At 39.5% G+C, this 129,049-nt stretch overlaps 3 protein-coding genes, 2 long non-coding RNA genes and 1 pseudogene across 7 annotated transcripts; 4 read left to right on the top strand and 2 right to left on the bottom strand.

Moving 5' to 3' along the window:
* The first annotated feature begins 9,824 nt into the window (after positions 1 to 9,824).
* HYAL4 (hyaluronidase 4) lies at positions 9,825 to 30,341 on the top strand. 2 transcript variants are annotated; one of them, XM_086886967.1, is made up of 5 exons: positions 9,825 to 9,928; positions 15,745 to 15,860; positions 18,976 to 19,928; positions 26,388 to 26,477; positions 27,586 to 30,341. In XM_086886967.1, exons 3-5 carry the CDS (start codon positions 19,011 to 19,013, stop codon positions 28,012 to 28,014), a joined length of 1,437 nt encoding a protein of 478 aa, XP_086743093.1. In that variant the 5' UTR covers positions 9,825 to 9,928; positions 15,745 to 15,860; positions 18,976 to 19,010; the 3' UTR covers positions 28,015 to 30,341. The 2 variants fall into 2 exon arrangements, with proteins under 2 accessions (XP_086743093.1, XP_023774330.2); XM_023918562.2 differs by lacking the exon at positions 9,825 to 9,928 and having other exon boundaries at positions 15,557 to 15,860.
* Positions 30,342 to 41,376: 11,035 nt separating this feature from the next.
* LOC111923052 (hyaluronidase-4-like) lies at positions 41,377 to 42,393 on the top strand (annotated as a pseudogene).
* Positions 42,394 to 46,246: 3,853 nt separating this feature from the next.
* LOC111922969 (uncharacterized) lies at positions 46,247 to 85,254 on the bottom strand. The gene is made up of 6 exons (XR_002860843.2): positions 84,823 to 85,254; positions 84,058 to 84,143; positions 80,385 to 80,529; positions 75,865 to 75,987; positions 47,634 to 48,087; positions 46,247 to 46,422 (listed from the first exon to the last, which is right to left on the bottom strand). It is a non-coding gene; the product is annotated as an uncharacterized LOC111922969 (long non-coding RNA).
* SPAM1 (sperm adhesion molecule 1) lies at positions 56,758 to 92,635 on the top strand. 2 transcript variants are annotated; one of them, XM_086886964.1, is made up of 7 exons: positions 56,758 to 56,808; positions 68,658 to 68,855; positions 69,193 to 69,335; positions 84,559 to 85,747; positions 87,228 to 87,317; positions 89,122 to 89,565; positions 91,197 to 92,635. In XM_086886964.1, the coding sequence occupies exons 4-7, from the start codon at positions 84,779 to 84,781 to the stop codon at positions 91,230 to 91,232; spliced, it is 1,539 nt and encodes a 512-aa protein (XP_086743090.1). In that variant the 5' UTR covers positions 56,758 to 56,808; positions 68,658 to 68,855; positions 69,193 to 69,335; positions 84,559 to 84,778; the 3' UTR covers positions 91,233 to 92,635. The 2 variants fall into 2 exon arrangements, with proteins under 2 accessions (XP_086743090.1, XP_086743089.1); XM_086886963.1 differs by lacking the exons at positions 56,758 to 56,808; positions 91,197 to 92,635 and adding exons at positions 66,723 to 68,471; positions 75,030 to 75,151 and having other exon boundaries at positions 68,711 to 68,855; positions 89,122 to 90,453.
* Positions 92,636 to 93,063: 428 nt separating this feature from the next.
* On the bottom strand, positions 93,064 to 97,979 carry LOC147653471 (uncharacterized). Its single transcript, XR_015286232.1, has 2 exons — positions 94,984 to 97,979; positions 93,064 to 94,873 (listed from the first exon to the last, which is right to left on the bottom strand). It is a non-coding gene; the product is annotated as an uncharacterized LOC147653471 (long non-coding RNA).
* Positions 97,972 to 120,729, top strand: LOC111922970 (ADP-ribosylation factor-like protein 8B). Its single transcript, XM_086886966.1, has 7 exons — positions 97,972 to 98,525; positions 103,075 to 103,155; positions 111,683 to 111,756; positions 112,131 to 112,224; positions 114,676 to 114,743; positions 117,982 to 118,052; positions 120,337 to 120,729. The coding sequence occupies exons 1-7, from the start codon at positions 98,337 to 98,339 to the stop codon at positions 120,384 to 120,386; spliced, it is 627 nt and encodes a 208-aa protein (XP_086743092.1). The 5' UTR covers positions 97,972 to 98,336; the 3' UTR covers positions 120,387 to 120,729.
* Positions 120,730 to 129,049: the final 8,320 nt, after the last annotated feature.

Raw genomic sequence — 129,049 nt, 5'->3', positions numbered from 1 at the left:
ACATTTGCACTGGTGATATCTAAAGAGAGGTGAATCCCACTGAGGCGACTGGCAGTGATTATGAGCATGCCTTTGAACAAGTTTGAGCACTGTACATTTACTCTTAGCTATACAGCTGTTTGCATATTAAACAATCTGGTAATACTCAGCTTCCCCAATATCTGTTTTTTCCTATCTTTGCAGTAGATTGCTTACAATTCTGACTAGTCCTTTGAAAGAAGAAATTTAGGTATTAAAAGAAAAAAGTCTGCAACTTGGAAATTCTAAGAGCGAAGGCAGGGGTATCAGTTTTCAAGTAAATTTCTATTTAGCTATATTATTAGCTTTTAACTTGCAGGTACTTCACTAATGGTCCTGAAAACCTGTGAAACAAGGCAAACCCGCACATTATGCTGAAATCCAGTTTGGATAATTTACTTGAGGCTTAAATTTTAAGCTTAAATATGTAAACAAATCATCTGCGTGTGGATTTGAAGAATTTTGACTCACTTCTTGGAGTAAGTCATTGCCACTGCAAATGTAGGCATTATTTTCTTGATGAACACGTTTTAGATGACCTTTTCTTTTAATTTCATGGATCTGAGCTCAAAAGAATTTTTCTAAAATCGTTCTGTGACATTAGCTAATGTGTCAGAAATCTGTGAGGCATGGTAGATATTCATAATATTGTGCATATTTTGCTTAATAGATCTGAGCTTTGTGCTAAAGTCTTCTGAAGAAATGATTATATTTTAGACTCAAAGGGCTGGTCTGTAGAATTATAAGAACATAAAATAAAAAAAAGGGGAAATGAAAGAAAAGTGAAAAACAACTTTTCTAAAGAAAATACACTTTCACTTTCATCCACAAGATGGTGCTACTTCCTCAATTTAAAATACAATTTTGAAAACTATAAAAATTACATTTGCCAAATTAATCCCCATGGAAAGAGTGAAGGAGCAGAGGAGTCCTACTACTGCCTTTAAAATAGCATTTCAATGGCATTTAAATGACATATGGTCCTTGTGCTGGCCCTCTGCAGAAGACTAGGATACATTCTGCCTGAATTCAGGGACATATTTGCTAATTGGTGTGACAGAAATAGCCTTTTAGTGCATATGGTCACTGTCAGCTCCTCAGCAAGTCATGGTGATCCATCTGAGTGAGTTTCTGTTTCTTTCTGTATACCTCAAAAACAATTTAGCAAATTTCAAAGCTTTATATCTGAGGAAGAGTACTGAAGATTGGTGATCTGCAGAGATACAACCGAAATTTGTGAAGAGTGGGGCTTGCCAGTGTGTGCCTTTGAACCCATCTGACCCATTCACATTATCCTTTTTAGAGCCATTTCAGAAGAAGACCTTTTGGAATACTGACCATGGTTTATTATTCATTCCACCTTATATGGGTGAAAACCTGAAAGAAAAAGGAGAAAACTCTATAGTTTGTGCAGCACTTTGTCTATAAAATTATCTTGAAGTCAGATGCTGAAAGAGTGGGAAATGGCAAAAGAGTCAGTCCCTTGGCAGCTGCCTGTCCCCACGCTTGGCTCTACTTTGCTCATCCCCACTGTTCCCTCTGGAGGCCCTGGCCTTTGCCCCAGCCTTCTCCAGGAATCTCATACCCGTTGTTTTCCTTGCCTGCTTCCCCTCACACTCATTTGGTAGCTGCTTCCTCTGTGGTCACCCCAAAAAGGTACAGGGGAGCAAAAGAGCATGGAGTGTCTCCTTGCTTTTACCTAGGGTTCCAGCACCCCAAAAATAGGGTGTAATGATGCAAAAATGTTGGAAAAAGTTGACCATGTGCATCATTACTAGTACAACACGTGATGAGACTGTGTTTTATTTTGGTAAGTATAGAGGTGTAATGTGTTTTATCATGGAAATTCTAGTCTGTATTTAAGGTGGAAAAATCAACCTTTCATTCAAATGAATTGTGTGAGCGATTCCTACTGAAAGTCAAAACATGTAGCCTCCTACATCTCTCAAGCAGTCTTGTGAGGCTTATTTGAGAGTGTAACCCAAAATTGCTTCCCTTCACGTGGATAGGAGCAGCAGTGTGAGTAACTGAAACGCTTTCAAGCATTTTTATTGCCCAGCAATCTCCTCTGAAATGTAGAAACCCTAATAACGGCAGCCCGGTGACGAAGCATGGGTACACCTCTGAGCCAGGAAGGCAGTCATTGTCTCGAGGCAGTTCTGCACTCACACCCTGGCCAGGTGGCACAGTGTCACCCATGTGGTAAACCCACATTCTGGAGGGAACAGGTTATTCACCACCTGGGGCATGTCACCGTCCCGGTGGGTGTCAGAAGAGATCCTGCAATTCAGATTGCATTAAGTGTGGGATTCTGTGTGACTCACAGCAATCTGATGACTCCGTGCCTCATTTGTTCAGGCAAGCTGCAAGCCCAAGGATGTGTCTCAGCCTACGTCATGCAGGTTGTTTCTCCTCTTCCTTATGGGAGTTCCCCACATGCATATGCTGCCTATGCTTGAAAAACAAAAGTTATTTTAAAGATGAGACATGACATTTTATAGAAAATGACTGTACTGCTTCATTGAAATCTAGAGTTGGTCTTATGTAGCAAGGCCCTTGAATTTTACTAGTTATGTAAGAAGTAAAAATTGCATTTTGTTTTTACAAAAATGGCAACAAAGGGAAGGTAAATAGAGGGGAGAAAGAAAACAGAAAAAGCTTTGAAATTAAGATTTTTAAAGAAGTGTTTAATTGAGTTTGAGTTAAAGTTTATTAAAAACTTTAGTACATCATGTTTCTGAATAGTTCCATTTTATAGTACCATATTTTTTATAATACCATATTATAAAAGAGAAAAATAACCTCTCTTTGTATGTTTTAAAGTCATAATTAATGCTTCTTCTGTGAAAAAAAAAAGTATTAGTTTGAGACATTTTCTTTCATATTTCACAGTTAAAATTTAATCATATTTCCTTGTAAATCAAAATAAACTCGTCTGTTAGGAAGGAGGAAGACATAGCAAAGGCAGGAAAATTAGCTTCTGTATCTGGATAGCTTTAGGAGCACATGATCCAAACTGTGATCTTCAAACCAGGAAACACATTTCCATTTTTGCTCTTATTTTCCTCTTTCCTCTCATGGAAATATTATTTTTCTTTTCTTTTTTCTTTTTTTTTTTTTTTTTTTTTTTTTGTTTTTAATCCAGATCTGATTGTTTGGGACATGTTTTTATCTTGCTACACTACGCTAAATGTAACAGGGTTAAGGTGATCTGCCTGGTGAAGATGGAATCCAAATCAGACAGAAAGCAGAAAGGATCGGAAAAAAAATACTGCAAAGAAGAAAAAGAAGCTGGAAAGGAAATTCACACATTAGAAGGATGGTTATTAGAAAGGCTTGTTTCAGAGGCTTGAGGTGGTGTTTTCCCCAGCTGATAGCTGCTGCCTCTTTGGAGCAAAGGGCTGCTGAGCCCTGCACCCCGCACACGCAGCACCCCCAGGCTGCCAGGAACATCACCTGTGTGCTCCCTGCTGTAGGCTCCTGTGACCAAGGTGTGCAGTGCCAGTGGGCCTGGGTGCTGGTTCTCTGTTCCTCCATCCTTCTTTCATCTTCAGCACTTTTTACAGTCCTTCCTCTTTCAGTTCTCCTACCCAGTGAGCTTTTCAAAGGCCAGGGGGCATGACCAAAGTGAACACTTCTGCAAATATCTATATTTATGATGTTTCTACTAGCTGACAAACAAGTTTTTGACGAGATTTCATGAACGTGAATGTTCAAAGAACAAAGAAAAGGACGGAATAATTTCAAAAAAACAAAATTCTTGGTTTAATAGTAGCTTACTGTTACCCTCCCTACTTACCCAAGTTTTGGTTAACAGCACAGACTTTAGAAAATTAGTCTAAAATGTGAGGTGTGGTTTGTGTACAGTGTGTTTCTGGCTGTTACTTCTGCACACACACACACACACACACACACACACACAGAAAAAAGCAAACTTTTTCTTCACATAAAAGTTTTTTCTTAACTGCTGCCTTATTATTTTCTATTAGCATTCAAATGTACTTATTGCTGCAGTTAAAAATCAATATGAAAAAATAACTTGATCTCCTGAGGTTTTTTAATGATCCTGCTTGCTTCCTTGTCATGTGAGAAAATACATGAAAATTGATGAGATGTGACTTAGCCATAGGCCTCAGCTTCTGCTTTCTGGCTATAAAATAGAAACAGAAGAAAGTTGCCATGCAGAAGAAGTATGTGGGTAGTCATGGCTGTTCTTTAGCTTTCTCCATAGTCAACATAAATTGGCATTTTTTTTCCCCTTATTAATTTATCTCCTGCTGTTGCCTGAAAGTACCGTCAGTCGCTCAGGCCTATGAGTCAGCCACCTCTCTGCATGAAGCTGAACAATAAATTCCATTTCTTCCTCCTTGCACTTTAAATATAGCTTCGTTCCTCTGTTCCCCTGGGGCAAGGTCTGTTATTTATTCTCTTCCTGTGTGATTGGGTTACCAGCTCCCTTTGGTGTGCCAAGAAAAATTAATCTGCATTCATAAAAAAAGTGAATCCACACATCTTTTTTAAACCAATGCCAAAATAATGGCAATATCACAGAAAAAAAAAAAAAAAAGAAAAAAAAAGAAAAAAAAGAAGAAAAAGAAAGAAAAAAAAAAAGAAAAAAAAGGAAGAAGAGTTCTTTGAGTAAAGTGTCTCTTCAGATATCAGTTTCTCAGACCTGGTAACTTGTATCTTCAGACCCGCTTTTCTGTTTGAGAGATGTTCAAAGAGCAGGGACAGCATAGATCTGATTTTGTGAGAGTTGTTAATAATGCATTAATTTCTCCAAAACTGTGTTCTAAGACTGATAAGCTTATAAATGTTTGCAGGCTTTGAGGTTTAAACACATATATCTTTTTATTGTAAGTGACCATCACCAGAATAAGATCCCTGAGTGCAAAGGTCCACCAAGCCAAATGTGTTCTCAGGAACTCCTTGCAAGAATACCTAAAATCAAGGTATTCTTAAAGGTATCCTAAAAACTAAGATTGGCCAAACCACTGGATTGATGCAGAGAATGTTACTGAAGGATAGGCTCTTTACATTTACCTATGGAATTAAATGTTTGTGGAAATGCAGAGGCATTGATATAAGAGGTTCTGTCTTAAATGACTTTTTTTGTTCCTTAGAAAACATAAGGAAAGTGGAGTTGTCTTAAATTTCTCATGATTAATATTAGACTAAGAACAGGCATCAGATGTTCCTTGGGCAGAACCTCTAACCATATTACAAAACTTCCATGTAACACTATTAAACCCTTGATCTTTCTCCCGATGAAGTCAGATTGCTAGCCCAAACTTCACATTGGTGTTTTGTGATTTGAAACTGCCCTGGTACACACAGGACTGACCTTTCTTTCACCCTAAAGCTGTGCACGCCCACTGTCCTTTCCTGTGTGGCAGAAGTGCCACTCACACGTAGGTTGTGCATATGTTTTTCAGGGACACTCCTACACGAAGGAGTTTGTGTATATATATTTGTATGTATGTGTGCTTTGGCATCTGGGGTTGTGTTGGCAGTTGTCTCCAAGCCAAATGCTTGGGGCACGTTGGATTTGGTCCTGCAGGCTCGGGGAGGTGGATATGACTCTGCGTTGGAGGCTGGGTGCTGGCAACAGGGACCAAGCATTTTTCTGGCAGAGGTGACCTGGGCATCCTTAGCTTCAGCCAGACTTCACCAAAAACCTGTCACAATAGGCTCCCCAAAAAGGTGTTGGTGATAAGCATTGACAAAAAGGTGCCAATACCAATAATTGGTACCAGCACCCCAGATTTGTCCCTGTCCAAACAGAAAACTGGAAGAGACAGCTTATTCTGTCTCGTGGTTAGCTAGGCAGGTTCAGGGTGTGTTCTAGTTGTAGTTTATCTAGCCATAAAATCAAGCATCTATTATTTATGATTAATTGTGTTCAGAAAGGCAAGAGGATAATCTAATCCTTTAACCCTTGGAGGGATAGTTTTATAAAAGTACATAGAGGTTTAAAGTGCAGTGAACTAATATGTTCAAAACTAGCAAACATGGTTCAGTGACATCAGTTATGCCCAATGATAACTAGATATCTCACTGCACTGAAATTGCCAATAAGCAAGAATAAAATATTTGAATATTTTTTACAGATATGGACCCTTAGTCCTAAGAGTCCAAATAATTTCAACTGCTTTTAACAGCATCAGTAAGTTCCTGTTTGCATTTTTGGGCAATGATGTCACTTGGAAATTTGATAAACACTCTTACTTCACATGAACTTTAAATAAAGCAGATTCAGGAGCAAAATTCAGTTCTAGATACATGTATGAGCTTGAAATGAAACCCACAGTCCACAGGTCTAAATAATCTGACAACATTTATTTTAAAAATGATTATTAAAAGTCAGACTAATCCTAAATTATTCCCATGCTCTTTCTCACTTTTTTTCCTAGCTATCAAGCAAAAGAAGTTATTCTGTAGGAAGTGTTGAATTTTTGTTTCTAAACTCTCAAAACTCTTAAAAGCGATATTGTCATTAAATGCATAATCTGGATAGAATTGTTACGCTACCCCAGTTATTAAATTACATGTGAGATTTTTAGAAGCCTTTGTTCTTCCAAATGCATTTGTGACATGGCACAAAACCTGGGCTTTAAAATATATTAGGACTTGATTTTTTTCTTAAAGTCTTTAAACACTGATGTTAATAACTACTTGGTTATTAATTAGAAAATATGTATTCTAATTATTTTGTCAATAGTTTGAAAAAGATCCTCAAATCAGATCAGTTCTGCACTGAGAACATATTACATTTTATTCAAGTGGCAACCCACATACCTATTGGGATTTCCTGAGGCATTTCTTCCTTGATGCATTGGAAGCTGAATTACATTTATCAGGAGTAAAATTGTAAATAAAAATATTTTTCTTAGATACATAATAAGAAGCTGGAGACAGCTGAGATTTCTCTCCACCTCTAAACAAATGTGCTTTACATAAAATATAGCACTCTCTCTCAAATTCTTCCCACTACAAAGAACTTGGTTTCATTTCTAATTCAAGTAAAACCAAAGCACAAGTGACTCTCTAAATTATTTATCCAAATATGTCTCCTTTTAACTCCCCCTTGTCTGATGCAGCCCACCACTCCTTCTGTCCCCCAGAACATTTTCTGCATGGCTGGGGATGAGGCCTGGCTGCCAAGGAGGAGCAGGACCTGGGAAGACTCCTGCTGCACATGCCCACCCCCTGAGTTCAGGGTGACAGAGCAAGGCTGCTCTGGGCTTTTATTTTTAGCAGAGGTTTTGTATGGCACAGGAGGAGATTGGCTGGAGCTAGACTGCAAGTCCTGGTGTCATTCTGCTCTCTGTCAGAAATATATACATATATACACACACAGGCATCCTTTGTCAGATGGTGGGAATCAATAGCTGCTGACTCATGGCAATTGTTGCATCTCTCCCACGATCTCCATTCCTAAAATGTCAAGTGAAACTACAATATTGAGTAAAACAAACAATATTTCAAATTTATTCTTCTTTACCATTTTAGCTGGGGAAATGCAGTATTTTCTACTGGTTTATCTAAGTTGTTTCTTCCACCGTTCCTCTTTATATTAAATGTGTTCAGTTCTATTTTTTGACTATAGCAAAGATTTTACCTACAAATGTATATAACCCAAATACATGTGAACAGTGCGTGCATATTTTACTCTTACATAATGATATTTGATTAACATTTAATTGGGAAGTTATTCTTCACGTGGTATTTTTGAACAGAAGGAAGACATTAATGGGAAAAAATCCTCACAAATTATGCCTCTGTTTGCTTTGTATTCTGAGTGCAGATAAGAAAAGAGGAAATATTTAAGTGGAGTGAAATGAGATGTAGAAGAAGAATGAAAGTAAAGGAGAGGGTACATAACTGCAGATCTGCAGATCAAGGCTGAGCTGCACAAAGCTGAGGGTCCAAGGGGATGCTAACCCTTGCAAAAAGGGTAAGTGTGTAAGGGTAAGTAGGAGGTGGGCAGTACCTGCAATAGCAGCCACCCTCTAAAGGAAAAATTATTCTAGAAGCATATGGAGAAAGAGGCATTTCAAACATGTGTCAGATTTGCCTCCACTCTCGAGCCTACAGGCTGAGATAATTTGACTTAAAAAAGAGAAGGGTGTAAGGCCAAACATGAAAAGCTGTTTATTTAATTTTACCCTTTGTCCTGTAATCTATTTTAGGCAAATGGATGGCTTTTTGTTTTGAATGAGGTGTTGCTGAGATCTGGCCTGTGCTCAGGAAGAGCGGTACTTGCTGGCTGAGCTCTGGACAGGACTCTGAGCACTGCTGGGCTGCAGCTGGGTGCTGAGGGGCACCTACCAGCGCTGCAGGGCTGCTCTGTGGCATGGCTGGGACAGCTGATAATGCACCTTCTGCTGATGATGTTGGGTCAGCAATCAGAAATTATTTCAGCATTTCCCATTGTTGGAGGGATCTTCAAGCCCTTGCTGACCATACAGATATGAGCAAAACCCTGTCTGTTTGTCTGTCTGCAAGTGCACGGCGCTTCCTGACAGCAAGTATCAGCCAGACACTTGAGAGAGGCTCAGGCTTCACACACCATCTCAGAAACCAACTCATGGATGGAAACAGCCTGCTGAGTAAAAGGCAAGAAAAAAGGGAGTCATGCTGCAAGCCGGAGAACCAGTGCAGGAGAGATCTTCTGTACATGCCTTAACCTTGGGAAACCTTAGTTTGGAGTTCAGTCAAGGATGAGACACAGGCCCATAGGAAACTTGCCTTTATTATTTCCAAGGCTCAGGGAGCTACTTGTTTCCTATCTAATCCAAATAGCTCTCCAGATTTGGAGACAAAAGCGGCAAAAACAATAACAAAAATGTCTGTAGTTGTTCCAATAACTCTTTGTACTTGTTTCCTGTATTTGTTTCTGGTTTAATACTTTAATATGGCAGCTGTCATGCTTGACAAGATAAGGAAACCCAGGGTTTCCTTCTTTTACACTTCCAGTTCCCACATGGGGATATGGCCATTTTAGACCTCTTAGTCTGCATTTTTAGGCTACACAAATGCCTTGGACCATCTAGCTAGTCCCTAGCTCTGTATGTAGAGACTCTTTCTATCCATCCCTATACATCTGATGGGGGTTTGGCTGGTCATGGAGGTGGCATATAGCTGTTGTCATGCTGGCCCACTTTAAAAGCCTCTTTGCTGTGACATCGCTGGTCCCTTGTACCCTTTTTTGTTCACTCACTCATCATCCCATGGCATGCAGACACTGGGATCAGGAAATGGTGGTCCCTGGGGTCTGCTTCCGTGTGTCCTATTCAAGGAATAGCAAACAGTGAGCATTTCATATTTAGTTTTAGGGAGGATTATGAACAAATGATAGAAACATGGAATGAGTTTGGAAAAATCATCCCTGAGGAACACCACTAGTGACTAGCTGCCAACTGGATTTGAGTCCATTCACCACCAGTCTTTGGACTCAGCCACCCAGTCAGTTTTTAAAATAACTCTTTGTGAGATATTTTGTTTGCTTGGTTTTCCCAGCATCCCTGTTTCTCCCCATGCTGCAGTGACCTAGATGTCCCTTCTGCGAATGCCTGTCGCTGCTGAGTCCAGTGTGTAACTCTCAAAATGCAATTCCTCTCAAACACCAGTCTGGTTGATCCCATACCAGGTCATAAAAGCAGGCGATACAAAATTATTTCAAAAAGGGCCCAGATGCTTTATATATCTACCTTTTAAATGAATTTATTTACTCATTTTACATTACATGATGAGTGCTTAGATAAAATTCTACTCTCATCTTCAAATGCCCTCAGTTTCTCATTAGTTAAAAGCCCACTCATTAGGAGGAGCACATTCCTGGGACAAACACATCAGCTGTTGTAAATTGTTTCAGCAAAGTTTTCTGCTATTCATTGATTTTATGGAGGTAAGTGCCATGTTATTTACTTAATTAACAACCAGTAAAGACAAAGTTTTTGCTTCTGCTTGCAGTCTACCACTTAGGAAGGATTTCTCTATTGTATTCTGTATCATGTCAATTCTAGATCGCATTTTATTTCTTGGTTTGTATTTTTACCTATAACACTCCAATATGTAACTGCAATATGTAATTGTAAGCAATTTTGGGTTAGAAAACTGATACTGACATGCTGTTTGTGAATAAAATGCACATTTTTAAAAAAAAGAGTAATGTTTTGACTTAAAGGATATTTAAGAATCTGATTTGTCAATTTAGCTCTTAAATGCACTGGGCTGTACGTGCAACACTGCTCACCCAGAGGACAGCTAATTGTATGCTGTTTGAGTATTTAATCCCATATGAATAATAAAAAAATACTTCTCTCATTAGAAGAAAAGCATTTAGGGAAATTGTTTCAAAATGGCAGTCACACCTGTGAACAGTGCATTTTAAAATAGTCTCAAGAGGAGCCCAAAAGAAGATGCAGTTCCTTGTTTGAAAATGAGTTCTATTCATTAATGATTTGTGTCAATGTATTGTTCTGGGTTTTTGTAGAGCTAGAGGTATTTTAAATTCATTTATTTGAAACAATGTAGACAACAAACTAAGCTGTCTATTGGCATGCAAATAAAGTGTAAAGTTAATTTCACCTCAAACGCTTTATGCATATCTTCCAAATTGTCTTGAGTTTCTGTTGCCAAAGTGTAAGATTCCCTTTTGTATTTTCCAAAGAACAGTAATTATTTACTGCAAGCAGAGATTTACAGTGGAAATACACAAATGTTTTAAGAGTTTGCCAACATATTAGGATTTTTTAACTGACTAAAGGTACATTTTTCCTCTCACAAGATTATAAATGCTTAATAACTCCATGAATTCAACTGGAATATTTCCAAATTTATACCCCTCAATTAATTTCAATTGAATTTTCTTGAATTACACTATCTGAAAGCATAATTTATCTTTTTGTGAACTGAAGTTAATTTAGCTTAGAGCATTTTCTCAAGAATAAGCCAAGGCCTGATTGTAGGCATTCTCTCTGTTATCAATTTGACTTAATTTTCTCTCTTATAAGTGCCTCTAATAACAATAAACCTTTCAGAAAATGAATGTGTGAATTTAGCAGATGGTGTGAAAGAAGCTAAACTATTTTAAATGCTTTGCAACAATGTAAACTCATGTATTATTTATCATACAGTGTTACTCATTCATACATTCTTATAAGCCATTAAAATTCCATGCCAGAAGGTAGGATGTATTCTATTAGTGCCAATTAATGTTCATGCTCTTCGGTTAAGAATATTTAGTAATAAAATGAGAAGGAAAATCTATAAAAAGTGAGAACTTCTTTGCAGAATGCGGGTGGTTGGCACTTTAATTTTCACCCATTGAAGGTCAGAGGCAGAAGAGTGTACTGAACAATGCTGAGGATATTAGTCTTAATTGTTCAGGGAATTAAGGCTTTAACAGCTCTGATAATCAATATGGCTCTTCTAAAAGGTATAACCCATCAATTTATTTTTCCCCTTTATTCTTTGCATATGGAGAAGAAATAAATATTAAATTGAATGTAAAAGTTCATGCTTTTGACATAAATTTTGCTGCTTTAAATATTGGAGTATTTTTTTCCTAGAATATATTTGTCTTCAGTTTATAATGCAATAGAAGTAGATGGACTGGAATTGAAAATAACAATGCATCAGGCTTTTACATAAAAAAATTAGATCAGGGATTCATGTATTAGATGCAAGCTAAATTCATATATTTGAGAAATAAAATGGTATAATATTCCTGATGTTGAGTGGTTTCTTCCACCCACAAAATACTTCTTTTACTCAATCCTTTACTAATTGAAAAATTGTTTGTGGCACATATAAATCTCCCTGTACAGACAGATTTAAACCATATTACTTTATCTTCCTCTGGTATTCAAAGTGTCATCAATAATCTGCAGTGATTTAAAATGACAGCACAATCTTTTAACTAGAATAATACTGGGAATTTTGACCTGTATCTTTATTTTTCCTCTGTCAATGTGCTGAGTAGCCCTCAATCTTGCTGGTACTAATGAAACACTTGGCATAAGAAGCAATGTGCACAAGCATGTAGCAGTCTGGCCTCTAAGAGCTAGAGACAAAGGCTTTACAGGTAGATGAGGATAGACAAAGTCATAGGAAATACTTAAATTGTTATTCTTAATAGAATGATTTCAGGCTCCATGGGAGCAATATTTTGTCAATAGCACTTTGCTCCAGTTGATTTCCATGCTTCCTTGCAGCCTTTTCTCTCAGTTTAAGGCATGACACCAGCTGCACATAACAGAAAGAATAAAACTAAACAGGAAATGCCTAAGCAAAACTCTGCCCCAAAAATGATTTACTGTAAATCTGTGATACGCACCAAAGAATGTCCTCTGGCTTTTTCCATTTGCTTTTACATGAATAATCCACAGTTCACAAAAACGTCAGCAAAAATAGCATATGCTTGAATCCCCTTGTCCTTGGTCTTTGAATTTCTTTTCATGCATTTTGCATGAAAATAAAGAGATGTTATTCCATGCTTTGCTACCTGGTATTTATGCTCTTCCCTGGTATTGGAGGTGAACTGTAATATGTCAATCATATGTTCATTTCTGAACTTTGATCTTTATGGAAGATAACAAACACAGAATCATTGAATCACAGAATTACAGAATGGTTTGGGTTGGAAAAGACCTTAAATATCATCCACTTCCAGCCCTCCTGCCACGGGCAGGGTTGCCACCCACTAGATCAGGTCACTGATCACTAGATCAGATCGCTAGATCAAAGCCACATCCAACCTGGCCTTGAACATTTCCAGGGATGGGGCACCCACAGCTCCTCTGGGCAACCTGTTCCAGAGCCTCACCACCTTCACCGTGAAGAATTTGTTCCTTGCATCTAATCTAATCTTACTGTCTTTCAGTTTGAAGCCATTCCCCCATGTTCTTTCACTACATTCTCTTGTAAAAAGTCTTTCTCCATCTCCCTTGCAGGCACCCATTATGTACCAGGAGGCTGCTCTCAGGTCTCCCCAGAGCCTTCTCTTCTCCAGGCTGAACAACCCCAAATCTCTCAGCTTGTCTTTATAGGAGATGCTCTGATTATCTGAGCATCTTCATAACCCCCTTCTGGATACACTGGGACAAATCCATGTCCTTCTTATAGTGGGGTTCCTGGAGCTGGCTGCAGCATTCCAGGTGGGGTCTCACAGGGACAGAGCAGAGAGCGGAACCAGCTGCCCTGACTGCAGGTCACTATTCTCTTCATGCAGCCCTGGGTGTGGTTGGCTTTCTGGGCTGCAAACACAGGGTGCTGGGTCATGTTGAGCTTCTCATCCACCAACACCCCCAGGTCCTTCTCCTCAGGATGTTATTGTCCTGTTCACTTTTAACTTCACTTTTTAACTTGGGATCCAATCTGAGAAACATAACTGGAGAATTACAAAGGTATGTGAGTCAAGAGACTAAAAAATGGTAGTTGGGAGGGTACAGTGGATGCTTAATTTCTCTCTAATGCAGTTTTACATTTTGGACCACAGAAGGTTTCAGGATAGAATACTTCTGTTAAGATGGTATCCTCTGTCCATTTTTCCACATTACTAATGCAAGCCATTATTCAATAAACACAGGAAAAGTGAGACTTTCTGCATAATTTTCAAGCAGAAAAATAACAACAGAGTGAGACCAAAACAGAGGCAGGCTGGACAGATTTGTTCATTCCTGCATTTCCTAAGACAGAGAAATAGACAAAAATGGGTAGATAAACACATTGTAAATTCATATGATATGCATATAAATTATACCTCATAGGGAATAATGTATTCATGCACAAGATTTTCCAAATTATTTTCAAGCAACTTTGAAATGTGATTGTGTGACAAAAAAAACCCCTTAAATACAGTTGAAATGTTTGTATTTATTAGGCATAAGAAACTTCTACACCAAATGAGGTCAGTCTACATTCAAAAAAGAACACTTCTAGCTGCCAATTTTATATATTCCTTGGTAAAATTCAAGCAATTCAGTTTCATTTTTCCATTTTTGGCATCATATTTTATTTCTTTTCCTAGAAAAATAATTTCCTAAAAATATGAGAAATACTAGTTAAAATGAATCTGTTTACCATGAAACAAAGTGAGAAGTATGTTCAGCAACTGCAAGATAGGAGGCCATAGCACATATGAGAGGCTGAAAACAAACTTGGGAAAATGTTGTAAACTTGGTTTAAATCACAAAACATTACTATTTTTTTTTTTTTTAAATCACCTTTCCTCTGTGAGTTAATTGTGCTCTTTCCTATCCTGGATTTTAAATTTTGTTGATCACATACTGCTTATGAGGATGTCATAAGTGTCTGTTGCCATAGGAACTACAGCTTTTATATTTTTTTTTTAGTTTGTTTCTGAATTTTGAAGTAATTATTGAGTTCCATGACAGATGTGCAGTATAACAATACGTCACAGATTAAACCAATCTGTCATAGCTAATTGTGTGGACTATACTTCAAGTCAGCACATAGATGAGGATAAAATGAGAGGATGAATTTGCTGGCTGTTATGAAGTTATGTTGTCTGGTTATATGACCAACATAAAAATCATAATATGCAGCAGCTGAAATGTCATGTGTTGCAGTGCAAAAATGCTGGGATAATCAATAAAAACCATTAGAGAAGAAGGACTGTCCATCTAGAAAACAACATTGATCTGTGTTGGAACACATGGTGTGCAAATAGGTTTCTTTAGCATAAGAGTCTATATTTTTATGAATTTAAGTGGTATATTTTGTAATCAAGGTGTGCAATTAAGATGTCTAGTTCAGTTGTTTTCAATTGTTTGGAAATCAAAGTAGAGTGGAATTCTGAGTATTAAACACAGCTGAGTACAGGTTGGACTAAGTTAACAGCAGTTGCATGGGGTATGTTTGCAATTTTAACAAAAATTATGAGAGGAATATGCAGAAATTAACTGATCTTTTCTATTCAAGAAATGGCAAATTCAAACTTATTAAATGCTATATATTGAAGTCCAGCCATAACCTGCTTCATCCTAAACTGCATAACAGAAACTGAGAAAAATAGAAAACTACATGTTATATTGCACAGTGAAAACTGATCCAGAATTTCCTGAACATGATAAAAGAAACCTCATCAACTCTGCTAGATTTGTGATCAGACCCCATTTCATTCACTTATGAAGAACTCATTTTTGTTTTTAGAATATAGAGCAGAAACTCTGAGAGCATATTCTACTCTGAAAACACTGTAGTGTCACAGAAAGCTATCTGCATGTTTGGGAAGCTAAACTGACCATGATAATGTGTCATTGAATTAAAAAAAAAAAGATAAAAAAGGATAATTTGAACCAGAGTTGATAATGAGCTTCAGGGGTGAATCGTGATTGTCTGTGCTCATTAAAAAAAACAGGGATTAAAGCAGTCCAATTAGTGCCCATGCATGAGAGTAAAGAGGACAAAGTCCAAAGACAGAGCAATGGAAATTGTAATAAAAGATGTTTTGTTCTTGTTTAGAGATTCCTTCATGCATTTGTGAAACAACAGATTTTTTTTTTTTCTTATCATTCAGAACTGTAGGCTTGTCTTTGAAAACTTGTTCCTCTTGCCTTCAGAAGACTTTTTAAAGAAAAAGTATCTGTAATTAAATTCCATCTGCAAATAACATCAGAATTAATTGCAGATTAATGCAACTGTATTGGAACTTCTTCAAATGATGTTTTTTTTCCTTCTAATTATCTCCCTTTTCAGGAACTGTGTGTATGGTAATGTCTCCTGTGTGGAATAAAAGGTAGCACAAAAAGTGAGTTGCTTTGCAAGGAAATGCAGTGCTTTAATTGCAGTGAGATTCTTTAGCCATCTCAAAGGTAAGTATGTTATCTGTGCACTTGCCATCTTATTTAGATTAATAGAGATAGCTGGGTGCCTAACTCCATATAGCTTTAAATAAGGAATTTATAGCAACTTTCAGAGGTATCAAATATTCACTAGAGGATACTGAATGACTGCCATTGACCAGGTGCTAACTTCTAAACAGACTGAGCAGGATTAGACAGATTTCTTCCCCTTTTCTGTGGGATTTTTTTGTGGATTGCAGGGGCAGAAATCTGCATGTCTAGAGTTCAGCAACATGTCCAGCCTTCTTTGGAATTTCAAAGATTTGGTCAATCCATATCTAGAGAATTATTTGACATTTCTTGAGATAAACATTTTCATTTTGTCACTTATGATGTTTTGTCCTGAATGACTAGCTCTGGGGGTGAGCCAGATGACCTGCAGATGTCCCTTCCAACTTCAACTACTCTGTTATTTAAAGTCTTGTCAGGAACTTTAAAATCTTGTCAGGCACTAAGAATTGCCCAAAATTACTAAATTTAGCAAAAAACCCTTAAAATTACCCTGCAATATTATCTCATGATCTAACTCTGTTATGATTTATTATCTTCAATGTTCTAATGTTTAGGGCTCTCAGATCTAAACAAGAACTGTACTGTATTAGTCATCATTATCTAACAAAATGATCTAATTATATGTACATAATAACACAAGGCTGAACAATCCAGCATTTGGATTGTGGGAACAGGAAGCTGGGATCTTTTCCTAGATCTTTTCTTACACAGAAATTCACTGAACTTCTTCTCCTTTTTCCTGGTGCTCTTCCCATTTCATCTGAGCTACCACTTCTTGAGAAAACCAGTGTTTATCTTAATGGATTTGTTCACATGTACTGCAAAGCAATCCAGTCCAAACCATGAAAAATCACTTACCAGTGTAGTAAGATCATTTGCTGCGTCAAAGAGGAAATGCAGAGTACTGTGGTGCATTCCTCAGTTTGTATAAAACAGGAAGGGAAAGGCAGTTTTTGTGTCTTGTTTGTTTGTTTGTTTTCTCAGACCATGGCATTACTTAGATGATTTTGCAGGAGTGCAGGAAAATGGAGAAAAAAATACCAGCTGCAAGCATAAAAATTCCTTCCAACAGATCAGTGGAGTGAAGATAACCTTACATCCTTTTTCAGCAGGCAGGCTTTTAAGTAGTGTTGGCTTGGTGGCAATGGGCCATTTCACCCAAGGATGTCCTTAATAGGATCTAGAAGATTATGAACAAAAATTTAAAACTTGGGTGCTAAATCTATATTTATGTCTACTGAACAAGCATCCAGAGAGGGTAAGGAAACAACGGAGCATAACTCTCTAGCTTGGTAGTGAGGTCTTGCTCCTGGGGAATCCTGCATTTTGGCTTCTTGCAGTCCTGCCCTTCACTCCCTGCCCCAGCCACTGTTTCATGCAAATTGCTTCCTTCTCATCTTGGGAAGGTGCTCTCATATCAGACCACAGGTGAGGGAACTCAGTGCTTTTCTGGGACTGGGGATGGAAAAGCACAAAACTGAGGATAGAGAAGGGCTGTTCTGTAGGAGACGTAAGGACAAAGTAGAGTTTAAGGGAAAGGTAGAAAAGTAGGAGAGCAGTGTCAGACAGGGAAAGATCCTTCAAACCCAAAGGATGGAAGAATGTCATGGAAGATGACAAATGACAGAGGAAGAAATCCTGGTTTATGTAACTTATTAGAGCAAACATATTTTCAAACAGAAACAAAAACATATTTATTTTAGACTTGAAGAGGAATTTAGCAATTAACTGATGTAAACTGAGGAAATACCGAGCACAAGTAAAGCTAGACTTTACAGGCAAGGAAAGAAATCGCTAAAATGGATGTAAAAATAGGGAAACATCCAGTGTCAGGACATTTAAAATTCACGTGTCTGGTGCATGTATTAAACCTGCAGTGCACACAGTGATTGCAGTGATTTAACATGTGCCTAAAATGGTGAATGATAGAAAACAACAATTGAAATTATAACTATGTCATACTATATATATTCATAGAGAAACCTTTTTAGTGATCTCTGTATCATAAAAAGATCAGCAAAGAAATCTGAATAACAAACACAGGACAGAGCTGAGTTGTGTTTCTTGGTGACAAGACTGGAGCAGAGACCGATTTTGGAGCAGAGGCAGATTCTGGAGCAGCCACTTGTGGACAGTGGGTGAGCAGCTGCCCCATCAGGTGCAAAATAGGCATGTGTCCAGGGCACCAGCAGCCTTGCAGCTCTGACAGCTCCCAGAGTACTGCAGCCCCAAGCCAGGGTATCAGGGAAAACATCAGACTCTGAAAGGAAAAATTAAGAAGAACACCCCTCATTTCTACAAAGTAGCCTCTTTTTCAAAGATACAACATGTTCTTTCAGCTAGTTCAGATTTGCTTAACGTAATTTACCTTCTTTAACATACAGATATTTAATTTGCCTTCAGAATAAGTAGCTTAGACCACTAAGTCATTAGTAGTATCCCTCTTCTAGCCTGCAGATTGATTATCGCTCTTGCATCTATTAATTTAGAAAATGAAAATGAAATTCAGGGGTAGATAACAATAATTTCATATCCTGAAAACTGCAGAGTTTCTCAGTTGTCTTCATTAATCTGTGTAAGGTAGAAGTGTCTGCCTTTCCCTTAAATTACTTTTCCTGTTGTGACCATTTGAATACACAGAGAGTAAAGGCTGTAGCCCTGCTGTGCTGATCTTTTAGGCAAATCAGACTGACCACAGCAAAGCTTGTTTGGAAGCTGAAATTTCAAATTAGTGCACATTCTTTTTTTATACCATCATTTTAAGTTATTGCTTTATTATCTAGTTTTGTAGACATGAGGGAGCAAATAAATGTTAATGAAAGGTCTGAATCAACTGTGTGAGGAGTCCAGGTGAAAAGAAAGTGAAGTTTCCAGACAGTGTAGTCTATCAAAATTTTTTCCAAAGCATTTCAAATTAGTGTTAACTTTTACAAGATCAGTTTTGCACTTTTCCCTCTTTGCGCTGAGTTTGATATTATCAAAAGCAAGTCAAACCAAAAGGCATTCATTCCCTTATCATCAAATCTGCCTCCATGCTGCCCCTCTAACATCTTACCTTGGTTTTGTTTTCAAGGGCACGTCATAGCAATTTTCCCAGCAAAGCAAGCCATGGCTGTTGGGGTCAAGCAGTGGGTGGTGATGGTGCTGCTGGCTCTGGCTGATGCTCACCTGCCGAAACCAGCACGGGCCCCTCTGGTCCTGCACAAGCCCTTCCTGGTTGTCTGGAACGCGCCAACCGAGCAGTGCAGGCTGCGGTACAAGGTGGACCTGGACCTCGGCGTTTTTGACATTGCATCCAACATCAATGAGACTCTGAGTGGATCCAACGTGACAATCTTCTACCACACTCACCTGGGATACTACCCCTACTACTCAGATAACGGAGATCCCGTTAATGGAGGGGTGCCCCAGAACGAAAGCCTTATCAAACACCTCAGCAAAGCAAAGTCTGACATTGACTATTGCATACCCATGAAGAAATTTCAGGGACTCGCAGTCATTGACTGGGAAAACTGGAGGCCCCAGTGGGATAGGAACTGGGGCAATAAAAGCATTTATAGAAATAAATCTCTCGAGATTGTTAGGAGACGGCATCCTCGGTGGTCAGAGGACAAAATTAGGAAAGTGGCTAAAGAGGAATTTGAAAATGCTGGCAGGAGTTTTATGAATAACACCATCCTTCTGGCTGAGCATATGAGACCAAACGGTTTGTGGGGTTACTATCTTTACCCAGACTGCTACAATTACGATTACAAGGAGCACCCCCAGAGATACACAGGGAAATGCCCACCCATTGAGTCTTTCCGCAATGACCTCCTGCTCTGGCTGTGGAAGGAAAGCACGGCTCTCTACCCTTCTGTATACCTGGATTATATACTGAAGTCAAGTCCAAATGCACTAAAATTTGTTCACTATCGTGTTAAAGAGGCGATACGTGTTGCCTCAATTGCCAGAAATGACTATGTTTTGCCTGTGTTTGTTTACTCCAGACCTTTCTATGCCTATACTTTTCATGTTTTAACAGAGGTAAGCAGACAGACTTCTTTCAAAATTTAGAAATTAGAATTAGCCTCTTAGAAAAAAAATATGTTCTAGAATCTTCTCCTGTATAAAAGCACTTATGCATTTGTTTTTCATATTTAAGGCAGCCTCCTGAGAGGAAGTACTGTAGCCATGGCACAAAACTCTATGCCTTTCAAGAGTTAATATTGCAGTAGTTTGGTCTACCTCTGTGAGATAGTGTTGTATATTTTTAATGAAGGTAGTTTAGAAAGACAGTACAAAGAAATATATTTCTTAAGGAAGTAATTCATTCTGATATTTTTATTCTTCAGGGCAGCTTGTGAAACGAGCTTGACAGATTTTGTGAAGTTTAAAATTAATTAGTGCAATGGAAAGATAAACTTTCATGAGACAGGAGCCTCAGGGCTTTTTTGTTTCTTTATGCAAATGTAAATTCATTCAGTATAGAAATAAACTAGTCAAGTAAAGTAATCTGTCCTGGAGTTCCTAACTCCTGCACGATGAGCACTGGCCATCTATCTCACTTTTCAGAGGTACAACATCTTCACATCTAACATTTAGTGCTAGACTGTGGAGTTCTTTTTTTAAAGAAACCCAGTTTTTGAGTCATGCAATGTTCCACCAACCAGTGATCAAGTGCAATAAATATGTAGTGGCCACAACGCTGATGGTAAATTGTATATGTTCAAATCTCAGACTTTCTGGATATGTAATGATGGTTGTTGCTCTGACTTTGTTTATGCACATAATAGGGACGCACAGACACTTATTCATTTCTCTAATAGTCGCCTCAAGTGCCAAAAGTTTTTCTTTGGTTTCTATCAAGTCCATGAGAAAGGAGAAAATCTGTGACAGGGAACTCATAGAAATAATCCCTTGATGACATAGGGTATATGGGGGTGCTCCCTCCCTTTATTTCATGGAAAGCTGCATGGGAAATTCCTTCTAACGCTTCCAGAGACAAGTTCATGGCTCAAACCCGAACAGAAAAAGAGAAAGAAGTGGCAGGGAAAAGGCAAAGTTCAGTCCAGTGAACCACAGGCTGTGGGGGGCTTCAGCCTGGAGCTGGAGCTGAGGAGGTGCAGCAGAACCCTGAGAACCTGAGAAATATTTCAGGCTGACCCCAGGAAGCAAATGGTACATAGAAGTAATTGGAATTTGGTCTGGTTCATTTTCAGCAATCAGGAGCTCTCTGGAGGTGTTTTCTCTGTGGAAAGGTGGTACTAGCTGACTCAGAAATCATGGTCAGATAGGCCAGTCTAGTCCTGAAGGCAAGGAGTCACTGGGGTCAGTACAGGCAGGATGTCACCCAGAACACCCTCACTGAAGAACTCAGGCTAGGAAATACATAAGAATTCTTCAATGCAGTCTGTAATAATACATTTTTATAAAATTAATTTGTCCCTTGATCAATATAAAAATACCATGAATGTTACTGTAAGCTATGAAAACTAGCATGCTGTTACCAGTTATGTGTGAGTTCAAAGTCTGTGGTGGTACATAGTCACTGTTTCACCTGAAGCTATTTTCTGAACAGTACAGTGGTAATTTGAAGTGATGCTCCTCTCAGGTTACATTCTTTAACTCACCAGCCTGCAGCACGTAGCCATTTACTTTTGATGCTTGAAAGATTGTTTTATTACTCTGCAGCCATAAAAGATCTTTGCATAGCCAGAGAAACATATTTGGATTATGTACCACTACATATTTTCTAATTAGGACAGCATGGGCAGGGTACTCAACATGGAACAGGGCTTAATGTGTCCAGACTACACACATCATCTGTGAGAACAGCTTGGGTCTGACAGGAGCTTGCAGGGCTGTATTTAAAAACCTTCTACATAGAAATGATCCAGAAAATTATGTTCTTGTATTCTTTCATAGCCCTGGAGCCACTGGGATAATTTAAATGCAGTTTTGTGTGTTCAGGCTTTAGACTAGATTGGAGCTTCTCATTTGACTCATGCCAAACCCTTAAGTGATGCTCACAAAGTTACAAACAAGGCATGAAACCTCTGAGCTCCAGAAACAATGTGCATGGAGGTGACAAGGAAAGGTCCCAGGACAATGACATCCAGGCTAAATGGCCACAGAAAAATTGAGACAGTAGGCAGATGGGATAGTTACCTGACCTCTGGCAGGGACTGGGCCAGGACAACCACAGCCTGGCTCCATTGAGCTGTGCAAGAACTGTGCTTTCTATTCCAACTGAAACACTACTGACATTCAAGACTTGTGTGCAAGCCCTTCTGTACAAAGGGCTTATGTGAAATTGCACAGTGGAGTCAGAAAAAATGGTTGTAAGTCAGAGTCACTAAGGAAGAGACACAGGTCTATCAAACCTTCAAAGAGATGAAAGGCCCAGACAGATGCTGTAGCTGTGTGTGCTGTACCTTTCACCCTGACTGCATCTGAAAATCAGGTGAGTTGTGCATAAGGTATCTGAGAAATTAATCCTGCTTTTTATCTTGGAAACAATTTATAGATTCTGAATTGGGATCCAAATCATTATGAAAGGTTTTTGTATTTGCTAGAAATGTGTATAAGCAGTTTGCCATCTGTAGGGTATTTAGAAACTTTCTGCTTAGACAATTCACTGCTAAGTGTGTGGGAGAGGGAAGTTGCACAGTAGCATCTGTGCTTCCTGACTAGATGTCTGGAATTATTAATAAAGCAGGATGACAACTGACAAATGATTAATAATTAATAATATCAACCCTGTTGTTCCCCTGCAGATAGTATTCTCTGATGACCGGGTGTGCATTTGTATAGAGACCAACCCCTGCAACCATGCTAGGCTTGAACTACTATTGCTGAACACAGAAAACTCTTGTCTGAAACTAAGGCACTTTAAGATTACAGATACACTTACTTTTCTTTCCTCAACATGTAACTAGAACTGACTGTCTTGATCCATCTCGAGCTCCAAAACTGATGGTTTAGTTCACCTCCTATCCTTTTAAGGTCCAGTGCAGGGACTTGGGTGATCTAAATACAAAGAAACATTGACACTAGACACTAGAGACTGGACATAGACACTAGAAGCCCCCTCCTCCCTGCCAAATCAGGTGTCCAGTTGGGGATAGCCCAGCATAGTCTTGAGGACCTTAGGTAGTTGCACACTGCCCCCAAAAGCTTGAACAAGAATGAGCATCAAAAAGGAAGAGTCTTTGCTGACTTGTTAATCATTTGGACAAATACAAGTAGCCAAATTCTGATACAAGGATCAAATTAGGATTCCCCAGCTAGATAAATGCTAAGATATTAATATTTAAAATACCTATTTTTTTTAATTTAAATTGCATGTTTTCTTCCATATGGGACTTTAATTACACTCTCAAAGAAGAGCCATGCCAGTGAGTCCCCACCAGTGCCAAACTGTGCTGTGTGAGAAGGGGCACCCCAAAACCAGGACTACAGTGTCTGAGGCTGCTGGTGGAGTTCATGCTCACACAGTTCTTCCTCAAGGCTCCTCCTTATCTCTGGCCCAAATTTGCCATGCTCAGCTATTAGGAAGAGGCACATATCTTTCCTTTTCTCAAAATACCCAAATGAAGAATGAAACCTTTATTTTCTAACCCTGTCTGTGGCAGAGGAGGAGGAGGAAGTAGGGAATGGTGTCTCCTTCTTTGTATGACTCTCTGCTGGTCAGAGCATCTGCCTCGGGTGCAGAAGCTCTTGGCTCTGTTCTCTTCCCAACCTGCTCAGGATGAATCCAGCACCCTGTGTCAGGCACAGAGTTAAGGAATCATCAGACCAAAAAGAACAAGCAGTCAGAGAGCAAAAATCATGCAAGGGTGCGACCTCCTGTCTATAGGTCAGTTGGGGAAGAGCCCTTCTGTGTTGATGGCTTTTGAAGTACAGAGCCTGGCACATTAATTCAATAAAAGACATAACTATGCCTGGAAATGGCAGCCAGAAACCTTCAGTCTTTCCTTGTGGGCAGGTTACCTAATTAACACAAATTTATCATAAATGTAGTCAGCTTCCCACTTATTTCTCTTTCTCTCCTCTGAACCTTCATTGTTCTGGTGCACAGTGAAATGGCATCAGACAGAGATGTCATCTGAAACCTCATGAGGAACCTTCTCTGGGTTATGTATCAGACCAAACTCTTTCTATTTCTCTCTTCTCCTGGGAAGGACTCTTAGCACTTGACCTTTGTTCTAAAGAATACAAAAAGAGGAAATTTAAGGCACAAGGAAAGTGTTTCAATGTAGTCCTATACAATATTTTTGTGATGAACTGCTGTTTTCACCAGCATTTAGCACCTGTCCAGGTGCTGCAAGAGTCCTTTAAGAATCCCTAGGAAAACATACCTTCCAATAAAATGCCAAATTTTGGTCTTAGCCCAAGAAAAGTGCTGAACTTCTCACTGTTGCCAAGGTGGTAATTCTAGACTGCAGGAAAGTGGAAGAGAAGGTGCCCCAGAGCCATTGGTCTTTACACATCTAAAGGCCTGGATTAAATGTAAGGATTATTTCTTTTCAGTTTTATATCCATACAAATTAGATATGAAGTGCTGTAATATTTTTGTGGACCTGATAAAACTGAAAAAGAAAGATGTGGAATATGGGGTTATAAAAACAAGATTTTCTGACTTCTGGTCAAGCACTCTAATTCCCAGAGCATATTCCTTACAAAACGTTTATTTTAGCGTTTTCTCAAGTCTTAGTTCATCCAGCAATGCTAAATATTTATTGCTCTTAATTAATTAATTAAATACTTATTATTCTGATAAGTTTTAATTCATTTCTTAATGAGACCCGAAATGTGTTAGTGCAAAATCGCTCAACTGTCATGTGAATAATGTAGAATCACAGACTACTCTTTGCATCTGGGTAAACTTCATAAAATGTGTTGCAGATGATGAAGGCCCACTTACACAGAGGAATATATTATTTTGTAATTAATAATAATAACATTCTGTACTTTTGCTTTTCTAAATTTGCCACCACCATACTGAGATAATTTCGCTGGTATTTTTGATTTTTCTCTAGTTAAAGAGTTGCAAAGACTGTTTAAAAGACCATAAGTATCTTTTTAAAGGAATTTTTTCTTTGTTGAACTGAGAAATGTAATGTCTGTCATTACAAACATTGATCAGGAATTACCTTTTAATTAATTATTGTATACAGAAAAGGTTTTAGGTGTAGTTGATTATGCATTGAAATTTTGGGAAAAGGGTTCCTTCCTACATATTTTTGAAGATTTAATTTCATTTTTCTAGACATAATATTCATAATCTCAGAGAATGGCTTTAGGACACTGTCAAGATACATTGCCATGCTGTTGGTAAGGCACTGGTGACTCCTGTTCAACACTCAGGCTGCTCTGGTAGAGCTGTATTATTGCTACTGCTACAACTCAGCTCCTTATTGGTTCAATTCTAGAAGCGGACATGGTTAAATCAAAATACAAATGTGTGTGCATTTAGTTTTTTCCCCCTCCACTTGGCACTTGTAGCAGGAAGAGAGGTTCATTTTTCAAAGATATGTTTCTTGGACTATTTGCACTCATGCTGGTAGAAACAGCAGCCCTGTAAGTCTGTTGGCATGGCTAAAGCAGCACGAGTTAGACCCCCGCCTAAAGCCATCAACTGCAACTAGATACCGATCCAGTGATGTGTGGTCATACCGACCATCACTTGCCAAAAAATATTACCTAGGTAGTTTGGTAACCATTCAAAGACTAGTAGATAAAATAGATCACTAAATTCTTGCTCTACCAGCTTGGCTGGAGGAACCCTTGTGAATAAACTATAAAGATTTCATTATTTAGTAGGCACACTTATGAATGCTACCTATGCAAATGTTTGTAGAGATGCAAAAGGGCTTTCTAAACTAAACAGTGATTTTGATGCCTTAAGTTTTAGCTTTCATATTTTTCATATTCTGTGCTGCCTAGGTGTATTGTTTTGAGCTTCATATTAAGTGTTAGTGAGCTCTCTTCACAGGGTAGGCAGACAAAACAATTCCTTTTCTAGCTTGAGACCAAGGATAATTGTTACAAGTTTCAGACCCAAAAACATAAACAACAGTGGACTGAAGAGAGAAAACAAGGATGGGACTTCATAACCTGAAGCTGTGATTGGACAATTCACCCCAATATGCAGACGGACCAAAACTTATAAAAATGTGGGACCTCATGACCAGTGGTCCATTTTGTGACCATTTTTAAATTAATCTTGGGTGTAGCCCTGGCCAGGCTCTTGTACTGCCCAAGGTGTATCCTTTATGGCCTTTCAATAAACACCTACTTTATTCTTAACTCTGTCTAGCCTCTGTTCTAGGTCAGCCTTCTAAAGGCATCAGTTCTATTGTGAAGAATATACCACATCAATGGGTATATTCTGGACCAAAGTTGCCTCTGGGGAAAAAAAGAAATTATGCTAATAGCCCAGTGATATTTTACTTTTGTATATTTGTTTTTCTCATGTGTGAATTTGGCCTTCTTTTTCAGAGGGACCTGGTCAATACCATCGGGGAAAGCGCGGCTTTGGGAGCTGCTGGAGTTGTTCTCTGGGGCAGCATGCAATATGCCAGCTCAAAGGTCAGTCATATCAGTTCAGCAGTTCTTAGAATCACCACAATGCCTCTTGTCTGACACCACACCCTCCAGAGCACCTATCTACCTTTGTCAGTGTCATCAGCCAACAACAGAGGATGATGGCTCAGTACTGCTTTCAGGTCTCATTTATTCTGTTAGGCTGAAAAGTCCTTTTGCTCCACAGCACATTGATTTGGGCAGGTCATTTGTAGCTCAGTGGAATAATGAGTCCAGGTGAGGAGAAAGACACGTTTCAAAAAGAGCCATGCAAATATAAGCACAGCTTGTTTTACAGTGTTCTACTTTGTAACTACGGCAGTTGCCCAGATAGACTGGGAAGGAACGGGGTCTGGAGGTGAGGTATTTTTCTCCAGTTGCTAATGTTGAAATGTTACATGGAAAATAATGTCACAAGACAAGCCCTAGTTACTTCTCCTAGGTTCTTCAGACTCATGAATAAACCTTCTTGAGGAGATGGGAGGCAGCACTGGAGTGTCCCAGGAGGCATGGGATAGCCCCCATCCCTAAACCTGGGCTTTGGTGCCCACTCTGCTTTTCATGCAGTCTGCTCTCCTACTCCTGAAGTCTCTGGCAAAGTACCATTGACTTGGGCAGAGGAACCAGGAGATTTGAACTTGAACTTTCCAATTGCAATTGCAGCAACTTCTGCTCTGGTTGATGAAAATTCTGTGGCTCCTGGTAAACTGAAGGTATTGGAATGATCAGGGCCAGAGTGGTGACTTAATGGTTCGTCCCATGCACTTTGTCTAGTCAGCAGTTACCAGAAATCTCTACTTAAGGAACCAGTTAGTCTCAAATATGAACCATGTGAACTCTCTCTCTGCTTCCTGGGACTCCTCCCTACTCTCACACTACATGTTCCTACCAGACACTCAAATAGAAACTAAAGTAGAAGTCAATACTTTTCTAATCATCCACATGGAATTAAACTCATTTAAAACAAATAGATCAGTATGTAAGTCCAACAAGATCTATCTCAATGGATTACTTTAGTCAAGAACAGCTTAGCAGTAGCATCTTTTTAGACATAATAATCTTGGACATAGTGCTAGGTGCTGAGAAATGTGTTGTGGTCTTCTGTTATCCACAGGAGAGCTGCTTGACCGTGAAGCGGTACATTGATGGACCTTTAGGACATTATGTCATTAATGTGACCTCAGCAGCCAAACTCTGCAGCAAAGTCCTCTGCAAGAAGAATGGAAGATGTATCCGCAAAAACAGCGACTCTTCTGCTTATCTCCATTTGTCACCCGCTGATTTTCAGATCCACGGCCACCACACAGAGAGGGGCCCCAGGTTCCGGGTGACTGGTCAACCCAGCCTGGAGAGCATTCAAGCCATGAAGCAGACATTTATTTGTCAGTGTTACCAGGGCTGGACAGGAATATTTTGTGAATTACCTGACCAAAAGCTATTGGAACACTGGGTTCATGTAGTGTTTAGTAGATCAAGAAAACAAAGCTTTTTTATCTTCCTCTTAGGAGCCATGCAGCTTCTTCTGCTTTGTTCTACATGTTAAGGTCTTCTAAGGCAGTGCAAGGGAATAAAAACGGTGCCTACAACAGTTCTATTTCTTAAAAAAAATATATATTGTAAAGGGAAAAGGCATTCGTGATTAAATAATTTAATTTTGTTTTAGTTATTTTCCACTACTGCAACTTTTTAAGACATTAAAAATTTTGAAAACATTTTTTTACCACCTCCTTTACTCCTTCCTTCTGTTTTACTCGTGTTCAACAGATAAAGATTCTGTTGTTGCCATGGAAGTTTTACCTGAGGAAAGAAGTTGAATTAACTCGTACAAAGATTCAACCATGTAGTAGTTTAAAAAGAAGAACACAGAACCTCTTTGTTTCAGGGCTGGGTGATTTAACATGTTGTGAGGGCAGTCTTGTGGACCAGGGATTGGGAACTGTTCTCTGCAGCTCTTGCTGAAATCAAGTGGTACCTTGTGTGAGCATCTGCACTGTGTCCAGAGCCATATCCATTGATCCTCCTACTTCTGCACAAACAATGTGAAAAGTGTAGATTTATACACCAGCACACAGCTTTAAAAATTTATATTTTATTTGATTCATCTTACTTCTAGAGGTATCAGTATTTCCAGTATTAGTGTTCTGCCACCAGTTTCAAAGATACTGTCTGTCTCAATTACTTTTAGGCGAGGGGATTCTGAGCTCTGAGGGCAGTGCTGGCAGCTGGCAGCCAGCAGAACTTCTGCCTGGGCAGGAAATAGGGAAGTGCTTCCTTGCTCACCCCACCCCCTTGGGAAGGAGGCATGGCTGCTGCCTTTGGAACTGGTGCAGGTCTTTGCTTTCTGCTGGCTGGGCAGGGAGTGGGAAATGAGAACAGATCCTACTGTCAGTGTGTGTTTCCCTCAGCAGGTCCGGAGAAAATGAAGAACTCCATTCATTGAAATATTTTGGCTTGAAGCCTTTGGCTTCAGATGGGGACCTCTCTGAAGGTGGTGTAGCTTAATGAACTACTGATTACTGGTTAATTTAGCATCCATAACACGCTGTTCTGTCAGGCTGTGCCATATCCATTTGCAGTTATTCATTGATTCACGTTCATGTGTGAACAAATGTATTCCATCAAAGATCTGTCTGTCTTCCACATAGCCTTTCAATGGAACAAACAATGGATGCCTTCACTGAATTGAAGACAAACCCAAGAAATTTCCTATACCACTCTGACTTACTAAAATAATTTTATTTGAGGTTTTTTGTGATGCATTGGACTGAGTATTGTTCCAGATCATGGACACAGACATTAATAAGAAACTCACATGTGAGTCTAAAACTTCTTTTTTGCCCATATTAGTGTCTATATTGATCATCCGTGGCCTGACTACATTGCTTACATTACACAGTACCCAAATCCTGTAGCAGTTTGATTAAAATCAGAAAGGTTCTGTGGAGAAGATATTCAACTGTGTTAGGCAGTCTGAATCTGGCTCTTATCCAGGCCCCCTTCTTGACACTGTCTTAAATTACTTTAAAAATTAACATGTTTTTATGAATTATAATCTTCTGTATTCTCTGTAATCTCCTTATCTCTGAACATTTCCTCATGGTAACCCTACATAACAAAAACTATCTTTGTTTTGCCCAGATCAGATTAACAGCTGGTGTGAAAGGTGATGCTCAGATTCACTTGAACCAAAGATCCAGCTCACTACAGACCTGCAGTGGATGTTAAGGCTGTCTTTAAACCTAGATGCTGAAATTGAACACACTTCAGTTGAGACTGAGTGACTTGGGGCCTATATTGAGTCATTGTAATGCCATGTGCTGAAAAGCTCCAGGAGAGCTTTGCCACTGACCTTTTGCTTTGTAATGTGTAACAGCAATGGATGACAGCAAAAATAAAGGTAAAAAACTTCCTTATTTTGGTGGGGGAGAGGAAGGATTAAAATTGAAGTTTAGAAAATCTGACAGCTATTAAGAGCCAAGCCTTTAAATTGAAATTATATCTATTGGTATATTCTGCTTTAGCTTCTTTATCCAGTTCAGATTTTGGTAAACTTCAAGGGAACTTACACCTATTTTATTATCTTGAGAGCACAGAAACTCTTAGCCCAGTTTTGCTAAACACCTGTCACCAGTGTCAGTCTGTATTTAAACTGGATGCTCCTGGTTTGTGTAATGCTGTCCTATAGAGCTGAAGTGAAAATATTGTAGTGCTTACACACTGTGTCAGTGAAATGTGTTTATAAAATGTTCTGTTGTCACTTCATAATATGTTTTCATTATTCCTGTATGCTTATAAGGATAAATGATGTTGAAACTCAAATAGACTATTTATTTGGGTAGCATAAATTCAATAAAACTGACATAAGGTCTTCATCAGCTAAAGTTCTGGTACTTTGTGGGAAATTTCTGCAAACTAAACAAATGCTATGGGTGAAATGTCCATGTTCATGATTCAGTCTGTGATGTATATGCTGTATGAGGAAATACTGGTAGAGACTTGTACATAAGGTTCTGTCAGTTTATGTCAAGTCTGAATTTGTCCAGTGATTCTTCTTTAGCCTGGGGTACAATTTCACACAGAGTGTGTGAGTGTCTGTGGTAGTACATCTATTTGGACACAAAGGTTTCTGAATTTGGGTCATATATTTCTGTGAAGAACTGCGAGCCCAGTTCTGCATCTGCATCACGAGGTTGTCTTAGCTAGAAGAGCAAAATCAGAATGTGGTCTAGGCTGTTAAGAAGCCTAGATTAAAGGAATCAAGTATCTAAGTGAATGTAATTTTACAATTTATTTTCTATTTCACTAAGTTAGAGCCCTTTCTTTTGTGAAGAAAACACCATTTACCATATGACAATGTCCCTGGAAGAGGTGGAGTTGGAGGTAGCTCTGCTGCTGACTGAGGACAGGTAGAAGTTGCACTTATGAATGTAAGGTATCTCATGTCTTGAGTGGCCCTGTGTGGGACCACCAACTACACCAGCCAGTAGTATGTATTTACCAAAGTTAGCATGTATTTGATTCCTTAGCTCCACAAATGGGTGACTTTCTGGGAGAGGGTCACTGTGTGGTGCTGCAGTAGTGCCCTTTACCAAGGAGAATCCAGGGTCTGGTCATGCCAGATTGGCTGGAAACTGATGCTGGGCAGGACCACAGAGCATGCACCACATGGAGAAACATGAAATATAGTCAAAACCTTGGTAACAATTTAATTAATTAAATTAATTAACAATTAATTTAACTTTTTGAAGTTAAATTAATCTCCCTTAAATTAATACTACTCTTAAAATTAAACTATTAACTAATTGGTTAACTTAATACAGATTGTACAGTTCAATCCAGACATGATCCAGCTTGTGTCTCTAGTACAACTGTTGGAGGAGGGAGAGTTTAAAGAAGAAGAGAGCTTTTATGATGATGTCCTTACCTAGAACCAGTTCTTAAACCATAGTTGAGCCTGGAAAATAGATATTGATTTTCAGAGACAACAGAAATAAGGGTTTGATTTATTTTATCTGAACTACTTCTGCTTCAAGATGATCATGGACCCAGACCCCCGTTATTCCCAAACAGTGAGCTGTAGACTCCTTTAATTAGCTGAGGATAAGCAATGACAAAACACTGACATGCTTTCAGTTTTTGTCAAATTTTATCATTTAGCACTCAAAACCTTTGAAAATTGGGGAAATATTATGCTAATTTCCTATTTCTCTCTCACCACAGCTGGGTGTTGCACTTAATAAATTTTTATTTTGAGCAACTCATAAAATATAGAAAGCCTTGGACCCATTTGTTCCACTTCAGTCTGACTGATAAATGTGTGGGACTGTAGTTCCAACTTAACCAGCTTTAGGTGCCACTGGCATCTTCTTTCCACTGTCAAACTTTCCTCCCACTCCCATCCATCCATCCATCCATCCACCCATCCATCCATCCATCCATCCATCCATCCACCCACCCACCCATCCATCCATCCATCCACCCACCCATCCATCATGTGTGCTGTTCCCTGCCTCTGCTGGCACAGATGCTCAGGGGCCCTTAACCTGATCTGGATTGGGAAATCCTCCAGGTCAAATGTTCCCTTGTTAAAATACAGGTGCTTTCCCACAATGCATTTTTTTTTCTTTTCTTTTCTTTTTTTTTTCTGAAAGTCGCATTAATTCCTTTATCTGACTCACATCATGCTGCCCATAATGTTGAGCCAGGGCTAAGGAAGCGTACAAAACCCACAAGGAAGTGGTAACAAAGCCATGAGCTGAGTATTGTCACCCAAGCCAATAAAGTGTGAGTAAGCAGCCTTGGTGTGCAGCTGGCAGCATCAGTCATGGCTCACCCAGCCCGTGCCCTGGGTCTGTGTGGCAGGGGGAGGGCAGTGCCTTCCTCTGCTCTCCTCCCTGCCCCCATGTACAGCAGGCAACACATCCACCCAAGGATGGGGACACTGCCATGCCAGGGCACCTGCTGGACTCCCCAAAAACTGAGGGCTCCTTGCAGTGATCAGCCCAGACCTTGGTGCCTCTCAAGATGCCAAAGTCAGGATAAGCAAAATTCCCCTGGCGTGGCCCAGCTCAGGAACATGGATATTTAATGTGTTTTCTGAAGTACCCTTTTGCCACTGAGTCTTAAGGCTGAAAAAAGATGAGAAAGGCTTCCTGGCTGAACATAATCCTGTGACTTTTTTGTGTTTCATCAGCTTTTTCCAAATGCAGTGTTCTTGACTAGGGTCAGTGGCTTTGTAAAAATGGGAGTGATAGGATTGTTTAGAAAGGAGCTAATAGCTCTCACCAATGAAACCAACAGAATGAAATCTCAGACCAGTTTGGATTTGTAATGCTGCACATAAATACATTTTTGTATGCTTCTTTTAAATCTTCTTTTAAAACTCCTTTCTAAGATTCAAAAAATGTTGCTTAAATTAAAAATTATATTAGTTTTGCACTGAAACCATTTGCTGTAGATAATAAATTAAATTTTCACATCGTGCACAATAAGGATAGATATGAAAGATTTTTGCCAAGGAAACTTTGATCTGCTTAACACACTGTGGCAGCCACAACTTCTCTTTTTTTTTGCCTTTCAGGAAAACAAATTTCCTGTCAATCTGTGCCAGACTCAGAGGGTGGGCATGTTTGCAAACACAGGTTACTCTAAAAACACGTAGGAAATTATAGTTCTGTACACTTTGAAGAACCATACTGACTGAGAACAGTGCAGCTTCTCAGATAAAAATGTTCTATCCTTGTAAAAGCCTAAGGAAAATCAATGCTGTTGCATATTGCTTGATGAATTTAAAGCCCCTGAGTTGTTCTCACTTAGCCATGGCACTTGGTGCCTTCCATATACCGTAGCACAAGGCAGTAAGGAGCAGCTAGAGGTCCTGTTAGGAAGGAGAGGAGAATTCCTTTGGTGGCTTCCCAAATTAAGTTTGATTTAACCTAGAGAGTTAACTTTCCTGCTTTTAACACTTGCAGCATATGAGATTATCCCTCTTTGAATGTCAACAGAGTAATTCCATGGTGGCATTTTTCTGATTCAAAAGGAATACCTTTTTTAAGCTGTAGTAAGAAAACAAGGGGCTCTGTGAACGGGTGTTGATATCCATATATATCCAGGTGCACATGTAAATGACAGTATGCATGTTCATACTGTGATGCATGTGTCTGTGAGCTTGACTCAGAAGCAGTAGAACAGTTCTGAGGGGTGTGAAACTTTGTTTTTCTGCTTGGCAGGAGCAAGCTTGGAGCAGTTGCGTAACCTTATAGTCTGGCATGTATGGCCTGAGCTGCTGCATGGATTATGTCTGTTATATAACCCCTTTTATACAGGAAGCTAACAGCATCTAACAAGAGAAAAATAAGCAGACTTCTATAATTTCAAACAACAGTATTTTAAACTTCACTTACGTGTCTGCTTCTATTTCAACATTAAATTTGGCCTCTTCAAAAATTTTATTTATTTTTTGACTAGGGTGATATTTTAACACACTGGCAGCCTGTTTTCTCAGAGAAAGTCAGAGTTCCTTTGTCATTTTCCCATTACAGCAAGAACTTTCCTAGTTTTATTTAAGGTGCTCTCCAATGTCTGTGAAAACAAAGCAGCCTAGAGCATCAGTCCTGCTATTTTATCTCAGACAGTCAAGAAGTCTGATATTTATGGTCAATTTTTGGAAAAATGATGTTTGTTTTCATGGCAGTAATAACCCTCTCAGTCAATTAGACAGCAGATTATTAAGAGCACTTCTTGTATTACTCCTTCCAAAGCTGAGTTTGCATGGCAGAACATAAAGCATTTCGTTTTTCCCTCTGCTGAAGGTGCTCCCTACCTTGTCTCTGTGTCCACTTGCCCTGTGTGCTGTGGAAACCTTTCAGGGCTGAAGCCTCCCTCCTGGACAGCAATGTGGTCAGTGGCTCACATACACAGGGGACAGCTGGGGTTTTTAGCTGACACTTGCATTCACCCTGTGTTGTTCCCCTTGCCCTCCATGTGTGCTGCGCTTGCCTGTCCCCGTCATGAGGAGAAGTGAGCATTTCAGTGCCCAGGGAATCTGCCTCTCCATTCTGCACACGGCTCCCACGGGAGTGATAAAAAAGGCCCCTGTCAGGTATTGCCTCTCCCTTGCTGGGCTGCCTTGGCTCTGTGGCTACAGGGAGTACCCAAAGCACTGGCAGGGCAGTTTGATACAGGATTTCCCTATATGGGACACCTATCACAGGCCCTAGTGGTGATTCTGATTGTCCTCCAGTGGGACCCAGGGGTGGGGGAACACTGGCCCCAGATGAGATGCAAGCTGGCCTTGGCAGGGACAGGACAGAAGCAGGGCCAGTGCAGGCCACTCACTGCTCTGTCAAAGGTGCTTCCTCAAGCTTTGTAAAACTGAGTTGGGCTCAAAGATCCCACCTTGAGACCTTGAGTACCTACAATGGACAGTGATGCTCTTTGCATGGGATTAATTAATCCAGGCAGGCAGTGAAGTCCTTTGGAAGCTTTGGACTACCCCTTAGACAAGTATTCTTTTCTTAAGTGTCTAACATCAAACATTATGGTGTGGAATTTGGGCATTTTTTCTAAACCTAGAAGTAGGGAGGAATGAGACAAACTCTCTCTGGGCCCCCATAAGAATTCAGGTACTGATACACCTCAATTTAGAAGGAGTAATGATGTGTAAGCACCACTGTTGCATTCATATCTCAGCAGCAATTCTCAGGTCTGAGCATACTTAGGCTAAAAACTAATGATAAGCCAACCTGATTTCACTGAAGATGCTAATTTGAGTGGTAGAGCTACCTCACTTTTCACACTAACCTCACCAGAAAACAATCTCCTATTTTAATTTTGTTTGGATTTCTCCACTCTTAAAGGGACACAACCTCATCTGCTGTAAGATGGTTTATCATCACAGACTTGGAGTAGCTGAAAAGCAGGCATGAAATATTCATGTTTGCTTTGTTCACCCTTGGAAATTTCCTTTTAGACTGGCCTTAGTCCTTTAGTTCCCAGCACCCACCAGCTGCTGTAAGGACTGTCAGTAGCAGTTCCTGAAAATATCCCCTCAGTGCTCCTTGCAGTGAGGCAGCAGGTCCTGTGACAGCTGATGAGAGCCAGATGGAAAGGCAGTACAGGGGCATGGCCACTGAGAGAGGATCATCAGGTTTGTTCCAAGTCTCCATCCATACATGAGGCTTACCAAGATTTACATGACCCCTGGCTCAAAATTATTGCAATAATCCCTTAGACTGACAACACTGAATGGCAGTATTTTGTGCAACACTAACATTTAGCTCTAATCTAATGCTCAGCTGGTGGGGATGAAAAAAATCAAGTGGGTTTTTTTGTTGTTGTTGTTGTGTTACAGCTATTCTGTAGGAGTAGGAAGAGAGGAATGTCACCCATATCTTCTGGTGCTCAGTGCAAGCTGTAATCATTCCACTGTGCGTGTGGGTGCTTGTTCTGCTCAGTTTGGGGGCCAATCTTTCCCTACCTCAAATACACACTAACTCTGCTGGACCCCAGGAAGGGTGGTGGGAGGAGAGTCAGCTCCTTTCAGCTGCACAGGGCTAGCCTCCTGTTTAATTTCTATGAGAAGAACATGCTCCGAACATTAAGCATCACTGGTTCAGCTTTCAGTTGGGATTTGCCTTACAATTGCATCAGGAAAGTGGGCAGAGAGGAAGGCTGCTTCTCAAAAGAACCAATTCAGCTCAATTTAAAATGCTGTGAGGAGTAAGAGAGGCAGAGGGAGAGCCCAAGAAGTTCTGATGCTTTTAAATGGGCTCCTACATTTTTCCTAACTCAGCCTGAAGTCAGGCGGCTGGCTGTGCTGGGTTGGGGTCCTCTGTGCACATACCCCATCTCCTGCTCTTTGCAGTCTGGATATTTTGAACTACAGGTAAATGAGCAGTGTGGCAGGAAACCTGGGCATCCTGGCAGCTAGCTGAAGCCAGCTCCTCAACACAGTTTTTATGTCTTGAGGCTGATGTACCCCCAAAGAATGTGAAACTTCTTGGCTGTGCACATGCTGTAATCCACATAATTTTTAATCTGCTATACCCCCTGAAGACAACTGAGTAGCAATGCAGCCCATTCAGGCTGTTTTAAAACTCAGGCCACTGTGCTGACTTTATAGTGTAAGCATGCAAAATATAGCTCCAAGGGTAAAGGCTACTGTCTTTGGAAAAGGCAAGTTCTGGAAAGCCTTTTGGCTTAAAACAGGTGGAAAATTTTGGTATTGACCACTGAGCACCTTGTGAGGCTGGGCATGGGCCAAAGAGGTTTTGTGATTGTTTCAGTGTATGCCAGAAAATGACCCAGCACTGGCATCAAGAGCATGAGGAAAGCACAAGAAAGCATAAGGGCTGCTTCTGTGGATGTTTCAGTGGGCCATTAAATCAAACCATCAGACCATCTGCCTCTTGCTGGGACTAAATAGGAGTCTAGTCTCCCAGGCTGGACCACTGTCAGGTGTGATTTGTATACAGATGAGAGACATTCATGCAGCAAGAAGTGGGGGACATTTTTTAGATTCAGAAGTTCAGCTATCTAGTATGCCACCAGAATGCATGTATTTTCATATAAATAATAAGAAAAAATTGCTATAGGGGCAAAAGGAACTAAGATGATAGAGGCCAAATGATTGTCCAATGCATGGCTGTAGCTTGTCTGCTAAAATGTGATCTCCTGTGTCTAAAAGTCCCACAGAAGTCATAATAAGTTAAATTCTACTACAAAATTGCCTTCCAATAATTCAGCATTTTAACTTTTGATTCATTATTCAACTCATTCCTCACAGTGCTAGGGAAATAGCTCTATTGCATCAGATTCATACTTGAATTAGTAGCATTTTGAGGAGGCCCTGCTCTAATTTTGAAATGTCCCTCAGCAGTTAATGCTGCTCAGGTTTTATAGCACCTTCATCAGGATCACGGTACTAAACCAATTTGAGTCTTGGCTATAATCAGCCATGATTGTTACTGTCACAGGCAGGTAATTGTGAGATGACATTTTTATTATCCATCACCCATTTTTATCATCATTTTCTCAATTTTTATTATCTGTTATCCCGTATATTCCATCCCCTGCATTTACTAACATAACAGAGACACTCAGTGGCAAATCACTAAAGGTTGCCTTGATCTAATAATCCCCCATGCATATGAGGGAAGGTAGAGACAGCAGCAGTGCATCCTGCCATACCACCACCCCCCTGAGGCTGCTGCAGGCTCTGTGGCTCTAGAGGTCATTTCCTTTGTCACCAGCCCCCCAAGCACATTGCCACCAAATCTGGGTCCAGCACAGACAGCAAGATTCACTGCTGAAAGCATGACTTCCACTGGAAAAAACACTCATTCCATCATCAGACTTCTGAGTGTATCAACTTCAGCTTTGCTGATAAAAAGCCAACAAAAGGATTATTTTGTAAAAATCCAGGGATTTTATTGGATCTCCGTGGGTGTGAAAATTCTTCTTTCAAAAAACATTCCTGTCTTTGATAAGAGTATTTGGCAACTGTCTTGCCTGTTGAAACAGCCTGGCTTAAGCCCTTCAGGGTTGAACCCTTTCAATGCCATATTGTTGTAGAAAGAAAATATTCTCTTTATTCATCATTTTTAATTTTTCTAAACCCTTGATATGAATAGTGGAACATCACTGGAGTCAGTTTTCCGCTATAAGATGGATGACAATCTTGAAAATGCATTCCTGTGCTCTAGATTAATCAGGGGGGAGAGATACAGGGTTTATATCAACTGGTGAATGCTTAATCATTTTCTTATCATTTCACTGGCTATTTTCTTTTTAGCAGCATCTTTTGTTCTGGTTCAAGTACTTCTCTCTATGTGACTTCATTTCAAAACTGCCTTTTTAAAGCTGATTTTGCTTAGTCTTAGCTAGAGCTGTTTGCTGCCTAGTAAAGATACACAGTTTCTACTTTCTCTGTATTGGCAATTGCTGTCCACTCTGCATTTTCACAGTCAGCTGGACACTAACAAGGGCTGCCTCTGTGCTCCCCTTGCCAAAGGAAAATCTAGTTAGCAGAAAGGGTATTTTGGGTTTTGTCAACTGTGATAGATACAAGTGAAAGAAATACCAAGCAAAAAGAGCAGGATAATTTTTAGAAATCCTGCACAACTGGAAGCTAATTTGAAAAATCCAGGGAAAGGGAAAAATATTGAGCAGTGCTTGGGCACATCCTTTCTGCATGTTGCAAACAAGTGACTTCAGAGACTGCTCTCAGATGGAGCATGTATGTGTAGTGTGGCTAAATGCAGCAAATGGAATAAAATTAGAAGTCAGAAGTCAATGAATAAAAAAGAGCAACCGTTTCCTCCTTAGCAATAGAGATCCTACAAGTTCCTTTCTGTGCTAAGTTCCCCAGGAAATGTTTTTCTCAGGGGCCAAGGTGGTCTTCCACTCCCTTGCAGTTTTCAGTAACCTATAATGATATTATTGTGGTTGTTAGGTTGTTGCTGCTGGTTTTTATTTTTGTTATTTTCTTCAGCTTGCTGATACTTTGCCATGTGCCAGCTCAGAGGATTTTGGAGCAGCAAATCATTATATCCAGCAGAAAGTAAAGCCTAGGGCTAGTTGTGCCCCAGTCCTGCCTGAGCAGGTGTGTGGACCCACAGTGTGGGAGAGCTGAGGCTTCCCCCATCCCACTGCTAGGCAGGTCCCAGGAAGAGCAGCCTCTGCTGAGCCCCCTGGCTTTTGGTATGATGCCATGAGGTGGCCTAAGGCATGGGCGCCTGCCAGTGCACAGCACTGGCCTGCTTGTGCCAAGTGACAGAGGTCCTGCCAGGGAAGTGCTCCCTGGAATGGGACCTAAATCACCTGAGGATGTGCTCAGCACAGGTAGTGACACCTCCCTGGACCAGACTGTACAAAGGTGGAAGCAGAGAGGCAGGATGGTAGTACAGCTCCCATGGGGGAAACTCAGCTTGCTGCTGTTCAGAATCGCAATATGTGGGAAACAAAAAAATGTAGGGATTTGCTGCCCTCTGGCAGGATTTTGCTACAGCTCAGTTTTTCTGTAAACTGCAAGAGCAGTGCTCAGCAATAGTGCCCCAGCACAGCAAGGTCTGCATTTTCCTTCTTTTTTTTTGCCAGAGCCACTGGTCAGCAATTCTGCAGCCTTCATGGCACCCTCCTGGAAAGCCAGAAGTACATGTTCATCCCAGGCATGGGCTGGTGCAAGGAGCAGGGCATGGGCTGGCAGGAGGTCCCTGTCCTTTTCCTCCATCTCTCTGCAGCTATGGGACAGCCTGACTCTCTGAAGGTGGTCCTTTTGTTGATTGTCTCCTCAAAAGAGCAAGCTCACCTTCTTCCAGCTTTGCCTGTGCAGACTTTTGGTGAGAAATTCATTTTGGCCTCTTTCTGATGCTGACAAGCCCTGAGTAGCTTTGCCAAGTTTGATTTCTAGTATATGCCTTCTGAGAGATGATCAGGCAAATCAGGCTAATTTTCTTTAACACTATTTTCCAAAAAGCTCAGTAATGCTGGCACTTGTGGGTATGTGGGTAGTGAGTTTGGAAAACTGGGTTTGCTATGTACTGTGAGTCTCACGGGGTGAGGTTCTCTGATAAAACATTGAATTCTGTAGTGTCTGCCCCATACTGCACTGGTCCTGTGTATGGTCAGCAGGAGGAACAGGCACACCTTGTGTGCTGCAAAACAAGCTGGTGTCTCACACTGTCAGAAGACTATACCCTAAAACCATCAAAGGCTTATTGAAAATGCCTAGGTTGGTTACCTTGGATGTTGATGGTTTTGATGAAATTAAGTTATGCTAGGCCTACCCTAAAAAACCAGAAAAATGTGGGATTGGGGAGGCCCATAAAAGTACCTCAGGTGTGTAGATATTCCTACTGTTTTTCAGTTTTGAGAGAAAGGAAGGATAGCATAGCTACACTATTCCCAGCAGTACACATCTAAAAGCCTGGCTGCCCATATGACACCCATGATTCTCACCTCCAGTAGGTCACAATCCCAGGAGACATAAAAAAGTAGGCTAAGACTGAGGAAGAAGAACAATAGAACTCAAATATAAATCCATGATGGTTGATTGTATAGGTGAGTGGGATCTTCCCAGGGTTTTGAAAGCAGGGGAGATCTTGGAGCTGGAAAATCATACAACTCTCTCTCTCTTACGTATAAGTATGTAGGTTTTGCTGTAGGGACCTTGTGATTAATGATGCTGCTTGTGGTAGTGGCACAGGCCTTAGCTACAAAGCCCACACTGCACACTGCAGTGCTGTGCAGAGATATCGGACTGGATATGGTCTGGAAGGCACTAGCTGCATGTGATAGTGTAGCAAGGCTAATAAATAGCTCAGAGCAAGTGTTCATGTATCTGCTTTATTGCTATCAAGGGTTTGAACTTGGATCCCTTTATGGTACTGCACAATGACAATGAGATATGTGTGCTTGTTTAGAGCTATTTGGAGTGTCTCTGGCTGGCACCAGACACTCCAGGGATGCTCACTAAATTGTGAAGATGGTGATAAAAGCCAAGGTTTGATTTTAGAGTTACTCTGGTTGTTATAGAGAAAGCTTGAATGATAAGGAAACCATGTCTTCATCAGGCTTTCCATTGCAACAGCCACTGAGATATCCTGGGGCCCACTGAAGTGGTGGCAACACCCTCGGTGAATTGATGAGAAAAGTAAATGCGGGCTTCCAGTATGCTGGAAACATAAAAAGTATGCTGGCTTCCAGAATTACACCAGTTTACTTTGGCTGGGAATTTCCCCCTTTGTTTGGGTTAGATTGTGCTCACCTTTTTTCTGCAGTATTAGCATGGTAGATGCCTTAGAATTGACTGATGCCAATTCATATATTTATATATGGAATAAATACTCTTCTGTTATGTTCTACAGACAAACTGGGAGATCTGTCCAATGTCATCTCTTATGTTATGAAAGTACTTCCCTGAAACAGAATGCAGTTATGCATTGTTCACTTTTCAGCCCCTGGCATGGCTGCACATACCACTCATCTGCACTTCTCTTGCTTTAAAATCAGCCTGACCACCAGTTTGGGAGAGTAAGCCTTTCAAGACTCCTGGAATGCCTGACAGAACTGTGCTTCCTGAGGTACAATGCACTGAACTTGAAAATATTCTACAGGATTTGAAGCCCCCTAGCTAAAGGAAGAGGGCAGGCACATCACAGGAAATCTGAGTTAATGGTGGCATACCCTAAAACTTTGGTTTTCAAACCCATCCAGAAAAAAAAGGCATGGCATTAATTGTTACATCCCAGCTGAGGTCTTCACTGGGGTAGCACTTACAGATTGAGCACTTTGGTGACCTTAGTGGGCCTGCAGCTGTGGTGCAAAAGAGGTCTACAGGGGAAAGTCCAGGAAACTCATAACTGAGATGTAAGGGAATATTTCAGCAAATGATGTTAAATCTTGGATGTTAACAATTTCCTTTGAAGAAAGTGCAAAAAGCATTTCTGAAGCAATGGAAAGCAAACCAAAGGGCCTGTGGGAATGCTACTTATACCCTGACTGTCATAATTACGGTTTCCATGATTAGAACTATATTGGTTCCTGCCCAGAGATTGACATTTTGAGGAACAATGAATTTTCCAGTCTCTGGAATAGCTTTGCAGCCCTATATCTTTCCATTGACATTTAGAAACCCCTTGGAAACAGTCAAAAGTATTTTGTACTTCTCTCAGTTTAGGTTGAATAAATCCATAGGGCTCCTTCCTCCATGGCATCCCAAGACTATGCTTCACCTGTATTTGTGTATACCTGACTAGGCTATAGAGAGGAGCCTTTATTAGTTCTATGTATTGAAAGTTTCTGCTGGAAGAATGTAGGCTGTATTTATCCTTTAACCATTCTTGCAGATGGTGCATCAGGATGGAAAACCTCCTACTTGGGCCTGCTCTGCTGGTTCATGCTAATTATCCACCTGCTTTGAAGAGCACAATGTTCTGAAGGAAAAACACAGCTTTGAATAACTTCTTTTTAAAAATTATTATTTTTTGCTTTACTTCCTAACTAGGCTGTACTCAAGAGAGCATTTGAATGCATTAAAAGGATTTCAGAAATTTGGTGTAGTACATAGGAGTCTGTTAATGCATTAATCCTCCCTCATGGTCAGGTATGCTATCACTAATCACTAGTAATCACTCCCTGCCCTTTTTTTAGAAGGGAAACTGAGGCAGAGATGTTAGCAACTTGTTCTTTGTACATAAGGATGGAAAATTGGAACCAACAGTCTTTCTGCATGCCTCCACCTCAAAACCATTTAATTTAGTCCCATTATACCTATGTTGGTCCAGGCCAATGGTGCCCCAGAACAGAGGAGTACTCCTCCCATCTGTTGAATACATACAAACACACAGAGAACAGTATTTCTGAGAGAAGACCATTACCCTAGGCTTTTTCTGTGTGATTCTGGACATCCTCACAGAATGCATGAGGGCAGTAGACTTCTTCTGAAATAGCAGCATGATTTGTCTGTCACTGCCCTGGTCCTGTTCTCACCTGTAGACAGTGCCTGCACCAGCAGCAGACCCCAGTTTCTCTGTTTCAGAGTTTAGCAAGTGAGCTGCATTTGCTTTTCAAGGCTATGTTTGAATTTTCATCCCAGGTACTGAATCTGAAGTTGGCATCCTGTCTGAGAAGGAGCATTAGCTCCCTCTTCTATGAGGTCTCACCACTCCCTTATCCCTGCCATTACTCACCCACTGCACTTCCCAGCAAGGAGCTTCGCTTCTCTTGGTCTTGAAGACATTGAAGGAGACAGAGACACCTGCCTTGGTGGTTTTACTTAGCTTGCTCTTCCTTAGCTTTGCAAGGAGAGGGTAGACAGACATCAATAACTGCTGCATCCTCTTTGCCATTTTATGCCCAGTTCCTGCCTCTTTTCTCCTTTCAGGCAACATATCTCTGAAGTTTTTTCACATCAAGTCAATTATTGATGTACATCCCCTAATTCAGTGATGTCTAGGGAGTCACTTGCTTATCAATGGCCTTTCAAATTCTGTGTTTATGGCATAGTAATTCACTTGTTGCTGATCCTTAGCCATGGTTCAAATTAAGGATAAATATCCAAGCACCAAATGCCTTCTCTTTACAGCTTGCTCTGTGATCAGGTCAGTGAAAGACATCTCTCTGGAACAAAACTAGAAAGAATGTAAATTTAAAAGAATATTGTAACTGAAATTCTTAAAATTTTTCAAGTGTTGCATTTTCTCTTTCATTTAAGCCTGCACAATCCTGATATTTCCCTCCCATAGTGTGAGCCTATTTACAGTTGCTTTTGCTAGGTTTTTATAAGAATCTGAGTGAGCTCCTAGGGAAAGCAGCAAGAACAATGCATGCCTTTGGAACCATAGCTTTCAAATTGGAAAGGGACTGGAAAACAACTGATTGACATTGCAAAATGTCTCTCTCTTTCCCCTTATCAACAAAAAGAGACTTGAGGTAATGTTTTGGGAAATTCTTGGGTAAAAAATCCCACTTTAATGAAAGGATTTAAGTTGCTTCTAGTAATTGATGAGCTATCAAATAACTGTGATTAAATTTTTGCATCAAAGTGGATTAAAATACTTTTTTTTCCCCCAGTTAATTCACTTCCTTATTACCAACATCTCACCCTGTACCTAAGTTTGCAATTTTAGTTTAATATTCATTGTAGTCTAGACAACAAACCTTTATCCAGAATAAAATATAGTTCATGTGGATGAGAATGAAGCCCTAGTCTTTAAGAAGGCCACATAACATACCACTGGGTTTCTTAGAAAGGCTGTGAAATGCTGAATTAACCTGACAGTGATATCTTTACTCTTTTCACTGTAGCAAGATGTTTTTAACACTATTGGAGAGAACGATCTGGGAGCTGCAGGCATTGTTATTTGGTGAGGTATGAATTTAACTTCCTTAGAGGTAAACCTTAGCCTGACTTAAATGCATTGTGTAAGATCTTCTTTTATCCTGTTAATAGAGAGTATCTGACTGCACCAGTCCTGAGTACTTGGCACCAGCAGAGCTGACTGCTTAACCAGCCTTTGCTGTCCTCCAGTCAGGACAACACGGAACATGGTCAGCTCTTCCTGGCCTAACAAGCCTCTTGTGAGGCTCATAGGCAGCCAGTAGTAGGGAGCCAATGGCTAATAACAGGCATTTTGGGAGACTGTTCCTCAGTAGTTATCATCCTGGTCAAATTCCCTTCCAGCTGGGTAAAACACTAGGAAATTATCTAGAGTGTGATTAGCACACCAGACGAGGTCTAGTTGGTGGTGCTCTGCATTTTGTCAGGTTATGAGAACTGTCCTTGTGTGTGGGCAAGAAAAATAAAGCAGGCTGTTGAGATCAGATGGAGAGGTTTTGTACTACATATCAGACCTAGCCACATTAAAATCAAAGATTGATTTTTGAGGCTCTGCCATGTCCTGCAGTTTTCAGAAAGCCACATATCAAACTTTGTCATAAAAAAAGACTTTTTCCTTAAAGCTGTGTGAAATGGATGTTCTGGGCTGTTTTTCTCCTGGCAGATAGTATAGAAAACCCAGCCAGCATGAGAATGAATGGCTGAAAATAAGTGTTCAGTTGTCCTCAGGAAATTCAATTACTTCAGCCAATTTTTTAAACATTTGGATGTAGTCTCTGTCAGAATCAATACAAATAGGAGGGTGAACTTCCTTCCACCCCAGTCAAGTGACAAAGGCAAGCTTCTGGAGCTTCCCCATCAGCTCCAGACACCCACAGTCTTACCACACAGCCACGCTGACATCACTTGCTCTTCTAGCATATATCATGGTCTCTTGAAAGATCTACACACTGGTGTTTCCTGGGGAATGAAAGTTGCTGAAGTATTTTGTGCCTCAATAAGATTATATTTTCTGTATAAAAATTCTAACTAATTCTTTAAATTAATGAGATTTATGTTATCCCGGATTAATTAATTAACGCAGACTCCTTACATTTTGCTTATTTTTTACAATGTAAATGGGGATAAAAAGTGTGTAGTCTCATGTTAGCTAAAATTTCTACCTTTCACAGAGCAACTGCAGAGAGGTGCAAAAATTCATCCATTCTGAATTTGAGCCCTACATTATCAATGTCACAGCAGCAGCTGAGGTGTGAAGGAGGCATCTTTGTCAGGACAATGCATCATGTGGGCAAAGAACCTGGAGAGCCTCAACTTATCTACACTTCAATTTAAAGGCCTTCCAGACAGATGCCTTGGAGAACCAGTGATTTATTGTGAGAGGAGAAACACTGAATGAAGATCTAGAAATAATGGCAGAGACAGTGTCTGCCACTGCTGTCAGGGCTATGAAGGAGCTGGCTGTGATGAAGTTAAAGTTGTTGAGCACCATTCAGGGAGCTCTGCAGACCGTCTTCCCCAGATTTGCAGTTATCTTCCCTAAGTACTGCTTAATCAAAGGCTGGCATCAGTCAGCCAAGAGGAAAGGTAGAGTGGATCTAAGGAAAAGTTTCACACGCTCTGCAGCTGGGGCTGAACGTATCATTGTGCCAGACAAAACCCAAACCCTGCAGCTGTGCCCTGAGGTTTAATGTCCATAAAGGACAGAAAGAGAGGGGAGCACCTTGGAGGCTGAGTCAAAAATGCACAGATTTCAGGAGCATGTCTGGCCCTCAATCCCATTTTCTGAGATTAGGCTGTTCAGCAGTCTAGAAGTCTGGTTTCTGCTCAGCTGTCAGGTACCACCAGGACAGCAGAAGACTGCTGCTTCTGAATAAAACAGCACGAGGTCACTTTTCTCCTTTGTAAAGAAAGGAAGAGTCTGCCCATATCATACTGGATGCCCTCCTGGATAGACCATTCTCCCAGAACAAGAATGATGAAGGGAGATTCTTAGTTTCTTTTCCATTTGAGTGAATTCAAGTTCATGCTTTCCTCTTTCATGGTCAATGTGATGAAGGTGTTCATGCTTTGAGCCCTCCATAAGATAAACGGGAATAAAACAGTCAGGAGCTGAGGAAGAAAACGTATTAGTATATTAGTATATATACTGAGAGAAGAATGCATATATTCTACTCCAAAACAAATTGTGTCTTTGTGTTTTTTAAAGCCATGACTATTTAAAATAAAATTAATAAGCAGTGCTAGAGGCAGGAGTATTAGATATGTATTTGTATTAAAATATGTGTAACTGGATAAAAAATAGACAAATAGCCATATGAAAAACAGGGATCAGTAAGACCTATTTTGAGTTCCCTGCTTTTTTTTCTATTTGATCCAGGCAAACATTTGCAACATAACATCCAACTCCCACCTGCTCCTATTACTTCTTTTTGTTTCAGAACCTTAAAGATCCCATCGGGCTTTGACCTTTGTGAATTTGCACCTCTTAGCAGCTTTTCCTTCTTTAAACATATGTTATTATCTTCATATTTCCTCAGTGAGTTATTGTTGTAATAACTATGTTAGAAAAGCAATTGTGCATTGAACAAACATTATGTTAATAGAGCTCTTGAAGGCAAGCGAGAAGAACTTCCATTATTTTTTTAACAGAATTCCATTGTAGAAATAAATATTTTAGATTCTATTTAGGTTAGGAGAGACTGTGAACAAACCACAGCCAACCAATAAGAAATTAATTAACTTTACAATGATCCTTCTTTAAAAGAAAAAAAATATAAACTAAATTCAGGCAATTTATTTTCAAAAAATAAATTAAGGATATCTACCAAAATTTTTCTGAAGCATATTTTTATAGTGAGAAAAATTATAGATTTTTAAATTTTTTTTTTAAATGGAATGACTTTCTCAAACAAATGCAGTTTTTTAAAATCAGAGTATGATTGTGGTGGATTTTTCAAAGGAAGGGTGTAAAAATGATTCATTTGACATTTTGCTTGTGCTGTAGGACTGAAGTACATGTTAGTAGGAAAAAAAATGTTTCAATATTTTCTGAGCAGCACTGAATTAGATGTTAGTTTGACTTTTCTTGCTGTCTCCATTAAGGTCACATCTTACAGAAAGACAGTTGCACTCAGTAACAGAACAACAGGGTAGTGAAACAGTATTTTATAAAATCTTCTGTGAATATGATAAATTTGCAACTGTCTGTACTGCATTAGTGAATCCTGTATAAATGTCTATCCAGGTATCCCAGTATGCAGGCCCAGATTTCTCCCAGTGAATATATCCACTGAAGTGGGGAAACTAAACTTGTAGCTCACCTTTTAGGTGGGAGAGCACCTCCACTGGGCTTTATCTGGTTTCTATCTCAGCAGTCTTGGCAGACCAGATGGTTTTGTGAGGGTCAGGTAGCTGTGTGTGAGAGGATGTGCACGGTGAAGGGATGCTCCCCAAGCCCCAGCAACAGGGTCTGTTCTCATGGGGAAAGCTGACCAGGCGCTCCTTCTGACGCCTCTGCTAGTATCACTCTCCTTCTGAGGCTGGACACAGGCTGTGGGACATACATTTCCATACATCTGTATCAGCTGCACTTCTGAGATCAGATCCTTTCTCTTCCGTTCTCCTGTGAAGTTAATTTCTGATTTCTAATTTTATAACTTTCTGGACTTCTGTTTTCTTCTCTTTGTGTTTCCTGTTGGCTGCATTTTGCTATCTTCAACTGGTGTGCTGGCATTTGCACATTTCTTTCCTGGGATCTGACCATCATAGAGCATCCTGTGAAGAATCAGATGCCATAAACTTCATATCATGGGTTTCTCTCAGTGCCTTAAATCCTTAAGATTTAGACATACCAAATGTTACCAATACAGTGACTAAATTTTTTATAGTACGAGCTAGATACCAAAACAGGTGTAAAAATCTGCACCTGAGCTCTCAGCAGCTGCATGGTTAAAACTTGCAATGTGGGATGTGGAACATAATGCAATGTGTTGTAATGAAATTGACAGCAGAAATATTTATTCTAGTTACACTTTTGTTCCTGCAGTGGACTGAACTTCAATTTGTGTTATTATAGCTACTGAGTGGTAGTGATAATATTAAGTAATCTCTGTACATCCACGAGAAGGATGCTTTTAAATATAATAAACATACTTTCTCCTATTTTAGTACAAGCTGTGATTCTTTCTTTCATGTTTGTGAGACTTAACATTTCTTAGCAGTATCAAGTGGAAATAATACATAAAACTAAATGTCAGGGGGAAGATAAGCACAGGACCCTCTTGGTGCTTTTGATGGTCTGATCCAAAGCCATGTGAAGTCAGTGGTAAGCTGCCTTGGTTTCAGTAGGCCCAGCATCAAGCTGGGGTGTCTCCCAGGGAGTTACACCAGAGGGTCTTGTGATCTTGACAGGTGTCTCTTCCATGTTAGAACATGCTTAAAATAAATCAGAAGGCATGCATTGCAAGCAAAAGCATGTTTTAAAGAAGTATGTATAGACACCTAAACACAGAAATATCTGAAAGTGCTTGTTAGTCAAATAAGGCAAAGATTTTGATAAGCTGCTGAGCATATAGATAAAAAATAGATATCCTATGTGATTTGGATTTTAACAATACTTTTTGGTATAAGGTCTGAGAATAATTTAAATGTTGTTTTGCCTAACCAAAAACTTAACAAATAGATACAGATCTGCTAGTATCTCACTAATAATTGGAACCATATACACTTTTCAGCACATCTAATCTTTTAGCAGAGGCAACCAAGGTTACTGAAATAGTTTTGTAGGCAGGAATGAGAACAGGACGGAAGGAAAGCTGCTCTGACATAATTACCTGCTGATCACCCTCCCAAGCTTTTCTATGAGTCACTTTCAAATGGGAAATCTGATACTAATTCTAAATTTCAGGTTATTTGGACCATTCATTTTTAGTAATTCTCTGGCACTGTGTTCTGCATTTCCCACCAGCTTTTGTTAGCAAAGATATCTTCTTGTTTCTCATGTTTCCTCTCATCGTGGAAAAGGACAGATGTTTGATACTGGCACTTGGTTGCTGTTATAACATGAAGTGGCTGTAAAATTCATGGCCTTTTTCTTCATGTAGATCCAATCATACAAACCTCATTCGTATGTTCAGCCAGTTTGGAGGTACGGATCCATGTGACAGCAAGGTTCAGCTAGTTTTACAAATTAAATCAGAAATTCTGATCCAGTGGAGGCAGCCCTTATCCCAACCATCCTGCCTTATTCAGTATTAAATTATTTTTCTCGCCTTAGCCTCAAGGCAGCTGAAGGGTAATTCTGCAGCTTCTTGCCCATTTCTGCTGATTGATATTACAGTCAGGATTTTTCTTTATCACTCAACCAGTTCCAGATGTCTGGATGTTGATCTTAATCCCAGACTGGGGCTTTTCTGCAAATCAGTTTGACAGTCAAGTGCAAAGTAGATTTGCCTTGGCATAATTCAGGTGCTTAACTCTCTGAAATGATGCCTAAACTCAGCAATAACACTATTAAATATAGCACTTTAAACACTGTACAGATTGCATCTCACATTTGTTTTTAATTGTGTTCTACATTGAAATTGATGGACTAGGGCTCCTAAGTACACCTAACGAGTCAGATTAATAGGAGTTTGTTTCTATTATTACCATTTTTATGTAGAGTGGATTAAAAAGTAACTACTGATCTGAGTCCTCATACCCTAAACCGTGACTAATAATTTTATGCTTATATTGAATAATTTAATCACCAGTGTCATTGTACTGAGAATATGGAACAAATTATATATCTCTTCTCTCTTTTTACATATACTTCCACCTTGTGCTCCACTGATGGAAGACTGAGGAATGCCACATTCTGAAAATTACAGAATTACATCTAAATCTTACAATATCTTGAACCCTAACCTGCTGAATTGGTACCTGAATTTTCTACTGGGCTGCAAATTTAGTTCAGGATTTTCTAACTTAGCCAATGAGGCTGCTTACTCAGATCAGTTTTCACAGTTTCCCTACAAAACTACAAACTGCCTACAGAAAAATGAAGTCTCAACTAAATGTGACTTTCTCGGTATTTAGAAGTGTGGAAAATGTGGCTCTTTTCTTAACCCTCACTGGATGTGGCTGGTGAAGGCTTGAGCACTTTTATTCCCTGAAGATTTGTTTAGAGCTGGAGCAGCTCTGAAGTTTCCTTCTGCACATGGAATTTGCAAAGTAAAGCCCAGCCTTCTTCCAAATTTTCAGGCACAGGTCGTTGAGATGGCCTCAGTACTGAAGGCAAAGGCTTTCCGAGCTTTTTGCTGTATCTGTCAGAGCCATCTATGTTACACAAATGGGACAGCGGTGAGTTTCTCCCAGAGAGTGGGAGGAAGGATGGCAGCTGAGCATTTAGGGAAAAAGTCCTTAGTTTAAAAGACTGCATTTCTGAAATAAAAACTAATACACGCCTCTGCAACCAAGAAAACCACTCTTTATTAGAGTGCAGTACAGATTTTAATACCATTCACATAAAGCAACTTAAGCACAAAAGGTTTACAAGTAACTCCTGAGATGGAAGAAGTGGGTGTTCCTATAGGTGGTAAAATCCTTTTCTCCACTTCCTGAATATAGTGCTTTTATTTTAATAATACACATTTTCTTATATTTCTTTATATTCTGCATTGTGATTTATTGTATAGTAAATATTAAAGAGTATCTGATTGTATTAATGTCAGCAACCGTTTTTGTTATATTTTTAAATAAATAGAAAACTAAAGAAAATATGTAATTTACAGTCTGGTCTTGCATTTACCTAAATGATTATTAGAGTTTCTGGTCTGTAAAATGAAATATGACTCAATATCATATATATCATTGTCATATTTTGATATAATACAGATTTCACTAGCAGTGACTTGCTTGCCCAACAATGTGAAACAGACAGAGAAAACAGTATGGCCTTACTTATGTCCAGAAATAAGATGCATACACTGAAGAGCAGCAGCCCCAAGCCAGTTCTGTTTTGTCAGTCAGCTGAAGGAAATGTAGGAAGAAGTGCCCTCAGAATTACCAAGTTTGCAAAAGTTTTCTAATCTATATGGATGTTCGAGAAATACCTGGGTTAGACTTCCCAGAAGATATGGCCTGATAAGTTAAGGCAATGTTTGTTTATCTCCTGAGACAAAGTCTTTTTCTGTTACAGGAGAAAAGGCAGATTCTGGAACTTTCCCCATTTTCTTTTGCCACTCTAATTCTCCCAAGTCTGTTCAGCTCCTGGGCCTTTAGTTTCATTAGAACATTTGTCTGGAACAGCAATGAGTTGAATGTTTTGAGAAGCAGAACTGAAAAGAGAAAGGAAACAAAATACAACAACTGTGCTGTGTGCAGAGGCAATATCCACACCTGCTGGGGAATTGGGCTTCACAAGGGATGCAGTCCACCCCCACCAACAGCTAGCAAAATCCTTCCAGTCACTTTGACAGGAATGTCAAACTTCCATCCAAGAGACAGAAGAACTGTTAAAACTTAGTTGTGATTCATTATGATAACAAACACACATCTATAAAGATGTAAAATTTGATTCCGCATTTTGACTCTTATTCTTAAAACTTATGTTTATCAGATCCATGCTTTCTTGGGGTTTATCTTTTTTTAACCCCTAAATTTTCACTTCTGCTGTTGTATTGATTATATCTGTCCCATAAGGAATACTTAATGTCAAAGAGCATTACAGAAAATGTGCTAACTTTCTGAATTTTAGCCAGCTGTTGGATGGATAACATTGACAGTTTAAAGCTCCTGCTGAACTTTTTATCATTTGGAGAATGAATCAGAGACTCTGATTTCTCTGATTTATGTCAGTTGTGAGTCTGACCCTGAGTCTTTCAGAACTGGCTAATTGTTAATCAATTAGAAAACTTTTCATCTGGTATGTGAAAAATAGCACTGAACTGCCAGTTCAGTCCTTGGCTTTTCTGGTGGAGTTTTGACAAGGAAAATTGTCTCAATCTTTTTAGTGGCTGCCCAGGCAGCAATTACAGGCTCTCCTCAAAGTAGCTGCTATGGTCTTATGCTTTTAGGGCAGTAGAGGAAGGAAGGAGACAGGAAATAGGTGAAAGGCAAGAAAGGGGAATACAGCCATATGGGACTTGTGTATGGGGATAATTTCTCTTATCAGATGGGTAGGAAAAGTGTAAGGATTGGATGTCAATGCGGATCCAAAGGAAGAGCCTGGGTGACTGCATCAAAGTGACACTCTACACAAATCATCCTGGGAGCTGCTGAGTCCAAAGAGCACCTACTTAGTGTAACTGTGCCTAAAATTAGCACTAGCTCTCTGATGCTAACCAGATTCCTAAACAGGCACAGGGAGAAGGGTAGTGCCAGTAAAAGATGATCTGTGTAGGACTGTCAAGGTGCCTATGCTCAGTGTGTGAACCAAGTACATGACAAATAGCAGAAGTCAAGTACCCAACCTGAACAAGTGCTCAGCCCAAGTCTGGCCAACATCTGCTCCCACTGATGCTCTGCAGAATCACCCAAGTCCTGACCTCTACCAGAGGTGCTGACTAACATCTTTTGGGTAACAGCTTGAAAACATTTATAGCTATTGCCATCATTTACAGCTATAGCACTGGCCCAGGGGCTGGGCCTGATCTCAGCAGCAAGCTGTAAATTGCTTCTTCTGTCTATATGCCTAGTATTTTATCTTGCCAACTTCATGCATTAATCTGTGGCTGAAAGCTATTTTGAGTAAAGCAAAGTATTCGAGGCCAAACAGACGACCTAAAATAGTCTTAGGCCTGGTTTTCGTTTTCCCAATGTCTGCATATCTGAGGCTGCTGATGGAGCTGCTTTCATCAGAAACCTCTGATTTCATAGCCCAATAATATGGTTTATTTAGTCTGTTCTTACTATTAATTTTTTTAGTCATATGGAGGATGGATGGAAAAGACTGTTCGCAAGATGTCACACTGGCATCTCCCCATCTTGGATTCCTACCTCTCGTCAGCTTGGCTTGCTCAGCATGTCTGCTGCTCTTGGCTGGGTCTGAAGCAGCAGGCACGCAAATGGCCCAGGTGGAATTACCTATTTTTAAACTGATTTCTGCATCAGCAGGAATTGGAAGCTATTCTATAAATCCAAAAAGAGCTTTAAATCTCTCTCCTATCCACTCCCACACCTAGCTCACATCCTATTTCCCTCAAGTTAAAGCTTTACTCAAAGAAATCTGCTTCAGGTGGATCAATTTCCTAGAATGCATTCATTAGTTCCTGCTGGCATAGCACAGTGAAGGTGGAGTGTTACACAAACAAGTAATAATGCTACTAATAAGTGCTATTATTAAGGCTATTAAAATACCAGCTGGCGTTGCAAAAAAAAAAAAATAAAAAATTGCTGTCATTAAACATATATTAGAGCTTTATAATGAACAATCAGCATGACTGGTCCTGTGCAATCTTGGCAAACAGAGTTGGAGAGGAACAATTTCACTTGGCAGCTTTGTAGCAGCGAGGGCAGTGGGACTGGCTGTGAGCCAGGCCTGGGGTGCAGCACCGAGCAGGGTGTGCTCACAGCCCTGGCCTGCCACTCTGCCCAGACCTCGGGGAGATGTGACCCCTCTGCTCTGCTCCCAGAGATTATGGGCTGCTTGCTGATTGCCATCAGGAAGCTCCTTGCCTGGTGTGTTGGCAACCAGCTTTGCTAACTCCTACACACTTATTATTGCTTTTCAATACCTGGAGGATTTCCTTCAATGCTGTCTGGCAAAATATAGAGTACAGAAAAAATAATAATTTTCATTTATGGAGGAATGCATTTGGCTGGGATTAGCTTGTAAATGGATTTCTGCAAGCATGCTCATTTTTTTCCTGACTGAAAATTTAGTCTGGCATTTCTTTTCATGTTCATGGCTACAGATGAGATCAGATAAGTGACATCTGAGCATTGAATACGACCTTTTCAAAAAATGGCATGTCTATTCTAAGCATGCTGCAAGTCCCATGCATCTCAGACACAGCAGATTTTCTCTGCAGATCGGCTTTAAAACTTCTGCCCCAGTTGCCAGTGCTTCCCAAAGATGCTGTACCACTGATCAAGGCATACAGTTTGACCTATGTGGTGTGAAGAAATGACTGAAAACTCATGAAGCCAAACATCAAAAAGAGCTTAATGCCTATTGTTTGTAATAGTTGGCTTTTAAGTCACATAACATTTACAGTAAATTCCTGATCTTTTATAGCATGTCCTGCCCATGAATCTTGAAATGCTTTACAAAGTCCTAAACAACCATTTTACAGATAGCCAAACTGTAGTCCAAAGAGACAGTTTTGCTGATGGCTGAGCCATGAGCAGGGTAAGAGCCCTCAGACCCCAGGCTGCCCAAAGCCCAAAGGATGAACAGGGTCTTGCCTTACCACAAACCAATGCAACTGTACATTCTGCAAAAGAAGACACCACCAAGAAGAGCAGAGAGAAGGTCCAAAGGACAAATGGGCCTTCCTTCACCCCAGAAGTCTGCTATGATTCCCTTGGGGTCTTTCCCATTTGTTTCAGTGCCTGGGCACTGGCAGAGGTCTTGTAAGGGCAGTTATGGCACTCTTGCACTCCTGAGCCTATCTGTTCCCAGCAAAAGCAGCTTACTGGGAGGAGTGGTACCAGAAATGACATATAGTCCATCTCTACTGTGTGCTTTCATTTATTCATTCATTCAAAATAAAGAAATCACAGACTTGCATAAAAAGAACTAAAACCATGAATTGCCATTAGCAGGGCTTTCCAGAGTTTGCCAAGTGAGGCTATAAGCAGTTTATCTGTTTTAGCTGTAGTTTATCTAAACTAGATCATATCCTCTCTTGAATGTTTTCTAGCTGTTAAAAGTAGATTTTTAGATAGGAGTGTCCTGTGTGCTGCACTGTGAGGACTGTCTTACTTGTCTCTCTTCTTCAAAACATTATTGAATATAAATAATTCAACGTAATGGAACTAAAGTACATGAAAAGGAATTTCTTCGTGTTGTCACCAAACTTGTGAAATAAAAATTTGCTTTAGTTTTAGCAGACTATCTTAACTTATAATGGTTTGCCTATTTATCAAATAGAATGCAGTACCTGGATTTTACATTAAATATTTAAATTTTTTATGTTCTGTCATTTTTGGGGATAGGTTACTTACCCACAAATTTATTGTATTTTCTGAGGCACTCAATCTTTCTGACCAGATCAATCAAATTCTTTCAATCAGTCTTCAAGGCAAATATTAATGGAGAAAGATAACATGTATTTCTTTAGAAATTTTCTCTCCTTTCAGATAAAATTTGCTGTTTCCTCAAGAGGCTTGCTGAAGAAAACTTGCTCATTAAGATATTAATTGGAAACAGACAGAAAAGTGTTACGAATAGAGTCTCACATCTACTGAAATCTATTCCTAGAGGAATGTGATTACCTAATTTCTCAAATAGACTTTGCAGCACTGATCAACCCATTGTATTTAAAAACATGATAATCTTTTAAATAGTCTCATTTCTCAGTGGAAGATTTGATGGTGTAGAAATGAGCAAATATTTTTATATCCATATTATCTCATGTTTCCTGGGAATGGACCACTTCCAAAGTAAGGTGAATTTGTCTGCTGATTGAAATATAAGAGTGACATCGCCTTTTCTTATTCCAAATTTCTTTACTGAGTATATATTTTTACTCAGTGCAGTCCAAATCTTTTTCCAGGATGACTCGAAAGAACCGCAGATGTTTTCTGACTCAGTTTTCCTCGGTAACTCTGTGTCCCACGCTGGCTTCCAAGGCTCTGCTTTCTGAGCAGCTCCGTGTCCCTTCCTGTGCCATGGTGCTCCAGATGGGAGCTGCCGCAGCAGCACAGCAACAGGGTCAACAAACCAAACTCCCCTGTGTGACCAGCTACACAGCAAGGGGGAGTCAGGAATGCAGCCTGTGTACCCTGACAGAGGCGGGCACCCCCTTGCTTTGTACAGAATTTGTACAGTTCCTTGGCAGCTCTGTCCCTCAGACTTCCTGGGCCTGTCAAATGGGCAGAGGTTTCATAAACGTGCTGGGGCTGCCCGAGCACCCCCAGGGCCACTGCTCTGCAGCTCTGCTTGTCCGTGGGTCATGCCAGCTCCACGAAGGAGGCCTGGTGCACAGGGTCAAGAGGAGTCAGCCAAAAACACAAACTCACTTTCAAGCCTCCACCTGTCTGTCACATTTCTGACTTGTGCCGTTTCAGGAGCTTGCAGATTTTCCAATGGCTGGTTTTCATTCTCTTCATATCTATGATCAGGGACTTCGGCTCTTACAAAGCACCAAATGCTTCCGTCTGCATTCCAAGGGCCCTCACCCCTCCTGATCTCAAATGCAGGGAGGAGGTTGGGATTGCTTTGTTTGCTGTGCCAAAGAGTACATGCTGTAACAAGTGAGTGTGGGCATAAGTGGTGTGCCACAAACTTCACTCTGTGCCACTTAGGGAAGGACTGGAAGAACTGAATGTCTGCCAGACAGTATAAAGGTAAGGTAGCCTGGGAACAGACAGTCCTGGTAGCTCTCTCCTGCAAAGCCTTGTAAGCAGCAGATCTCATCAGAACCAGGTAAAAAGCCTCTGTATGCATTTACTTATTTTGGTTTAAGCCTGCTCCTCTCTGAGCTGGGTCATTTCTAAGTGAAGGGTGGGATTCAGGGACACCTCGCCTGGCCTTCAGCAACTGTCCCAGATGAATATGGAACTCCTGTGCACCCCGTGCCACACCTGACAACCCTATGGAGATACCTGGGACAGGGCACAATGCTTGTAATATATTGGACATAGACAAGTAAGTTATCACCGAGTGTTTTAAAAACCGCTTGCATTGGGTTTTTGTGGTTTTAGTCTGCATAAATTCATGTTTATAAAAGAAAACTCTGTGTCCTAATATATGGGAACACTCACAAAGACCATTTGTTTTGCTGTGCTTGCTACTAAATGCAGAATGGTAGCAACCACAATGAACCAAGATTCTTACACTTCGCCTGTAGATGTTACCAAATCCCTAAAATCTTCTGCTCAGATACTTCCTAGCACTCCAGACTGCTACATTCCTTCCACACAGCAGGTTTTCCTAGCAATGTCTCATCACCACTTGACCCCTCTTGCCATCTGGCTGCCTGAGGACCTATTAAACATTTATGATTTGGTGCCATTCTCTGGAATTCTCAACTATCTGATCAGCAGATAGTGATTTGATAAGTGTCTTTTGAACATATCTTCTGAATATCTGAGGGAGCACCAGATGATGCTGATAAACCTGAACTCTATCCCATTTTATTCAACAGCTTAGTACTGTAGTTTCAGGTTTGGAAACCAATAGAGGGAAGGTAAAATAGGGAAGGTATTTGGTTGGAATTCAGGACCCTGGCTGGAATAATGTGCTGAATAGGTAGGAGTGACTTTAGTTTTGTTGTACCTTTGATTTCCCCAAGGCAGCCAGACTGTTATATAGTAGAATTTTTACTGAATGTTGCTTCAGGGGGTCAGGTTGTGCTGCAGCCTGACCCCCTGAAGCCTGGTTGTTGAGGGAGATAAGAGTGCTAATCTGGGACATGTCCATTTGTTCAGCTGAAGCAAGGCATCCATACAGAGACAGGGCTGGAGACAGGCATCTCTGCAACATCTCTGGGCAGGGACCCATTGCCCCAGGCTGGGTCAAACTGGGGCTCCAGGGACACATGGGCTGGGGAGAGGCACAGAAAGGCCATCAGTGCCCTCAGGGCCACAGCAGAGACCTGTTTGATCCTCTTTTGTCAATCACCAAGAACACATTGAAGATGTGACCTCCAGGCATAAGAGGAACTACATCCACTAGAAACTTTGGACACTGACTTAGGTACCTTTCCTAACACCTGGGTGCAGCAGGAAGAAGTCTCAAGTTCCCTAAACCATCAGCAAGGTGCCCTATCTGGGTGTTTATCCTGAGAAAGGTGGGGCAAAGCAGTTTTCTGAAACCTACAAGTAAAACATTTAACACCAGATCCCCTCCCTGTCAGGTGAGAACTCTGTAGGCTGTGGGCAAAGTGCTGAGTCAAGACCTGTCAGAACTGCCCTGCCTTCTGTCCTTAACATATTTTGTGACCATGTGAAGTCTGTGATTATTTTTCACCTTCAAAAATCTTCTTAATTCATCGTTTTTATAGGATCTGATGTAGAAATACCCAGCACTAATTACTCCTTATACAATTTTTTTTTTTTCCTAAGTGGAATTTACATATTTTTAAAAGTATTGTCTGTCTCATTTAACCTTAGAATTGAATGGAGACAGGTCAGTAATGTAGAGAACTGGAAATACAAGGAAAATTAAGACAGACATGAGGGAACCTTCTTTAGTAACAAGCTAAGAGTAACAAAAGTATATCTCTACCACACAGATTCTCTGCTGACGGGTTTGAAAACCCTTCCAAATCACCTAACATCTTAAGTGCACAGTCCCTTCATTTTGAACACAAAGCTTCTATTATCCTAATGAGCCAGAAGAAAAAAATGGAGAGCTTTACACACAGAAATAGCAAATGACTTAAAATATGCATTGCTTCCTTTGGAAAAAAAATATCTGAACTCTGTGAGAAGTATCCACTAAAAGCTGTTTTTTGAGGGTACTGAGCATAATTTCATTAATATGTTGCACTATCTGTCAAATTTATTTGCATGTACACAGACAGACCTGTTATAAACATTACAGCACTGGTTGCTGCTTTTAACAGTGTTGACAGCAAGACTGTGCCTTTGATTTTCAGTGTGTACATTAATTCCCACCAGTCTGGCACTGTAAAATCTAAAATATCTCCTAACTGGCAGAAACCGGGGCTAAAACATCAAAAATAACTTATAATTGACACATACTCAAGACGTCTTCCTACTAGTTTAATGACAATAGTAATGGTAGTGAGAGTTCAAAAATCACCTTCTTCTCTTAGGGAAACCTGCTTAGTGAAAAAAAGTGATGCTGGCAGGTGGACAAACTCCATCAGTAGCAAATGTCAGAGCTTGATAATCTTTTCCAGCTCATTGTGTTTGCACATGTTAATGGCCATAAAGAAAGCCATGTCACTTGGAATTATTTCTATCAAGGTACTATAATTAGCTTTTTGGCAGATTTTTGGGCTGTTATTCCACCACCCATTTTTTTATGTAAGAACACACCCTAAACCTGGGCAGGGCCTGCCAGAACCCTGTTTATCTCCACACTGAGGGGATAAATTCATTTTTACCATTAGTTCACCTACTAAGGAGCATAAAACAGCCTGTTAGACAAATCAACACAGGAAAATTTTAGAAGTGAGAATGCAAAGGGTTTCTTTTTATTGAAGTTTCACCTGTCAAAATATACCTCTTCCTTTCCCTTCTCCTAAAGAGCAGCAAAAAAAAAAAAAAAAAGCCAAAAGTGAAACAGGTAGGATAGAAATGTGAGCAATGGCTTAGGAACTTTGTTGCTTTTTCCCTGGATTGATGTCCCACAGGGAAGGACTCCAGCCCCAGCAGGACCCCAGCTCAGGGCACCCATCAGCTGCACAGGAATAACCCACAGGAGGAGATGATCCTGCTCTTCCTGAAGGGGAGGTGTTGGTGCCCTGGCCCTTCAGAGCCAGGGCAGTGCCAGGGCTTTTGAAAGAAACATGCAGGCAAAATGCAAAGCTTGGGGAAAAAAAATCAAAACAACTTGGAATAACTGTCAGAGATCTTTATTTTCAACTGCATTTTCCAGCACTTATGTCCTCTTATTTCCAAGGGATACAGATAATGTAATCCAGATGCTTCTCTGGCTATCACTTTAAAGAATATTTTTTTTTTTTTTAAGTCAGGAAATGACAAAATCCTTTTATAGCTGTTTCATTTCAACAAATGATTTTGCCTTCAGCTTTTTAACTTCTAAAGTTAGCTTTTAAAAGTAACTAAATACAAAATGAAAATGAAAAGTAATTTCAACTAACAAACAAACTTTTCTTCCCAGAGCATTTTGATATTGTTGCAACTTTCCCTCCACTTTTCACTGAGGTTTTATGTTAGAGAAAAAAACCAAACAATTTCATTTATATGATAAATATGTTTAATTAAAAGTAGTGCCCCTTTTTAATGTGAAACAGCTTTTCTAGCAGCTTTACCTCCTGAGCTTTAAATACTAAAGTAAAAATATTCTTTGAAACATTTGCTTCTGTACCTCTGCAGAAAGTGCTTAACATTTTAAAACCAGAGATATTTAAAATGTAAATAAACAGGTGATAGGGGTATATTTTTTCTAACATTTCAGTGCAGGCTCTATGTCCTGTGTTCAAGAACGTATTTTAGCAATCAGCTCCAGCTGTCTTAAATAGAATTCGGGCTTTGAAAAGCTTTAAATACTTAAGTGTCTCTGTGGGCCTAAACCTTATTCCCCCTGCATAGTGATAATGGTAATTCAGGGATTACAGCATTGATAATGGGAACAAGATATACCACTCAAATTTGAGTGAAAACTGAGGCTAAAGAAGAAGGTTCAGTAGCAGTCACTTGCACCTTTCAGCAATCCTTCCCCAAGGCCCAAAGCAAACTAAGTTTGAATGCCTAGGGAAAAGTGGAGGGTTTTCTTTCGGCCTGTCACAGTCTATGCTTCTTGCAAAAAAATTTTAAGTTGGACATACAAATGGCACAAAAATGCCACATATATCCCATTCTGACCAAATTCTCTGCTCTATCCAAAATCAAGAGCAGAGAAATTACTGGAAATTGCATTTGAAAACCTCACCTAGGAAATTTGCCTGGTTCAGGAAATTTAGATGAGTTTCAGTTAGAGCTGCACAGCTTTTTGCAAGATGAACAAAGCTTCTGAATATTCAGGTTCCTGAATTTCCTCTTATTGATGAAAACATTAGTTTCAATGTTTATACTTCTGCATATAAAGTAAGATTTTTATACTTTAATGAGCTCTTTAAGCAAAACAGAAAGTTTAGCATGTAAAAAGGTCACAAAACCAGACACTGAATTTACTGGCTTTGGGCAGAATTGAAGGCTCTTCCCTTTGGGGCTTGAATGTTGTCAGTTTTCCACACTGAAAAGAGCAAATACTCTGAAAAACTTCTCTAAGGGTCACACGCCAGCTGTTCCTTTCTACCCCATATAAACTGCAAAACTCAACAGCATATCGCTTTCCCCCCCTATTATTGCACTTTCTATTGCTTCAGCAAAACTATTCTTCCCTCTCAATCTTCTGCCTCTTTTCTGCAAGAATTCTCTATATCCCCTATCAAAGGCCAAGTTCAGCGACAGACATTCACCCATCGGCAAACAAAGCTGCTCTGAAATTCTGCTTGGCTGAAATATATCCCTGTGAGGTGCACGAGATAATAAGGTTTTCGTTCCTGTAGTGAACCCTTTGTGTGGGGCTGCTGCACACTGTTCTGCAGAATTAAGTTACTCAAGAATGCCAGAGACAGCCACAATAGCTAATGGGCTTGTAAGGTGATTTGCATAATGAAAAAATCTGTATTAATGCTAACTAATTAACTTGGAAAAATGACTTTTGAAAGAAAATGTATTCTTCCCTTTGAAAAACAGTAAAATATGTAGAAAGTTCGTATGGTTGCTTTATTGCCAAAAAGACTGAGCATCAGGCTAAGGGTGGGGGAAAAAATCACTGTGTTAGAAAATATGGTGATCTAAAACAAAAATGTAGATCAAATTGGAAAATTTTACATAGGATCCAATAGAACTGTGAATTCTTTGAGCAGAAATGTTTAAACTGTTATTTTTCATACAGAAACATCAGAGACTTCGTTATCAGCTCTGCAGGGAATTCAGGATACCCAAGGCACAGGCTGGTACAGCCAGATTTCCAAAGGTGGGGATAGCAGAGAATGAGCACTGGGGACAGGACAGCTGGATTAATCCCTTGCACCAGGACACACACCAGCCATTCAGTACCAGTATTCGAGGGATTTTATACACCAGTCCCCCATCCCTCCCCTCCATAAATGTAAATCACACACTGGATTATTAATCCACACCTCTGGATTAATTGTTGCTATTTTTCTTGCAATTGTCTGCAAGGAACCAGAAAGGAGGAGCTCAAGCAGGTTTGGGATGATTCCCTTCAAATTATCTTACTCTTTGGACCCTAGAAGAGCAGGAAAACAGAGATGGTTGTCTTCAGTCATTTTGTATGTGAACATGAGAAGAGGTGTGAGTTTACCCCCTCCACCTGCCAGCTCCTCTGGAAGGGTGTGAAGGAGTGAAATTACAGGCTAGGTCACACTACATACCCTGGCTACCTGACCTGAGCGTCTGGGCCTTTAACACCTGGCTCACAAAAGAGAGTCTGAAGGGCTTTTTGCCTTCTGCCTGCATTAGTTGTCTCTGAAATTGGTATTTTTGTGTCCGGGGGAGCCTCGTCATTGTGGTAAGGAGACTTCAGAAAGCATCCTGTCTGTCCACCCAGGGCCAGCTGGCCAGCACAGGCTGTGAAAGATACTGGAGTGTTTCTGGCTTTAGGCATTTTGCTGCCTGACACATCTCATCTTTTACTGACCTAAACTCACTTTTTTTTGCAATCACTTCAGGTCACTCACAGAAGGCCAACTCCACTTTGAAGATGGAAATGTTGTAAATGCCAAACAATTTTGTGGCTATTTACATGCAAATTTCCAATGTTATCAGTCATTTACATTATAGTAATCTAAAGGATAAGGTAAAAATTAAGCAAAAGGTCAAAAGTCAACATTTTCTGCTTGAAACTAATGTGCCATTGAAAAATATTCAACTAAACTGAGTTCAAGTAGCAAAATTGCACTTTTTTCAGATATTGGACATGTAGCCTTCAAAATGACAATGAAGTTGTTACACACTGCCTTCCTGTGGCTCCTGGAAATATTTTCAGTTCAAGTTTCAGCATTAAAATCCAGTACAGCAGAGCTGTAATTCCTGTGTTCCATTTACAAAGTAATCTTCTCCCTCAACTCTTGGGAACATTCCACTAATTTCTACACATTCGAAATCTTTGATTATCTCTAGAGGCTGGTGCTACTCATAGCACAATCAACAAAAACAAAAATGCTTTGATTTTGATGGCACAGGGTCAGGTCCTAAGGCAAAGCATTTTATAAGCAATTTTAAAAAACTGGTGATGAATGCAATAAATAAATATATTTACTGGTGCCCCTCCCACCCCTTTCCCAACAACATACATTTCTTTGTTCCTTTGTATTAGCAACTTGTAATATTTTAGAATCTGGTTACCTTTTTTATCCTCCTGTCTTATTTCTGATTTGCTCCTCAGTGCTCCTCTGCAAAGCCAAGTTTTTCTTTTCCCCAGTTTTTAAAAAAATTATGTTATAAGAGGGTCCTGGTTTTTTTCAACAAATGTTTTTATTCTGCAGTATTTTACCTTGCATGAACAAATTCAGAGTTATTCTCAGGTAAAAGCAAGAAAAGATCTGTGTCTGCTTGATTTTTCCCTCAGAGGCAAGAAGAGCCAGTGAATAAGTAAATTGTATTCACTGGGAATCAGAGTACATTTTCTGACTTAGTGGCAGTTCTCAGAGAATTAATTGTAGTAAATTGTTCAAGTTTCACAGGCCAGTGGGCACGGGGTAAACTTAGTGGTAGCAATTAGAGAAGGGAAGATTTTTCTCCCTCAAGGAAAGGGAGATAGAGAAAAAAAATATAGAGCATCTGCTCAGTGAAAGAGTTGTATCTAGGAAAAGAAATGCTGAAAGAGCATAACAAATATCAGTGGCTAACAAAGAAGTAGCTTCATTTAACTGCAAAAAAACCCAAACAACTGAATTTGGTGTAGTGGTGGGACATGATAAGGCAGTATCCCTGCACTTGCAATATTGCACCCTGATCTGAATAGAACCCTACCTCAAAAATATGTTTAACATTATAAGCAATTTAGGGGAAAAGAATATCAAGAATTGAAGAGACCACTATATACATTATATATATATATATATATATATGTTCATACACAAAAGTGATAGATAGATAGATAGATAGATAGATAGATAGATAGATAGATAGATAGATGATAGATAGAATGATTGATTATGCAATGATTCCTGGTAAAAGGACAAAATCATAGGCTATAATAAAAATCATTGCAGGTACCAGAAAAGGGAGGATCTGCCTTGTATGATGTCAGAGGTTATGAATGGTCTGGTGGATATTAGAGTAAAATAAAGACTATTTTATTCAGTGGGAAATATTTGAAAATATGTGAACTTTGGGGATATATGTACATTTTCAAAGAAGGGACCAAGTGACCTATTAAAATTTATCTCACTTGGAAGATTCTGACAAAGATATCCATGGAATGCAATGTCATTAACTGCAATATCATTGATACTTTTCAATAAAAGAAGTTAATCTTGTTCCTGTACTAAAAAAAATAAATCATTTACATGCACATTATCATTGCCTGAATCATTTTGGGTGATAACAATTGCTTATATAAAGGGCATCTTTTGGGGATAACTTGGTACAAGCAATGCTTTGACTTAACTATCTAACACAGTGTGCTCTTTTGTCCTTTTTTTTCCTTTTAAGTAGGTGATTATTTGAATTTATATAAGTTTATTGATTATTAGGCTAAACATCAAGTATTCAGTTATGCAGTATCTTGGAGAAGAAATAGATGAGCCACTATACCAGACAGTTGCTGCCCCAGTGGGTCCCCAGCACATCTTCAGACTGTGCACTGGCTCTCAAATTGAGCAATTTTGTGTGATGGTATTCACACTGTCCTTTATCACATCCTGAGTAGCACAATATAGAGCAGAAAGCGCTTCCATCTCCTAGGGAGAGAAATTACTTTTCATTTTCTGTGTGAACAACTGACTATTTAGGTCTTGAGTTCATCTACCTTACATTTTGTCTGTTAATTAGAGGCCTGCTCTCCTTAGGTACTATCTGCAGGCAGCTTAGAGAGACAGGCACTTCTGCAGGGGGATTCCTCCCCCCTCACACACTGCTGAGGATTTGAGAAGGACTTGAGACGTTCCTGCACAGTCAGTCCATGACAACTGCATTCCTAAGACAAATATCTCAGCTAAATGCCTGAAATTACCTGTAAAGGGCTCTGTGGCATCCACTTCATACAACTTCAACCATTTATGTCTATGGACTCAGTTATGTGTCCATGATTTACTGAGTCATTATTAGAGGTAGAAGGTATCTCCTGGCAAAGCTAAATCTACTAGATAGATGTTGTACAAAGATGGGATGAGTCATGCTTTAGGGATTTCTGTTTTTTTCTGCCAGTGATAGAGTGTCTGGAATAACTACCTCAGAGCAGGGACATAACTTTTAGATGGATGGGAGAAATCCAATCCTAAATGATAAAGGAAAGTATCAATTTGGCAGCTTAACAGTCATCTTCTAGCTTGCCTAGAAGGATAAAATAGGTGGCAGGATGAAAACTTCAGTGTAATGTTATGTGAGTGTCATTTGAAGTCATTAGGCTCCAATTTGCCTGAAGAGTGGGAAAATAGCTCAGTTTTCATTGCCATTAACTCAATTACTTCCATCTGTACCACAGATTTTATGCCAGAGCACTGAACATTCACTATACAAATTTTATGTGATGAAACAGGTAGATTAGATACTAACTGGATAGATCAGAACTAAAATTTCAAGTTAATTGTGATGTCATGATAATGGAAAAAATATATATAACTATAGATACTTTGAACCCATTAAGAGAAGAGACGGGGATAGGACTGGTGTTGTTTAAGAATGGGATAAAGACGGCAGGTTAAGGAAGATTTTAATGTCCTCAATTCTTGATCATCTGAAAGGGTCTGCAGATCCCTGATTATCCCTTGCCTTCTTGTCATTTCTAATCCCTGGCAGACAGGGAGAATGTAAATATTCCTTCATCCCTTTGAATATTCTTTCATTTCATAACAATAAAAATTATTACCATGTTTTCCTAATAATCTCCTTTAAAGTGTCCTTCCTTCCCTCCTTCCCTCCTTCATCCTTCCCTCCCTACCATATCATGCTGTTTCTCCTAGACTTCTATTGATTTCCATCTTGATCAGTGTCTTTGTTGTGCTACTTAGCTAATTACTTCAACCTCAAAAAATAAAAATAAATTTTTCCAAATGTCTCTACTCAGTCAAATCCAGCTTTTTTCTGGGCATTCCTTACGTGTGAGAATTATTTTTTTTTTGCATACTAGGCCAGAGCTCTGGCACACCTGTAGACCATAAAAGATGGTCTACTAAATATGGTAGAAAATGATTGTGTATCCTGAGGTATTCTGAAGTGATTTACTTATTTGGAAGTTAATTATTACTTCCATAAGCTTTTCTTAAAAAATTAGTATGCAAAAATCCCACTTTAGGAAATAGAAAACTCTAACTATTGTCTAATCCATTATTAAATTCTTCTTTTATCTGGGAGTGTGTGGATTCAGAAGTAATATAACAGCAGAGAAAAAGGTTCTTCTTAACATTTTTTCTTTGCTGATAATATTTAGAATGGGATTCCTACATTTGAATGATTTCACCCGTTGCAAGATCTTTCCATTTTCCTCAGTAAAGCAATAATTTCCTTAATGTTCAGAGAATGATTTACTCTGTGTTTGCACATCACAGAAACAAGAAATAGCAAAAAACCCACCACCTAAAAGAATCCTACATAAACTTTTGAGTTTTTTAATCTCTCACACTCATGTTCTGTTTGTTTCATAATGATCTGATAATAGGTTTTTGTTACCAAGTTCAAATATATGTATGGTTTGAAAAGTGAAATTGGAAATAAGTAATTTGCTCTGTTTTGTAGAGGCATTCCAGAAGACGATATATCATCTTTATATAGACAGTTTCCAAGTAAAGTCATGCTTAGAAGAAACTGTAATGGTTCTCAAATGACTAGTTGAAGAGTATAAAAAAATACCCTCCAGAAATTCTGTTTCTATATTGCAAAGAATTAAGCTATTGGAAATCAAATGTAGTCTAGACATGAAATTCTCATGGAAATTGCCATTTCCTAAAGCTATTCCTTTGGGGTCTAAAAATATTGGCTACTGCTGTCTTGAAGTGTAGTACAATTTTTATAGCATACAACAACATTTTAAGACTATGCATGATAAATAACCCATGAACGCTGTCACTGCTGCCTAGAATCACCATTTTCACTTACCATGGGTCTTCCTGAATGGATGTTGGCACTAGCCTTTATGACTCCAAGTAGTTCTTTTCATGTCTTTAACATGCAGATTGCTAGCCTGGGAAAACACTTACCTTTTCTACACTGCTTTGCAATCCAAATGAACTGCTGCTTCTGTAGCTTTCAGAAGTCATTTAAATTAGTTCCCTAAGCAGGTGAAGCAGTTCCAAGGCAGTTTATAATGAAGATTTTCTTTACGGCTGCATTCCTGCTGTGTTAGATGTGGAAACTTACTGGTATGGGAGCTAGCAGGTAAGAAACCTCCTACCCCAGTCCCTCTGAAAAGTCTTGATTGTTTTATTTTTAATTCAAATTCAGGTAGTCATTTTTACACAGAACACTTATGGCCTACTTTAGTAGGCACTTTTCTCAGCAGGCTTAGTAAATTGGACACTTACTTTTTAAAGGTAACAGACAATAGGCTCTGTTGCTTCAAGCATTCCTTTAAACTGAGATTCTTATTTATTTAAATAATGCATAAAGTGCATAAAGACTTTGTCAGACTGGACTTATAATGACTTGTATTATTGTTCTCAATATGGAAATCACAAGCAAATCTTGGTCTGATGTCTCACTCCAAAAGAAACAAGTAAGAAACATCTTCTAGTAGTTTTTGCATGAGGGACAAACCACTTCTAGATAGTTCTAGTTAGAAATGGGTACTGACCTATTCCTGTTTTTTTCAGAAGTGATATGTAAGCCAGTAACAGGGGAAGAAAATAAACAAAAAAAAGGATTCCCTTGAATTTTTTGCAATACAGGGCAAATATTGCTCATAACCTTTTAGTACCTACATTTCAAAACTTTCTTCCAGTGTGCTAATAGTTACAGCAAAGCCATGATGAGTTTTAACTCTCCTTGGCTTTACAAGCAGGTTGTGAAAGCAGGGGGAAAGCAGACAAGTTCTGAGTGCCTGTGAGAAAGAACAGATTTTACTCCAAGAAGGCCTTGGAATAAAATCCTTGAAATCAATCTGAGTCACGTTGATACATGCAAAGGTGAGTAGAACAAAAACCCTGTCAATCAACTACACTGTGGAGGACTACTGGATGGGAACAAGCTATTTTTAAGATAAAATGCCAGTCTGTTCTTAAAAATATAAATACTTATCAGAAACTAGTAGGGAATATAGCAGTCTTAAAATTAATCTAGTCCACATTGACAAGTCAAATACTGTTTCTCAGAGCTAGAAATAGAAGAAGCACTGATCTCCCTGCTCCTGCTTGCTGTGCTCCAGTAAAAGACAGGTGAAGGTGATTTTGGCTGCCCACATCTGTGCTACCTGTCTCTGCTGCAGATATAGAGATCTTCCAGCTGAGAGATGCGAGGGGATTGTAGCTCCTTCAGTCACCCCAGACACAGATGGCAGAGCTTATTTCCAGGTACTCTCCTTCTTCCTTGTTCTCATCTGCCTCCTCTGGCACAACATGCTGTGAAGGAATAACCAGGAAACAAAGCCTCTTCCCCTATGAGCCTTGTGTGTATCTTTGCTTGGGGCAGTGACAGGTTTCTGTGTTTGGAGTGAAGGCCAAGATCCTTAATCAAAGATAGTTTTCCCTAGTCAGTATCATCTGTAATATTCTCTACCCTGTATTATTCCCTGTATCGATGGCTAATGAAAACATTAATATTTTAGAAAAAAGTGGGTGGAGAACATTAACATAGATTTTGCATGTCTACACATGAATAACACCCAGGTGGATTATATTTCCTTAACAGAAAAGAAATGTTCTGGCCCTTAAGACACATTCTGATACAAAAAAAACTAAAGTCTGTCATCTGAGAACAAGAAGCCAGATTTTCTGATATCCAGTGGTCCTGGTATCCTAAATGACAAGAATTAAGGAGTCCAGGAAATTCTGGTAAGTGCCTCCTGTATTCTCCAGTATTTACAATGAGAAAGTTGGTTAAGGTCCTGTTCTCTTCTGTTGTAGTGAGGATTTTTGCTTCTCTCTCTTCTTCCCAAGTGTGCTTTGAACCTGTCCACATGGAAAGGATCCTTTCCCAGATGACCACATCAGTGCACATGGATAAGCCAGTTGGCTTACTCTTGCTAAAGACATGATTTCAAATATCCACTGTATTAAGGAATGTGGGTTCATTGGTGTAAATCTGCAGAAATGCACCAGTTAATTACCTGTATTGTTTGGGATTTCACTATTGACACTTCAGGATGAGATAAGCTTCAGAGGCATCCTGTGCTATTGCTGTTGTTTAAACAGGAGTTTGTGTTCCCAAACCTTTTTTCACTTGAGTTCTGAGAGGGTGTCTCTTTCTCTCTCTACTCATTTGTTAAAGCTGCTGTTTCCAATATGTACATGTGATAAACAGGAATATATCTTTCTTGACATAAACCTATTTCACCCAGATTGATTTTATTTTTCACGTTGGAAGATATAACTTTAAAGTGCATTGGCACAGAATGACATAAAAGACAATGAAACATGAATGGCAATCAGGTAAATAGGAAAATTCTTATTTACTAATTTTTTTCAATGCCTATTGTCTTGGTAGTTTGGCAAGGGATTAGAAAGATTTAAATATAAATTAGATCTGTCATTCTCAAAATGAAAACAAGTTAATTATTCAAAATTGTAGGGAAAAAAAAAAAAAAGAAAAGGCAAAACAGCCTTCTGTGTTGCCTTTAAAAAGCTTAGATCTGAGCCCTGGAAAGAACTGAGTGCAAACCACATTGTATGAGGCCTCCCAGGGGAGAGTTATGCTGCTCATCCTAGTATTTTCTTAGCTTGCACAGAGAAGCACAAGTCAGAGGTAGCCTTGCATATGCAAATGTACCAGAAGAGGAAAAATTATAAGGAATGTGATGCTGTGGCCAAACTAAAGGGTCTGCAGAGACTGCAACAGCAGAGCTGCTCTGCAAATGAGGCATGGGACTGTCAGTGTGGTCAATGGTGGCTTTGGGGTATAGAAGGTGCAGTGAGGAACTATTCCACACTGAGACCATCTCAGGTCCCAAAAATAGGCCAGGCAAACTAAAAATGTCCTGTGCTGAACAACTACACTGCAATTTTTCATGCTTTTAAAAACACAGGTTGGTGTTTATGTACTTCATTGTACCCTGCAGGTAAACTACTTTATTTGGAAGGAAGGTAAACACTTATTTGGTCTCCATTGCATAATACAGACTCACCCACAGAGCATCAGATGCCTCAGTGGACAGGAGGAGCTGTCAGTGGCTTGAACTGCTGTAATACAGAAGAGGATTCTGGTGCATTCAGGACATACTTCCACCTGGAAAGTTTATGCACACATAGGAAGGAAAATACTCTCTCAGGTTAAACAACAGTATGTTCCCAAGCTCCCTGGTTTTCTTGTATGCTTAATGTACATCCTGGGCGGGAGCTCACTGACTTCCATGTCTCTTCCACAGTGCCCTGGTTTCCATAGTACAGAAACCTGGTGACAAAGGCCAGAATGAGAACATGTGTATTCAGATCAGTTCCCTGACACAGATGCTCAGACAATAAGATTTAAGGATGTCTACAGTACGTGCTTGTTGATCAGATCTCTTGCAGACTCTAGACCTAGAAGAAGATTTACAACCTCACTAGCACCTAAAGTGACTCTCTCAAACAAAAGAGGACACAAGTGATAGTTGCTTATAATGTTTCACCTCTCTAGGTAGCTGAACCCCAGATGAGGGGGGCCTGGATGGCATTTAGTCATAGTTCTCCAAAACACAGTTTGAGTTCTTTAGGCTGGAGCTGGCAAAGAACTGTGGAAAATATTTAGAAAATCCTGACTAAAGAGAAATAAGTGGTAAATCAAGACAGAGGCAATTGACAAAGTCATTCCTAAATAAGGAAAACAAATCTTAGATGTGCACAGGGCATGCCAAATGCACATAGTGCTAACCAGAACTACCAGTGCAACCTGAGTTCTCATAATTTACCTGCAAGAGACACAACAATGCCTGGGTCTGACTGCATGGGAGGGCAATGCTCACCAGCGGCAGGAATCCTGGGAGGAGGTTAGGGAGGTCAGCCCCATCTTGTGAAGGGCTGAAGGAAAGGAGTGCCCAGGGCGATGTAAATTGGAGAATGGGTTCTATTCTCCATGGTGGCCATGGTGGGTGAGCAAGATACAGAGAAATTCCTTCTGCCTGGTTTTTATGGAGGTTAGGATGGTACTTTGGAGAAAAGAGGCTTGGAGGTGGGGATGTGCTGGAATAGAGGAGAAGAGGACCTAAGTGAAGGGTGGGCTGAGGAAAAGGGGATATGGTGTGTGCAGGGTAGGATCTGATGTGTGACTGAGGCTCAGGGGACAGCTGCTGAGAAACAGGTTACAGGTGCCTTAATGACTTGCTCTGCTGAGAGCTGAAGTGGCTGGTGCCAAGGAGATGGGGTTAATCTCAGTGGAATCAGACTGGGAGGAGAGCAGGTGATGTGTGGTGAGAAGGGGAGAGAGATCCCAGATCCTCAGATGAGTCCCCTGCCTCCCATCACTCCACTCCTTATACCCTCAGCATTGCAATCCATTTTGTCAAAATCACAATGTTGATTTTTGCCATCATTAATAATGGGATTAGTTCCTCCATGTTTCATCCTTGATTCAATCTTGGCTTACACTGCTTGGAAGCTTCCCACCAGCTCTGCCTTTGCACATTATGCATCCTACTTTTTAATTATAGTGTATTGTGGTATTTGCAGATCTTTACCAGCTTCTCTTAGCTCCCAGCTGTGGCTGTTCTATTATTTCATCTTTTCCTGCTGCCTCACAGCCAGCAGGAACAGCTAATCTGCGTTATATCAAAGTGAAATCAGGAGCCACCCAACAGCCGTACTCTTATTTATGATCTGAAGGAGCACAGGAACGTTTGGCACCAGGTTATTGGGTTGAATCCAGCTCATTCAGCAGCAACTGGAAATTGTTAATGCCTGCTGACAGGCTGGCAGCTGTGGGGTTTGATACTGGTGGCTCTCCTCCAGTTGCTAATGGACAGATGTCCACCCCACAAAACTGCAAACGAAAACTAACGCTGCTGCTGGCAGCCTCAGCAGGGACACATCCAGTGGACAGTGAGGCTGTTCTTACACTGCTTACACTGAGCAGCATCCACAAAGAAAAGCCCAAGAGCACTGGAGTGAGCAATTTGCAGTCTACCCCTCTGTGAAGCTTGGTGTGGGGGTGGGACAGCAACCCTAAGTCTTGTTTTGAAAGAAATATTTTGATGATAGAAGCCAGGGGGATATTGCTGCACATAGGGACAAACTGGTATATTTTAATGAGGTGTGAAGAGCGGTTTGACTATTGTTTTCTGCACCTCTTTTTGTTTCCCATATCTCTGCAGACCCATTTTTGTAACTCCTCAGGTTCCTTGGCTTTATTCTATTTTGCACCATCGCTTCCACCAAGTACAGTAATGATTCAATGGTTCATTCATAAGCTGCAAATTATTTCCTTTAATATTTAATACTGCACCCAGCAAGAGATGGCTTTTTCTGTGAGGAAATTCCTATTTAACTAGGGAAGTGAAGGCTAGACCAGAAGATGGGTGGTAAAGATGCTGGGCGGGATTGCTGACTGTAAGAATGCTGTGGAGAGGATCCTGCATCATAAAGATGCAGTGTTACAGGAAAGAAAAACATGCCACTTGTGAAGTGGTAAAGCCTTGTAGTACATGGCTTGGGCTGAAACAGCAACAGCTACCTTGAGTCTCTCAGCAGTAACTTGACCTACATACTTAATTACTGTTTATCTTATTTTCCTTGTTTTTCTGACACATAAAGCTGACTGCCTATTTTCCATGAAAAAATAGCAGGTGGAAGAATTCAACACAGACTAAAAAATGTTTTAGCACTGAATTTGAAAATCCAAAACCTTATTTTAACTTTTTTTCTTAACTTTTACCAAACAATATTGATTTAAAGTTCTTATGCAAAACAAGAGTTACAGATATACTAGCACATTACTGAAGAGAGATAATGTGAAAATGTATAATTGGAAAAGTTCTCTTCTATCTTCTTTCTTCATCATAGCAAACTGCTTCAGAATATCTTTTCTCATAATTTTAGAATAGTCTTATAAATTAATTTTTAAGCAATTTTTTTCTAAAATAATTATTTAAAATTGTTTTTCTATAGTTGACCTTTAAAAAAAAAAGTAGATAGCTGAATAGTTTAATTATTTTATAATTTGGGGGATTTATCATTACATACATTTAAGGAGGACACGTTACAAAGTTACCAAGAACTTAGTAAAAATGTTACACAAAGAAAACATCTAAAATGAGAAAAAAACCTTTCAATATAGAAATGACTGTCTTGAAACTGAAATTGATTCCAAAGATGAAATTGGTTTTATGCCAGGGAAAACAAAAAATAGTTTTTAAATGGCAATATTGGAAGTAAATTGCAGTATCGAAAGTACAACGGATGGTCCACAGCTCAAAAGGACTCTAACGTGTGGCACCGCCTGCCATCCCTTTGGTGTGGGAAGCCCTCAACCAGCCCAAAGTGCTGTGTGAGCATAATCAGAGCTGGGAGTTTAATGACAGAGAGCAGTTGGTTGTTTAATTATAAAGCTCCAAGGGTTCTGCCTGAATCCCTGTGAGAGCAATCAGAAGGTCCAACGCAGCACTCAGCTCAGTGATCTCCAAGCATGGCAATCTTGGTATCTGTTCTCCAGTGCAGGAGCTTTTCTGTGACCTTGTTTCACACTTCATGTGAATGCATCACCTGGGGGTATTCCGGATTTTGGCAAAGCAGAACTTGGTTTTGCTTTCCCCACCCCATTTTTTTACCTCCATTGGAAATATCCCTGCTACATTGAAAAGCAAAATAAAGTCCAACTGTATTTCCTTTTTTAGGAAAAAGGAACTGTTTCAAAGAATTTCCTCAGTAAACTACAGAATATGGTGCAAGACCTCTCACAAGTAATGTGTTTTTGTACTCCTTAACAGCAATCAGCTGTGTCAGGAGACACTTTTCATGGACTACCCTATAATTATGCTAAGGCTTTCAGCAAATGACAAATCCCAATTGGCTGGGCCAGAGCCCTGCCTTTCTAGACAAGGGTAATTTTGTCCACTCACCTGTTCATTCATTTCAGCAAGTCCTGACCTGTGGAATCATTGAGGTGAGTATTTACTGATTATTTTTATGCTTTTTAAATTTTTACTATTTTTAAATTCAAATCTCGCAGTGGGAAGCCAAAATCTGATAGGACTTTCCAGAAAGATTGTCAGGAGTCGTGAGGTGGAACAACCACTTACCTGTGTTACACACACTGAACTGTATGTGACACTATCAGCTGTTTATCTCTCAGTGTATTTTAACTTACTTTTTTAAATGCCAGTGACTCATTGAGCTATTACACACACAAAACAATTACTTATTAACTGCACATATATAGTTGTTGGAGGTATGGAGTAAAATCTGTCTCCAGAAAAACAAAATTGCCAAAACCTTATTTTAATTAAGTCTTGTTTCAAGCTTTTTAGGTTAAGTCCTTAGTCTAGATATTTTTTCTTAGGGGGTGGGAATAGGTTTCCTTTACAGGGGAGAGTATGCTAATAGGGATTTCTGTTTCTTTAGGAATCTAAATTTTATTGGAATAAACATATGCCTGGGAAAATTTAATATGAAGTTACTTCTCCAAAGTGAATGCTTCTAACTGGGGTGAAAGACACCTGCATGTTTTCAGCCTTTCTACTCAGGTAAATGATATGTTGCAGTGTAATAGTTATTTTTTACAAGAAGCCACAGGCAGGCAAGACAATCCACAAAATATCTGAGGCAAGAGGCTTGAGTCAGAGTTGCATGTAAGCAGTGGAGCACATGCTGGGCAACCTCACACAGGTGAGGGCTGGCATGGATATGCACTAAAGCCTCCCAGGAGGGAAAATCTGAGAGGGAGTGAGGATGTGGGCAGGGAGAACCAGGCTTGGCTGCCACACGCCGTCCAAGTCCCAGTTCCCTTTGGCAAGTGGTCCAAACTCACTCTCTCAACACTTTAGATATTAAGGTCTTTTAAAGACAATAGACATCATCGTGTTTCTCAGCTTTGCTGTTTAGTCAGTTTGTGAGGGTTTGCAGCTTGTCTCAGAAGAAGATGGGGTAGTGGGTCAGGTGTCCCGTAGAGAAAGCATCAACTTTGCCACCCTAATCAGTGGCAAACCCAGACAAAAAGAACTCATTTCCTCAGCTCAGAGCCACAAGCCCTTGCTTTCAGTTCCCGTGCTTAAATCCTTTTCCTTAGGCTTTCTCCAAGGGTTATGCTAATGTTCTTGCTCAGGCAAGCCCAACTGCGCTCCTTTCTTCTTTTCAGTTGAGCAGTTAATTCTCTGCATACCCGTTTCCCAAAACAATGCTCGATAATGCTAATGCCTCCTTAATAGATCACCGGTTTTCTGCATAGCTTTGTACTCACTTTTGTTTGGAGACTTTGACATCTGTTTACTCATCTTCCCACTTATCTCCAGGGATGGGTGGCAATTAGACCGGCTCCTCGGTATTAGTGGGTTTATCAAAATAACAAAAGGCTACGTGAGAGCTGTGAAGGAAAAGCAGGTGGAAAAGAACACAATACGAAAGAGAAATTACTCTTGAGACAAGGTTTATTTCTTTACTGCAGTTTCATATTTTGTCAAATTGTATTTATTTATATGTTATCGTGGGAGAAAGGAACATGGAATGAATTATAGTCTCAGGAGAGGAAGATTAAAAAGAGAGTCTTCAGGTATTGCACAAGAGAACCTGAAACTGCACACTGTGAATACATATGTTAATGTATAAACTGGTATGAGGTTTATAATACATATTTATTTCCACAAGTAATTCACTTTGAGGACATCTCCTTCTACCCCCACCTACTGTTGCTCTAGCAACACACTCTATAGAGTGTGGCTACTGAACATACATGAACAATTTCATCCATGCAGGTTTCATTTACCCCAGGGGTGTTTCTGCTCCCTTATGTTTGAAAGGGAACACCACTACCATCTTTCTTGAAAGTTCTATTTTTTCTAAAAAGGACAGCACAATTTTGTGACTCAGTTTCAGATACAGAATTGACTGCTGTGTTAATACTGTAATACTTCCCAGGATTATGCAAAAGCCTGTCCTGTTCTCTTCTCCAGAGCAATCTCACCTCTTCCAAAGGCACAGCTACTTTTGTAGACTGTAGATATTTTTACTTCTTTCATAAATCCTAGATTAGGGTAATAGTTTCTTTAAGGGGAAATATATTTTTAACACAGATGTGAAATGATACCTGCTTTGTATAGAGATGTACTTCAGTTATTTCTGTGCTGCATGTTAACTTAGAAGGCAAGAATGTATATTTTTATGTTTGGTTCAGGTTCATTCAGTTGTATTCAGATATGATTTTCAAAATCATATTCATAAGGGTGATGATGATCATTACTAACAGTGGATTATAATCTTCTGTGTTATGTGCCACCTTTGATACTGTCTGTACATTTGTAGGTATAACATTGTTTTGTTTGGAAGAGCTCCCTGAGAAGATCTAGTCAAGTGCTTAGGAAGCCTGTTCTTGTACTGCAACGTGCACAGTGATCTACACTAGAGCCCTTTGTAAATATTGCTGTCCAAAAGAATTTAAAATTATGCTGGAATACAAGATGCTGCAGAAAATATGACACTGAGCATCTTAAGTGATATCCCTAGTGGGTGTTGGACCAGGTGACCTTTAAAGGTCCCTCCTAACTCAAACCATTCTATGACTACGAAAATTTAATTTCCTACTTCAAGAACTAGCGAGAACAAAGAAGAGGCTGAATAGATAAGCCCAAAGAATATTTGGTTTGGGCCTTTTGTTTGTGTTTTATTTTTTGAAGGCATCTAATTAGAATTATTTAAGAGGTTTCAGTGTAATACAGTGAAAAATATATTTGAATAAAAACAAAGCAAAGGAAAACTAGATGCTTTTAAAAACTGGGCTGTGATTTTCCCAGTATCCTAGGTTAGGATAGCAGTGGTGTAGTACAGTGATCCAAATATGCTTCCAGGTTTTTCTTGCCCTTAATTAGATATATTTAATACTCTATATTCATGGTAAATATACAATTATATTTTAAAATTCTATCTTGACTGCTAATGCATTTTTCTTGCTATAGAAAATATGTTTGGGCTTGTTTTGCTGCAAAATACTAGAGGTTCAGCAGACAGTGAATGTTTCCAGGGTAATCTTAGAGAGACAGAATACTTTACAAAGTCACACATGATGGACTCCTTATTTTGTCCCTGATTCCTCTGCAATGGAAAGCATCATTACAAAATCCAACTTCTGCCAAATCTTTTTATACATAATACAGCAAAGGAAATTTTACCAAGTACTCTTGGGAATCTGTTCAGATAGGTTAAATGGCTAACTTGCTAAAAAACAAATCAGAACATCAATTAACAGGATATTATACTAAGAATTTTTATAAAATTGAGAATTAGAACTTGCAAGAGAAAGAAAGAATGAAAAGTATAGAGATTTTAGTAAATACATGAAAGTAATTCTGGAACACAGCAGCAGTCATCATAAGACTACGAAAATAATTGGGTAAGCTTAGTAAAAATTTATAGTTTAACTAATTTAAATAAAATGAGTTAAAACCATATATTTAACTCATTTAGATAATTAAAAAGTTGTTTGACTACTTTTGCATAGGTTTTTTTTTAAGGAGGGTTGTCTACAGTGTGGATGCTCAGTTCCTGACCTTTACATCATGGGCATATTTTGATTTTTTTCCACAGGCAGCAGTCAGGAATGCTGGCAGATGTTTTTTAGGATTTTTTTGCAGGTCCTCGTGTACTCATTGCCCTGTGCTCAGAAATGGAACTCAGGAATGGGAGTAACCAATGATGAAAGAGATGATTTGGCAGTTCTTGATGATAAGGACAGCCACAGAACTGGGGTGTAGTTTGACAAGCATCTCTTAAATCAGACATGCTGACTAAACTAGCCAGTTTTGCTGGTTCATGTACCTAATTACAAAACCCCCTTCCCCATCTCTGTATTATCTGAGGCATTTTCAACCTCAACACTTCATTACATGGCCTCATTAACAGTTGCCTCAGCCCAGCTGAGAAGAATCTACTGAAATGAGGGTGGAGTTTTGAAACCACCGTCCAGATGAGTGTTTGCCAAACTCTGACTTTACAGCGATGTGAAGCATAATGCACTTGTAACAATGAGGCCACATCCTCTATGCAAATATCACCCTTCACAGGTTCAACCTGCCATCAGCTGTGGAGCACAGATGGTTCATACTTCCAGAGGTGGACTTTCCTTCTGTGGAGCTTTCTAGTCTTCACAAATGTTAATGTTATAATCACAACACCCATGTGTGTTTGAATTAGCTGAATGTCATTGCCTCTTCTTTAAGAAATGCAAAAATGTCCTAAGTGGGGAATGCAATACAACTGCAATGTTATTCTTCCCTTTCTTCTGTGGCTGTTTTGTGACTCTGACACCTGTTTGTAACAAACAAACAGCCTCTAGCCAGAACATGCACCTCTGAAAAGAGCAGGAGGGTTTAATTTGAAGTTGCAACAGTAATACTGTCCCCTTCATCCAGAAGAAAGACCCCTCCAGAGCAGAATGGAAGGGAATGGGGCCATTTCCCACAGCAGCACCACTGGGGCACACAAGGACAGAACAGGACAGACGTCAGACACATTGACTGTTTTCCACTGATCTATAAAAATACATGTGTTGACCTCAGCCCTTTCCCAGAAGTGTGGGTTGAATTAATCCTGTTCAGAGAAACTGTGTATAGCTGTACCAGTGTTGTTGGTAACTTCACGAAATGCTTTGGATTCTCCTTCAGGTTTCTTCCAAGTTTAAATATGCTAACAATTAATTTAATATATACTTAGTCTGCTCCTCAGAAGTCTGTTCTATCTCTCCTTAGGACTTAATCAGTGCTGACCTTGTCACAGAAGCTAGAATTGAGTCCTTAGACATCTATACAACTTTACATTTTCATAACCTTCAGGTAAAGGAAAATTCAAAGCAATTCAAAAATTTTCCCACTGAGAACTTAAGTTACACTGTCTAATACCTTATTTTGTCTGTAACAAGAGTTATTTCTACACTGAAGTAGCTAGTGTTCATATGAAAACAAAAGAATAAGGAATAAATTCTTAATATTCTGGTCCTATTTGCATATTTGACCATATACCTTACATCACAGCCTCAGGCATTTAAAGACTTAAATGCAAAGACTTAAAGAGCTAGATTCTTCTGTCCCATAAAGAACTGCAGTTCTACATGCTGACTTCCATATCCATATTTTTTTTGGCATAGAGAAAAGACCAGCCAATTTTCACATATCTTTTTGTTGTTGTTGTTGTTGTTGTTATGCCATTAATTAATAACACTAATCATAGTGTTGACAAGGAAAGAAACAGCTAATAAGCACACGAGAAGTATGTAAACTGCAATCTAAAATGATAACTACATTGATGATCTTGGCAAAACAAGTGTTCTTACATGCTGTTGTTCAACAAGATGGCACAGTTGAGTAACACTCACCTTCTGCCTTAGAAGTCATGAAGAGCATGCCTGCTTTCATGTGTTCGAACTAAAACAGTGAAAGTGCAAAATTTTAAAGACTTTGGCTTGAAATTCCGTAAGTGTAACTAACACTATTAACACCAGAATATCAGATACTCTTATTATTTGCTGGCTTAAGTTTAATTAATGTTACCAGATCTGCCTTGACTAAGCAATGGCTAATTATATCAAGGCTGAATTTTCTCATGTCTAATTTTCATAAAAAGTCTCAAAACTGAATTCCTCTAATGTTTAGTGGCAGGTTTTGAACTTAAGCCAAACAGTATAACCAATGCTTTTTGATGCAATACACCATCCACTTCTGGGGCAACAAACATTGATTTATGTGAAGTTCAAGGGTATGTATAATACTTCTTTACCTTTTGTTTTCAGACTGCTTTGGTCAAGCAGAGTCCACATTTTCAGGGACATATGGCATGGCCCAAATCTATGACTGTGTAGTTACCAAAGCACAAGAGCACACTTGCACTTTCAACCATGCGTGTTTCTGCAGTCCAGTTTATGCTGTTAAAAGTGATGCAAAAGTGAATTAAGACAAGAAAATTAATATAATTTCCTGTAATGCTTAACCTTTACAAATGACAGATTTGGGAAAATCTAAAGTTGAAGTTTTTCCCTAGACAAAAGGCACTTAGCTCCATCAATATGTACTTCCAGTCAGGAATTCCATGAACAATTAGTGTTAATATATTGTAAAGTAATTGACTTTTTGACAAGGAGAAAGACAGCTTTATGACTCAGCTCACTTAGGCTAACATCAAGGAGACTGACATTTATCAGAGCTGTCATTGTTAGGCTGGGATGAAGGCAATCCTTTTAACTGGAAACTATTACATGAAATAACCTGTTAACTCATACCCAGTAGAGTACATCACCGCAAGATACGGAGGAAAACCATTTCTCAACAATTATTTAAATTTAATTTTGCAAGATAAGCCAATAATAAATGACTTCTAGCTAAACCAATAAATGTAATATTCAAACCAATGTTTTCCTCTTTTCCTTCACATCAAGTCAGCCTATCACTAAAATCCACTCATAATAAAACCTTAGAGGAACAAATAATAAAATTTGGGTTCTATAGTTTTCTGACTTCAATGGAGGCAAGAAATCTCTTATAATCAAAGCCAGAGAAACAGTAAAAGCTAAACTACTTCTACAGCTTCTTTCTGAGGCCTTCCACTTTCTTATGACAAAACCAATTACATAAAAGATCACTGTCCTGGCAAATGCTGGTGTGTATCAGCTGGTTATGTGTGAAAATTTATTTAATTTGAATAAGCTGTATTTGTATAACTGGAAAAAGTATTTCTCCAGAATTTCAGTACAGAATTCTTTAAGTTTGTCCTGGAAGTCTCCATCTGTATTCTCTCAGTATGTGTCACTTAGGATAATGCAGGAGTCAGGAAGAGAGATGCTCTGGTGTACCTCATTGTTACAAACAGAAAAGGTGAAGGCTGGATCTTGCTTTAGTGATTAGGAGATGGTGGAATTCAGGATCTTGAAAAGAGGCAACAAAGGAAATGGCAAGATCATAACCACTGCCTTCAGGAAAACACATTTTGGCATCTAGAGCCATCATCTTGGAAGAATTCCTTAGGAGACAGCCCTGGGGTGAAGGGTCCACGAGCTGACTGATTTTTAAGAATGACCTTTTCCAAGCTCAAAAACCTCCACATACAGGAAACCAAGAAATAGTAGGATGAGCTCCTGGCAAAGCTCAGACATGAAAAGGAAGCACACATGAGGTACTAGCAGGACAAGTGAACATGAAACACTATCTGAGTTGTTTGCATGTGAAACATTAAGAAATTAAGAAAAGCATTAAGAAATTAAGAAAGCCAGAGCCCACTTGGAGTTGAATCTGGCAAGATGTGTGAAGGGCAACATGAAGGGCTTCCGGAGGTATAGAGGCAGCAGAAGACAAGGGCAAATGTGGGCCTAGTGCTGTGTGGGGTTGTCAGGAGATTCAGTAGCAAAGGACAAGCAGGGTCAGGAATATTTATGCAGACTGGTCATGCACAAATTTATGGGACATGATGGAATGTGCCTGCAAGGAGTGGTATGTGCTGTAGAAGCTACTGCTGTCATTGTAAGGTCATTCTTGATAATCTTTGAATAGGCACGGTGACTGGGGGAGGTTTCAAGGACTGGAAGAAAGCAAATGTAGCTCCTTTCTTAAAAAGGTTAAAAAAAGGAGATAAGAGGAACTATAGGCTGGTGAGACCAGCCTCACCCCAAACCCTGAGAGAGCAAATAATTCTGGAAACCATTTACATTAGGAAGAAGAATGTGATTGCAAGCAGTCAGCATGGATTAATAAAGAGGAAATTAGGCCTGCCCAACCTGGTAGCCTTCTACAAAGAGATGACTGGCTTGATGGACAGGGGGAGAGCATTAGATACTGTTGATCTTGATTTTAGCAAGACTTTCAACATAGTCTCCTGTAATGTTCTCACTGATTAAGTACAAGGTAGATAACTAGCCAGTGAAACTGAAAACTGGCTGAAGTGTCAGGCTCAAAGGGTTGTGATCAGTTCAGGATGTATAGCTGAAGGCTCACCACAATCCAGCTGGAAGCCTGTTTCTAGTAATGTACACTAAGGGTTCATACTCAGTTCAATACTATATAAATATATATATATCTTGATTAATTATCTGAACAATGGGGAAGAGTGCTCCTGTGGCAAGTTTACAGATCCTCCAGATTTGGGAGTGGTTGATATCCCACAGGGTCAAGCTGCTATTTAGAGGGACCTCCACCGACTGGAGAAAGAGGCTGACAGGAACCTCATGAAGTTCAATGTAAGAAAACATCAAGCCCTACACCTGGAGAGGAATAACCTCATGCACCAGTACAGGCTTGTGAGCTGAATGGCTGGAATAAAGTTGCAGAATAGACTCTACAAAGTTGATTGGATTGAGTAATGCATTCTTGCAGCTGTGAAGGCCTTTTGGGTGACACTAACAAGAGTATACACCACCAACATGTCAAGAAATGTGTTTATTCCTTCTATTTAGCACTGATGATGTGACATCTGGAGTGTGGGGTCCACCTTTGAGCTCTCCAGTACAATAAAGCAATGGTCATACTGGAGTAAATCTAGCAAATTGCTACAAAGATGAATAAGGGATTATAGCATTTGTCATATGAGGAGAGGCTGAGAGCCAAAATTGTTTAGCTTGGAGGAGCGATATTTTTTTTCCTGATGTCACCTCTGGGCAGCTGCAGGAAATGTATGCAGACTTGTTTCCTACAAGTTTCATCAAGCAGATGCCATGCAAATGAGATGCTGCTCTTAAAGCAATTTAGATGAGCAGAGACACACCTTTCCTGGTGATTGGATCTATGATCTAAGTCTACTGATTCTTGTCAGGGTTTCTCTAGTTATCACAACAGCAGCTGTGGAATGATGAAATATCTGCATCAACATTTAGATTTCAGTCCACTCACTGATTCTATACAAAGATTTGTAGATTCCACTCCTGGCTGAATTCAATACATACAAACTAAAATCTTTGCTTTTTTTTAATCTGTCCTTAGAGATTTTACATTGTCAGCCACTCCATGGCCCACTCACGTTGACCCCTGTGTTTTTGTGTAACTCATATAACCCTCACATTCCCTATTGCCTCATCACAAGGCCTCTACAGAAAGTGGTGGATTCAGGTTTGAACCATTTCAAAATCAGAAGGAATGTAGATTTAGGAGTTACTGCACAGAGAATGCTTTAGCTAGTGGGATTCTACGTGAAAGCTAATGCCTGTACTGAGGCTATCGCCACTAAGTGTGACTGCTCACTGTGGGTATGACAGTATGGACATGTATGTATGGACATGTATGTATGGACAGCCTCAGCTTTCCTAATGAACTGCATCCCTGGGCAGACTTTGACTCAGGGCCGCTTAATCGTACATCTCAAATAGCCTGAAATAACATATAGCTGGCTATATACCAAAGTGATACACAGGTGTTTGAGCCTGCTTTAGAGTCCTGGACAGAAGATAGAGTGCCTACAATATTTCAGATACCTCACTGACTTAAATGAGTATCCATCAATTGGTTTTTTGCCAGTGTAAAACAGTCCAGGTTTGTTTCGTATCTTCCCTTAAGGGCTCTGTAAAATAAACAAATGAAAGATTAGAACTTTATTTTGATGTAGATGAGAAATATTATATATGCATTGCTGTTGATTAAGAGAAGTCACTGTGAAACTGCTCATTTTTACAGACATCAGTAACTGACACAATCAGGACTGCTTCTGAGCACACTCACTCTGATCTATTAGCCCCTGAATAGTGTTCCACTGTCTGTTTTAAATCTAGGTTTTTTACATCTAATTTTTAAGTGTAAAACTGACAGTGGAATAGTACAGTTTATTTCTCTATGATTGTACATTGTTCTTTTCCTTCAAAGAGAAATTGCATTCAAGCATTACAATACATTAAAAATCAGAAATGGTATTTGTTTCAAGGTTAGGAATTAAATATTTATAATTTTTTACTTTACATTTGCTTCTTTTTCTGCATTAGGTCTGAGAAGTTGAAAAGTTTCCTGCAGCCTGAAATGACAGAGAGCCTTGTACAAAGGACACCCCAATTTTTAAACCCAAAAAATATTGCTTAATAGGTATTAATCTGAAGAAATATATTGTATGGTAAAGTTTTTCACAGACTACCAACATTCTGAGAACCCAGAGAGCATTTAATTTTTGTCTGAACAGAAGCACCTAATGTCAGTGCACATGCTACAATGGAAACTGTAAGACAAATACAAAGTTTTGGCATCTGTGTTACCTGTATGTATCCTGTAGCATCTGGTGTGGTGTTTGCCACTCTTCTAGTTTCTTGCTGCTCATCTCTGAACATAAGAGCTCGTCCACTTGTTTCTAATTCACCTTTCCTTTCTATCTGGAATGCTCCTACAGAACTTTGTACTGAAAGGACTGGAGTGCAGCTGGACATGAATTTTTTTCCTCTAATTGGAAGCACATTAAAGACATCCATTGGGCAAAACATCACTCTCTTCTATCCAGACAGGCTTGGCTACTACCCTTACAAAAATGAAATCACAGGAGAGGCATTCAATGGAGGACTTCCTCAACTCTCGCTGCTGGAGAAACATTTAAAAAAAGCCAAAGAGGACATCCAGTTCTACATTCCTTCAGATGAACAACTTGGATTGGCTGTCATTGACTGGGAAAACTGGAGACCTGTGTGGATAAGGAACTGGGGATCAAAAGATATTTATAGACAGGAATCCATTGAGCTAGTTCAGCAGAGAGATCTCAGTCTATCAGAAGCTGAAGCTAGAGCTATAGCTAAAATGGAATTTGAATTTGCAGCAAAATCATTTATGCTGGAAACTTTGAAGCTGGGCATAGAAACTAAGCCAAATCGTCTGTGGGGATATTACCTTTATCCAGACTGTTATAATTATGATTACAAACAAAACCCACACAATTATACAGGAACCTGTTTAGATATTGAAATAGAAAGAAATAATGAACTTAACTGGTTGTGGGAGAAAAGCACAGCACTTTATCCATCTATCTATCTAGAGACAGCCTTAAAATCTTCCAGAAATGCTCAACTCTTTGTTCGCAACAGAGTTCAAGAAGCCATTAGAACGTCCCATGTCTCCAACTCTAGTCATCCCCTCCCAGTTTTTGTATATACACGTCCAGTATTCACAGATGTCTATGAGGAATATCTCTCTGAGGTGAGTGAAGCTAGACCTTAAGAAGTTCAATTTATATGGCAAGAAATTACCAGGTGACACTTATTTAGCAAATATACTATACTGCATCAGAAAGAAGTGTACAATTTTGCCTAAAATTTAAATTAATCCATCAAAGAAATTTGACCAAACAGAACACTAAGAGGTCTATTTTCAAACCTTTCTCATTATATTTATCAGTGTTTCATGCTATGAGTTGTTCTCACATGTAACAAAATATCACAAAACTAGAAATCATATGTATCACACTTAGAGGAAAGAAATACGAGCAAAGTCTTGCAAAGAGAATTAGTAATACTGGGCTCACCCACTGCCTGCTTTTTAGGTTATAAGAAAAAAAATAAAAGTAAAATGGGGCCTTTCTTTCCTTAAAAAGTGTTTAAAGCTAGTGAGAAAATTCTGTCCTTAGCTGTACTCAAATAGCTTTTAAAATGGTATTTCAGGATGCCATGGGTTAGTTAAGGTTAGGCTCTAACTAAAATCCAATCATCTTATTGCAGTTCTGTCTATACTTTTCCTATCACATTTTTATAGACATCCACCCTATCAGAGATACCACCACTCTGGGGAATCTCTTCTTGGTGCTCCAGCCCATGAGGAAGGGGAAGTTAGAGTCCTGGTGATGCCGTTCTGTCTGGTGTCCTCCCACATTCTGGACAGAGCATTAGCAAGTGTTGTCCCCAGCCCTGTGGATACTTTCAGGGAGTAAGGGGTGCTCTCAGGGGCCCTGCTGGGATCCTAATGAATAACTGAAATCCTATAATCTTTACTTTTGTTGTTGTTGTTGTTGTCGTTGTGTCCTACAGTAACTTGTTTTTTTGTTGTTTTTTTTCACTATCATGGTCCTCTCCCATCCCATATAGGCCTTAGCATTTTGCTAGGACTGGGCTAATAGCTGACCCCAAAAGGAGAACTGAACAGAAACAAACTTCCCAAATAATTCTCTGGAAAAGAGGGATTCCTACAGTGGAAAGCTTTTTCTCTTGCTACTTTTCTGTTTTAGCACTTTCTGGTAACAGAAATTAAGCTAAAAAAAAAAACAAAACAAAAAGCCACCAAACAAAAAAAAAAACAACTATGCTTTCCAGTATCTTTATATCACAGGATTACTTAAACCAGTTGCTACCAACTTTGACCAGCCAGGAAGACAATGAAGCAAAATAAGCTTTAACATGGTTGGAGGAATGTATGTATGCCTAAGCACTGGCTTAGTTTTACAGCATTGTTCTTCTAACCTGATGGCATATATAAATTGGATATTGTTGGCAACATTTTCAGGTACCACCTGTGCAATCCAGGAAAAAATTGTGCAGTTGAGAATAGGACATTTGCATTGTGCATCATTGCTTGCTGTCTTCAAAGTAGTTATTTTGGACATGTCATTCACTATATGCTTTTTTTCATTTGCCATTATGTTATAGGTTACTTATATTTGTATGGTTCTTTGCATATTTTCGTTCAGGATGACCTGGTAAATACCATCGGAGAATCTGCTGCACTGGGTGCTTCTGGAATTGTGATCTGGGGTGATATGAATTTAACACAAAATAAGGTATACTAGATCAATTACATGTATTTTTTAAGGAGAAATAAAGTGAAAAAGATGTAAAGCATTATCAACACTTACATTGCATCTTCTACTTTTTTAAATAATGACTCCATATTTCCAGCAGATTTTTGTAGTCAAAACCCAAGTACATCTGAGGTTTATTAAGGTCATCATTGACTACACAGAACAAGAGTTTCAGTGTATCAGTACTGTTGACTCAGGGTAACTGGACAAGTTACTATGATAACCATAGGCATAGTTCTTGTTTAATTAGTATAAGAAAGAATTCCTATATCTTCATTTCATTTTAGTCATGAAGTAAAGAAAAAAATTACTTGGGCTTGCCAAGAAAAATTTTTGAAATACCCTTCTGCTTTTTGGTGTGGTAAACTTGGCAACAATATTTCAAGCACTAGGAGAATGTGAAAATACAACCCTAGCCTGTTCTGTGTGTTTTAAACTCTACTTTGATTAATTTCATTGTATGAAACATCTGAGTCAGAAGAAAAAAACTGTAGTTTGTTTTAGGAAGGGGAAATACATAGTTTGAGAAACTGTTACCAGGATGTTCTCACAATTCTTTCCAGGTAATTCATTCATAAGCAGGCAAGTTAGATTTAACAAACTATTGTACGGCAAGACTCTTGTGAAGCCTTCTGAGTGCAAAGAACCAAAACACTTCATCCCTGCTAGACCTCCTGTCACAGAAAACGTGGCCAAATACTCATCCACAGTTCTGTAAGGTTGCTATTCTCCAAAGCATCCCACTTTGACATTTTTTGTATGCACCTCCCTTTGAGGAAGGGTATCAGCTGCAGCTAGAACTTTTCAGCCCATTATCGCAGTATCAGAACACAGATGAGCAGCAACTTTTATTGTCTGAATTTTGAAATTCCTGTGGGGAAAAAAGAACTCTCCACAGCCCAATCAGACTATGTGTTTGTGCACTAATTGCACCTGACTTTTTACCGCTTTCACAGTCACTAGCGTTTCAGCAATGAAATATTACTGCAAGCCTAACTTCTGCCTCAACCAAAATTTCTTGGAAGTATTTTTATATATACCTAAAAGAAAACCAAAAAAACCTACATTCATCTTAGATTCACCAATATATCCGTGAGTATAAATATTAGACATATCTACATGTGGTATTGGGCAAATGCCCATAATGTCAGAAACAAAGAAAGAGTTCCCAAACTTTCTGGTTATTAAACTGTGCCATGAATGCACAGAACATATTTCAATTTCATGATCAGTTAGAACGATCAATTATCTTAGCATACCTTCAATTTGACCATCCAACCACCATTCTTTTCATTTAAAAATGCCAAGAAACCTCCCTGCCCTGTTGCCAAGTTATTCAGGTCAGGGGAAAGCTGAAAAGTCTCACAGAGATTACTTGATAGAAAAAGTATTTGTTTAGGCTGAAGAAGTGAGGTTTTTTCCTAGATCCATTCAAATTATTTAAGACTTAAAAAGGAACTTAAATTCTTCATGAAACTTCTTTGAATGCATCTGATTCAAAAAGCTACATAAAATAGAGAGATGAAATGAAAGCTTAAAGACAATTGCTTTCTGATCTAAGTGATTTTTGTAACATCTCCAGCAACTACACAACATAAATTTGCTGTGATTCTTGAATTTTATAACAGCTTCTCAGATAAACTTGCTTCCAACAGCAAGTTATAGCTATTATCAAACCCTCAGTGGAAACATTCATAGATATATACTGTGGTACTGTTATTAGAATTACAGCATTTTAATGGTTTCCATACTGAACTGTGGAGGTATAATGTTCTTTTCACAGAACACCTGTAGAACTCTGGACAACTACCTCAGGAGGACTCTGACCCCATACCTCATCAATGTCACAATGGCAACCAGAATATGTAGCCAAGTGCTATGCCAAGACTCTGGTGCTTGTGCACGGAAGAAATGGAATTCCAGTGACTATCTTCACTTGAATCCTGAGAATATTGCAATTCAAATGGAAAAAGATGGAAAATACACTTTACAAGGGCAACCATCATATCAGGATCTGCAAATGTTCATAGAAAAATTTGATTGCCATTGTTATGCAGGGCACAGCTGTGAACCTAGAGCTGATATAAATGACATCCATTACCTCCATGCTTGCATTTCAGAAGATATTTGCATTCAGATGTCCTCAAATTCACTTTCTAACATAGAAGACTCTGAAGAAAAGATCCTGTCTAACAGAACTGCATTTTCATTTACCTCTGAGAGTAAGGTGACATTATCTACACATCCTGAAATAGAAGATATCCAATCTACCTTTGGAAATAATATACTGAATATAACAACTGCAGAATATAACTCTGTTACAACTGCCAGTAGCCATGGTTTAGGAGAAAATGATACTCGTACTTTCAATAGTTCTTCATCCTATAAGATAAGGATGTTTAATCTGTTTCACTTAATTCTTCTTTTGAGAACCTTAATACAAATGACCCATGAAAGTGAGAATATCCTTTTCCCTGACTATATTTGAAATTCTAAAGGTTTTATTTACAAAACAAACAAATTCCTGAAAGGCTTATTGTCTTATCTGTATCAGGTAACCTTTTCTAATCCATAGGTGTCACTTCAACCTGAATGTATTTCTTCAGTTTAGTTCTATAAACTAATATTTGTGCCAAAGATATATTGGTCTATATATACTGACTATGCCATATGAGAGGATAATCCAGAATAAGAAACTTTATTACAGGTTACATTTTTAACCATTATACTTGGAAAAAAGTAATTGTTGACAATGCTCTTTCTTGTACTTCAAATTAAGAAATTAAATATATAATATATAAAACAAGTCATCAGGTTTGATGCTCTATGCAAGAATTAATTTCATTCCATATAAATGGAATTATCGTTTAAAAATATTTGGCTTAACTTTAGATCTGTGGAACTCTGCAGCATAAAATTTATCTGGTTAATGTAATGTTCCTCTACTTTTCATAAAATCTTTAGGGATCCTGTAGTTTTTTTTCTTAATGAAATATATTTGTAACTCTGCAAAAGATTCTAGTTTCAGTGTAAATGTTGACTTTGAATATTACAGCTTCATTATTTAAAATTTGAGCTGTAGCAGTTTATGCTTTCTTCTCACAGACCCTCCCCCTTATTTCAGAAGTCCCTTTCCTGGTTTACAGTTGTTTTGTCTTGCCAATACTCACAACTCATGTGCTCTGCCTGTGCATTCTAGCCAGCACAGATCACCAGTCCTACATTCTCCATCCAGCTGTCCTTAGGAACTGGATAGGGCTGTATGCAGCACTTGGACAGAAGTCTGTGCATGGGACTGTATGCCTTGTTTCTTTCTGAGGAGTCTCATTAGGTGAAAACCAGTTTGTTCCTTAGGAAAACTCAGCAGTGGAGGCAGAAAAATAAGTGTCACTGGGGACCTGAGACAATCTGAGGACCACCCTTCAGATTCAGAACTTAAAGTATTTGCTTAATACTATTCGATTACCAAAATCAGTGTGAAAGTAGCAGAGATACCTCAGAAGAAAATTATGCCCAGTATCATATCAGGAGTCTAGTTATGATTAACATATAGTCAGTTTAAGCATTTGAAGCAATTAACTGCAGTTTATTTGATAAAATAACCTTTCAAATTATTATGTCAGATGCGTAATAGACAGCTTGCCTTCTGATGGGTGAAGGGTGGCTGCTGGCATGGATTAAAAATCTCCCTAGAGCCAGGCATGATCTGCAAAAATAATTCAACACCTCCCACAGATATAGCCTGCCTCACTAATGAAAATAACCAGGACTTCAATATAGTGGCCATTTACTTATAAGAAGTTCATTCCTTAATCCAGCAGAAAACACGTATTATATACATTTTCTTTGACTTTTCAGGTTGTTGGTCATAACAGAGATGCAGAAAATAGATGAAGCCTTTAACTTAACATGGAGAAATAATGTTTTATGGCTTTTGAACAGCAAGTTATCAAGAGGAAGTGACAATTTTCTCATCCCAGTTACAGTGATAAGTCCACGAGTCAAAGCTATTTCTGCCATTAATGTTCCAAGTGGAATCATGAATAAAAACATATATAAGTAGCAGATTGTTCAGCACAAAAGAATCCATATGATTTTGACCACCTATGTAAAAACATGCTTTTTTCCACTGCAGCTTTGATACTGGTTATTTCATCTTGGGTAAAGAAAAGGCATGGTATCATAACTCCTTTGCCTGAACTCCCTTCACACTGCATTTGTGGTAGCTATCAAACAGTCTCTAAAAACTGGAAACATCACTGGTAATGCTTTAGCAAAATTTGTATGACTTACATGAAATTTTATTTTTTTCACAAGGCTTTGACATGGTTAAACTGAAAGATACTGGATCTGTAGCACTTTGTGGTAAGACAGCTTGCAGGTTCACAAAATCTGCAAGTCTTACCATGAATACTTTTGATTATCAGCCAGGTAATAGCAAGCAGAAAATTTGTGATAATTCAAGCAATAAATCATCAAAAAAGGAGTAATGAGAAGATAAAATCACAGGAGAGCTGAAACAGAGCACTGAGGACCTCCCAATGGATGCAGAGGAGTGAACTGCAGAAGTGAAAGAGTGAAGCAGTGGGGAATGTGGACTGACCAGTCTCTTCCCATTCAGCATTTTAATCTACCTGTTACTTAATATTGACAACCTTTCCCCAAAGCTCACTGTAGATAAAAAGGAATACACTAACTGATATGTTAGATCTGTTCATCCAATCCCATCTCTTTTTTATTCTTGAGAACAGCCAGGAACAGAAAAGTAAAAGGAAGATGAGAGGAAAGCAGTCTATTGCAATAAACTGTGCCTTCCTAAGATGCATATGTAAGTAGCTATCTACCTTGTGCTCTGATGCACAATGCTTTGCCAACCACCTTTCAAATGCTCATTCAGGATTATTTATGTTACCTATGTGTGTCTGCAATTCGTATTTTAAATCCTACAGACTTCAGGATTTCTGCTTTCTGCTATGTGTTAAATTACACTATTTTCCAAATATATTATTTTTCTCTGTATTATATTTGTCTTACCTATATTCTATGATAAAGAGTCACCATGGAGTCAATGAGTCTCCACAGAGAAGAAGGAAAGAAGAGGTGCTATGCATTGCACTGCTATGCATATGTGACTATCATATGTTCAAAGCCAAATTTATTTTCTTGTGAAGTGGACCCATTTCCGAAGAGATTTTCTTCTATCCACTGTATTGCCTGTAATCATTAGTTAGCCTTATAGTTTTCATTGCTTGCATTCCTGTAATTTTGAAAAGATTAAATACTAGAGGAACAGTTCACTTTGATTGCCATTTATTATTTTGTGTTTCTCCTTTCTAGAGACCTCAGGCTGACAATACTTAGGGACAGGGAAATGCTAAAGTGAGTTTGATGAAAGGATCTGTTTAAGTGAAAGCTGTTAAATACCCTCCTTCAATGTTTTGACATTATGCTAAAATTTAAATTTAAATTCTGCTTCTCTATCTGAATAATATGGATCTAGTTTATTGTGGTGCTTATTTTGGGACATACAAAGATATTCACACTTCCAAGGGAGATGGTAACTGGCACTTAAAGAATCTGAACAGAATAAAAACAGTCCAGTCCTCCCCTTACAATTTTTTTGCTTTTTTGGTAAAAATAACATCATGGAGAGATGTTTTGAGAGGCCAGTAAGATCACTATGTAGACAGCCTAGGATGTGACCAGAATCCTGAAGAATTCAGTAAAATTTGCTTTATTTTCTGCATCACACTGGGATACCCTGCTGTAAATATATATATCGGTAAAGAATTGTACAGATTTCAGACCTCTGCAATATGTTCTAGACAACTTCCAGACAGATTAGATTTCTACATGTACCAATCCATCAATTTCAGTACAAACAACAAGAAAGCAGAGACTGTTCCATAATTTTAAAACACATTCAGTTATGTAGCACTGATGACCTTTTGAAATCCCACTCTTTAAGCATACACACCTAAAAGTTACTTGAAAGACATTTTCATACTGTGCTTGTCCCAGGTCTTTTGCCCTGGCAAACAGGGAGCAAAATTAGGGCCTGAGACTTCAAGTTAAGTTTCATTTCAAAAAAATAACATTGATACAAAGCAAAAAAGTTTATTGTTTGTCTTAAAAAATACTGCTTTATTTCATCTTTCCTAAAAACATTTTTGTTGTTTGTTCTTGTATTTTTTTTTTTCCCCATGCTACTGAAAGCCGTTGTATAAATGGCTGAAAACATTCAAAAAGCTTACTAGTCTAACTTCATCCCTTACCACTTCTAAATGATTCCCAATGTGTGGCTATCCCAGAACTCCCTGTCTGTTTTTCTGGAAATACCTAATTGAATATTAACCTTGCTTCACAATATTTTTCATTATGATGACGATCATGTAAACATGCTGTATTCAACATAAATTCTAAGCTTTTCTGTATACCAGTCAAGGATCAGGGTCCTTACAGTATAGTTCTTTCATACAGCTCTTCCAAAACTCTTGCAGCTACCCTTCTCTTCACTGTCACTGCCACTCAGGACTGCAAAAGCTTCTCACATTTGTTGTCCCCTTGTTATATATAAGTAAAGGGCAAGAAGGTAAAGGGCACCAATCAATATTAACATCCTTATGGGAATAACTTTTGATTTAATTATGTTCACTATTATGGTATATTGATTACAGGTTTCTTTGGCCAGCAGTAATTAGATGACATTTTCAGTGTATGCTTGTATAAGCCTTAGTTTATAACTGGTAAGGTATTTTATTGATTAGTAATCAAACACAAACAGACAGCATGAAAATTAATATGGATCATTATTTTATATATTCAACCAACATTTTGGCTCTGTGCACACAATTCCAGAGGGTGGTGTTCAATACCACATATATCTGGCTCAAGGCAATATGCAGTCACCTGTCTCTGCCTTTGTTTTCATATCAGGAAATATATTTATTTAACAGAACTCTTCAAGATCCTGCAGAAGAAATACACCATATGTTGGCAGTCTCACGGACCACACTGCTCCCTCAGGCTACTAGCAGGTTGAGAAAAGATGACAGCTTGCCTGTGTCAAGTGATGATTTCCTGAGGCAGGGACAAAACAACCACCCATTTAAAGGGAGGCTAAAGGCATTCTGCAGTCCCACAATGATAATATGGTTAATGTCACAACAGAACACAAAGCGCCTTATTACTGGGGCAGCTGGTAATTAAGGGCACTGGACTAATAACAGACTTAGGCTGCCTGTAAATCCTATGCACTATTTCAGCATGAACTGCATATACCAAGCTTAAGGGTCCAAATCACAGCATTTTTGATTTAAAAACCTTAATCTGCCACTTTGCCAGTCCTTACAGAAATCCTTCTTCACCTTTTCCCTCACCAGAGCATGACAAGAATTTAGGGCACATACTAGAGCCTCTGGGGCTGCAGCCAGCAGAGGGCACAGATGACACATGCAGACACTGGTGGGTACCTCACTGAAAAGTTCAACACGGTCTTTCTGCTCCTTTCAGCAATGCAGCTGCTTGACTTTGGCCTACAAACAGAAAAGATGACTAGTCACTCCCTAATGTAGTGCTTCACTAGCAGAAATGACTGATTCTACAGGTTTTTTTTTCCCCAAATATCTGGTATATCAGGACAAACCTGAATATGCCAGTGAAGCATGCTTCTCATGCTCTCTTCTCTGGAGATTTTATTCAGCTGAAAGTTTCTTCTCCTTAAGATCTGTCCAGGGAGGTGGTTGAATCACCATCCCTGGAAGCAATCAAGAAATAATGAAATGTGGCTCTTAGTGCTATGGTCTAATTTACAAGGTGGTGATCACTCAGACATTGGACTCGATGATCTTAGATGTCTTTTCCAATCATAATGATTCTATGATCTTCAGCTGTCACTAAAATACATGCTTAAAACACAGATAATGTGCTCGAATCTCTTTGGTAGTGCTCTGAAGTACATATTTCAGTCTCAAATACCTTGTTTCTCCCCAAATACGAAAGATCTGGATATGCAATGTTGGTTCAAATAATTTTGCTGATCATGTGTTTATTACATCTCCACCATTGTCACCTGAAACATAAGATACTTTTATAAATTTTTATAGTACAATTAAATCTCTGCAAAGGAGTAAGCTGCTTTGCTAGCTCTTCAGAGCACCTGGAAGACTCAACAATCTGGGTACTGCATGGTCCCATAACACTCCTAAACTGGTCCTGCAGTATGTAAAACTCAATAGAAAAAACAGAAAAGTAAAATATTCTATCAGTCTGTGGTTAAATGTTTCCCAGAAAGATTAAGTGGCTTGTCTGTCTACAGCCACACAGGATAACAGGATAGCCTTTAGCTATGGAAACAAATGTCCTCTGAGCTGCAAACTGTAGCAAGGCAGTTAATATGTCACAAATACAATACTCTATTACCAAACAGTATGTAAAATAAAGAATGCCTCTTATAATCATACAGTTTTGCAAAATATGTAACAGATTTTAGAATAATATAACAGAACTTTAAACTTGGACAAACCCCCAAGACACTATAAAAGACTTCAGTCATTGGACAACTGAATTAATGTTTTAGAATTTATCTGTGCATCTTCTGCCAGCCTTTTACGAGGATATGCCTGAAATGTATTTTTTCAAAGTTACTATATCTACAATGTATTGTTAAGTAAACTTCCAGCACTATGAGACTCAAGCACTACTTAAAATTTAATATTTCTTGCAAAAATAGAGACTGCTCAATTTTATGTGAATTGTCCTCCATGCAGTAATCAGTACCACTTCATTCCCAGAAATCACTCTCACAAATGGACTGTCTTTATTTTACACATCACCAGATGAGGGGATAAGGGGAAAATTCCTATATTTATCAGTTTTAAGAAACATTTCATCTATTCACCCAAATTTCAGTAACTGCTTTAGCCAAAAGAAGTTTTTAAAAATTGCAAAAATGAAAGATTAGTGATTTGCTTCTGAATTATTTCCCAGTCCTTCTACCCATCCAACCAGAATAAACCACCTCATCAACTTTTCCACCCATTTCCCCAGTGATTTCTACAGTTAGTCGTAGTGTAAATGGTGAACTGGCTGATACATTTGTTACTGCTGGTGAGGATGTACCTACTTATTGAGTAGCCATCTGGAAACTACTCAGAGACAAGTAAACCAACAGAGTTCTGCTACACTCTCCCTCCATGCAGGATCTGACCTGGTTCCTTTTACTCTGCCACCAATTTTCTAGAAACTTCAAGAGCTACATTGTGCTTTGAAACTGCTGAAGACACTATTACTGCCACAGTTTTAAGGGTGGCATTCAAAATTCTGACTCCACCCAAATTACCAATGCTAGGGAACAGCATTAGGAGAAATAGACTTCCTCTAGGCAGAACAAAATCTGATGCTACTGGGGGGGGTGGTGGGGGGGGGGATAGCAAAAGAAAAAAAAAGAGAAAAAAAGAAAAGAAAAAAAGAAAAGAAAGAAAGAAAAAAAAAAAGGCCTTCTTTTGCTTGTTTGAGACTTGCTACTGAACATAAAATCTGGACAAAAGCAATCAGATTTAAGAGAAGCAATGAAAAATAATTCCCTAACATTACCATTAGGTGGCAGGACCAGCTGCAGTGTCCAATTTCGTTTTGGAAATATGCAATTGAATTTACAAGAGCAATAACTCAGTAATTTTAGAATTACACTAGGAGTCATTTTGAAATCTATTTTGGTATCTAAAACCAGGGTATGAAAAACCATGTAGTTTTTCACCTTTACAGCTAGCCCACAACCAACTGCTCCTAAGAGCTTTGAGATTTTGTGGTCCGACTGAGATAACCAGCGAACTTTTGTCACAGAGTGCATTCTCTAGATTGCTGAATTATGTCTCTAAAAAGACGAAGAAAACCAAATTTTAAAATGCTTTGATGTTTGTGCCATGTTTCACTAGAAAAGGTATCCACACTAAATGTGCATATGTTTTTATATCTGTATGAATGTCCTTCATCAACCAATACTGCCAGCACTGTAACCTTTTCAGATCATCACATTTCAGTGGCAAGTTCTGAGACTGGCAGGTGGATCCAGGAGAAGTGCTAGCCTTGTGTTTATGGGTAAAACAAGCTTTTCTCTAATGCTCTGTGTCAAGACTGTATGCTAAATGTCACTTATTCAGTGCAGGCAGAAGATTCTTGGTGAAGTGGCATGTCTCATCATTGATCACAACACAAAACCACCATCACAAGCATCTCTTGTGGCAAGGAGTCATACTGCGGGTGATTTTCCAAAAGTTATCAAGGGAGAAACAAAATAAAAACATGGTAAGCTCTGGATCTGGAAGCCTGTCACTACTCAATGAAGAATTCAAGCAGAGTTTCCTGGGACCAGTGGAGGTCCTAGCTTAGGGGTGTGGTAAGTGCCACCACTAGACGTGATGAACATACAGAACCGATGCTGTCAAGCAGCCCAAGCCCACCAACTCTCCTAAGGCAGTGCTGCGGCCTCGGCCCCCTTTGCTGGTGTGGGATGCTGTACAGCCCGCCCGCGGCAGCAGGTCAGTGCCGGCCCGTCCCATCCTTCCACAACCCAGGGACCAGCTGTTCCCGCACAGGATCCCTGCAGCCTCCTTCGCGGCTGCATCCCCTTCCTAGGCATTCTGGGCCGCCCGCTCCCGGCCAGCGCCAGCCCCTCGCAGGGCGCTGCCACCGCTCCCCGCCCGCCCGCTGCAGTCCAGTGCAGCCCGGCCCGGCCCAGAACAGAACAGCCCAGCCCGATCTGATCTGACCCGGCCCGGCCCGGCCCGGCCCATTCCATCCCGGCCCGGCCCATCCCGGCCCGGCCCAGCCCCCTCCCCTGTCTGCAGCGAGCGGCGGCGGGAGAAGGGCGGCGGCGCCGTCACGTGAGGCCCTGCCTGGCGCTCGGTTCCCCGCGCAGCCCCGCCGCCGCCAGCCCGGCCCGAGCCCCGCCGCCGCCGCCGCCTCGCCTCGCCTCGCCTCGGCTCCCCCGTTGCTCCCATGCCCAGCAGCGAAGCGGTGCCTCTGGGGCTGGGCGCCTGCCGCAGGTCGGGGGCGCTGGGCGGGATGCTGTCGCTGGTGGCGCGGCTGCTGGAGTGGCTGCGCTCGCTGTTCTGGAAGGAGGAGATGGAGCTCACGCTGGTGGGGCTGCAGTACTCGGGCAAGACCACGCTGCTCACCGTGCTGGCGGTACGCGGCCCCCGGCCCGGGGCAGGGCGGTGCGCGGCGCTGCGGGGCCCACCGGCGGGGCAGGGCCGCGGGGCTGGGGCTGGGGCGGGCGCGGCCGCCCGGCGGGGCTGCGGGGGCCGCCCGCCCGCCCGGGGCCGCCGCCCCGCGGCCTTTCCCCGGCAACAAGTGCGGGCTTTGCTGCTGCGGTGGTGGCACCGCCTGCCCTGAGGTCCCGCGGCCATGCGGTGGGATGCGGAGGGAGGGGGGGCGGGAGAGAGTATGAGACAGCTTTTGCATGGTTTGCAGCCTCGAGAATTTCACAGCGGGAGGCTAAGGTGTGAGTGAAGGTGTTTTCAGAGGGAGGGAGAAGATATCTCCTGGGTCTGGCTGCAAAGTGTGCCGGTCTTGGAGCAGATTCATGGACGTGGGCTCTTGCCGTGGTTCAGGTTGGCTTTCCACGTTCAGTGTATCCCAGAATAATATACTGTGCATCCCTCAAGGCCACAAATTGCCCGTTACTGAATTTTCTCCTCCCATCATTTGCAGCAATACTAATGCCTCCCACAAATCCTCTATAGCTCTTCCCCAGCATTCAAGACTGATTCCAGCATTCCTTTCCCGCTCTGGTGATGGCCTTGCAGCCTCTATATGCTGACACCTGCTATGACATTTTCTTTTTTTGTCACCATGCTGAAATACATTCCTCGTCTTAGTTTGCTGTGCCCTCCAGACTGCATTTGGGTGCATCCCAAATATTTGCTTTTCGTCAGAGGATGGAAATATATATATGTATGAGTGTGTATATATACATATATATATATATATATACACACAAGTTACATTTTGCTTACTTCTAATCATGAAGCTTAGTGAAGCTTTTTCTGCAAGGTATCTCTTGTGAGGTGTATCACAGCTTCAGTTGCTACGAGATGAAAATTTCTAGATAATCTTCAGTCCTTTTTGTGAAAAGCTAGTAGATCATGAATCAAAACCAGACTGGGAGATGTGTGGGTCAAAGTCAGAGAGATTGAGGTAATGAAGACCTGAAGATTATATGATATTTGTTACTCGCTTTTGCATATGATTATGGATTAAGGGAAAATAAGAGATTATGCATTAGTGTGAATGAAGAGGAGGAGAGAGAGCAGGAGAAAAAGGAATGGCAAATGCCCAATGAAAGTATGTTTTGGGTGACATCAGCAATCAATGGTATATACCTGTATCTGGTATTTTAGCTGGTTTGTCAGACACTCCAGTAATCTTGCTAAATTAGGCCTCGGTGCTTCTTATACCCATTGGAAGTTGCATTATGACATTTCCCAAGGGTGGGCCTTGCCTAGGAATGGGGAAAAGACATGGCAAATTACATTGCTTCGTGGATTGTTTCCATGAACAGAGCAAAGAGGAACACAGCGGTTCAGAGACCTCAGTAGAGTGTGGTGCCAGACTTTGTGTCTTTAACTATTTGTCCACTCCCATGTACTATACCACCAATAGAATGGCATTGTAGGTGTTTGTGATGTTGTCTTCAACACCAGAGCACTCCTCTTACTGCAGGTCTGATTTTCCCTGCAAATGTTATTTCTTAAGAATATTCTACAAGGCATTCCTGTTTTTTGACTTAGGCAGGGTCACACATTGCAGGTTTTGTAGATTTCAGGTCTTCCAGTCTGGACATGAGATGCTGTGATAATCACCAAAGAAAAGTGGTTGGAGAATTTTGAAAAAAAAAATAAGAATAAGGCAATGAATTAGAATTTGCTCTAGAATACTGTTGATATGGGAAGGGCAAACAGGGAACACTGTGTATGTTTGTGAATACACAAACATAGAGTGTGACAATGAAAATAGCTGTTGTAAAGTAGTGGCTACTTAAAATGCAGGCTGCAGTGGATCACGAAAAAACGTTGGAAATTACAACTTTTTTAATTTTACAAGCTCACTCAGAGATCCTATCATGCTAAGATTGGATAAACACCCTTTTAGACAGTCTGCTCTCAAGAGTTGGAGCCATATTTAGTCCTTAATTACCAATGTAAACCTTGGATAAAATCACTGCCACATACTGTGGATGTGCATTGATGTAATGGAGTAGAATCTGGTCCATGGTTGTTGATATGTTTGGGGGTAATGATAGTTTTAGTTATCAGTTCAATATTCAGAAACTTTAGGGGGACATTAGAAACTTCTTATAATCAGTTATTTTTCATTTGTGTTGGGAGGTAATCTGTTTTTTATTGAAATATGACAAAATTTTTTTACATTCTTAAATATTCACAAAAATAGGCAATTTGCCATGTAAACCTTCCTTAGCAAGCACAGTAGTACAGATTTTTTACTTTGTGGTGGTTAGATAGTTACAACATTTAAAACACAGTAAACAAAGCTCTCGCTTGATGTGGGCAAACGATTCAACCAATTCCTTTCTTCACTTTGTGAGAAAATAAAAAAACTGTAGACATAATACTTTCTTTGTATCTGATTCCATTCAACCAGAATGGAGAGTTTTTAGAGGAAAAGACTAAAGACCAGTGAAGAAGATGCTAATTCTTTACATTCTACCCCAAATACTAGAGCAATTATGGTGGTTTGGTTTTTTGTTTGGTTTATTTTTGCCTTCCAGTTTAGCACGTTACATGTGATGTATAATTTGCTGACAAAAGTAGAATTCTGACTTTCTGCAGCCTCCTGAGTCAACTGTCTGGTTTTCTAGGCATTCCTGTCCTTGAGTAATAATGCTACATTTTCAGTGTTTATGTGTTCATTTGTGTTTGTATGTCAGTCCTCTGCAAACATAGGTACTACATATTTTAACAAATTTGTATAATATTAAGATTGGAAAGGAACTCCAAGATCATCAAGTCCAATGCCCAAACACCACCCTGTCAACTAAACCATAGCACGTCCAGTCCATTCTTGAACATTTCCAGGGATGGTGGCTCCACCATTTGCCTGGGCACACCAGTACCCAATACACAAAAGGGTTTACTGGTTGGCTTTGTCTTACTATATCCAGTTAAAAACTTCAGTCAGTGCTGGCTATGTGTATCTGTATGAAACTGCAGGGGCTTTTGTCTTCACTTTCTTTTCTCTACTGCTGTTGACAAGTTACTGAAGCAGGGAAGAAGAGAAAAAAAGACACAAAAGATGGTGAAGATGTACAGAATTTAGCAAGAGGATTCCCATAAATAAGGTTGAACAAAGAACTGATGGAAGTTTTTTCTTGCTTGAAGGATCTAGTTCCAAACTCCAAAATCTTGTGAGACAATCATGTAACTGTCAAAAGTTGCAGTTTTTAAAGCCCCAGATTAAAAATTATTAACCTTACATTGTAAATGCAAACTGGAGGCAGAGTGTATTCTCGCTCCACCACAAAAAGGACATAGAAAACTTTAAGAAATTGTACAGTTCTCAGTAACAGCCCTGGAGGGGTAGACTGAGAGACACACTGCTGTTCCAGTGTACCCTGAAGCTCTGATCCTCCATTTCTCGGATGAGAGGGAACTGACGGAACATGACTGCATCCTGCCTTGTCCATATACCCATATATTCTTCCAAAAAAAACAACCAACCCAAGGTTCATGGGTTGATGAGGTAAATATGAGCAGATAGATGCAGAAAGGCAGTGGCAGGCCCAGAAGGTGCCGCTTTCCTTGCTGGATGACTGGAAAACCAGGATTGCTGTGTGTTGCAGAGAGCACCTGTGCCTCTGTTAGGACATAAGTAACAAACCTGCCTATCTTATTGTACCATGTCCAGGAGACACAATAGCTTGTTAATGGTGCATTTTCAAAAGGAAGATGAATGATGAGTTACCCACTCATATCTGAGTTTTGTCTTTACCCTGAAAAAGTATCTTCTGTAGTAGGTAGAAGTCTTTAAGATTCCCATTGGTGTGGTGAGAAATGTCTTTGTTGTGAAAATATTTCTCTGAACTGGGGGAGGAGGCACCATTTTTGTGCTGGGGGTTTATGTTTGGAGTTTATGGTACATTGAGTTAGTCCCTTTTACTTTTCTGCCTTAATGCATTCTCTTAGCTCTGCAGCAGGATTCCTTTGCTGTCACCTACACAGAAAAAAAACAAGTATTCAGAGAGTCCTCTATGCATGGGTGGTCCTTCATTGTTTATATTTGGAGTTAAGCTAGTGGTAACTGTAGTGAGAAACTAGAGGAAAAAATCATGTTTGTAGTCAGTTTTATAATATTTTATCATATTGAGGGTAGGAGTAGGTGACCTTTGAAGGCTTCTTTCTTTCAACTCAAATCATCCTACAATTCTATAGTTTTGGCTGTGTTGCCAAAGGATCAGATGAAGAGTTATCTGAAGTCTCATGGTTTCTGGGGTGATCTTTGTTGCTGAAGAGAATAAAAGATCACTTAAAGTGGCTGAGATGAACAGTCTTCCTTGATGTGACAATGCAATAATTGAAGTGCTGGCCAGTGCTCTTGCTGAAAATTAATGTGATATTTTACAGTATTGTAAAATACCATTTTTTAGATTGCAAGTGAGAACATTTCCTGTATGTATCAACTGTTTTATAATAAATACAATTTTGGTTTTATATTCTAGTCGGGGCAGTTCACAGAAGATATGATTCCTACAGTAGGCTTCAATATGAGAAAAATAACAAAAGGAAACGTTACCATAAAGGTAGGTGTGCATGTTTAAATTAATACAGAGTTAATAAATAATGGAGTAATTTCAACTGGAACTATGAAAGACAGGAAATTTATTTTAAGATTATAGGGTCCCTTATCTATTTTTCTAGCTCCAGACTAACTTTTTTTTTTAAAGCAATAGTAATATATTTCTTTGTTACATTAATCTGTTTGATTTCATTGTATTCCATGCCAGGCAGAAGCTTTGTTACAGTTTTTTGGTTTAGAAAGGTTATAAAATGGGGAGATGCTGAGGTAGCTGAGTTGTCTCCTGGGGGTGTATCTGTCTTTTCCCCTTCTCCCCTCCTCAGCTGTAAGTGAAATGGTAGGTATCTCAGTGGAGAGTGTGGTTTAGCTCATGCGTTAGCAATGCTGAAATAGAACATTTAGCTTAAGTCAGTTATTGGGGAACCATCTCTTAGAGCTACAGAGACACATAGGCATCAAAATAGAGGTAAATCACTCCTAGCATTAACACTGTCTGTTGTTAGACAATGAAGGGAGCCTGGTTGATTAGTCTAGATGAAATTCACAACTTCTAGCTAAAATTAGGTAAAGGGAATCCAGATTTTTTGTCTTTACCTTAACTTTTCCCTCCTTTTCCAAAACATGTAAGTTCTTTTCTCCCTCAGTTCTATAGATATTCTTCCTCTGGTTTGGTATGACTCCTGAGCCACTGATCAAATTCCAGCGTTACCACAGTCAATAAAAAAGTTACTGCATTCAACCATAGTTCATAAATAATCTGCAGGAAAAGGAATTTTATTTGTATTTTGCCTTTTGCACAGAAGCAATGAGGCCATGATTGGCAGAGAGAAAACACAGGCATAGATGGAGGGCTGTACTGATGCTGCTGCAGAATTGTCAGGTGTAGGAGAAAACAGAAAAGTCGTTGATGGCTCATTAAATTAGGCAAAAATCTTTTGCTAGTAAGCAGTCATCAAAATCCAGTAGTTTTTGAGCCAGGATAGTTCAAGAAGGAACTGACTGACAGTTTATACCAGGGTTGTCTGAGCAAATGATGTTGCAAGATTAAGTTGTGCAGGGAGGGTGTGGGTGAGTTTCTGTGGAACTGTGCCTTGTTTTACTCTGATCTCAAAAGTAATTTTATATATAGTTGCTATAATATAATTTTTAAGAATAAGGAGATAATGCTAACATAATTAATATGTTTATTAGTTTCAAAAATGATACTTGGTTTGGAAGCCAGTCTGCACAGGAAGATACATTGACTCATTCTCACAGTCTTTCTGCTACAGCAGCATTCAGGGAAAGTAAGGAGTGTAGGGGAATATGACTCTTACACATAGATGCTTATTTCCTTAAAAGTCTGTCAGGATAAACTACTTATATGTCACTGTTCCTATATATAGGTTAAAATCTTACAGGTTATTGCTAGATAAGGTTTCCAGAATTATTTTACTTTGAGAAAAATGGCATAATCTGTTGATAAGTTGGTGACTCAAATGACGAGGAGGTGCCTATTGCTAAAATCCTTTTATGAGCTCTTTGCAGCCCAGCAACAAGGATTCAGTGTAAATTTTTCTTTAACCTTTTTTTTCCAACAAAACAGGTAACCCTTCTTATAGAAATATTACGAGAAATATGATATTCAACTATCAGCTATTAAAATTAATGAATAAAGCGTTATTTTACTAAACCTGTGAAGTTCTTTAAATATGACAGGAATGATTATGCTAAGGAAAGACCTGACATTGTGTCTGACCTTTTTCAAAGGTTTCAGGGGACACTGAAAAACAGAATCAATTAAACTTATAAAATTGAGGTTGAGAAATCACTGGGTCAAAAAGTCATCAAGTGAAAAATTTGCATTCTGTAAGTATAGGATTGATTACTTTTGGAAAGGTAAGTTGCAAACCCAGCAATTAGGTAATACTAATCCTTTATCTGTTGCTGTATTTTGGGGTAGGCCACTAAGAAGGAAGTACTATGCTAGTACAGTGTCACTGCCTGGTTTCTTCAGCTTCATCTGCAGATTCCATACAATTCCAGAAGGCAGAGAGAACTGAAACCCATGCTCTTCTTTCCTGTCTTCTGATTTTGGCAGTCATTTCCAAAAGCTGGTTGATTTATTCTTATTTTTAGTCTCTAATCTTACTATGTAGAAGTATGGTCACTGGCATCTGTGCGTGTATGGTGAGTATTTATCTGAGCCACACTAAAAGAAAAAAAACTGATTTATGCAAGCTGAAACATTTTGTAGGAAGATACCAGTTTCAGATGTTCTTGAATTGAAGCTAAACCTGTTTAGAAATATACGGCTGTCAGCTTTAACCATGAACTGTCAAATTTTGACTTACCAATATGTTTAATAACCTGCCACCTGTTATTTCCAAGAAGAGAAGGCAATAAAGGAAGGATTTTACCACATGGTGTTTGAAATCTAAGCAGGCAGTTTTGTATTTTGAGATTGTGGTTGAGGTTGTTGGTATGATTTCTAGCATCAAAATATTTTATATGCTACAACTTAGGAATCTGCTAGAACTATTCCATTGAAGTTCATTACAAAACTGATGACTATCTTTTTTTTTCCGTGAAAAAAATATCTGACTGAATTACTTTGAGATTTTAATTCCAAACAAGTTTTGCCATTTTCTGAGTGATTCGATTTTGATGTTTTTTTCTGTTTTTTGAATCTGCTTACTATTAGCAATCCTTTTGCTTTGGTGAGATTTACTGTTCAACAAGCTAGACAGCAATTAATAAAACTTACTTTAAGAAGCCAAGTTCCAAGAACCTCAGAAGACTTGAGTCGTGAACTGCTATTTAAAGGGATTGGGAACCTCTAGCTAAGAAATTTTTGGTTCTTGCAGTGATGGTCTTTGAACAGTCTCTGTTAAAAGGAAATAGAGCACCGCATACATGTATACACAGAGGTAATGCCACAGATTCATTTCCCTTGCTCTTGCGTTTGTTTTTCTTAAAATAGCATGGCCAGGTAGAGCGTGCACTTCCTGGCCATTGTGTTCCAGAGGGAGTAGAGAGCAGGTTCTGGGGACTGGAGCTGGCGGGGTGGGCTGTGGTCACCCCGGCTGTCACCACTAGATGCCGGTGTCCCTCCACCACACCCTGCACAGCCTAACTGTGGGAGAGCAAAGCTGGGCTTCTCGCTGCTTGCTCTTTGCTCTGATGTGGCAGAGAGGCAGGAGAAGGATACCAGCTCTGTGCAGTCCTCTGCCTGCTTCCTTTGTTACAGCACTCCTGCTCTGGACAGTAGTGTTTTCAGGTCTCCACGCATCCTCATAGAAGCAGAATTCTTCTGCTTTGTAATGTTTCCTCCTTCTATTCAGGTTATCTTCCCTGTTGTATTGTCATTTCAAATGTCATGCAGTAATACAAGCCTATGTGTGTTCTCTAAGTGTAGCTCCAGCAGTGTTTCAGCACATACTGGCTATACTGTATGACTTGGATCACTGAAAAAGCTCTGCTATGTCTGGCCTGATTTCAAGTCAAAGCAGTTATTTCTATAGCAAAGGGATTTTTGCTGGATGTCCCAGTGTTTTGTGATAGCTGCCTGTAAGGAAGAGCTGTTGGACTGGTGGATTGAAAAGGGCTGTGTTCCAGAGCAGGAAGCCCAGTGATTAGTGCTAACTCCTAGTGATTCTTTAGTGGGTTTGTTAGCGACCTGGATGGTGGGACAGGGTGCACTTTCAACAAGTTTGCAGGTAGTACAAAACTAGAATGAGTGGCTGGTGCAGCAGAGGGTTCTGCTGCCCTCCAGAAAGACCTTAACAGGCTAGAGAAATGGACTGATAGGACTCTTAGGAAGTTAAGTACAAGGACTTTGCTTTTGTGTCCTGTTTAAAATCCACCTGTTGATCCTTCTAGCATTGCATTTTGTGTCTCTGATAAAATGGCAAAATAGTCCCTGATCACATAGAAGTACTGTCTCCCATTAAAATGCCTCTGTGCTTGTTATCAGGAGTTGAAGATACTTTGTGAACATTTTGTGTTGCAAGTCTATTTCCAGTTCTTCCATGAAAATATTATGATTAAATTTTGAACATTGAAATGCACATACAGTTTTTCTCTTTTATATGATCTGGTTAAAATGCCTAATGGTGTGTTTAAAAGTTGGGCTTTATCACCAGTGAGGAGGGAGAACAGAGTTCTTTAAAGGGCCAAGACTGATTTCAAAGAACATAGTGTTCTGAGAAATTTTGCCTGCAGAAAATGTAACCACATTGCACATTTGTTTTTTTTACTCTATGAGCAACTGTGAAGGCATTTCCAATATGTAGGATAATAAGTAGTAAGTATTCTAAAAGTAAGATATTCTGACTTCCATATTAAGTTACATGGCTGGTAGGTACTACCAGTTAGGCTGTATAGATTTGTATATACAGGGAAATTTATGAGAAGGTTTAAGATTATTAGATTTTTTTAGTTGTCTGTTTATTAGGCAAAAAAGATAGATATTTTTGGTTGAAGATTCCGGTCTAGAATAGGTGATCATTTAGGATTTCTCCCTCGTGAGCTTAGCCAGGTGGTAAGTAACCCAGCCTGAGCCAGTTGTCTGAACCTGCTGGGGAGCAGTGAGTGCTTTGCAAGAATTGTTCACCAGGCAAGGTGGGTAAAACAAACAGAGTAATTTCCTGCTGTTGGTGCCCTCTGAGCACTATAGTAGCCAAAGAGAAATTTTTGTCACCTGGATTAAATGCCTAAATTTTAGGTGATTGAAGTTGTCCCATGCTTTCCAGTTGCTCCCTATCATTACACACTGAGTTTACTATGAATACAACAACTGTTTGTTGTGTATGTTTGAGCTCATTGGTAACATCTCAGGCTTGCCTGTGTACATTGTCATGGTAGATTTTACTGGTGCTGACTTATTTTGCCCAAATACTCCTCTCTGCTTAACAAATTCCTCAGCTGTTTAAGTTAGGTTTTATGGCTGATACTTTCTGGATACATCCAAGAAGAAAGATACATTTTTGAGTTCAGGTATTTGTAGTGTTGGATTCATCTTGCAGGTTAAGATGCCTGCATGTGAACAACTATATGTCTACAGTGAGGCTTAAGCTCTTTCAATAATAGTCAGAGGAGCTGTAGTCGGTACTGTCCAGCCTAGAGTGTAATTCTGGCATCCTAAACATGATGTTAGATTTGATCAGCTGAAAGGCCATCTAGACTTCGCTGACTGCTGTGAAATTGTAGGTAGTGAATCCACACATTGACATCTAGATACAAATTTGTCATTGTAATCTCTGTCCAGCATATCTGAAAAAAAGCCATGTAACATGACATCTAGAAAACCCTTTTCCTGCAGCTTTCTCATGAACCATCAAGCCTTTCCACAGTATGAGCTAATTTGAAGAAACACAGCTAGAGAGTTAATGAACCTTCCTGTAACTGAACGCTTTCAAAAATCTTTGAACCTATTCATGTGCATTTTTGCTCAACTGTCATGATACAGCTCTGTGCAACAGAAAAGGATCTGCTCCTTAAACACAGCTCATAGCTACAGTTTTAAGATGGAACCTTAGATTCTCCTGAAGAAACTGGTAAGAGATAAATCCAAAGTTTCATCTTTTAGAAGAATTTGATATATTGTACTCAGGTAAGTATATGGTAAACAGTGGCTCCGTAATGATGATCTAGTTTACAGATTAAAACATTCCACTAATTAATTACAGTGTAGACCTGCAAGCACAATAAGAATTGCTACACTGTAGCAATAGATAGAGACAAATAAAACAGTGATGTATAAAATGTGGCACTAACAAGATGTGTGCCTTTGAGATTGGGCCTGAAGAGAAAATCCTTGAGATTTTAATCTCCTGTGAAGCAGTGGTACCGGATATCAAAGAAACTTTTTCTCAGTTTGGTCATTCTGTAAGCTTTTGTTGATTCTTTAAATCAGCTGGTGTTCTACTGATAAAATTACCTATTAAATATTATGAAATTTTTATTCCTGACGGGCCAGTAAAAGTCATGGGAGAAATTTGAATACCAGCCTCTTTTTAAAAACAACCAGACAAAGTAAACTTCTTTTTATAGCTACCTGTATGTTCAGCTGTTTAGTCTCCTGCCTATCCCCATTCATACCCAGAACATGCTTTCTACCTGTGTGTTAATACTGGGATGCAAAAATAGTTGATATACAAAACATGCAACACTCATGCAAGAAAACTTCTTTAACACTAAGAGCTCTCCCCTTTCCTTCCTGAGAACCTCTTACATTCTCACAGTTCTGTCTGTTCAGTCATGTACTGTGAAAATGGTTTGGTGCAACAATTTGTGTTTTGAATTAGGTAGTTAACTCTTTCATTGGCTATTCAATATAATGAGTATTGGAAAGTTACTATTAAAACCATTTTGTTTTCAAAAGTAAAGAGGTAAGGTTTTTTTTCATTTCATACATTAATTTTTTCTCCATATTTCAGATAATAATTATTATGTAATCTAAATAATAATCTTGTTTCCAAAGCACTGTTAAAAACACTTAGTCTGTATTGTGTCCTTCATGTTGTACTTTAATGAATAGCTGTAAGCCTGATTAGGGAAACTGACTGGAAATGACTTATCTTCCCGTTGTTTCAAGGTGACTTTTTCCCCTAATGAGAGTAATCTTGTTCTGCAGTTCAATTTAATATCGTAAGATATAGTATATCATCAAGCAAGGACAAAACCAGTGTTTTTTATCTTGTATTGTTTATTTTGTGATTAGTCCAGGCTACTAATCTTGTAGATATTCATGGCTATCAGCATTCCAAAAATCTAATCTGACTACTAGCCTGCTCTATCATCTTCCCCTTTTTTTCTCCCCTCTGCTTATTTTTACTAAGGAAATAATTCAGTTTCTTTTTTGAGACACACAGATGTGCACCAGATGGCTTTGGATAGTTTCAAGGTCTTGATGAGTTATTGGAGTAATTAGTGTTGGTGTAAGTTTTGTCATCTAACCATAATGCTGAACTGTGTATTCGTTATGGCCAAGCTTTTAAAGTATAAAGGTTTATTTTATTAAGACCTTTGGTACGGTGCTTCAAATGTCAGTACAGATAATAATTGATACCCATTTCATGGTCAGAAGCTCTTTCATGTGTAAAATTTTTGATCTTATTCAGGGGATCAAAAGGCACTCTACATTTAGGTGATACAATAGTTTTATGTTGGAAGGAGTGGTTAGATATCAATCAGGGAATGATTTTAATGGTGAATTGGGAAATATTTCTTTCGAAAATATGAATATAAGATATTGAAAATGATACAGAAATTGGTGTATAAATATGATTTACAGGCTGTGAAATTAAAAAATAGTGGACATTAATTGAAAAAGCCTTATCCCATGGGTCTGTGAAGTCCTGCTCTTTTGTGCCAAGCTTTGTTGCCAGAGAAGGCAATTTGGATTTATAGTGTAAATGTGAGGACAACTCTTAAAAAATTTTGTTTCTGTATATCTTACTTCCAAATTTAGTTCTTCTGTAATATACTTGCCTCCTAGATCTGCTATACAGTATATATTGTATTGATAGCTAAATCTGCTTAAAATAAGAAATTATTACTTCTCTTTTCCTTGGCAGAGGAATAAATCCATTACTTTTATTTTTCAGTATTCATCATGGTCTTAATCTGTGTGTCACTTGCTACACAACTGTCTTTGGATGTAGCTGTAACAGATAATGTATCTCACAGCTCTGGCCTGTATGATGTATATCTGTTACCTGGTATTTTGATCTGAGAAACAGTTTAGGAACAAGATACAGTCATCCACCAAGAATGTAAATTTTTGCAAAATACTATTTTTTTTTGCAAGTGAAGCAAAGTATCTAACTCCTGTACAGAAAAATAGTGTATTAAAAAATAGGAATTCCATGGGATTGCTGGGCACTAATAGCATGTGTAAATATTTACGGGGTTGGAGATTTTATCATAAGAATTTGAGCTTTCTTCAAGAAACAATGTTTAATCACTTCAGGCCCACCAATACTACTGTTTCCTTTCTGGCTCTGATTAATTAATCCACGTGTCTTTTAAAGCACATTTGTTGAACCAGTGGGAGAGCTGTGGAGGTATTGGAGCTCCTTGGAGCGGGGAGTATCATCCCTTATGTGGATTCAGTTTGCTCTCTGACCAATTCTTTGTTTATTTACTGTCTTTATCCTGCTGAAGATCTGATACATTCTTAATTCAGGTCTCCCTAGCCACATTAAAAATTAACCTGCATAACTGTTTCATACAATGAAGATACTCTTCTTTTGTTTTGAGACTGTGCATTTGCAATAATTGACTTCAGTATCTGAGTAAGACTTTTCTTTCAGTGAGTGGGAAAGGGTAACATTCTCCAAAAAGAACATTTGGAGCTTCTGGTGTCACAGGCCTTTGAATGTGCCTGTCCCCCTCCGTTTGCTGGAAGGGGCCAAGAAGACCTTTGGATAAAATTCTGGAATTGGCAATACAACCTGCATGCTGCATGTACGAGTTAATTTATTCTGTTGGGTTAGGACTATGTAGTTAAAAACTATTTTGGGCCTGAAGTGTTCTTACCTTTTCAGGTGTGGGACATTGGAGGACAGCCAAGGTTTCGAAGCATGTGGGAGCGTTATTGCAGAGGAGTCAATGCAGTTGTGTAAGTTTTCTTTTGTATGTCCATAGAAAATGTACTTTGCAATCTATATTATTATAAAATCAGGTGTTACATTATATTATATATAAATAAAATATATTTTTTTTCTGTCCACCTCCATCACATAAGAAGTACAATAAAAATAGTGTGTTTTGCATGTGCAGCAACCTAGACATGAAAGTAATTGCATATTCCAGGCAATTTTTTCCCCACAGGCTGTATTTAACTTTATGTTCCTATATCAATAAATGCAGGGCTTATTCAACTTTGCATTTTTCTAATGCTCTGGTCAATATCAACACGTTTGTCATATTTCAGATGTTTTAATGCAAATTTCTGCAGGTAATGGTCAATATCATAAATATTCTTCGTTGCAGTTACATGGTGGATGCAGCAGACTTAGAAAAAGTAGAAGCTTCAAAAAATGAGCTACACAGTTTGATAGATAAGCCACAGCTGCATGGAATTCCAGTAAGTATTTTCATTATTATTCTTACCTGAATGTTGGCAGTGTGACCTAAATCTTCATGGGTTTCTCTGGTCTCTTAAAAATACTAGGTTGATGCAGCCTTGATACACTGAGCATTCTTAGAAAAGTTATTGTGATTTTTTTTTCTTCACAGTACTCAACAACTGATGAATGCTGCACTGTGTTTGTACATTTCTTGTCTAAAGGTCAGAATAGATTTCAAAAAATTGTGTTTTCATGTGTGGCATTATCAGACAATAATTGCTTCCAGTCAGTCCCTTGTTGGCTGGGTTTCAGCCAGTGACCCAGGTATGTTTCTGGCAGTATCTTACAGCATATGAGATCAATCTTTCTACAGGTTGTCCGACAGTAATATCAAGTAGTGTCCTCTGCTTCCAGAGTTTGTGTAGGAGCTTGGCTTTTTATGTGTCCTGACTTTTTCTTGACTTAGTATTTCAAACTGAATTGTGTGGAAAAAATGCAAATACGCATCTGTTCTCCAGTTGGAAGTGACAAAGAATAGTGTATTCAGCTGAAATTCTAATGAGGAATACAAAGGTGGAGACCAATGTTGTTTATTTAAATGTAATCTGCCAATTTAGGAATCCATCAGGTTATCATTGGTCTTTATGTTGACAGCACCAAGCAAGAGTTCATACCTTGATTAAAAGAAAGAAAACAGTAGTACATACAAATGAGGAAGAAGTTGCTCACAACTTGATGGCTCTTCCTTGGCCCCTTTTTTGTAAGCAGTTATTTGAGCACTTGGCCACTACAAGTAATTGAAGTTACCTGAGGGTGAGTAGGTAGTGTAAGTTCTTAAAGAACACAGTTGAAATGTGTCAAAACACTGTCAAAACCACAGAAGGAACAGGAACTTCACATAAGATATGCCACTACAGCAGGAACTTGAGATAAGCACAAATGCCACAGTAGGCAGGAGCTAATTGCAGGCCCAGTGGAGCTGAAGGTTTCGTTTACTTAGCATCTGGACCTGCTACCCATCTAGACATTGCCACCTTGGCAGGGAAGGGAAGGGAAGTGTCTGTACACATACCATCATGGGAATGGCATCTAAATACATTCCCAGTTACGGGATTGGCATCTAAACCCCATGGATACCTGGGACTTGAACTGTATAAAAATGGTACCTCTAGTATACAGTCAGCCTCTCTCTCTCTCTCTCCCCCTCTCTCCCTCCTCTCCTCCCACTATGCTCAAAGGAGAGTTTTTCAAGTGATTCTCCATATTACAAGGTTTGCTACTGTTGTTGTGATTTTATATGTTAATTATCTATTGAACAAATCCTACAAAAGGAAAAGAAATCTACAGTTATGCTGTTCATGGGGAGTGACATTACCTGTCCTTTGCACTTTCTTCATGTTTTTTTTTTTGCTTCTCACTTTTCCTTACTGAAATGATCGGACTCATATATCTTCAGTAGTATTTAATTAATTTCTTTGCCTTTTATATGTTATAATATCACATTCCAAATGCCCAGCCTGACGCATACAGTAATTTCCAAGGTGCAGTGATGTATTTTTTACTTACTTTTATTTCACACATAGTAATTAGTATTGAACTTCCTTCAATTTATTGTGTCCAGGATTTGACATTATAGATTTTAGAGCAACTTTATTAATCTGGACTGTGAGTAATGAGTTTAATATGTTCCAGATTCATGGGATATAATGGGACAGTCTTGACTTAGAATTGTAGCACATCTGGAAAACAGTAATGCAATCATAACTAGAAGAACCTTCCATTACTTACTTTATCTTAGAATGTGCTCAACCCATTTATCTGATGGTCATTTATACTTGAAGCCTTGAATAGGAACTGAAGTTCCAGCATCTATTCGGTCAGTAAATTTTCTGCATTTCTTGGACATAATTCCTAATGGCTGCCTTTCAGATTTCTACCATGGATGCTCAGATTGAGACAGAGGTGGCTGGTGTTCAGGTGATAACTTGGTTAGGCTTGGAGGCTGAGCTGTTCAGTGTGTCAGGAGCAAAAAAATGGAGAGAGAATTTTGTCTGGGTCTTTAGGACAAGCCTCTGCTGCTGGTGCCCTACTTCTGATTACCATCAGTCTGGTCCTCTGAACTGAATATATTTCAGGGGCTTGTATGCACATAATGCATGCTTTCTGCCACATTTCTTTGCATTTAATCTGACACCATCCTATAATGCCATCTAGAATGGAGAGATTCACTTCCAGAGACTTCTGATACTAATACACCCAGAAATAATTTGATCCAGTTTTCAGAGAGTGTACATCCAGCATCTGGTCCTGACTAGGAGCGAGATTTCCATTATGTTCCCACAGGCCTTGGTCATTTTGTTAGATTCTAAATAGCTGCGAGATCCAGAATAATGCCAACAAAAAGTTACAGACAAAAATAAACTAGTGTTGCTCCTGGATTTAATATGCATATGAATTGTTTCTTTCAGGTGTTAGTTCTTGGAAATAAACGAGACCTCCCAGGTGCACTGGATGAGAAGCAGTTAATTGAGAAATTGTAAGTAGCTGGCTTCTATAAAAAGCTGAGACACTGTGAAGTTTGATTTGTAAGTCAAAATTATTGATGGTCTGTGGCAATAATTTGCTATAAAAGATGCTATTTGCATTCTCAGATATTCCGCTTCAAGCTCTGCTGGCAACTGATGTATTGATCTAGGCTGACAACTGACTGCAGTAGATTTGAACCGCTCTTGATTGTTGTTTGGTTGTGTAAAGTTTTTTCAGATACTTCTGTTTTCCCATTACTGAGAACAGAACTGCTATGGATAGTGAAAGGATCATTTTGACCTCTCACAGTACAATGCACTGTCAGTTTAATGCCTGAATGGCATTAGAACAGAACCATATAAACCTGGTGTTGGTAAATTTAAGCAATTCAGGTATTTTTGCCATATATCCAAAGCACAACTTAGGAATTACTGAAAGTAACAAAGTGATGCATAGCAAATGTCATTGTAAAGAAAATACACAATTTTGTAAAAGTGACCAGTATGGCACTAATTTTGTAAAATAGGATTCACAAATCACATAATTTTAATTAGTAGAAAGTGAAGTCTTGCTATAGTAAGGATGGTCTAAAGTCTGAGCTACTAAACTGGGACTCACAGAATGGCTGAGGTTGGAAGGAACTGAGGTCATCTACCTGCTCAAGCAGAGACTTTCGCCCCTTGGAGCTGATTGCTCTGGACCATGTCTAGACAGCTTTTGAGCATCTCCAAAGCTGGAGACTTTGCAGCCTCTCTGGGCAACCTTTGCTAGTGTTTGATCGCTCTCAGAGCTAAAAATTGCTTCTGTGTCTTCAGAGAGAGCTTCCTGTGTTTCAGTTCATAGCCATTGCCTCTTGTCTCATCACTGGGCTCCATCTTCCTTACAGGCTACCTTCAAATTTTTGTACACATTAATAAGAAGTTCCCTAAGCATTTTCTTCTCTAGCTAAACAGTCACAGCTCTTCAGCCTTTCTTAGTATGTGAGTTGCTCTAGTTCCTTAATTTTACTTGTCCTTTATTGGACCTTATCCCATAGATTCACATCCTTCTTGTACTGCTGGTTCACAGCTGGTCGGGTACAGCCTTACTGCTGCTGAGTAAAAGGGAAGGATCACCTCCTTCAGCCTGCTGACCAGCACTCCTAGTACACCCCAAAATACCATTAGCATTTGTACCACACTGCTTGATTGTTTTCAGCCTGATGACCTGCCAGGACCCCCATGTCCTTTCCTGCAAAGCTGCTTTTCCAGGCAGTTGGCATCTGACATGTGCCTGGGGTTGTTCCTCCCCAGCTGTAGGACTTTGCACTTCCCCTTGTTAAACTGCAAAAAAAGCCCTGCCAGCCCTTTCTCCAGCTTGTGGAGGTCACTCTGGGTGGCAGCAGGACCCTCTGGTATATCAGCCACTCCTTTCATTTTTCTGTCATCAGCAAATTTGTGCTTTGCCCCATAATTTGCAACAAATGAAGAAATAGAACAGGATTGGACCCAGGATTCCAGGATTGGTTCTGGTGTACATTGGTAGTCCCTGGGTTCCAGCTTGCCTTTGTGCCACTGATCACCCAGTGATCAGCCAGTCCTCAGTCCACCTCACCGTCTGTGCATCCAACCCATACGTCCTCAGCTTGTTTGTGGGGATATTATGGAAGGCACTGTCAAAGCCTTATCAAACGAAGGTGCACAATGTCAGTTGCTCTCCCATCATCTACCAAACAGTAGATTTTGTTGTAGAAGGTTATTGAGTTGGTTAAGCATGATTTCCCTTGTGTGTAATGCTGACTACTCCTGGTCATCTTGTCTGTCACATGCCTGGGAATAGTTGCATCATCACCTTCCCAGGAATCCAGGTGGGGTCCTCCTCTTTCTGTAGAGTGACATTTGCCTTCTGCTGCTCTCAGGCACCTCTCCCAATGGACACGATTGTTCAGAGTGGCCTCACAATGACATCAGCCAGTTCCTTTATTGCTTGTAGGTGCATGCCACCAGGGCTTATGGATGGACATCTCTATGTCAAGTTTGCATATTTATTCCCTGATTTGATCCTCTTCCATCAAGGGTACAACTTCTTTGCTTTTAACTTACTCATGATTTCTGGGGCCTGGGGTTTCTGAAGGCTAATCTTGCTAGCAAAGGCAGCATTTTCATGTCTTATGTAACCAGGTCCCCTGAGCAATGAGTGCACATTTTCTCCCGTCTTCCATTTGTCACTTTCTGGTTTTCTTTGACATCCCTCATGAGATCCAACTTCAGCTGGGCTTTGGCTGACCTCCTGATGTCTCTGTATTCTTGGACAATGTTTCCTTATTCCTCCCAGGTTACCTGTCTCTGCTCTGACCTTCTGCATGCTTCTTTTTCATTACTGGGTTTTTCCAAGACCTTATTGTTCATCCACTTAATGCCTTTTGGCTTTTTTTCTAGGCTTGTTAGGATAGATTATTCTTAAGTTTGGAGATGAACTTTGAATATTAACTGGCTTTCTTAAGCCCTTCTTTTCTACAGGGCCTAACTATGTGGCACTTTTCCAAGCAGATCCCCAAGAGGCCAAGGCTGCTTTCCTAAAGTCCAGGGAGGTCCCTATTTAGTTCTCTTTTCTTTACTAGAATCTCTTGTATGGTCTTCAGACTTCTCGGTGTCTTCCCACTCTCAGTCACTTCCCACCTGCTTCAGGAAAATGTTTTGTGCATGTCTGTGTCACTTGTGTGAGGATAAATAAATGAAAAAACAATAAAGTGTTCTGAAGCTCTGAGAGGGGTTATAGAGTTCCCAGAAAGAAGTTGATTAAGAACTGGTTTCTACCTAAATGTAGAGGATCCTTTAAGTGGGAGTCAGATCTGATATTTTAAGTATGATACAGTAAACATCCTGAAGACAAGTGGTGTGATCATTTGAGTACTGTTATTTTATTATGATTTACTGGAGAAAAACCCTCAGAATTCTAAGGGAAAAGAGTAAAAGGTGAATGATAAGACATGGGTAATACTTGGTTACAAACACAAAATGTTATTTTAACTTATGCATTTCTGTGGTTTTATTTCTCACTATTTTACTGACCTAACGTGTAATTCAAATTTTATAAACCTTACAGTTCAAGAAATGTGTGTCTTTCTGTGTGCAGTGGGATATTTTAAGAATTTAAGATCTGAGAATAGAATTGAACCCACTGAGTAAAAAGCAGAAAACTTATAATTTAATGGACATTCTTGTTTTCAGTGTTTGTGGGTTTATAAATCTTTGTTTCTGTTTCTGTAGAAACCTTTCAGCTATTCAAGACAGAGAAATCTGTTGCTATTCTATTTCCTGTAAAGAGAAGGATAACATAGGTAAGCTTCTTCTAGTGTCATCAGTATATGCTTTGTACTTTGGATCGGGTTTGAACATCTACCTCCACTATATTATTGAAGATCTCAATTTACATTGAAAGATATTTTGCATATATTGCACATGAGTGTATTTGTGTAATTAAAAAAAAGAAAATGTAATTAAAAAAGAACTTGTAGAAATACGTAGTTCTATGAGAAGCTAATTTGTCAGGGACCTTGGAAAAGCATATTTAAAGTCTGAAGTAATTGAATCCTTTACAAGAAACTGTGTTATTATTGAAAAAACAGTAGCTGCATATGAAGGCCTTCCAGTTATTAGGTTATCCTAAAAAAATATGGTGATTTACTCCATACACGGTTTTATTTGGTAAGCAGGTTTTATCTGCATGTGGCTGTTCCTTGAACTGAGGGATGGGTACTTTTTTCCAAATGGAAATGCTTTTCCTCTGTCTCCTATCTTCCACTTTCCTATCCCTTTTGTCTATCATGTTTTTCCATTCCCTTCCCTCTACAGGGCAGGAAGAAGGGATGAAGCACAGGCTGAGCTAGCAGCTGCAGAAAATGTCTGAGGGCATGCTACCTGTGTGCCACCCTTCTCTGCATGCTCCTGAGATAAGATGGGATGGGATCTAGGCTGGCTAGATATTTATAGCTGCTACGTGAGGAAGCCAGACTTAATAGAAGGTCTCAGCAGCTCTGTTGGGATCAGCTGAGTGAGAAAATACGAGAGTGGGAATGGGAAGAAAGCCACTTTCTCTCAGAGCTGGGGAAATTTCCATCCTACACAGGGAGAACCAGGTAGTGGAGGTGGTGAGGAGACTGTACCATGGCACTTGGACTTCAGTGAGCTGGGGGAGATTTCAGCTGTTTGCAGAGATGTGTTCACAGTGAGAGCTTACATGGAAGTGTACATGATTTGGGTATGTTAGTTTGAAGGAGACTAGACCCATGTTTGCTGCATCTTGGGGTACAGCTGTTATCTCTGAGCGAGGGAGGTGCACAGAAGGTGCTACAACACTGGGGAAGATTAGGCTTCAGGAGATAAGAGCTGTAGAAGACAACAGGATCATTTCAGTATTTGAAGGGCAGTGAATGTAATTGAGGTTTTTGAAATGTTGTGCTTGATCCTCATCAAATTGGTAAGGCTGCAATGGAGATTCTTAAAAGTGGGATTGTGACTGAAAACTAGGAAAAACAGCCTAATTTATGAAAGAATCATGGAGAAAATAGGTATTGATCCAAGTCCATTTGTCTGGATGCCCTGGAGGAGAAAAGCATGCAACAAAAAGCATGCTAAAATTTGCATGAAAAGATGATCATTAATGCAGAACAATATGAGATCACTTACTTGTGGAAGTTCTGGGAGTAGTGATGAAAAAAACTCAAACCCGAAGTGAGACTTGGTATCTTCCAGTGTAATATTGTGTAATACTGGTTTTTCAGTGTGAGCTGCAGCCCAGATAACTGGTCTCATCAGGAAGTGTAGGTGTAAGGCTGCCAGTTACTGTGTCCTGAGATGATAATTATGTAGTTATTAGCTTTGCTATAAGTGCAGTGGGTTGGTTTTTTCTGCAGTGCCTAACCTGGTCTTCAAGGATATTCATGGAGTGCTGTCTTGAACTTCAGACAAATATTGCAACAAATTTCAATTTGAGGGCTAGAGCTGCTGCTGCCCCCTGACATTCTTCCTGCCTTCCTGACAGATGTTACTGCCTTGAGGCAAAAACATCTAATCTGCTCATGAATCAGTTTGTGAACTGCTGCAGTTTTCAGCTCAATACATTGGATCGCATCAGGAGGGCTGCCAATTTCAGATACCAAATTTTAGTTGAATGTTGCACGTCTTTCAGAGACCTTGGACTCCTACAACCTACATAAATAGCTTCTTAATGTATTGTCAGATGTTTGCCCTTCTCATGCCTTCTGTTTGTGTATCTGCCTTTGTTCTCACACAGCATTTCATTCTGCATTTTACAATTTGTTTTATGGTCATCTTAAATCTTTGCTTTTTCAACAGTTCTTTATCTATGGCTTAGAGAACTTGATGTCAGTCATCATATTTCAATTTAAAACACAATTTAAAAAAACCCACAAAAAACTAGAAAAGGGCCACCTGGAGGTTGAACTTCAGAACTTCAATTATGTGTGAATGAGAACCTGTGGTTTCAGGGTTTTGTTTGGTTGAGGTTTTTGAATTTGGATTAACCTGCTAGTGTTCTGTTGTGCTTCTACACTGTGCAAACAGGCTGTTGAGTTTTTCATTTTGTTTCATCTATCCTGGCAGACATAACATTACAGTGGCTTATTCAGCACTCCAAATCAAGAAACTGTTGAAGAAACTTCTGCTGAAGATAACTCTTCCCCAATCACTTTGACTCCTATCAGCTATACACACAGAAAAGATAAGGAATGCAACTGTCTACTACCAGGACTCACTGTGGTCATATTTGTTAATGGAAGTAAATCTGACTTGTAACTTGTCTGTCTATTTTGATTTTTTTTTTTTTAATCCATATATTTGTCTGCCTAAGTGAAATTCCTGAGCGCCTTAATACAAGACTGGAAGAAATCAATAATTTTTGAGCTGAAATGTTTTGAGTTAATGCATGCAAATTGTCAAATACATAGTAATTTTTTTCTAATTTGAAACTGAATAAATTGTGCAGTGGAAACAAAAGACCTTTTTTTTGAATGTAACATATAGTTATTCATACAGAATCTCTTCCCTCCAAATACATCTACTTAAGTATTAATAATCAATTAAAACTATAATAAAGAGCTTCTTACATGAACAAAATGCTGCACAGTCCTTGGAACTCAGGCTTTGTGGTTTTCTGAAACCTAACCCTAGACCTGCCAAACTGAAAAGAAAACCGCCACAAAATAGCTCTCTCTCTAAATTTTTGCCTGGCACCCGTCTCAGCCCAAGGCTTTTTTCACTGCTCCACCTTAGGGTTAGGGTTCCACCTAGGGTTAGGGTTCAGAAAACCACAAAGCCCAGAGCTCCAAGCACACTGCAGCTACAAATGGCATGCCAAGGTGAACAAAAATCTCTTATAACATGTCTCCTTCAATACCTTTCTACTTGGCACCAGACTCAGCCCAAGGTTCCTTTTGGTGCTCTGCCTAGGGTTAGGGTTCCGAAAACCACAAAGGCCAGAGCTCCAGGGACTGTGCAGCTACAATAGACCTGCCACACTAAAAGGTATTCTGCCACAAAATAGGTCTCTCCATAGCTTTGTGCTTGGCACCTGACTCAGCCCAAAGCTCTTTTCCCTGCTCCACCTTAGGCTAGGGTTATACCTAGGGTTAGGGTTATGCCTGAGGTTGTACTTTTAGAGCGTTTTACTTATAGATGGTTATATATATATAGTTTTTGACGTTACAGAGCAACATACTCTTATGGGGAGTGCTTGCGAAACCAGATCCAGGAGTCAAAAGCAGAGTTATTGGTGGAAGATGAGATGTCCTTTCATCCTCTTTACTCCTGGAGAGGGATGGTTTTATGATCTGTGGGGCAGTGAGTAAGAACCAACACAACATGATATCAAATACAGTATGATCAAATTTCATCCATGGCAAGACATGGTATTGCACTATGCAAATCAAATTATTTGTGTCATCATAGACTACACATCACTGCTAAATTAAAAGACAACAGTATTGCAGGCTCTCAGAAGGTATGGTCATTTAAAAGCCTCAGGGCATGGGACAGGGTAGAACTACTTTTTTTTTCCTCCACTGTAGAAGAAATGTGACATCTGTGAGGAGTCATACTCTGTTGTGTCAGCAGGTACAAGAACTCCATGACAGACTGCAGACTGGATGTTGTGTTTTCAGCTTTCAGGAGAAGCCTTTCCAGATTACTTGTAACATACTGACAATGTTACCCTCAAAGCAGTGTGCTCTGCATTTCTCAGTTGGACCCCTGCTAGACAGACATTTTCTCCTGCAACTCAGACAAGTGATCTGACCATTGTTTATCCTGACTTTAACCCTTTTCAAGAGCTGCTGTTTATTTCCATTCTCTCTACACTTTGCTTCCTGGCAAAATGGGTATAATCCAAAGAGTCCTCTTGGTGCTAATGTCATCATGAGAGAAAACATCATACCCCACTTCTTGAGGACACTGTCTTCATTGCAGTATCACATACAGGATCCCAAGAAGAAAAGGGGATCTGGAATTGGGGTAATGAGAAAATATGAAGAGGAAATGCAGTCCAAGTTTTATGGGCAATGTGAGAGAACATGAGTTTGTGGTGTGTTACCATAAGGGACAGTCCCTTCACCAGCCCCCAGTTCTGCAAAGAGCTGGGGCAGAACCAAGCAGCAGACAATGGCAGCCCTTGAATGCTGTGTGCAGTGTCCAAGCCCCTCACTTTTCCTAACCTGTGTGGCTGCATTTTTCTGGCCCTGGCAATGCTGCCTCTCTTGCCTTTTCAGGTGTGGCTGCTGAGCAGGTCTTCACCAACTCTGGGTGAAGGGAAGAAAGCTGATGCTGCCGTAGTCATGTGGCAGCTGAAGGGATTGGCCAGCGCCCTCCACAAGGCTCAATACTGCAAGGCCTGGAGATCTGTAAGTGCTCCAGAAAGACTCTATCAAGATAGTCCATTTTGATATTTATTATACACTGTGCCATTTAATTCAGCTTGTAATACCATTCCACATCTGACAGCCTTCAGTATGTGTCATCTTGGATCATTCCTCAGCACCCCAGAGTTCAGCCCCCAAAACTATCACTCTGCCGATTTTCTTGGTATGCAGCAGAAGGAAAATGCCCTGAGTGCTCTGGGTCTGACTGTTAATCTGACCACTGATACAATAAGACAACTTTCATGTTTCTACAACCTCAGCTTCCATGCTGAGTGAAGGAAACCATTTTTATCATGCACCTATTTATCAGCTGATTTATCCCCTTGTGCTGTATAGAAAAATCCGCTGGTTTTCTGGAGGACCTCCTGAGGAGCGGAGAAATGGGTTGGTCAAAAAGTAAGTTTCATTTGCTTTGAAAAATTGCATCATCTTTGAGAAAGATGAGTTACTGTCACTGTAAAACAAGTCTACCATGAAATGAAATGGAGGAGAATGTGCTCTTAATAAAAAATTCTCAGGAGGGCTGTTTTCTGTTTCCAGGACCTGAGAGTTTGATTTTGTTAGCTTTGCTTGTGAGGAAGCCAGATATTCCAGGCAGTAAACCTTTTAACTTTTTTATCACCTCAGACCCTATTTCTTTGGCTCTGCACTGTCTTCTCAGTAGTCTGAGATTTTTTCAGTGTTTATGACCCAACCTCTATTGAACTTCTGAAATGTTATGAATTGTGAGTTTCAACCTTTTTGGTTAATAGCTGTCTGTTTTGTAAATGCACTGACAAAAAAAAATGGATAGAACATAAAATATCTCTGTTTGGAGGTACTATTTTAGTTAATATAGTGACAATTTAATAAGTGCCTAACATCCAGAAGTGCTTTATGTTTTGGCCATGACCATCAGCAAATGTGCATGACTTATCTACATAGCTTTCATACCACTGCTAATCTCCTTGGTCTGTTTCCTGCATGGTCTAGTTAAGTTTAGCATATTGCACAGCATGGGTCAGCTTGGAAGTGACCACAGTGGATCATCAGGTCCAACCTCCCTGCTCAAGCAGGGCCATCCTAGAGCACATAGCACAGGATTGTGTCCAGATAGTTCTGGAGTATCTCCAGTAAGGGAGACTCCACAGCCTGTTCTGGTATTTGGTCACCCACACAGTAAAGTTCTTCCTCATGTTCAAGTGGAGCTTTCTGTGCATCAGGTTCTGCCCATTGCCTCATGTCCTGTTGCTCAGCACTGCTGAGAAGCGCCTGGCTCCATTCTCTTGGCACCCTCCCTTCAGATATTTATAGGCCCCTGATGAGGCCACCTCTCAGCTGTCTCTTCTAGAGGCTGAACAGGCCCAGCTCCCTCAGTCTTTCCTCTTAATAGACATGCTCCAGTCCCTCAATTATCTTTGTTGCTCTCTGCTGGACCCACTCCAGGGGCTCCATTTCCCTTGTCCTGAGAAGCCCAGGCTTGAACACTGTGCTCCAGGTGTGGCCTCACCAGGGCTGAGTAAAGAGGTGGGATTGCCTCCCTTGATGTCTGTCAACACTCCTAACGCACCCTGGGATTCCACTGGCTGTCTTGGCTACAAGGACACACTGCTGTGACATTGACAGTTTGCTGTCCAACAGAGCCTCCAGATCCCTCTCTGCAGAGCTGCTTTCCAGCAGGTTGTTCTCCAGCCAGTACTGGTAACCTGGGTTTATTCTTTCCCAGATGCAGAACTCATTCAGGCTTGGAGGCAGAAGAGGAATTGGAGGGCATTTTGATCAGTGGAAAAATGAAATCACCCTATGTGTCCTTAACCTTCTTCAACTTTTCAAATTCTCTTCATTCTCATTTCTCTGATAACCAGGAAGTCCTAAAGCTGTTTTTCATGCATTTGACAAAACACTATTACATGCTTCATTTGCATCAATTACACAAAAAGCAGAGCTGAATGGCCTGTAAATGGGGGTAGAATGATACCTTTAGCGCTTCAAGAAAGCAATATTTAATAAAGACTACTCAGAAAGATCTATCATGCTAGCGCCGACCATTCTCTCTGAAAATACAGTGCTTTAGAAATAGAGGAATTCAGAAAGAGAATGGAATACACTTATGACTTACATTTTAAAGATATTACTAAAGAGATTAGCAATTAATCCCATACACATTTGCAATTTCATTGCTCGGAGTATTTCTTTGAAATCACATTATAGTAAGGTCACTGAAGCCCTTTTTTCCTTTATGATAATACGATCATCTGGAAATATTTTATGAGTGGGTTTATGGATTTCTATAAACAAAACCCAACAAATTAAAAGAATTGAGGAACAAGGCAGACTTTATTGGAGTGATTATCATTCATAAGGACTTTGTTTTTCTACTAATCTTCTGACTGGTGTGAATTAATTAGTTTTCATTAAAAAAAAGTCAAGCTGTCACACTGCCTTACATGTACCAAAACAAAGTTCAAAGTTGCAGTTCAGTCTATGTTGAACTAAGCATAAAAGAGGAAAACACAGACAAAATAATACTGCAGTAGTCAAACTGTTGGGAAACTGATTGCTAATTAAATCTGGCATAACTGTCAAAATAACTGTGCAATACAGTAGAGAAATGAGACTCCAAAGTCACATGCAAGAAATCTGAGCATCAGAATTTCTCAGTTTACTTAGGCTGTACACTAATAAATCAATTCTTTATAATGAGGTGAAAGATGAGGGAACAGCAGGAGATATTTTCACACTGCATGGAAAAAAAGGTATTAATAATTTTAGTGGGTATTTTTAATGACATTTAATTTCTGTACTTTAGGTTTTAAACAGAGGATTATAATGGGCACCGTAAAATTTTTGCCATTAGTTTTCAGTGCAATAAAATTAAATGTCTGACGCTGAGCTGATATAAATCAGTGAAGTCAGTGGAGTCACAGATGCACTGAGGTTCAAGTCCCTTATTTTACATCAAGTGCAGCCAATCTGCACTATCGAACATCGCAAATAGGAAAACATGCTGTGTGAAACCTGGAGTGGGAATGGCATCTTTTGGGGAGGAGAACTGGAGGTCATCATTGCTGAGGTTTGCTGGTCCAAGGGCTAATGAAAACTGACAGATTACTCCTCAGGAAAGAAATATCTCTTCACAAAAATAACAACCATGCAAATTAATATGATACACAAAGGGGGTGAAGATTTATGTGGCTGTTTCCTGCATCCCTTTCATCTAGCTTCCTTATTTTGCGGTGCTCCCTAATGATGTTCATTTATCTGCTTCACTTACTGCTGGATCCCCTTCCTCCCATGCCGCTCTGTTACTGCTGGGGCACACAGGGCTGCATCTTCCTGGCTTCTCTCCATCCCCACTCAGGTGTTTTTGATGAGAGTCAAGCTGTTGCAGTGGAGAAAGCTCCTTAGCCCATCTCTTCGTGCCACTTCTCTGCCAGAGCTGATCTCACAGCACAGGTGCTGGGATGGGCTGCAGCCCTGCACTGCAGCTGCAGCAGGTCATAGCCTTGGTGATGTGTTAGGTAGCAGTCTGTGAGTTGCTGAGCTAGGAGTGAGCTGGTTTTTTGCCTCCTTGGTTAACCTCTGCCTGCCAGGCTTCGACCTGATAGAAGCAGTGAGGCAGAGCTGGGCTGCTGAGGCGTCAGCCCAAGTCCCTGCAGATCAGCTGGAAGATTCCTCCTACTTTTAATGGAAATAGGACACCAGCTTTAGATTAGCCACAAGATTCAATTCTGCTGTGATTTTTACAAAGAGTTAGGAGATCCACTTGAGCAAAACTCGAGTAAAGCTCTCATTTCTGTCCTGCCATATTGCACCTAAACTCAGCTGCGAAATAATGCGGTTGCCTTTCTTTACTTTCTGCTTACAGTCCCTCCCTAATGTCTCTGCTCTGGTGCATCTGAAATGAAATTCTGGCTTCTTAGAAAAAAGTCCCTGGCTTTCCAATTAAAGTGCAAGATGTCAGACTTTTTGGAATGTTGTGATATGATAAATATGTAATGGAAAATCTGTTTTCTGCACTTAGCTGGAGTGTAATTAATCCTAGGTCTTTTTCCTTCCTTCTGGGAATAGAACTATCAGCTGCTTCCTGAGGATGAGAGGCAGTTGGCAAGATGAAGCGAGATGCATGGTGGATTTCTCTGAAGCTATTGAGCAGGGTCTGTATATGAACAGAATGAAGCAAAAGGGAGGGAAAGGAAGGAAAACTGAGGAAAACCACTTTGTTACCTCCTCTTCCCTTAAAGCCGGGAATAGCTCATCCTGAAGGTTGTTTTAAAGTAGTTGGTTCAGTGTTGTAGCTGCTCTCAATCTAAAGTGGCAGAATATATGTACAAGATACGTGTGTGAGTACACAAATATACACACATGTGAACATGCCTATATAGTATGCACTTTCTATTTAAATATATGACAGAATGTATTAATGAGCTTTGGTCTGAAGTTTGAGCTTTTCACTATAATGTGAAGGGCTGTTTAGGTAAAAACCCATCACCATTAGATAACTTGCTAAATTCCTTACTCAAGTATGGGAGAACTATTACAGATAAAGGCTCATTTACTTTCATTTCTGCACATTTGTGGTTTTGTATTTTGCAAATGTGTCTGGTGCCTTGTGTTTAGCAAATAAGCTTTTTTTTTTTTTTTGCTTTTACATTAAGAGTTATGAGATCATATTATGAAATAAAGCTATTTTTTAAAGATTTAATCTTATGATATAAAGCTATTTTTAAAGTCACTTTCAAATGCTAAGGCATCCCTTTCCTGCATACCTTGTCATCTTTTGAAACAGGACATTGGCAAATTTAACAACTCCTTGACTCCCTAGAGCATTGCTCTTGGTTAGGAAGAGTTTAAGACTGATGGACTGGTTTTTATATTAACTACACATGTTGTTAATCTTGATTCAATCTCTTTTGCAACAGGGGATGACCCTTTTAACATACATATAACTTGGAGTTCATGTAGCCAAGAACTCCTTTCTGTCTCTGGGAGAAATTTCTTTTCTTTGCCACCTGGAGACATTTGTGTCCTGCTGTGTTTATTAAACTGCTTGCCTAGATACTGCTGAAATAGGTAGCTTGGGATGACAGGGTTATATGTATGTACCAAAAATATTTTTCACACTAGTTTGCTCTAGCTGAGGTTACATATAGAGACAGATAGTGAATGAAAACTCAGTGTATATTCTTTAGCAGTTCCAGAGGGATGAAGCACACTGCTAGTTTTATTGCTTGTTTTCTTTTCTAATCTCTTTTACAAGCTGAATATTTAAGAATTATAATGTAAAACTTAACCTGAAGAAATTCTCCTCAGAAATGCACTGTGCCAAAAACAGTAAGCAATGCAATGTGCTGCCCATTCTTCTTTCAGAAGAGGAAAAATAAACTAAGGTATTTTGAGATATATACATATTGGTGTCAGAATCCAGTAGTTACTCAAAGCAAACTTCATCCTGCTTTTGATAATGGAGTAAGCATTCAGCTTGGATACTACAGGTATATATTTGCAAGCTAGGACGGTTAAGTGGCAGAAAGATAAATTTGTTATCCAGAATCATTCACATGTTCTGTTTGCCACCAGCTGATGTACCTTCATCATTCTCCCCTGAGAGTAATAGTGATATTTTCCATTGTCTTTGTGAATGTGACAGACCTTGGGCTGAATTCAAGGGATTGTAACAAGATAAATCTATTTAAACCAACATAAATCACTGGTAAGATTTGGGGCTACTTTCTTTCTTTGGGTTTTTTTTTTTTTTTTTTTTTTCCTGTAGGCTTTTGTGGAGCCTGCCTGGCCATGCATTAAGTGAATACTGTACTCATTATTGGTCAGAGTCAGAGCAGTAGGTTTGTTAAAATGCTGCCCCTTCACTGAAAAGAACAGCAACCCTCCCTCCACAGTTTGGGAGATACTGAGAAATAGTTGAATGCTATTTACTCCGTGGAAAGTCGGTTCCTATCTTAACTGAATTGGATAAGTGCAGGGAAAGAAGGGACTTAGTTATTCACTGTTCCTTGAAAACACTAGATTTTTTTTTTTTTTTAAATATATAATCTTAGAATGGTGGCTTTTAACTAATACCTTTATAAAATGAAGTTATCCCTTGCAACACAAACTAGGATCACGCAGTAGCCAAATAAAGGGAACAGCTTTCAACAGAGTGACAATTTTTGCAGTGTGACAGAGACAGACAAGTTTGGTGTAGGATGTCACTGATTATGAGACAGACTTCATAGAGTATGTATCAGGCAGATCCTGCTGGCACTTGAGGTGCAATAGGATGAAAAACCCCAGAGGTTAGGGATGGATCAGTACTGTCTCTGCTCATGCCATTTCAGACAAAGTTGGTAATTTAGAATATCTCTAGCACATGCTGGGGAAATGCAAATAAAAGTGTTGAGTATCTTCTTTATTGCTGTTTTGCA

This window comes from Cyanistes caeruleus, chromosome 4 (genome assembly GCF_971803275.1).
Source record: "Cyanistes caeruleus chromosome 4, bCyaCae1.hap1.1, whole genome shotgun sequence".
Classification (NCBI taxonomy): domain Eukaryota; kingdom Metazoa; phylum Chordata; class Aves; order Passeriformes; family Paridae; genus Cyanistes; species Cyanistes caeruleus.
The sequence above is the reverse complement of the archived record's forward strand: the minus strand, read 5'-3'. Positions and strand labels throughout refer to the sequence as shown.

Bases quoted from the DNA above. Each gene is read 5' to 3' on its own strand.
- HYAL4 (XM_086886967.1), top strand. From the start codon at position 19,011: ATGGCTGTTGGGGTCAAGCAGTGGGTGGTGATGGTGCTGCTGGCTCTG. The intron at 19,929-26,387 runs GTAAGCAGACAG...CTTCTTTTTCAG, and splicing joins CTTTTCATGTTTTAACAGAG to AGGGACCTGGTCAATACCAT. The intron at 26,478-27,585 runs GTCAGTCATATC...TGTTATCCACAG, and splicing joins TGCAATATGCCAGCTCAAAG to GAGAGCTGCTTGACCGTGAA.
- LOC111922970 (XM_086886966.1), top strand. From the start codon at position 98,337: ATGCCCAGCAGCGAAGCGGTGCCTCTGGGGCTGGGCGCCTGCCGCAGG. The intron at 98,526-103,074 runs GTACGCGGCCCC...TTTATATTCTAG, and splicing joins CGCTGCTCACCGTGCTGGCG to TCGGGGCAGTTCACAGAAGA. The intron at 114,744-117,981 runs GTAAGTAGCTGG...CTGTTTCTGTAG, and splicing joins AAGCAGTTAATTGAGAAATT to AAACCTTTCAGCTATTCAAG.
- SPAM1 (XM_086886963.1), top strand. From the start codon at position 84,779: ATGGAAACTGTAAGACAAATACAAAGTTTTGGCATCTGTGTTACCTGT. The intron at 85,748-87,227 runs GTGAGTGAAGCT...ATTTTCGTTCAG, and splicing joins ATGAGGAATATCTCTCTGAG to GATGACCTGGTAAATACCAT. The intron at 87,318-89,121 runs GTATACTAGATC...TTCTTTTCACAG, and splicing joins TGAATTTAACACAAAATAAG to AACACCTGTAGAACTCTGGA.